Genomic DNA, 144,179 nt, shown 5'->3' with positions numbered 1-144,179 from the left:
AGCGACTCTTCAAAGAAAAATATTGACGAAAATATGAGTTTCGAAATTTTACTCCCAGTTTTGGTTTTGACTCCAGAATCAGATCAAATAAATATTCCAGATTGTTTGAATGTCGCATTTGAAAGTACAAAAGGTAAGGTTCAAATCTGTAAATCAAACGTAGGTAGTTTAAACAACCTCTCTCGCATATCCTTATCGGATATAAAGCTACCTATTTGACATAGGTGAAAGCAACCTATTATAGTTCATGGTGACAGAGTTGAGTCTCCGCGGTAGTGCAAAGCTTGAAGATAACTCCCAAGTCTCGCGTTTAGCCAACTAGAGCGTCATCACGTAAATAATAAAGGTATATGAAAAATCACTTGAATCACACACTTTGAACGATTCTAAAAGTAAAGTTGGCCTTTTTTATGAGAAAAAAATGATGACGTTGATGATGATGATGATGGTGATTGAGATGACGACGATGTTGATGATGATGGTGGTGGTGGAGATGACGACAAAGTGAGGACTTCAACTTTGTGATCTATGGATATCAAATTATCCATATTATTATGTATATGGCGATGCAAAGAACACAATTTGTAATTCCAGCGACTAGTAAGTCCAAAATTTCCTAGTACAGTACTCGTCCAAGTATAAGCCTCTAATTCGGCATCATAAAGCTGCGGTTATCCTATTATTATTGAACACCATTCGAACTTTAAATCACTGTCAAAATACGACTTATATCCAAGGAAGTCCTAAAGGAAAAAAAATTACTGACAGGATTGATATTCCTATGATCTCATGAACAGGCATGGCACGATCACATTCTTACCAATAGCTGACCATAGCAAATTAACAAAACTCGGCGACAATTTTAAACTGATCAAATCAAACTAATTACACAATACATGAATTCAGAAGAGAAAATATGGTGACATTTCAACTTTAATCATATCTTGAAATGAAAAGTAAACTTGAAACAACAACAACATCATGTATGTGTTCTACAGGCGAGCATTGGCTGCACGTTAAAGAAACTCGAATCTCCATTTTTAAACTGTCACAGCCTTGTAACCATAGTAACAACAACATAGCAGTGAAAATTATGATAGTAACCCCGTGCGGTAAAAAATCTTCACAGAAGAAAGGATAATTGCTTCAAACAATTGAAATAGCATGTTGGAGGATGCAAGCCAACATCCTGGATGTGAAAGAAAATCAGGTAGAGGGCGCTGCTACTGATAGTAAGATATTGTGATATCGTCTCCAGTTTGGGGAATTTTTTCTCTCAACGAATACAACCAGCATGATCACATGTTGATGTATATGTTGTCTAGAAGACTGGAGTGCGAAACTGAACCAGAATCTCTTTAAAAAAGTTTCCATGTTGCACGGTAAATGTGAGTTGGCGTTTTTCCTTTTGAGAACACAGAACCTAATTCAAGTTTAACATTATGCTAGCTTAAAGTCGATAAGTTTCGACTTATTGTGAACTCTCAAAGATAAAGAGATTCAGCCCTATTGTTTTGAAGTCATTAAGATTCAATAGTGATTCACTTTCATTGTCGAGTGGTGTCTGGAAACTGAACCTGTTAGTGGTATCTGGAAACTCTACCTAGTACGTAATCTCATACATTAAGATGCCAAAGAAAGCAAAGGGTCCACTTGATATCGTACACTCTTCTCCATCAACATCTCGATCCATTGAAGACCGCCTTGAAGAAATCGGTCCTCAAGCAATTCATATACACTGTTGGCTAGCATTGCCGAAGTGAAAGAATGCTAAAAGCCATTCAATTCATTGGATTATTCCAATGATCTCGCCTAGGATTTACGCACATGTATATCTACATTTGAGCATGAAAACCATGAACTCCGGAAAACAAACGATCATCTGAAAACTCGGATTGTGGAGCTGGAGAAATCAACAGATAGTCTTAATCTTGTTTACAGTTTGGAGTAAACACTTAGAAAACACAGTAAATCTAAGAATTGTAAATTATCTAAACAAGCTCAACAGTCTGCATGAGCATCAATATGGTTTTACGGCGAAGTACTGTAGTCAAATCTCAGTATTATGTCTCATCTGGTGGTTACTTCACGATATGGACTTTAGTAACCCATATTTTGGTATGTTTATAGATTCTTCTAAAGTATTTGATACTGTGGCCCATGACACGTTATTATCCAAGAACATTATGAGGTTTGAGAGTTACCATTATAGTGTTTTAAAATATATCAAAGAAGCCAGTAAGTCATCAGCATTGACAACATTGAATCGCAGAAGCAGAGATTAAGTGCGATGTTCTAAAGGGCTAAAATACCCGGGCCTATACTTTTCTTAAATTATAATAATGACATGCCAAACTCTTCTGTCTTTTTTAACTCGAGGTTTCATGCTCATGATTCTAATCTGTTCCATTCGATCCAAAACAGTTCAAATACCGTTCCTCTAAGGATGTATATGTAGAATTTCAGAAGGTTGTGAAGTGGTGTGACTGTTACAAATATATAAGGCTGACAAGACGGTTTATATAGTGATTTGGAGCAAGAAAATCTGAGGAAAATCGAAGGTTTACTTTATTGAAGGGTATTGCCTTCAATAAAGTTGGGTGTACATCTTTTGTTTGGGTCACAATGGACAATTAATTGCGTTAGAAACAGTTTGCTGTTGACGTGAAAAAAGATTTGTATCTAAGTTGTATAATTTATAAATTGAGGTATATAGCCCCGCAAACAATTTTAGTTATGCTGTATAATGCCTTCTTTTTACCTCACATCTCTGTTGGTCTAGAGGTATGGGAAGTACGTTCAAATCGTATCTTTCAAATATTTTTATCATTGAAAAGAGAATAGTGTGTATTACATCAGGAAGTAGTTATGATGCTCATAGTGCCTCTTTATTTTAGGAACTTTTTTGGTGAGGTCGAGTTTGATGTCGATGGTGCCACAACTGTCCTCTTTACGTGGTGGGTGGGAAAAGGGGAACAGGTCCACATTGAGATTGAAGATGGAAGGTATGTCAATGCCACATAGGAACTGAACGCTACCATGACAGACCAAAGGGCATCACAGCTAGTTGCTTCTATTCCATATGGTTGGTCCATTCTGAAAATCAAGTTCCTGTGCGAGGTAAACCAAAGCGACTGGTCTGTTGAAGACCTGGTCCGTGCTTAGGGGAGGAAGTGGCAGTATATCGTGGTTATCAACTAGGGAATGGTGTACTGATTGGGGTTGATAAAGTGTACTGTAACATGCACGCGGATGAACTTTGAGTGAACTTCTGTGCGGAGTCATATATGAATTTAAATAAACGTTTGTTCGATGTCGATACTTGTAAACAGCAGACAATGTGAAGATAACCTTTACACTTTTCAGAGAAAATTTACGAGTTGCTCTGGTGACCATCGAGATAAATCATGGCCTTGGATGAAATGACAACAGCAGCAGGGAGGGCGAATGGCGAACGTGATTTGGCAAACGGAGGCTCCCAGCCCCCTCAAAATATGGTGTCTACCCCATGAGCTAGGATATGCTCGCTTTCAGTGAGTCAGAGAAAACAAAGGGGGAATATTTACTTTGATATATCTTCATATTTGGTCAATTCCGCTTCATCAACTATATGGTAGATGATTGTTCAGAGAGTTCAACATACGGAAAAATCGTTACGCGTTTGGAGCATAGGTCACATAAAGTAGATTTTCTGTAATTTAACTTCCCCTGGGGGCGAACGTAAAGAAGGATTGATTGACAATGATTTTCGAAAAGTGAGGACTTCAACTTTGTGATGTGAGACAGTTTATATAGTGATTGGGGCAAGAACAATAAGAGGAAAATCGAAAATTTACTTTATTTGAAGGATATTGCCTCAAATGAAGTTAATTGTACATCTTTTTATGGGTTACAATGTACAAATAATTGCGTTGGAAACAGCATGTGGTTGATGTGAAACAAAGATTTGTAGATTTAGTGGTATAATTTATAAATTGAGGTATATAGTCCTGAAACTTTTCACAGATGACAATCTCAAAATGACAGCTTTTCCCCGCACAGATTTAGAGGTGGTGGCTATGGCCTATTTGGCCGAAATCGGCCATACTCACCACGTCTGTTTAAATTCATGAGTTTACTTTTCTTGTTTACGCACACACTTTATCGATGGAAATCTTTGGAATGGCTATTACATCAGATTGACAACCCACCATATGTGGGCAGCGAATTCAGATTACTCATTGCATGGAGCCAGCACCATGCTCTTTGTAGGACAGTTGTGATTCAGAATAATGTTGGTTTCACTAATTTCACTACGAAGACAACACTAAAGTTCATCAAACGGGGAAAACTATGCAGACCTAGCAAAGCCGTGTGTAATGACATTCGAAAAGAATGAGCTTGCAATGACCAAAATATTTCTCAATGCTTGCCGTCCGAGGTCCTAGCTCCGCTCCTGGCTCCATGACTAACCATGGAGGTAGAAGAACACTTTTTTACCTCCTTGGACTGACGTACGCGTGACGTAAAACTAAAGTCAGGGGGGTTACTATTAAAGTAATTATCTGCCACTGTATCAACCGATGCGCGATGGTCAGCTATTATCCCCAAGGCCGGTATGAGTCAAGAGTGCTCGGCTATGACTACGTCGTAGCCGTATTGTAGCCCTGCAACACAGAGCGGCGTACCGCGTGTGTTGATGTCAAAGACGTAGCCGAGGCCCTTCTTCTATTGTACATGTGGTCTTTGGACCTAGCAAACTCTGCAGCCACCTAAGTCTGTATATGGTGATTTGTGTTCGTCCCAAGTGTTTCCCTCTATTTTGGTGCAGGGCAACATAGTGAACCGAACATGCACACAAAGGTCCACAATCACATACTCGCTTCGTGAAAGGTGTAAAAACATTGGGCTGATCTAACATTTGTAGATAAACATCGAGAACAATAATATTATGCATGTGTTATAATCCCAAACTGGCGAGTTTTTGTGTGGAGAAAAGTTGGAATGAGAACATTATGATGATACTGTGAGTGTCATGTCAATTATCTGCTAATTTGCATATTTAAAGTACTTTTATTTGTAATTAGTGTCATAAAATTCCTGCACCAAATTTGATGAAACATGCAACAAATATTGATCTGATAGATGTATAATTGTACTAAGAAGCATTAGGCAGTGTCAAGTTAATAAATTGATCATTTGCATATTATATGAAGTTTTGTAACTCTCAAATTTCGGCACCAAATTTGATGACACCTGCTACAGATATTGATCTGACAAATATCTAATTGTGCTATGAAACATTGAGCAGTGTGAAGTCAATTAAGGGTTCATTTGCATATTTAACGAATGTTGTAATTAGTAATATTACTCAAAATTACAGCATTAAATATGATGAAACATGCTACATAAGTTGCTCTGATAGATATCTTATTGTCTCATGAAGCATTGAGCAGTGTCAAGTTGATAAACAGCTCATTTGCATATTAAATACAGTCTTGTAATTAGTGACTTAACTCTGAGAGTACAAAGCGGAATTTGATGAAACTTGTTACATATAATTATATAACAAATATCTGATTGTTCTGCGAAGCGTACTACTATCAATGAACCTGTTGTAAAACACGTGAGCACATTCAAATCACATCTGGTTGTCATTGAAATAAGAATAGTGCGTATTATATCGGGAAGTAGTTATGATGCTCATAGTGCCTGCTTTTTTAAGAAATATTTTGATGTGTATAAATAATTTAAGCTTCAGGTGGCCATTTTCATATATGATGTACTTCATGATAAACTTCTCATGCACTTCAAATTATATTTTCTCTTTCATTTGATCACACATATAGTATTCGATCCAGAGATAAAATTGATCTCCATCCATCGAAATGTAGAACCAGTTTAGGACAAACCTGTGTTAAAGTTACTGGTACTTCGATATGTAACAATATCTATGGGGCATAGATTGAAAAAATAATTGGAAAATTATCCGTTAGATGTGTAATTCTGTTGTATTTGACTATAAATCCGAGATATTTTTTATTGCGATATGTATCAGACATTTCTTCGTATGTTCCTGTTATGTGCCTTCTCACTATTTGTGAACCGTCTGCACTTCTGTACTTTCTTGCTTGCTGAATGAATTTTGTGTAATTTCATATTTTTGGTGATATCTCGGAATAGTCGCCATTTTAAATACTGAGTGTAAATCGATGCATATCTCAGGATGAGGCAGAACTCGATTAGTTCCTAGAGCAACTATTTTCCCGTCTTTCTTCTCAAGCGAAGTTTGTAAAACATGACAGTATTTCCTTTGTCATAATTTGTATTCAGTTGACATGAGAATGAATATTATTATTATAACATTGACGGATTTTACTTAGGAAGGGACTATTCTATTTAGGTAATTGGGGACGGATGTTCGAAGAATCGTACAGGTTCTCAAACGTGCCATTTTCCTTACGATGCTTTCACGGGAACTTCAATGCCCTATTGTTTTAGCATCTATTTAAGTTATTTGGTCTAAAAAGATGTTTTAGCAACTGTAACGTTCGATTATACTCACCAAATCTTTCCAAGTTTGAGTCAAATTATGGTAGACGCTTATATACAGATGTACAGCAATTTCAAAAATCCTCTGAAATCAGTGGAGGTGCTTACACACGAGCAGGGACTTGAAATCAAACCTATACGGTCTACTGAGGGGCAGCAATCATCAGCCCATCCAGAGACAACAAAAGTATGTTTCATTGACAACGAACAATGTTACGATTAAAATAATTACAGTGGGTTTAAGGCGTCATTCCTCTAAATTGGACAGAAGTTATGAAAATTTAATTAAAATAGCTGTACATCTTTACAAGCTCTTATTCATTATATTACTACCACTCACTTTCAAAGTAAGTCGAATATGTTTAACAATTATTTCGAATGAATCTCTTTGAAACGCAAATTCTGGTTCAGCAGATTCAAATGCGCTTTTAATTACAGACTGTTGCCTTTGATCAGATAACGCCGGGGTACAAAAGTCCAGGATGTCAATACGCTATTGAAAATCGTTTATTTATACTCGCAGTAAAAATTACAAGAAAGTGCAACAGATGAACATGAAAATGATACAGACGATTACAGTGATGATTTAGATAAAAAATTAGAAAAAGAAATGTAGAATTATAAGATGGAGCCTGTAAGCCTAATATGATGAGAATAACTTTGATTTTATTGATGCAAAAATATAAAAATGCTTAAGTTTGAAATAATAAAAAAGAACAAAAAAGAACAGACTATATTTCTAAAAATTGACAAATTACCAATTATTTGCTTTCAGATGATATTTGGACTAGTGTAGTCTGTTTTACGTGCATGGTACACAATTATTTTATTGTCAAATTGACCTCAAAGTCGCCATTATGCATACCGTACTGTGCACGTACTGTAATTTCAGGGCGCTACTAAAACGGTTGGACCTCTAAAATACACAATTATTCATTGTCAAAATCTACTCTGATACCGAGCCTTGATTGTTTCCTAATTCATCTGCGTAACATTAAGTGTAAAGTCAGGAGTGACTGTGCTTTGATCCGCCAAGTTTCCGTGTTACCTCAATCAGAATTACCCCACTGAGGTCCTAAGCGTATTGTATGTAGCTACATGTATGGGAGTCATAGCTGATACAGCATATACGGAAAGCCGAGCTGCAAACCTTACTTAAGCCTCTGCTAAAAACCCCTAACCTCTGTACCGTTTCTCAAGCATGAACATTGTTAATCATGACATCGATATCGTACGATTGAGAAACAGCCACGCCGTCAGTATGCAGGATTTCAAAATGATGTATTACAGTCTAAACGAGCGTCATAGGGCGTAATATAACATGCGTTCAAATTATATATTTTTGAAAATGAAGCCTGTCACTCAAAATTGAAAGTGTACACCTCCATTAAGGGGAGAACCATTTTATTTCGGAGGGCTCGAGGATTTTGAATACTATTGTCGGTAGATGAAGAAGAAGAAAAAATTAATCCGAAATTGTCTTGAAAAAAGAAATGATCATAGCAGACGAAAGGAAAAAATATGTCATAAAATTTGGGAAATCTGACTCTATCATTCCCTTGTTCTCTAGATGTGCGACTCATTCGACGGCGCTGACATGTTCAGAATACATAAGGAAGTCCAATGTCTTTTTGATAGCATAATTGATATAAATCATCAACAAAAATTAGTTCAAAAGTCATTCTACAAAGGCTTTAATTTGTTGTATGCTACGTCCAGGCAAACACATTTCATGGTTTATGTTGCAATAAACATTGTCATGAACAACACTTAAATCAAGATGTTTTCATTAGACTTGCTCAGTATAGTGATAATTTAAAACACATGACATGATTCATGACTCTACTTTAAAAAAGGATATCTGATTATTTAGTAAATATTCGAAGAAAAATACTGAGAATGACAATAAAGTAACAACAAACCAAACAAATCCCATTCTTTCAGGATAAAAATTTTTGAACACGATATATTTTCACAACTCAATCCTTGTCACGCTTCTACTTCACGTCTAATAAGTCGAGGGGTATCGCCAGTCGGTGATCGTTACGCTTTCGGTAACTGAAGCTGACACCAAGTTTTCTGTTATATGCACCACTTTAGATCTGTATTGGTGTCACCACCGGCTCTATTCTACTCTTCGTCTAAAAAGTATACAACTTTTATCGTTTTCGAATCTACATATTGTAATGAATGCTTCAGACTTGTGACTTTATCACAGAAGTACCGGAAGAATGTAAAAGGAGTCCAAAAATAAACTAAAGCCTGTCAAAACAGTATTAAACTCTTCTGAAAAAGCAGAGCTTGTTGGCGAAGTTGGTGATTATATAAAAACAATATATCACTCTACGTTCTAAGGATTGTCCAATTGTATGTAGCATCTTTAATTGTCAAGGATTGCAACTGAATTTAATAGTGTAAAATACAACAATAGCAAGTTTTTATAAGAGATTTTCCAGCCTTGACCATTCGAGAAACGCTTGATGTCACGGGGATACCACCTTACACTAAACATCTGATTCGTGGCAAGGGCGTGGCACTTGAGGACACTCGTGACAATATTATTAATATTCAGTGAATAAAGGAAAAAATAAACAAGTTTTTCCTAAGAATGAAAATACAGAAAAAACAAACGAGACAATGCTCATATGTATGGTACTGAGTGGAAGTGTTCGTGTCCAAAGAACAGAAGGACAGTGTCCTTAGCTAGGTCCATGGTAGTGGTCTTTTGACGACAAAATGCAAATTTATCGTCTCATCTTCAGTTCAGAATAGAATAGAAACTGGAAATTGCATTGCATTGCTCCAGGACGTCAAAGACAATTGATGCAGGAAAAACAATAGCTGCGGCAATAGCAGCAATCCACACTTCCTCCGCCCTCCCCCAATTTCGGTTCTCCCTAATGCCAACATGCAGATTTTTAAGCTTTGTGTAAGCCGCCTTATTGGTCGAAAGTGAAAACGAGGCAGTCTGTTTTACGATTTTAATTAATCTTCCATTGGCAGAAATCAGGGTGTTTAGGTAATCAAAATTCAGTGCCTGGCCTGAATGCGAGAGCCCTACATACTCTCAACAAATCATCCGATTTATTCAATATGGCTAGCAAGGAAAGCGGCGCGTATGATTATGTTATTATTGGTGCTGGCAGTGCAGGTTGTGTTCTCGCGAACCGAATGTCAGAAGAAAAGGACATCAGTGTTCTACTGTTGGAGGCTGGTCCTGATGATACCAAGCCTGAAATCCACATACCAGCCAAGAATTCACATCTTCTTAACTCAGAAGTCGACTGGTTATACAAGGTTAGATATGTCTTCGGATTGCCGTGACTTAGGCAAATAAAATTGCTCCGGGGTATTTAACTAAAAAAGAACCGTAGTTTTGAAGGCAGTTAATGAATATTGCACCATTGATAATTTAATTGTTTCGCTCATTCTACCCGTAAAAGCAGTCATTTTTACTTGCATCTGTACCTCTCCAATATTCAAGAATACCTCTAAGTAATTCACATCTAACTCTAGATGCATGGCACAATTTCATCTATATACAGTGAATCTTATTTGGCTTGCTAATTTGCAGACTGTTCCACAGAAGGAGGCTTGCCTTGCTATGAAAGATCGACGCTCCAATTGGAACCGAGGAAAGGTAAGAATCCAATTTTCGTATATTGAAGTGAACAACAAAATGAATGTCGTCGTTATATTTTGGAAGGGATCGTTTGTTTGTACACACTAAGAAATATATTTTTGCCAATCTCAAAGTTATTTTTATCATACCTTCTTTAAACGTGATCCTTATTAATCCCCATGGACACCGTCCGGGGGAGGGGGGGGGGACTTAAAGGTTTGGTCATGTCCGTGCTTGTGTGCGTGCTTGCGTCCGTGCATATGTCAGTCCATTGACGCAGATATCTTAGCGACGCCTGGAGCAATTTCATTCAAACTAGGTACAAGGATATTACCTACGCCGATTTCTTTTGTGATCACATCCAATATGGCCGCTTGACGGCCATTTTGTTTTGTGTATTTGATATCGGTGCGTCCGTTCACGTAAATTTCTCAGTGACGCTGGAAGCGATTCAATTCAAACTTGGTACATAAATTTCTCCATATATTATACGTATGCACAGTGATTTTTGTTTTGATTCCATCCAAAATGGCCGTGTGGCGGCCATTATGTTTCCTTTATTAAACGATTGTGTGTCCGTTAATTTCACAGCGATGCTGGGAGCGATTTCATTGAAAGTTGGTACATATATTACTCCCTACGTCATATATATGCACACCGATTTTTGTAATGATGTGATCAAAAATGGCCATGAGACTGCCGTTTTGTTCCTGTATTTGATATCCATCCACAGGGTCTCCAGGATTCACCCACAGGGGCTCAAGGATAGCCAATTAAGAGATAATGAAGTATAATGCTGTGTCCTTGCATATGGGCTCATAAATGCAGATATCTCGGATATGCTCAAGCCAATTCTTTTCAGACTTATTACAAGGATGATGTACACCAGGGCATATATATGCAAGTCCATTTATTTTGGTGTGGCATGCATGATAGTGCTAATTTGCATAATTCGGGATTAGACATGCAGCTGTTTCTGGTATGACTGCACCAATTTTTATGAAACGTCGTACAGATGTTGGTCACATAGAGTTCTAATATCACACAATGACATATGTCAGTGTTGTGTCAATTAATTGCTAATTTGCATATTTGATGATTTTTGTAATTAGGGTGATATCTGCAACGAATTAAAACGAAACATCGTACAAAGTTTCAGCACACAGTCTTACAATAGTATAAAGTTAATTAATTGCTAATTTGCATATTTCATGACTTTCTAATTAGTGGTCTATCTCCAGAAATACTGCTTTAAATCGTATGGAACGTGGTGCGGATGCTGATCAGTCAGTATTGTAATACTATGTGAACACATTAGCAGTATTGTGTCCGCAAATTGCTAATTTGCATATTGAATGAACTTTTATAATTAGTGTGAGATGTCCAGTAATGCTGCATCAAATTTGATGAAAAATAGTATAGATCTTCTTCCAGTAGCGTAATGGCTTGCAAAGATCTGTAGCAGTTTCTTGTCAATTAATTAATTGCTTATTTGCATTTTTAATGAATTTTCGTAATTAGGCTGATATGTCAAGAAATAGTTCAACAAATTTCGTGAAACTTGGTACAGATGTTGAGCTCACATTGCTTTAACAGTGAATAAAGACATTTATCTGTGTCATGTTAATAAATTTTTAATTTGCATATTAAATGAACTTTCTTGATCAGAGTGATATGTCCAGATATGCTGCATCAAATTTAATGAAACATGGTACAGATGTTGATCTCTGAGTACTGTAATACTGAGTAAAGACATCAAGAAGTATCATGTCAATTAATTGCTAATTTGCATATTTGATGAAGTTTCATAATTAGTATGATATGTCTAGAAATGTTGCATCAACTTTGATGAAACGTGGTAAGGATGTAAATCTTCTAGTAGTGTAATGACATGCAATGATATGTAATGTAATAGTATCATGGTACATGAATTTTTGTGCTCTCATTGCTTTAACAGTTAAAATGACATTTATCCGTGCCATATTAATAAATTTCACAATTAATGAACTTTTCTGTTTTGAGTGATATGTCCAGAAATACTAAATAAAATTTGATGAAACATGGTAGAGTTGTTGATCTCACAGTACTGTAATACGATTCAGTGATACTTAGCATTGTCATTTAAATTAATTTGCTTATTTGCGTACACAATGAAGTTTTGTTTTTAGGGTGTACGCCCGGAAGCACTGCATCAAATTGTATGAAATGTGGAACAGGTGATAAATGTGTCAGTGTTATAATAGAATGAAAAATGTTTGGCAACATCCTGTCGATTAATTTCCTACTTGAATAAGTTTTCTAATTAGGGTGGCAGCCCATAGTGCTTTTACGTTTTCACCATTATGGAGCTCATTCTTGGCCATTAAGCCTAATCTGTATTGCAGTATTTTTAATCACAGACCAATTAATGAACAGTACTCTATCCTCTCTCTTCGAAGACTTGTAATCGAATTGCCAATTAACAAATAGGGACTATGTCATCAAGGATGACTTGATCATTCTGAAATGTTAAAAGTGTCAGACCCATGCCATAAGATACACACAGATGAGCTTTGAGTTAACTTCGGTGCGCGGTCATAATGAATTCAAATAAACCTTTGGATGATGTCGATGCTTGTAAACAACGAACAATGTGAAGATAACCTTTACACCTTTCAGAGATAATTTAGGCGTTGCACTGGTGACCATTGAGATGAGATATATCGTGACCTTTGATGAACTGACAACAGCAGCAGGGAGGTCTGATTTTACTATCACATACACGCGGGTGACCTTGAATGAACTTCTGTGAGCGGTCATAAATGAATTCAAATAAACCTTTGGCTAATGTCCATATGTGTAAACAGCAGACAATGTGAAGATAATCTTTACTTTTTTCAGAGAAAATTTACGCATTACACTGGTGGCCATTGAGATTTATCGTGACCTTTGATTGACTGACAAAAGCAGAAGGGAGGGTGAATAGACTACGTGATTTGGCAAACGGAGGTTCCCAGTCCCCTCAAAAAGGGCGTTTACCCTATAAGCGCGTTGTTTCTGTGCTTGAAGGCCCCTGTGCCGTGAAACAACCACACCCTTAGTTTTCAAATGTTCATTTAGAGATATTTTTATTAGGAGATATTCCACAGGTAGCTATATATTCACTAGGTATATAATAAACATCTTGTTGATCGGTCGTGGATGACCTTATAAATGAGCTCGAGGAGATTTTTGGAGAGTATACTTGGGCACTTACTCGACAAACCTTTCCCAGAAGACATTGAAAGACGCCTCCCTTGGCCGCTTCTGCCATAACAGATCCATCACCACTGAGGATCCAGGCCAATGAGAGGGTTGAGGAGCAACCATTTGGCCTGGTTACCTAGATGCCCCACCTGATGGGGCTCGCAGCAAATGAGAGAGTTGAGGACCGGCTATTATAGCCTGATCCCCCATCCAGTGAGGCTCCAATCATATGACGAGTGGGCTGTGGCCTTTGACGAAGACAAAGCCGTCCCTGAGGTCGATGGTACCACAACTGTCCTCTCTACCTGGTAAATGGAAAAGGGGAACAGGGCCACATTGAGATTGAGTTGGAAGGTATTTCAAAGCCATATAGGAACTGAACACTACCATGACAGACCAAAGGGTAGCACAGCTACTTGCTGCAATTCCGTAGGGTGAAATCATTCTGAAATTCATATTCTTGTGCGAGGTAAACACAGCAACTGGTCTGTTGAAGACAAAGTTGACCTGCTCCGTGCTGAGAGGAAGAAGTGGCAGGCCATCGTGGTTATCACTCGGGTCATAAAGCCTTGTATATTGATTGGGATTGATAAAGTGTACTATAACATACAGGCGGGTGAACTTTGAGTGAACATTTGTGCGAGGTCATAAATGAATTTAAATAAACCCTTGGTCGATATCGATACCTGTAAACAGCAGACAATGTGACGATAACCTTGACACCTTTCAGAGAAAATGTACACGTTGCACTGGTGATCATTGACATATATCGTGACCTTGGATAAAATAACAACAGAAGCAGGGAGGGCGAATGGACCACGTGATTCGGCCCCTAAAAATAGTGTTTAGCCCATGAGCACGTTGTTTCTGCGATTTGATGCGTATGCATTTAAAAGAATCAATGCATTTAGTCTGTGATTTCCTTTTGAGCAAGTATCATATGGAAAATTCAAGGTTTGGCTGTAAAATCAGCTTATGTTAAAAAGACCCTTACCCTGAGATAGGTTTATTAAAAATGATCCTCCCCCTTGGACAGTTTTCTAAAACGTGATACTTCCCAAATTCTCCCGGCTTACCTACTGTAATGACTGAAGGCTCCCTTCTCAACAAATCCATCCTCAAAGACATTGAAAGACGCCTCCCTTGGCCGCTTCTGGCAGAGCAAATCCATCACCAGTAAGGATCCAGGCCAATGAGAGGGTTGAGAAGCAACCATTTGACCTGGTTACCTAGATGCCCAAGCGGGTGGACTCTCAGCAAATCATAGAGTTGAGGACCGGCTATTATAGCCTGAATCCCCATCCAGGGAGGCTCCCATCAGATGACGAGTGGGTTGTGACCTTTGACGAAGCCAAAGCCGACCTTGAGAAGGTCGATGGTGCCACAACTGTCCTCTCTACCTGATGGGTGGAAAATAGGGGAACAGGGCCACATTGAGTTTGAAGATGAAAGGTATTTCAATGCCACATAGGAATTACTGAACGCTACCATGACAGACCAAAGGGTAGCACAGCTACTTGCTGTAATTCCATAGGGTGAATTCATTCTGGAAATCAAGTTCTTGTGCGAGGTAAACACAGCAAACACAGCAACAGGTCTGTTGAAGACAAATTTGACCTGCTCCGTGCTGAGAGGAAGAAGGGGCAGGCCATCGTGGTTATCACTCGGGTCATAAAGCCTTGTATATTGATTGGGATTGATAAAGTGTACTATAACATGTACGCAGGTGAACTTTGAGTGAACTTTTGTGCGAGGTCATAAATGAATTCAAATAAACCCTTGGTCGATATCGATACCTGTAAACAGCAGACAATGTGACGATAACCTTGACACCTTTCAGAGAAAATGTACACGTTGCACTGGTGATCATTGACATATATCGTGACCTTGGATAAAATAACAACAGAAGCAGGGAGGGCGAATGGACCACGTGATTCGGCCCCTTAAAAATAGTGTTTAGCCCATGAGCACGTTATATGCATTTAAAAGAATAAATGCATTTAGTCTGTGATTTCCTTTTGAGCAAGTATCATATGGAAAATTGAAGGTTTGGCTGTAAAATCAGCTTATGTTAAAAAGACCCATCCCCTAAGATAAAAAATGATCCTCCCCCTTTGACAGTTTTCTAAAACGTGATACTCCCCCAAATTCTTCCGGCTTACCCCCTGTAATGGCAGAAGGCTCCCTTACTCAACAAATCTATCCTCAAAGACGTTGAAAGATGCCTCCATTGGCGCTTCTGGCACACAGCGATCAATTATCCAGTGAGAATCCCAGCCAATGAGAGGATTGAGGACTGGCTATTCGACCTTGCGAGCCTGATCCCCATCCAGTGAGGCTCCCAGCAGATGACGAGTGAATTGAGGCGTTTGACGACGCCAAAGCAGAGCTTGGTTCGGTGGTGCCACCGAGGTCCTCTCTATTCATGGTGGGTTGGAAAAGGGGACAAGGACCTCATTGAGATCGAAGATGGAAGGTATATCAGTGCCACGAAGGAACTGAACACCAGCATCACAGACCAAAGGGCAGCACAGCCACTTGCCGCTATTCCAGAGGATGTATTCATTCTGAAAATCAAGTTCCTGTGCGAGGTAAACCAAAGGCAACCGGTCTGTTTAAGACAAAGTGACCAGGTCCCTGCTGAGAGTTAGAAGGGGCAGGCCATAGGGTTATCACTCAGGGCATAAATTAAGTCTGGTGTACTGATTGGGACTGGTGACAAATGAGATATATCGTGACCATGGGTGAACTGACAACAGCAGCGGGGAGGGTGAAGGGACTATGTGATTTGGCAAACGGAGGCTCTCAGCACCCTCAAAAATACTGTTTACCCCATGAGTGCATTGTTTGTGCAGTTTCAAGGCCCCAGTCCCAGGAAACGGCCACCCATGGTTTTCATACGTTCATTTAGAGATATTTTTATTCAGAGATATACTACTGGTAGCAATATATTTACTAGGTATCCAACCGACATAATGTTGGTTGTGAATGACCTTATGCATGAGCTTGAGGAGATGTTTGGAGAGTATATACTTTGGCACTTACTGAACAAACATATCCAGACACCTCCCTTTGATGCTTTTCCCAGAGCAGATCCATCACCAAGTGAGGATCCCAGTCTACAGGAGGGTTGAGGACTGGCAATTAGACCTTGATGCCTAGATGCCCCACCAGATGGGGCTCTCAGCCGATAAGAAGCTCGCGGACCGGCCATTCGACGAGGTAGACAAGAGTGCTCAACCAATAAAATTAGGAGCCTGCAATATAAAAAAAAGTATACAGATATCCTCGACGGAAATTACAGTGCTCGATGCTAAAGCAGAAGGTTATAAATAATAACACAAAATGACACAAAATCTACATCAAGTATAGAGAGAATTAGGTTTGACTACTCTATGAAGAGCATACGAATGCCATCCATCAAAGCCTACATGATACAGCTATTGCGATGGATGACAGCTTTTTGGAAAATATCAGGTGGGTTTATATTTACAAGAACAAGAACGATGATGGCAACGACCAGCAGAATTTTTTTAATGGCTAATATGAATTTAGATCAAGAAACCAGCAACCACAGGTCGAGGAATTGAGACCCTTTTAGGAGGCCGTGTTAAATATGGTGGAAAATATTAAATTTTTGTGTTAAACTTGCGTTTACAGTGCATTGCAGTGTGGAGTGCGTGTAAATGCATACATGCAGTATACAGAGTCAGGGCCGATCATGCCGGACGACGCTCACTGGCTTCAAACTCAGTTTAAATTTTCCTTTTTTTCTACATCTACAAATTCACTGGCATTGCCAAAAGCATAAAATAATAGCAATAATGTACCCCTCCCGACCTTTAATGGACTCAAGCAAACTTTGCACTCCATAATGTACTAGGCTTCGCCTCGTATATTTTGTCGTGCAAAGTTTGCTTTCGTCCATTATAGGCCGGGAGGGGGTACATTATTTCTTAAATATTAGTGTATGTTGCCTTCTTACACTGAATTCTCGTTGGGAAAAACGAAAAGTACCAGGGATTTGTCATACTTTTCACATGTGAACTGCAGATTTCATAATGATTAGTACACTTTGCAAAACAGACTTTCAGTTTGCAGACATGAAGATATTTCTGACATAAGCTTATATCTCTGATATATTAAAATACCATGCCTTAAGGGCACGCCGACAAATATTAAACATCTAGATAGCTCCTATATATATGTCTGATTTATGAAAGTCATGAGGCTGAAGGGCTTGCTGTAAAATATTTCCGATATTTTAAAGTAACATGCCCAAAAGGCGCGCCCTGAAAAAGTTTAAACATACACATATCTCTGATACATATGTTTTATATAATAAAGTTCCGCGCCCGAAGAGCGTGCCGAAAAAATGCAACTGAATGATAAAATTTTTGGCTGATACGATGCATTTTAGTCAAGTATGAGCCCATGTCCAAATTCAAAAACACACTAACGACCTATGGGGCATTTCAAAAACATAGTGACCCCCACCATCACCGAAGTCAAAAACAGGGTGAAACCGCCTGTGAATCCGCCGCCACCAAGGCAAATAAACGGACCAGTTCCCAAGGTCGGTGGAAAAATGTTGACCTTACTGCTGGTGACCAACAAAGGAGAGCTCAACCACCTGGTCAGAGACACCCGCAAATGCGGCAGCCTAGTTGGAGCACCAATGAGATGCCCCTGTCCCATATCCTATCCCCTATGGTGCTATGATGGCGAACAGCCCCAGTACCTCCACCTAAGGCGTCTATGCTGGCATATGACCACATCAGCCTTTACTCCATGCTTTCGGGGTTTGAACCCAAGGAGGCCGTCCTGGTGGCCACCGATAGTATCTACATCCGGAAAACTGTTCTGCAAGCTCAAAGAGGTCGAGGCATACTATTAGGCCCAATATTTACCGCTAGTCGGAAACACAAACAAAAAAGTACCATAAACAATACATTCTTAGAAGCCCAGATAATCCCCTTACCATTGGTATACAACTAAATGGGGATAAATCGATATTCAAACATCGATTAGATTTTATGTCGGACATGAAATGTAAATTGTAAAATTTGCTTAATTTCAAACCCATTAATTAAGTTCATGTTCCTCCAAACATTTTTTACAAGGTATTTATATATCATTGAAAGAACTTAATGCAATAGAGAAGTAAAAAACATTAAAAGACTGTATCTTCTTGAGACTTATGGGGTGCGTCGATTGTTTACCTAATATATGGTATGCCGTACATCCCTCTATAATATAAATTTAAGGGATAGGGGTATGGGTAATGTTTCCTCTCCAACCAAACGCAGCGAATAAGGAAGCCACATAAATATCATATCTCTGAAACACTAACGCAGTTGTTTTTCCAACAAGATATGGCTTGATGGGATAAACTCAAAAATTATGCAGTGACAATGCCTAAACTCAACGTTTGTGTTACTTTACTGACATTTACTTGCTAAAAGGAACATAGAAAAATACCCTATAGGCATTTAATAGCACTAGAAAGCTAAAATGGTGGTTAATAAAAGACGTTTTACTCATTTCAATAACTCAAATTAGGGAAAGAAAGTTAACAACTATAATATGTCAAGAATTATATATTCCAAACCCACAAACACTAAATTTGATGTCATAGTCGTCATGCAAAGTTGATATGACAGCAGCAACAATCACTCCCTTTCTTTAATTGTATCGCGAGAGATATATAAGCAATAAAGCACCACTTTGAAAGGATACCACACGGTTTCGATCGGTAAACAACATATACGCACGAACTTCAGTCGTGTGTATATGGAGTGAAATGGTCAAAACCGAGCTCGAGTGGTGTACCCAACTTATAGGGGTTGTTTATTGCTATATATATCAGTATATTGAAACTTGTGATGAAAATACAAACAATGTGAAAGAAACCCACTTTGGAGATAGGAATGGCCAACTTTACAGTATATCGTAAATACATGCACAGTCACATGACCGTCTGGGCAAATCAGAGCTCACTATTAATAGTGTTACTTTTAATACCACACGGGAACACGAGAGAATCTTTTATCGTTGAAAACCAATCACCATTAATCCACAATATAGCTTCTCCATAATAAGATAAGATGGATCGACAACACTTTACCTTCTTTACCAGAAAACAAGAGATCTCAACCAATTTTTCGAAATTATTTTACAACGCAGCAAACACTATATACTCCCAATGAGGATTACATTTTCGACTGGGTACTAAAATTCAATAGCAAAATAATTCTGGAACTAAAACCCGAAAAGCCAAATGTCACAGAACGCATTCAAATTACGCAACTAAATAGTAAACAGAAGGCGAACAAACACTCTCTACACCAAGCAATAAGAAGGCGAGACAAACCTCAGAAAATGACTAAAAAGGCTTATATTCCCATTGACACCTCAATGTTTAAAATGCCTTGTGAGTGAATCTATCATTAGTTTCTTATCATGATGACATTTAACCAATGTTAGACCCTGACGTCTTTGAAGCAAAGACCCTACAAACGGACGTTTAGGGTCAATGCTTGAAGATACCATTCCCACCAGCATGATCGAATCAGAGAGACTAGATTGATCTAACTTTCGAGCTAGATCAGCCACCAGCAGCTGAGAAAAAATAAGTCACCATAATCATCAGAGTCAAGCGAGGTAGACAACGGCTTCACACATTATACTCCACAGAGAGGACATTCTTACACAATTCACAAAAAGCGTTCAAAAGCTTCGTTAAAGGCATTGTTCGCGATCCCAGGGACGGGCATGGCTGGTTGTGTGGCAAATGCAAAATGTTAGTCATGCTGAATCAAGGTGTAATCAAGTAATAGCTTATTTATAGATTGGGAAAATCCTAATCCTGATAGCAATGATGGAATATAAAACTTTGTGAAAAGTTGAGAAAATTTGCCACTTCTTTGATTTGTATGTTTTACATTCCATGTTGTACTAGCCTGTACTATACATGAACAGTCAATACATCCGGCAAGTATTCTGTGCTGTTCTTTTATAGTTAGGTCCCCGCAATCCGAGATAAGTCTTTCTATAGTGTCAACCATTCTCTTCGATTACTGTAATCTACTCCAATAAATTCCCATTTAACTCATTTGTATGATTACAGGGAAGCCTAAGCCTATCTCTTACAATCTAAGATTTGAGATATTTGACAACAACATGTACACAATTTTCATATTTTTCAAAGGCCTAAATAACACACAGAAGAAAGTCATACTCAATGTTTTGTCCAATTGAAAGTCAAATTTTCACCGAAACAAGTAGAGGTGGCCATCTGTAAGCCAAACGAGAATTAATATTAGCAAAGATGGATATTAATAAAGCCTTTCCCATTTCCGATCCCAGTTAATCATACAACGAGGTATAAGCGAAAGCCAAGAGTATCGAATGTGTTGAAACCTAGGTGGCCTCTGTTTAGTACCACGTAGCCTACAGCTACACCTTAAAGAATACTTACCAGGCCAAAACACAGAGTGTTGAATTCCTTCAAAAGTGCCAACACCTGGAAAGACACTGCGGCAATCAATTTATCATCCTGATCTCTAACTATTTATCTGTACACCCAATAAAACACCGGGACTCAAGACAGTTGTACATCACAAACTTAAGAGAGCGATCCAAGACACTCGCTTCACAGAACGCAGGATGTAAGGCTGCAAAGACGAATCTTCAAATAGGCAAAAAAGAGGCTAAAAACAACACAAACATTCACAGCAACGACGATAGGTCGGGTTTTCTTCCACTACTACATTAAAAACCAAACCAAATGGTCTTTCAAAGCCCACCACACTTCCCTTAAAGCCCGGCTCGAAATGGACTGGGATCATGATTAGTGCCAAGTTTGGTTGGGCTTTTTGGGGCATGGCTCTGCATAATGAGTGTGTTGGTTACGGTTGCGATCGTTCGCATTATCGCGGATCTGGTTGCTCTCAGATCACGCTCAGGCTCGGACTAATATAGTGTACAGTCTTGTCGAGGTGTTCGTGGATTATTTTTTGCCGACGTTAAAAAGTGGCTGACCCCCCCTATTCCAATTTTGAAAACAGGGTGACCCCCCCTATTCCAAATTTCGAAAACAGGGTGACCCCCCCCCCCGGCGCGCGACATAGGTAAAACAAAAGGTGGACATATATATATATATATATATATATATAATATATATATATATATATATATATATTATATATATATATATATATATATATATATATATATATATACACATATATACATATATATATATACGAGCAGGACGTAGATTGATGTCTTCATCGGACTGGCAGAGTGCTCAATAGTTGAACTAGAGCTATAGGTCCAGCTCCGGACTTTTATCTACGTATTATATATATATATATATATATATATAATATATATATATATATATATATATATATATAATATATATATATATATATATATATATATATATATATATATATATATATATATTATATTTTACATTTTACATATATTTATATTTTATATAGTCATTCTATGTTTTAATGACATTGTTGACATGTCAGTTGTAAGATAGGAATTTCAAAGTGTCAATCTTAAAGTCTGAATACAGTACATTTTGAATGAGCTGTATTTTGAATGAGCTGTGAATATATCACACTTTCTATGCTTAACCAGATGTCCTGAACTGTTGTACAGAAATGGATGTCAATCATTAATATCAAAGAGGAAACATTGAAACCATAAAAGCACAGCTAATAATGACAAAAACTGCTTTTTTCGACTGTTATTTTGTTCATAAAAAGCATCTTTCTACAGAAAACCTGTGAAACAAAGGAAAATAATTGCATCAATGAGAAGGAAAGATATCTTGTCATTTTTCTATCTCTAAAATAAGTCACTGTATCAAATATATATTATGAAATATTTGTGCATGTTGCTTTCTCATACTGAATTCTCATAGAGAGAACAGAAAAGTATCAGGAATTTGTCATCCTTTTCATATGAAATGCAGATTCATAATGGTACACTTTCACTTAGCAAACATAAAGATATCTCTGATTTATTAAAGTATGGCGCCCGAAGGGCGCGCCGAAAAATATGAAACATCCTGATATCTCTGATATATATGCCTTGTATATTAAAGTCATGCACCTGAAGGGCATGCTGAAAAATGTCTGATATATTAAAGTATTGAGCTTGAAGAGCACGCTGAAAAATATTGAACATACAGATATCTCTGATGTATGTATGCTTGATATGTTAAAGTTAGGCGTGCTGAAAAATATGACTGATTAATAAAGTTACGCGCCCGAAGGGCGCGACGAAAAATACAACTGAATGATGAAATTTGTGGCTGACACTAGCATTTTAGGCAATGATGAGCCGGTGTCAAAATTCAAAAACACACTGACCCCCCCTATTGGGCATTTCAAAAACATGGTGACCCCCCCTATCACCAAAGTCAAAAACAGGGTGACCCCCCCCCCCCATGAATCCACCGGCCCCCCCAGGCTGAAGAAACTGACCAGTCCCTTATCTGCGGATCTGTTTGCTCTCAGATCTCAGGCTCGGACTAATATAGATACGTACAGCCTTCGTTTCAAGGGTTCGTTTCAGTCATGCCATGGCAAATACTCGAAATAAAAAAGAAAGGAAAACTATCAACTTAATCAAACAAGAGTTTGCTTGAATGAATTTACCGAAGTTTCAGGCCATATCAACGTTCGTTATGTGAATGATTCAGCTGCTGACCGCCATGTACATACGGAATATTGGCGCCATCTAAAGTCGAATAATTATCAAAAAGTAAAAAGCTTATATCTTGGCTTTCTAAGAATGTATTGTTTATGGTACTTTTTTGTTTTGTTTCCGACTAGCGGTAAATATGTTACCCCTAACCCATTCCTATTTTACTACCGAGGGCGTGACAGCCCTTCACAAACAAGTCGTTACACTCTCACACACCATCAGTTAAATGGGAAATAAGCAGATTATGACAGCTGAGAATACTAGCTAACAGAAAATCATAGTGGGTAAAATGCCTTAGAGGGGATGATTTCGATACCTGGCCAACGGACTAACTGTTTTGTGCATATTGTTCAAAAAATCACTAAAAATTGACACAAACTGAAAGGCTTTAGCTTTGTAACTTTCAAATATGCAACTTTCCCAATAAAACTATACATTTTGAAAAGGCCCATTTCAGAGCTTTCAAACAGTATAACATTTATATGGTTTGTAATTCATGGTTCAAGGCAGAACGGGAAACATTGCCCTTCCCCTTATATTATAATTTGTTTAAAAATTTACTTAAAATTGACACAAACTGAAAGGTTTAAGCTTTTGTAACTTTAAAATATGGACTTTTCCCAATAAAACTATACATGCTTTGAAAAGGCCCATTTCAGAGCTTTCAAACAGTATAACATTTATATGGTTTTGTAATTCATGGTTCAAGGCAGAACGGGAAACATTACCCCTACCCCTTATATTATAATTTTGTTTAAAAATCACTTAAAATTGACACAAACTGAAAGGCATAAGCTTTGTAACTTTAAAATATGGACTTTTCCCAATTAAACTATACATGTTTGGAAAGGCCCATTTCAGAGCTTTCAAACAGTATAACATTTATATGGTTTCGTAATTCATGATTCGAGGCAGAAAGGAAACATTAGCCCTACCCCATATGTTGTAATTTCGTTCTTAAAAAATCACTTAAAATCGACACAAACCGAAAGGTTTAAGCTTTGTAACTTTTAAATATGCAATTTTTCCCCATAAATCTATATATTTTTAGAAAGGTCTGATGCAGCACTTTCAGAAAATGTAACATTTTTATGGTTTCATCATTCATGATTCGAAACAGAAAGGGAAACATTACCCCCACCCCTTATGTTACACACGGATATGTGGCATACCGCGTAATAAGAAACAAGCTCATGCACCCACTAAATCTCAAGACACATACTTTTAATCTTGTTTTTCTTGTTTATTGCACTGAGTTCTTCCAAAAATGATAAATACCTTATGAAAAATTGTTTGGAGGAACGGAACTTAATTATTGGGTGTGAAATTTCGCAAATTTTACGATTTACGGCCAATGACCGATATAAAGTCTAATTTACGTTCGAATATTAATTAATCCCTATTAAGTTATATATCAATGAAAAGGCTATGATCTTGGCTTTCTAAAAATGAAACGTTTATAGTATTTTATTGCTTCTGTTTCCGTCGAGCGGTAGATACGTGACCCCTACCCCATCGTTGAAATCCAAGATGGCGGCCAAGATGGCGGCAAAGATGGCGCCAAATGGACCCCATAGGACACGATTTGATTTTGGGAACATCAAAATCATTAAATATAGACCCTAAGGATTACAAAAATGTAGGTTAAAAAATACACCCATGGGGTGCATGGAACCCTACCTTCCGACCCGACTACAAGTGTGTTGGCAGTAAACCATAGGAACTGTATGAGTTGTACTTCATGCAAAGATTCAACCGCTTGTTTGTCCCAATTGCTCAGCCCACACTGTAAAGTTAAGTGTTCAAGGATAGAACGCCAATTAAACGCCTTTTTGTAACACTTTTTGAACGCCTCTACACGTTCAGAAATTTAACACTACGTGTTCAACCAACGTTCAATTCTTGAACACACGTGTGCAGGTTTTGAACGCTACGTGTTTATCAGACATTATATTGAACACCATGGTGTTCCATATCTGAACACACGTTGCACAGGAAATGTGTTCAATAATTGAACGCTTTTACGCGTTCAAAGGGCTGTAACACTTTTTGAACGCATGGACGCCGTTCAACGATAAGTGTGTTAAAGGCCAGAACACATGATGCGCGCTGTTGAACACCTTTAATTTTGGGCGTTCATGGGGTGTTCAAGCCTTAAAATAACATTAAAGACCATTGATATCCAGTAAAATTATTTTATTCTAAAAATACACGAAACATTTCTAGAGTAAAATACAATAATTTACTGTAAAATGGGCAAATAAACATTGCAACTTTGTATGTAAAGTTTGTCAGAGGAAAAGACCAACAGTGTTAAATCACCTTCCTATCAAAAACATAGCAATAAAAATCACCATATTGTGGATAACGTTTCATGTCCATACTTGTTTAAAATGTACAAAAATCATCTGAAAAGCCAAAATTTGGCATACTTATTGTGTTGACAAGACGTATATGTATGAAATGCATACTCCATTTTTGTAAGATGGTTTCTTAAAGACATTTCCTCTTGTACAGACAATTGTAAATTTTGAAGAAAAAAGAAGTTAGTCAAGGCTTCTCTGGTGCACATGGTAAATAGTTGTCCACACTAAAGTAAACACAACATGTCAAGTTGTCAAAGTGTCACAGTAAAGCACAACATGCAGAAAGTGGGGAAATTGGGTCCTTGGCAGGGTAAAACCTATTTCCTTGTCCAACAAAGTCCTTCATAAACAAAAAAGTTTGTTTGTTTGTAATATCTTTAAATAAACCCTGAAATAAATGGGTGACATTTCAAAAATATACGTCTCAGAAATTTAAAACATATTCGTAAAGACCTTTCAAATTCTGGTGTACCCTGCTATTAATTTTTGTACAATTTTTTTTACCAAATATGGTAAAAATCACCCTTAAAATGAAAAAAATGTATATTTCATCATAACTTGAATATATCACATTCTGGTAATCCCTAATGTCTTAAGGTTTCAAGACAAGAAATTTGACCTTTTTAATCTAACAATTCTCTAACGGTTAATAAGCTCAGAACCCCTGTAAAGTATACATTTTCTGAAAGCCTAGATATAGGGAAACATTTTGGTAGCTACAGAGTCTCCATTGTTTACATAACTATCACGTGACACGGTAATTTGCATAACCTTTCAAAAAACGGTTTTCCCTATGTTTTATCTCAATACTTCAAAATATCTGACTCAAACTTGCTGGAATGCAAGCTTTCACAACGCTCTTTAAAATTGTGTCTCAGATTTTTTATATCTTGCTTAGTTTTTTTGGAGCACAATTTTAAAGAAATCAACTACGTTTAAATTCACTGCTCTGGAAGTTTTTCTGGCATAAAAACTGTTGAGGAAGGTTTAAAAAAATTCTGAGACACATTTTTGAAGACCCTCAGAACAGCTTGCACTCACACAAATTTCAGCCACATATCTCAAAGCATTGAAACAAAATATAAGGAAAACCGATTTTTGAAAGGTTATGCAAATTACCTGTCACATGATAGTTATGTAAACAATGGTGATACTATGGTAACCAAAATGTTCCCCTATATCTAGGCTTTCCGAAAATATACAATTTACGGGGGTTCTGAGCTTCTTAAACACTAGAGAATTGTTGGTTTAAAATTGTAAATTTCTTGTCTTGGAACCTTAAAAATGTCTGAAATGTCTTTAATGTCCTGAAAACACAAAGTTGCAAATTTCTGCATAATTTGAATAATCTGAAAAGACTATCAGTAGCGATCTATGTCCTAAATAGCAAAGCTGTTCGATTAGCAGTTTTGAAAAAGATTTTTTAAAGATTTTTTGACCAAAAATGACAAAAATTGCCATGAAATATAAAAATTTGAATATTTCATCACAACTAGCACAAATTTGGCTAAGGTTATTTTTAGGGACATGTTCAGCAAATATTGAAGACGGCAGTAAAAGAGAAGAAGAGTTTTGCCAAAAAATAGCAAACTTAACCTCAAAAATATAAATTTGCATATTTCATCATAATTTGAGCATATCTGATTAGGGTAATCCCTTGGGACCTGTTATCCAAATATTAAAGGATTCGTACAGGCTGTTTTGAAGAAAAACCTTTGGATGTACAAATTTGAGGACAATGCTACACATCCACCTATTTAGCTGACAGCAAAGCTAAAAACCAGTTGCTAAGTACAAGAGACGTGTTGAGGTACACTACAAAATAATCTACGGTTTGGTAGCAGGCTGTGATCAACTAAATATTACAAGGGCATAAGCTTTCAAAGACGTGAAGTCTCCTTCATCAGATGCAAGGGGGATGAAAAATTGAAGCAGAAAGTGACAGAAAATTCAGAGTGAAAATTTCAGAAAAATCAGTAATTCAGAGTGGACATTTTTACTCTGAATGGTCTGTCGCTTTCAGCTTTAATTTAAATAAGGGAGACTACACGTCTGTGAAAACCTATTCTCCGGCAACATTTAGTTGATCATAGCATGCTACCAAAGCTTAGATTAATTCAGAACACAAATACAGAAATTTATCAAAATTCAGTTACTGACCCTTGCAAGTTTAAATCTACATTAGAGATGAACTGAGGTTCTCAAGCTTGTTTCCAGACAGCTACCTGTAGACTCATCTTCTTCGTTATCTGTACCATCAGCTTCTATAACAACTCTTCGATTTTCAGTTAAATCCAACTTTTTACATCCTGAAAAAAATGCAACAATAGGTAATATGGCGAGATGAAACTTTAAATGAAAGACAAGGGGCTTATTAGGTTAAGGAAAAGGGGAGACTTTCATATACAGTGCCTCTCTTCAATACTGTTACAAAATATTTGCTGCTTCTAATTGTCATCAACTGATTAAAATAAAAAAGCCAAACTCTCATATGGTGAAACAATACATTGTATACTTCACGATGTTTAACTGATGTTTTACATGCTATTGCGTTTACTAAAAGACATGTGTTAGCTGTGATTACGCAGCGGTACTATGCAAGGCGTATCGATCGCGCTCACGTCAAGGGTAATCTCTACAGTTGTGTTCCGATGACCCTTGACCCGAGTGAGATCGATCGATAGGCTATGGCCAAAAGTACCACTGCGTAGTCACAGCTAGTTGTTGGTATAGCAGCTACTGACAGAATTAAAGGTTTCTTCATAGTTAAGCTATTCCAAGGTACAATACAATTAATTTCAAAGGACGATAATATAGATGCTTCAAAAATCTAATACCTTTTACTATTTTGGAGAGGAAACTTACCCTTTCTGGTCTTGCTTCCGCACGATCACTAGTCTGGTTCCCTGACCCATTTCCCCGGTAGAGGGCGTGGGGAAATATAGGGTCAGGTACCGGCTAATGTAAACATGGACGCTATTGGGTTAAAATAAAACAAGCTGTGATTGGGTGAAAGTAACACTTGTAACTTTTTCTCATCTTTCTTGGGTTTCGCACTTTCAGGCTCACTTGACACCAACTTCTTGTTTGTACCACAAAGCCGTGGAGGTCGAAAGAAAGACTTTCTACCTCCATGATTTAGCCACTGTGATTTAGCACACCTCTTGATACTTTTAGAACGTCGACATGATGCCTGGCATTTTTCACGAAATTCGGACACCATTCTATCCATCGAAATCAATCGTCGTTCACAGTTCAAACAAAGTTTGCTTTCAATTAGCTGTGATATCGCAGCAGTACTTGTGGCGTGTATCGAACGTGCTCTGGTCATTGGGGTCACGCCACAGTCGGCGATGACCTCAATGACCCCAGCGCGTTCGATACACGCCACAAGTACTGCTGCGATATCACAGCCAGCCTTCAATCACCTCTATTTCCCCGTACTTCTGGATTAATCATTCAGTTTATGTTTCCCGTCTCGTGTGCCAGTGTTTTTGGTTCGGATACCAGTGTTCGAACATAATTCTGATCCAGTCGAATTTTGACCGGCGTTTTCATGGAAGCAGCCATATTTGTTGTAGCATGTTCTGTCAGGTGACTAACCTCCGCCATCTTGAACAAAATTCTGTTCAAGATGGCTACCCGGTACCTGACCCTATATTTCCCCACGCCCTCTACCGGGGAAATGGGTCAGGGAACCAGACTACACGATCACGACTTCAGGGTGCGCTTACAAGAAAAATGTCGCAACTTCCGTTTTGATGCATCATGGGATAGGAAAAGGCACCAAAATTGAACACCAAGTGTTTAGAAGTAGAACGCCTCTTGCACGCCGATGTTAAAATTAAAACATTCATGGTGGTTTTCTGATTTTCTTTTCTAATCTTTAAACTTTCAACCCGTAATAAACGTGTAAAATTATTTTGTATACTTCCTTTTTTAGAAAAAAATGCTTTCAGCAATTGTAGGCCGGAAATATTTTCACTTAGTGTGAAATTCGTTACACCAAAATCCGTGTACGTTACGGACAGTGAAGCAATAGTAAATGTAATATAGCCATTGTAAAGTAAAAAACACAAAAGACTGTTAATTGTTTCACAGTATTGTAAAATATCTGTGATGCTGAGTTTTTGAACACTTGAAGGAGATCGTTGTTAACACATAGTGTTCAGGTTTAGAACATCATTATTAATATTATGAACACTAGTGTTAACAATATGAACACTAGCCGTACACATTTGAACACCGACATGTACATTTTGAACGCGTATAGACGCGTCTAGCGTCCGCTATTTTTACAGTGCAGTGGCGCGACAAGGGCGAGCAGCTGTTACATAACCAGCAAACAGACGAAACTTGAGAAACTTGTCAAATATCTTGCCAAATTGCACGAGCATTTCTGGCATAGATGGTCGCCGAACGCCATAGCCCCAAGGGTAAAACGGTTAACGTGATCAAACGAGGAGCTAATAAACAACGATGACAAATGTCGCATCAACTGGACGTTTGCAGTGGTTACAGGAATAACGGTTCGGAAAAGACGTACTAGTTTGCTCAGCCAGCGTGAAAACCAAAGCCGGGCATACAAATAACATATCGTACTCCCTTGAAATTACTTGTATCGGCCCCAACACTACTTGTAATGTCGCCGCTAGTGTTTCCGACCCTTGAAACCAGGTCACGACTGAGTCTGCATCTAAAGGCAGACGTTCAATTAGACACGCTGCCCTAATAACCCGAAATAAGATTAAGACGTTGGCCTGAATTACTACGAAAGTGAACGATTTTCTGCCCAACAATAGACTCGAAGTGAAAAATTTGAAGTAGTTTATGAACCATTACATGTGTTGGCATTTATCTGAGATTGATATTTTGATGAGTCAATAATTTTTTCTGATTTATCGTGTGGAATGTTACTAACCACGTAGTTGCATTACTTGCCACTCGAGCGATCTGTTTTAAATCATGTTCTAGCATTCAGAGAACATTCTGCATGTCCAATATGAACACTTGTTGGACTGATCACAAGTGAGAGTACGTAACATTAATTTGCATGAGTGAAAATTTGCGTGTTTGTAAATCCAGTAAGTAACCATAACGACCAGTAACGACCAGAAACGGGTAGTAACGAGCAATAATGACCTAGAACTAGACAGAACGGGCCAATAACGAGCCATAAGGAGCAAAAAAAAATTATCTGACCATAAACTAAAGACGCAGTTCCCACCAATCCTGGAAATCACGCCCTCTTTGACGTATGGTATTACTAAAAACCTCTGCAACAGTGCTCATAGAGTAAGCAATAACGAGCTAGAAATAGACAGAACCAACTAATAACAAGCAGTAACGAACTACAACCACAGTTCCCGCTCAAGGCTTGTCCTTAAAATTCAACCCTCTACGACATGCTTGGGCTATAATCTCTAAACCTCTGAGGCTGTGCTCAGTGAACACCTCTAGTATGAAATTGAAACCAGATAAACACTTTTCGAATAACAAGAAAAATTCACATTTATTTCTGTATTGTTGATATAAAAACGACAGAAGAGTCACTTCTCAGTGAACTTGTCACAACAAACAAGAGACAGTCCAAAAGTGCCCAACCACACATTGAGAAAATTTCCTCGATTTCTGAAGGTGTGTACAAATGCAAATGTAGATTATGTAATGGTTTGTAATCGGAACACTTAATAATTAATGCAAACACAAATTTTCTCGACGGACAAGTTTACAGGAGACTTTGATGACGGAAATAACCAGATTTAAAAGGAATGTTTGACCAACCGTATTAAATCTTGAGTCTTAGTAACTGTCTTACTTTCAAAACGCTTGACAACTGCAAGGAGATTTCAGCTCAAATTATGTTTACTTAACATCGATGTGGACAATAACTTTCTTTAATTTTGATCGCTGAATAACATATTTCATAAGTTTAATCCTGACCCCACATCCGTCATCTATCATTAGGGACTGCCTGAAAAATTCTCAGATATTTACGATTTATTTGTTGATTATTTGTATGATTTTTCCAAGGCGTCTAAGAAAGTCGTTTGCAAACAAAATCCCTCTTCTAAAGCTATAGGATTTACTATGCAGTATATAAGAGGTGCCAAAGAGGATTTTGATTCCTGGGAACGACTTGGAGCTGAAGGACGGACAAAATCCCTCTTCTAAAGCTATAGGATTTACATCTGTATCGCAATAATTTTTTTTATAACTTACCACGACGAATAAATTTCTCTTTAAGGTTCTGGGAGGATCAAGCAGCATTAATGCTATGCAGTATGTAAGAGGTGCCAAAGAGGATTTCGATTCCTGGGAACGACTTGGAGCTGAAGGATGGAGCTATGACAAAGTGTTGCCATATTTTCTGAAATCAGAAAACAACACGTGGTGAGTATCAACAGAACAAAGGAAGCAGTGACGGCATCAATAATGAAGACAAAGAAAGTGATTTTTTTAAAACACGACAAAGTTTGGAAAGTGTATGAAACCTATATTAAGATCAGTAGAAAAAGGAAACTTGATGATGGTAACTTTCTTCCCAACTCTTACATTGAATATGTATTCCCGGGGTTAATCATATTGCGCCCTTTTCGACTGCTGTTGTTTCAGTAATAGCTGCTTTTCTTTTCCTTCAAGTGAGGAGTAATCAAGGCAAACTTCATTGATGTTAACTTTTGATAAATTTACAGCGAGAAGAGCGTAGAAAATGATTATCATGCCAAAGGAGGGTTGCTTACAGTGTCTGACCACTCGCCCATCAGCAAATACCACGATGTCATACTCGAAGCAGGTAATACACAGAATATGTAGATCTATAGTAATGCTTAATTGAGGCGATTCGTTGATGGCGTCGCAGATGTATGATACATAATGAAAATATGGGAGATTTCAGCCTTGCCTCATAAATTTTATTTTTACGGTGCAGTAATTGTATACTGACTTGGTATGTTTCGTGTGGAAATGCGTAAGATAATGATGAATGGGTCTTAAGAAGGGCACAATAGTAACCGCTTATCAGTGACGTCACACCTAACGAAAAATTGGCGACATTTGTGCGATGGTATAAATCAGTCCATTTATGAGAGTGCCATTTGTGGTCAATAAATACCAACATGTGTCTTCTGAGATGTTACATGGACTGCAGCAAAATATGGACCCAATATTTCTCAGTTTTGTTCAATTTGACAAAAATACCTTACTATAGTGAACATTTAGATATCTACATCTAATTAGTACATTTATAATCATGTTCGTCGACCTATCAATTTCTGCATATCGGAATCCCCTTTTGTGTATATATATATGAGACGGGTTGACGAATATCGTCTTTTTCTGCATCCTTTTCAGCCGAGGAAATAGGATTCAAGATACAAGATGTCAACAACTGTGTTGATCCGGTAAGGGAGTAGGCAGGTGCATGTAAAGAATAATTTTCAATATTACATATTTCCGTCTATTCGGGACATAAAATTATGGAGCTACTTTGCTTTATTATCTTTTCATCAGAGGTAAAGGACACAGAGAATCCTGAAATGCGCATCTGTCTCTCTCTCTCATTTCATTTTACTGTACTATCTAATTCCTCTTTACACCAAGTGATGATATATTACGTGACTTTGAGATTCTCGAAATCGATATGACGAAATAAAACTGGAGAAAATATTGGCAAAGACTGGCGACACTATAATATTGTTTCTATAACAGGTGTTACGTCAATTTTTATTGCCTTTATATCATGTAGATCGGTTTTGGACACTGCCAAGCGACAATTAAGGACGGACGACGCTGTAGTACTGCTGTTGCTTTTCTCAATCCTGACGCCAGAGGGAGATCAAATTTGAAAATCTGGACTGATGCTCTCGTAACTCAAGTAAGCAACCTGCCAGCAGACAACACTGATTTGCGGACTAATTTCGATAGACTTGTCTTGTACGAGGCATTGGAGCATACTGAGTCCATGAATCAAAATAAACAACAGCAAGGGAACTGCGTATATTTTGTTTACGTGTGTTGTGGGTAGTCAAGTTTCTCATAATCATCATAAAGGCCCTGACTAAGTCCACTGCATGGATAATCTAAAACTTTTCACCGATTATGTTTGTCTTCTCGCCTTCGCAGATTGTGTTCGAGGACAAAAAAGCAAAGTCCGTTGAACTTCTGAAAAATGGCAAGAAGGTCAAAGTCAACGTGGACAAGGAAGTCATTTTGTCAGGCGGCGCTATCGGATCACCTCAGGTACAGTAGACTAACTCACTTCAGCAAAAGAAAGATTTACTCTATGGCATCGGACAAAAATACAGTTACTTTAAAAGTCATTGTGATTTAAACGAATCCGAATAAAATTTGATCCTCATCGTGAATTCTTACCATTTCGAAGATAAGGTGAGTGAAAACGAAAGAAATCTCAAAATTCACTGAGGAGGGATGGATTTATTTCTTCCGGGGAGGAACAGATTACAGAACAAGCTTCGTTTACATTTCCAGTTTGTTTTGAGTGTGTAATCTATTAAATATTATTTTACGTGTTTTGATTTATCCTTTGATCTACTTTGTAAAACAAAAAACTTTTACTTTCCCCATACATTAATAACTCTTAAATCTTTATTACAGATTCTGATGTTATCAGGGATAGGACCAAGGGATCACCTTGAAGCGCTGAAAATACCAATGATATGTGATCTTCCAGTCGGAGAAAACCTGCAGGTAGTGTGGCCAATAAAACAAATTTAAAGAAGTCCGAGTTTATAGCGTCTATGAAAACACGACAGTTTAAAGGAATCACTTTACAATCACATTCAATGCTGGATAATAATCGACGATTAGAATAATCAAGATATCACCTCTTCGATTACCCACTTAGCTAAGGATTATCACCTATATCTTGTTACAGGATCATATCATGACGATAATGAGATGCAATGCTAGTGGCGGAGGCCTTCCTAAGGTACGGCCATGATTTTGTTTTTTTTGGAAACTCGTAATGACAAAGAGGTAACCATATTAATCATCCTATAAGGCCCAGAGAGAATAGAAACGCGTACTGTTACATACATCATTATAAAAATAGTCTGAGCAGCAGATTAATTTAAGACAGTGTATTTAACATTCTGAATACCTGACATTCACATATACAGTTATGTCTGCATGTACCCATAGTGATGTATGTATGTATGTATGTATGTATGTATGTATGTATGTATGGATGGATGGATGGATGGATGGATGGATGGATGGATGGATGGATGGATGTATGTATGTATGTATGTATGTATCTATGTATGTATCTATGTATGTATGTATGTATGTATGTATGTATGTATGTATGTATGTATGTATGTATGTATGTATGTATGTATGTATGTATGTATGTATGTATGTATGTATGTATGCATTTATTCATACATACGGGCATACATACATACATACACACACACACACATACATACATACATACATACATACATACATACATACATACATACATACATACATACATACATACATACATACATTAAAATTATAATTAAATTTTCTCTGAGCAGGATAATAATGGAATCAATCGTCATTTTGTGAGGAATCGTCGGAAAGACTGAATTAACTAGGCATAAAAACAAGCGCGCTAACGACTGATCAAAAGAAACGATAGAAAATATAGAATGCAATTAACTAAATCCCAAGAGAAAAGAGACAATTAGGAAGGGGACGCAGTCGATATTACTGTAGGAGAGCTGTCTTGATTGAGGATATGATTCGTCATTTAGTAAAAGGAAAGCTAACTCTCCTTTCAGATGTACCAATGTGAAGTGCAAAATGAATTTCTACAAAATGAACTTAATTATGATCATTTCCAGTATGGTACGGAGGTATTAAGCAACAACGTGGCCTCTGCGAATAGCTGTTTTAAAACGCATCCATCTAATAAAGCTTTGTAGCTGAACAAGTAAAGGTGTAGAAAATATGAAATATTCCTGAATGGCGATTAATATCATCAGTAACACAGATATCTAAGGCATGTATTGAACAAACGGCGATGACAGGGCTACAAACTTGCTTTTTGCTTCCCTCTGTGTAATTTTTCTATCCTTTTTTTATCACGTACTTTGAATAGTTGTTAGTTTTGTTTCTGTATAATATGCTCAGTCTCTTGTCATCCTTCCTTACACACTGTCATAGGTATGCATCAGTATTTTCTGTCACATAAACCAGTTGATGGTGTCTCTTTAACCTTGTAGTATTCGCCTATTGGCTTTTTTATAAATCAAAGGCAACTCACTATGTGTAAGTAAATCGAGAGAAACCAAATTTCAGGAATTATGTAACCTTTAAGCTAGTGTAAAAGTGCACGAGAAAAAACTATAATCGTCAAATAACAAGCCAGAATAAGTTAATTATTTCACTAATGTTGGTCATGTATACACAGGATGCTGCAAGTACAAATGGATTTGATCTAGATGGATTTCTCAAGACAGAGGTAAGGCTTTAAATAAGCATGAAGTGTATATTTTGTACTATGTAATCCCTTTGAAATTAATCTATGATAGAACGACCTTTTCTTAACTTTGAGTGATACATTTTTAATGTTGGTTGTCATAATGTCTGTAACAGGGATGACCCGTGACAAAACTAAGCCAATTAATTGCTATTCATGTGTAGTGGTACGGAGCAAAAATCTCCAAAAGGTCGCCGTAACCTGCTGATAGGGCATAACATTTTAAGCTTACTTGCTTAGTGATCTTTAACTTCTTGTCGCCTTGCAATACTTTCATTTGTTTGCAGAACAAACAGGAACAAATAAGGGACGAGACGTTGAACCGCTGGTCGCTCGATTTTGTTTCAGCTCAGTTATTGAATCGAAATATTGAAATGGACATAATATGTGCTCTTGCAATGTGAAGTATATGGAAACATTTTTCATTATAATTAAGGTAGTATTAAGTGAATGTCGAATGTCTGAAAGTTTATTTAATGGAGAGTGATCCATTTTAGCGTCAGCTAGATTTAGTTTTCCGAATCAATATCAATTTACATAACATCTAACAATATAGCAAATACAATGATGCACCAAAACCCTTCGCCTTGAATTGAACGATCCTTGGATCGTTTAAAGTACCAGGATATTGTTTATATAATACTGTATATCAGCTTTACAAACGGAAGCCTATAGACGCCGGCTTTGCGGGATCTAAATTTTCGTTTCCCGAACGAACAGGCATGAAACCAATGAGAACTGTTGGTACTGGTATAGGTATCCGATGAAAAAATTTATGATGTAGTACATGATAAGGGGAGAAGTGCCGGAGAGCATAATTATATGTTTCAATAATGTCATTCTCGCCGGTGTTAGAGAGACTCTGTGAGTTTGACATACAATGATAATGAAGGCTTTGGCAAAATGGCACAAAATGCTCTATGGCTGACATCAGCACTAGTGCTTACATTGTATTTTGTAACACACCTCATCCGCAGTCTGTATTCTAATTCGCCAATTGATAGTCACGTGGGATGCATTCTTTTTGTGCTGATCCACGTAAACGACGTCATCAGGCATCATTTGTTGGAACTGTTGCCTGCCAGGCATCAGTTCCGAAAAATGATGCCCGCTGACGTCAAAAACGACATTGACGCCTGCGCGGACCGGAATGTAAACAAAGATGTCGTCTGCGGCCAATCGAAACGATAGTCGAGAATTTTTTTGGTTTATCCTACTTTCTGAAGAAGAATTGAATGCTTTGGTTTCCAACAAGGACTCGAAACGGACGAAAACTATAATCAAAGGTGCATTGAAAGTTTTGCAGAAGTATTGCGATCCTGTTAGGAAAAACGTTTTCTTACTGAACCACTCCATCATATTACATCATAGGTCTACATGAGACAAGTTTTGTGTATAGTACGTTCTTATTCATGGCTACGGATGAGATGTGTTACAAAACACATATTGACTGGCCATGAGGGCAACAGCATACGTCTTTAACCCCTCGGGCCTGTGAGTCACCCCAAAAAACAGACTGTTTCCCTCGGCCTACGGCCTCGGGAAATAGTCTGTTTTTGGGGGTGACTCACAGTCCCTCGGGGTACAGACGTATGCTGTTGCCCTCATGGCCAGTCAATATGTATACTGATTAGCTTTCATGAGGTCCATTTCGGCAGAAATTCGTAGGTACATTGTTTTTATTAGTGATATGTATTATGTCAGCAAAATATTCTTATATTCGTGTGATTGTTGTTAGTGGGACTATAAGTTACTAGAATCTCGAATGGCTACTCAAAATGAACCGTATTTTCTTACTGAATAAATTCAAACACAGGAAGGACTTCCATGGCCAGATATCCAGATCTTGTGCCTCCCTCATTATTATTTCTTCACGCCTTATGAAAAGAGAGCATGTAACTTCGCCGACGAGTGAGTATTTCTTGACTATGATCATTGCTTAAAACATTATCACATGTATTTGTTTTTTTCAGAATCTTTTGAAAGTTTATAGATGATATGTACAGAGGAGGGGGTCAGGACTAAATATTAGCAAGCTTTTTGCCTGACAGCGGAAAATAATAGCTAACCATATACACAGAGTTCCGCACTTAACTTGACTGTAATTTTTTATTGTACAGGTTCGCATTACATGTTGAATTTTGAATACTCTTTACCACAATCACTAAGATTAAACACCATCATAGATGCCATAAAACTGTATATTGCACTCCCCCTTGACATACTTCTTTGTTATCGCTTGTTATTAGATTTAGTGAAACCCTTGAACACCTCAGCTATGCTGAAATAGAAGCCAGAGAAGGGTGTCTTTTCTTAGTGGGACTGCTTCATCCAAAAAGTGTCGGTAACCTGAGACTGCGCAGCCGTGATCCCGTGGATTATCCAATCATAGATCCTCACTACCTGGAAAACCCGGATGATGTGAAAACAATGATAAGGGTTGATATTATTTTGCCTTTTTCCAAATATTACATGACAACTTCGGTTATTGTATTTGGCAATTTTTTAAAAAGGGGAATTAAAGTAAACTTTGTATTTTCCTTTTGTTCTTGAGGGTGCACGTGTTGTCCAGAAGTTGACAAATTCTGACGCTATGAAGAAGTTTGGGTAAGAAAACGCTTTTTGATAACAAAGAAAGATAGTCATATTGCCCTCATCTGTTCACATAATATAATATTAACTCATGCAATTTGATTATGTAAGACTGCAGCACAGATAAAGTTGAAATTTTCGAGAGAAGAAGCAAACGTACAGCAACAGACAAATCTTCTTAAACAGAGGGTTTAAAAGTAATAAAGACAAGTCTCAATTTCGAAGGAAAGAATCCCTTACAATAACATTCTACTCGTATAGGATTACACCGGCCTTCTTTCGCTTCCAAAACTGTCCCCATGAAATGGACTCGGATGAATACTGGGAATACGTCATACGTCACGTGACTCTCACCATTTATCATCCGGTGGGAACTTGTAAGATGGGAGCAAAGGACGACCCAACGGCGGTGGTTGACCCAGCCCTGAGGTAATGTATCTCTTCCAGTATGCTTCAATGTTGTTCTAACATATTGCACATCCATGTATATGAAGTAAAAATTGCCCTACAGAACTGTTCCGGTAGCTGATTAATGTCTCAATCGATAGATCGTTGAATCGTGATCTTTATTAAACATTGTATCAAATTTGAAAGAATAGTGATTAAATAAATTGTATGGTAACGGAAATTGGTTACATATTTAATAATTAATTTGTGCCCTTCATTCTTATCGTTTGTTTCAGAGTGCGAGGGCTGGACAACGTTCGTGTGGTTGACGCCTCTGTAATGCCTCATCTCACTTCCGGTAATACAAACGCACCTACCATCATGATCGCTGAAAAAGCCGCAGACATGATCAAACAAGGCATGTGAAGTTGTAGGTCTGCAAATGAGGAATTCTCACTTTTTGAAGGGTCAGCGAACAAACCCATGCCTATATGCGTATATTTCAGTTGAGAAGCTACATTGTAACTTTAGCGGTCAATTGAATTGAATCATTGATGACTTTGAGTTCCTGGCTATTTTCCAACGGTCATAATTATATGATTATTTCCTGACAGTCACAATATTATAATGGAAACTCAACCCTAACAATGAACTAGTATAACCCTTGTAATGAACTGTCACGGTCACTTGTTAGGGTTGTGTTTCCATTATAATGATGTGACTGTCAGGAAATATTTTATTGAGTAATTGCTAACATTTAATAATTGACGTTTTATGGATAGTTAACTAAGTATTCTATGTAGTCAAACAATTCACTTTTTTGAAGGGTCAAAATAGACTAGCGAACACACCCATGCCTATATGCGTGCATTTCAGTTAGGAAGCTACTTTGTAACTTTAACGGTCAAACGAATTGAATCATTGATGACTTTGGGTTCCTGGCTATTTTCAACCAGTCATAATCATATGATTATTTACTGACAGTCACAATATTATAATGGAAACACAACCCTGAAATGAACTAGTATGAACCCTAGTAATGAACTGTCACGGTCACTTGTTAAGGTTGTGTTTCCATTATAATGATGAGACTGTCAGGAAATATTGTATTGAGTAATTGCTAACATTTAATAATTGACGTTTTATGGATAGTTAACTAAGTACTCTATGAAGTCAAAAACCTCAAAGGGTCAAAATAGACTTGAGAACACACCCATGCCTTTATGCGTATATTTCAGTTAAGAATATGCATTAAACTTTAGCGGTTAAATGGATATAATCATTGATGACATTGAGTTCCTCGCTATTTTCCACCGGTCATGATAATATGATTATTTCCTGATAGTCACAGTATTATAATGGAAACACAACCCTAACAATCTAGTATGAACCCTAATAATGACCTGTCATGGTCATTTGTTAGAGTTGTGTTTCCATTATTATGATGTGACTGTCAGGAAATATTTTATTGAGTAATTGCTAAAACTTTATAACTGAAGTTTTATGGATAGTTAACCAAGTATTCTGTGTAGTTAAACAACTTACTTTTTTAAGGGTCACGATAGACTAGCAAACACACCCATGCCTATATGCGTATATTTCAGTGAAGAAGATGCATTGCAACTTTAGCGATCGAATGAATTGAATCATTGATGACTTTGAGCTCCTGGCCATTTTCCATCGGTCATAATTATATGATTATTTTCTGACAGTCACAATATTACAATGGAAACACAATCCTTACGATGAACTCGTATGAACCCAAGTAATGGACTGTCACGGTCACTTGTTAGGGTTGTGTGTCCATTATAATGATGTGACTGTCAGGAGATATTTTATTGAGTTATTGCTAACATATAATAATTGACGTTTTATGAATAGTTAACTAAGTATTCTAAGTAGTCAAACACTAGCTACATTGTAATTCATCGGGAATAAAGAAGAAACACATGGCATTGAAATTACAAAGTTTGGAGATTTTATATGTTTCTCTCTCTGACATGTGTGGTGTGGCCGTGGTGTGGCGTGTAGCTGAGAGCATGTAGCTGATTAAATGTAAACAAGATTACATCCAGTCCTGCTGTATTAATGTTGTAAAATCGCTGATACAACGCCCTGGCCAATTGAGTTGTGCAGCTTGAAAGATTCTAATTGTATATTGGAACGATAAATTTATCAGGCGGCTTACCGAGGATTTTTGTAAGATTGTAAACTTTGGGTTATAATAATGAAACTTGGCACATTACTAGTTTGAATAGATTTTAACATTGTATGATGTGGATCGAAATCAAAAGCGCCCTCTGTTGACAAGGAACGAGCGTTTCTATCAAGTTTCAGTAACACGCGAAGTGCACTATTAACTGCTATATTTCATTAGATACGATGTAATTGATTTGAAATCTAATGCAACCTAACCTTATGTTCAAAATGATTATGATTTTGAGTTGCAATTACCGTCGGTTATTCAAAAAATATGTGTCCATGAAGACTGTCTCTGACACATTTGTATATGCGAATGTTCCATATCCTCGTAGAAAGTGATGAATATTGGCCACAAGGTGCTGTTTACATCAATCCTGGGGACAGTTTCCAAAACAGTATCAACGAGCTGAACACTTGCTCTGTAGCATTTGCATAAACCTTTGCATGATTTTTTTGCAGTTGCAATGATCAGCTTGACCAAGAGATGTCCATTCTGGGTTGCAGTTAGACCCATCTCTATTTATCTACCCCCTATGTATTGGATCAGATAACTATGAATCCTTTTGGCGCACCAACCCCCCACATGCCCTACTTGACAAGAAAATCGTAGTATGTGTTGTTTCAGAGCGGCTTCTGTGATTTGAATATTTTCCAGAGCTTTTGACTTTCTACTTGGTTTTGTTTAATACACTATGCAATCAACTGTTTCTATCATATCAAAGAACCACTAAGTGCTTAATTGGCAACATGCAGATAGGGGACATGGGTCTTTTACGGGGATCGACTTTTATAAAACCATTTTTTAGGATATAATTTTACAATCAATGTTGTCGGGTGCCATTTTTTAAAATGTTTGCATCAAGTTATGGCAAAAAAACAACAGAATTGACCAAAACGTATATAAAACAGGATACGAACATGGCTGTATTCAATCTGAATAGGTGATTACATTCAGAAAAGGGCACACGTTCAGAAAAATAAAATTTTCAAGTTGGCCAAGAGAAATGTGCCATAGCAATGTTCACGAGGTAACTTTTTAACACCTTGAACACTGGGGAAAATAGCTCGAATTTTTGAAAATATGGTGCCATATGAAGTGTTTGCAAACATTTTTGACTTTGTGTAATTACAAACATTTAAACAACTAGGATTAACAAATATGCATAAGAACACCAAAATTGGACAAGTGTTTTTAATCAGTTTATTCGGACCAGTCACTTTGGACGACTGTCAAGTTCACTGAGGTAAACTGCATTTTCGCACTACTTTGTTAGTTCTGATGAGTCACTATTACTGATGGTTAGTAAGCCAGTGTATTTTCTGTCAACTATTAATGCACCAGCTGGAGGGCAACGGTGTGCTGATATATATGTATCAGTATCAGATGAGATATGGACTTCACAAAAAATACCGTAAACCAATATACTGCACATTTTTCTTTTCCTTTCTTCAGAGTAACTTGTTTGATAGTAAGAAATGCACTTAGTACAGAATGAGCTTTATTTTATGTGATTTGCAATCGAGAAAACAAAATATGAAAGTTACTGGGTTTTATGTACAGTACTTTGAAAAAAAATCAATATACTGCAGGCATTTATGTTTTTCTTCAGAGAAACTGTTATTAGGTGGAAAAATGAAGGTATTGGGACGATATGGCTACCTCAGACAATGACAAAAGACAGTGACGTCATCATTATCGACAGTGTCATGTTCTAAGAAACCAACTTTTGTTTATACTTATGTACGTGCCACAGACAGGGCCTTTGTTGATATTACACTTCATAAGCCAAAACAAAAAAAAATCAGTATATTTTCACAATTTTTCTTTACAATTTTATGTCAGGCTGGGCTAATTTGTCAGAAATCAGTAGTTTGGTAATGGACAATGATGTCCTTTGAATATTAACAAACAGGTGGCAAAAATACATTTTGTTATGTTGGCGGCCATTTTAAATATTCATTGAGATCGCATTACCATAATTTTCATATTTTTTGGATAAGTGTTTTATGGGGATTGTAAAAATATATGAGTATGGGGAACAGTCTTTGATTATTTCAGAAGTCAGACGTCATGCCATGTGGTACTTCCAAATGTCAACTCCACCCAATGGCATCGGGTTGCAAAGGGTAAATCAATATAATCAGATAAATAATTGGGGGATGGTGGGGTGTTTACATTCTACAATCGATGAATGGGGGAGGTAAATTTTAGATATTTAATTTTAAGGGGGTCGATTGGTGCATATCAATTGTAGCTTAAGGTCCACCGACCCGACCCCCTCCCCGTAAATAAACGAATGCTCCGTTACCTTGAACAAATGTTTTAGCCTCTGCTATTATCAGGGATGCATCAGTTCAGTCCGGAAAGATATCCCATGAGTCCCAGGCTTACGTTTTTCCTTTCCCATAGAATAATGCTTATCACATCATAGCCAATCATGGCATGAAATATCGGAAATGCTTTTGCCTTTTGAAGGCCTATCGTGTCGGTTATTTCTGAGCTTTAATGTCTTCAACTACCCGAGACAATTCATACTCTAGCAACTGGTATGCAGTGCACTGATGACACAATTATGACTTTATTCATTTGATGCGTGTCTCAGTTTTCCCGTCAAATTATCGATTATGGGGGCCATCAAACCATTGTAATGCTTTTGAGTTCTTAAACAAGTAAATTCGGAGTTTTTAACCTATAAAATGGATTTCATCTTTACTGTTGAGCAGAATATCCACGGAACACTGGAAGATTGAAACCACGACATGTACAAACCTGCTATTGATGTGCAAAATTTCCAATGAAAGGTTCCGTTTTCCGAAAATCTTTCACAAGAATAGGTAACATTATCCAACGAAAGTTTCTCTTGCTGAAGTAGGAGGTACAAAGTCTAGAATAAGTAATGACACGCTGATATATACTAAACTAATCGTGTCTCATCAAAGGCACAAGTATATATGCTCTCAGATTATAGAAGCAGTGTGGGGATAAAACTTGGCTTACATATATCTCAAGACAAATTCATAAAACAATGAAAGGGAAAATTTGATATTTATCAGATAAATATCTGCAGCAGGTTTCACTATATTTGTTGCCATGATTTTAGAGTTATATCACTAATTACAAAGTTGATTTAATATGCAGATGAACGCTTAATTGACTTCACACTACTAAATGCTTTAAAACACAGTCAGATATCTGTCAGTTTCAGTGCCTACAGCAGATTTCATCAAATTTGGTGCTGTTATTTCGGAGTTATCGGACTAAGTACAAAACTTCATTAAATTTGTAAATGAGCTATTTATTATCTTGACGCTGCCCAGTGCTTCACGTGACAATTAAATATTTATCAGATCAATATCTGTAGCAGATTTCACCAAATTTAGTGCAAGAATTTCAGAGTTATATCAGTAATTATAAAGCTCATTTTATATGCAAATGAACCCTTAACTAACTTCACACTACTAAATACTTCACAACACAGTCAGGTATCTCTCGGATCAGTATCTACGGCAGATTTCATCAAATTTGAAATCATTGTGTGAAACAAAGGACTGCCAAATGTTCGTCATTACACCTTAACTGTTTCTCGTACGTTACCACCGACGAAACGCGACTTCTAAGAATACTTATAAACAGTAGACTTGGAAAGTCAAATTTTGCTCTGTGTCGACCGTTCACCTTTGAATAATTTGAACATTAAACTATTTTCCAATCGTTCGCTGTATCTTGATATGGCAAAGCTGTCTGAGAAGAAAAGCAGTTCTATAATTAAGCGTAGCATTGCGGTCTTTTTGTCCGACAGTAAAATCACAGACAAACGCTGATTTTCTTATGTAATTTCGTTGATGCTTTCCTCTTACTGCCTTTCTTTGATTGTTTCTTCTAGTCGACCAGTAGAAAGCAATCTGGTCGATCGACAACCGCGACACACTTGTCTGACGTTCTCCTCGATATCCGCGACACCCTTGTCCGAAGCGAAGTTCTCTTCGACAAGCTTGTCCGACGTTCTCGTAGATACCTGCGACACGCTTGTCCGACTACCTCTAAAAAGGGTCATTATTCCGGGAAATATATGGGCCGCAAAATGTTAAGCTATTATTTCATTTTCGCATTAAAATCAACTGACTTCGCATAAATGTTTGTCGGCTAAAATAATTTGTTCGTGATTGTTTCGAGAGTTTTCTGACGCATTGGTCAGCTGAGACCGCGATGCCCGACAACGAGATTCGACTGACAGCCTTTCATTGACACTTTATACCCAAAAAACACCGCTTTGTTGACCTGCAGTATAAACCATCTGGTCGATAGCTTTGAAACATTCGTGGGCAAAGCGTACCCTTTTCACACGATCTACACGTTGGAAGCTTTTCTACATTGTGAAAAAATTATCTTTCAATAATTTTTTTCGCTGGCAGTTCTGTCGTTGCGATGATCAGACGATATCAGATTGCACTGTTTTAATGTCAAAAGAAAGTTTCAGAAACGGTGATTTTCGGAAATTCTCCCGGCGCCAAGCATTTTAAGTGTGAACGTAATAACGAAGACTCGACTTGTGCTGACCGGGAGGAAACCACGTGGAGAAGGAAAAACACGGTCCCGCCAATTTGTGGAGGGACCGTGGCAAAAAAAGATGATCAACACCTTTGACGCATTACCGCAATGTCACTTTAAAGGAGCTCTTCTCAATCCCAGGTTCTCGCATTAGCGAATGCGTCAACAGCCCATAAACAGTTTGTCGTTGTTTTTTTTTCCATTGAATATTTCATCGAGTAAATAATATTTATATTAGATAAATCTGATAATTTAGTGGGGGCTTTAAACAGGAACTTGCCCTCTACGTAATGCAGATCTTTGCACATCAAGAGTACGCTGTAGTTTTGCAATTTATTAGTGTACGTATACGTGTATACTTAACATATTTGACACATGTACAGAATTAGTATATGTGTATATATTGTTGTATATCAAGCATTTTGCCTAGTGGAAATCGCAAACACGTGGCAAAAGTTTAAATTAACAGACAACTGCAATATGTACTGAAACTCGTGAGCATCTTCACATCTGGTTTCTGGTGTTTTCATAACGCGAGAAAGAAATGCAACGGGAAGACAATCATTTAACTGTTTGTGGTTGTTTGTCTTAGGAACGTGGACTACGTTACAGTGTTTCCAAATGATTTGAATAGTAACAGTGTCAAGAGAGATCTGGAGAAGGTTTTGAAAGACCCCACCACCGTGACCCCACTCAGCTGATCAGCACAAAGTGTCAGGGTACGTCCACAAATGCCATCTTGGCCTTGACTGTTATAGAAGCTTAGTGATTTTAGGGTTATAGCAACCATTTCTTCAGTAATGACAAGGGAAGAGTCAGGTGACAGGGACTCTTTTAAGCCTGGTTATTCGAGAAGAGAAGTCAAACAGTTCAAAACTAGTGAAAGATGTATTAAAGGGGCATGGTATAGTATCATCATCATCAATACCGACCTTTGACCTATTATTGTCGCAGGCCCTGTTGACTGTTGCCATATTCTTAAAACCATGCCATGCCATGCTACTAGAAATTACCAAAACTGAATTTTGATTCAATTTTGTTCCTGTAGTTTAGCTTAGCATTTCTGATCGCATTTCTAACTTCCACGTTTGCATTCTTTTTCTCAGCTGGTGTACCCTAAAAACACTCCTTTCTTTTCGTTGAGAGTTGACTTTAATTAGGTCTTATAAGTCACCATGGGTTTGTTATTAGGACATATTGAAAACTGTTTTGTTGGTGTACAAGACTCCACACAGAATGAAATATAAGATGCAACGACATCGACGAGTTCATTCAAGTCCGTATAGGTTAGGTAGAACATCCTCCAATTCGTGCAGTCAAGCAATACTGTCTCACGGCCAGATCTTCACATTTTTCACCGCCTGTTGAACCTGCTGTATGACTGGTTTGTAGACCAGGGCAAGCATTACGACGTTATGACGAGCGGAACCCATTGGTGGTATTGCGTAGGATTTATAAGCACCTGGCACTATACCAAGGCCTTTATCAATCGCTTTATCTCGCCTTGTTGGATTTGTCACATACTGATGAAAAGTTCCCAAACTCTTATTGAGGTCACAGTGGTTAAAGTCAACAAGAATGAACTTCGGAGCGTCCGTGGGTATCTTTTCCAATTTTTGAATATTTGAAGCAACGTGTTTCAAAGTTACTAAAGCATTTGCTCGTGGATAACAGCTTAATGTCAGGTGTAAAATATTCCTCATGTACAACAATTGGTTGACACCATCTCTAGTTAACACACAGAGAAACATAGACAGAGTCGCAACAGGTATTGTTTAAGGCGTGAAGCGGTTGCGTAACTCATCCATGTTCGCCTCGCCTCACGTTTCTCGCCTCTCTTTTCCGAAGAGTGCCGACCATGCATCCTTCGGTAATTTTCGGATTTTCGCCAATTGTTAAGAGAAAGTATGTTCGGCAAAGTTTGTGTTGTTGTTGTCGTGTGGTGCTGAGCGGAATTGACATGCTGGCGAAAACGGGAGTGTTTTGAGCTTTTTGACCGTTTTAAAAATTCCTCTCATATTTTTATGAATAAATAATGAGTGTGTTTGAACCACATTCGAAAGTCTTATATCGATACTGTCTGGTTTTACTCAATGGTTTACGGTCAGTCATACATGTTTATGAAACTGCTGGCGTGTTATGTTTTGATTGGCGTGAAGCAGTATTTCTGGCCTGAGAGCTCACAAAGTAACTATGGTTGCTACGCGACTAGCAGTACGATGCCATCTTGTCGTATTTTTCGCATAATCTCGTGTAATTATCAACCACAACAAAGCCTCCAAAAAGTTCAACACCTTTGAAGCTCATTTTAATATGAAATGCCAATTAAATAGTCTACCGAGACGACCATGGAACAAAAGGCATGCATGCGTTTCCAGTCTGTTTGTCTGTGGTTAACATAAAAACACACTTCTTCTTCATGATCTTTACCCTTTATCTGTTGATCCCTGTCCAAACGAATCGGTGTACCAAAACCGTCAATAGCCAGATCGTTACTTTTGAGATCACCATCCGGCCTAGTCTCCCTGAAAGTGGGGACATTCGCATTCCGATATTCGTTTCATGTACTTGATGTTGGCTTGAAGTTCGTACGTTTTCGAGCGAAGTGGTATTACATTAGCAAGAAGTAATGTCGGCAATTACAAACACCTTTGAAATCTCTTCCCTTTCATTTTCGGTATAATCACTCCTTTCTTACCCCCTTTTCCTTCGTTTGCCCTTTCCTGAGATGTAACTGTGGTTACTTTTCGACTGCGATGCCGTACTATGACCTCGGTCGTCACTGTGACCAGGGGCGGAGTCACTTGCGCTTGGCTAATATTCATAAGCGTAGACAAATCAAATAGTCCATTTTTCTTTGAGTGAAAGGTGATTCGGGTTATTGTTAATAAATAGGACACACCGATTCAAAAATCATGGCTTCCACCAAGCATGCCAACGCTCACGATTTTGTGATTATTGGTGCCGGTAGCGCGGGATGTGTTCTTGCTAATCGCCTGTCCGAAGATACAAATACGAGCGTATTGCTTTTAGAGGCTGGACCCAAAGACTCTATGCCCGCAATTCACATCCCTTCCGAGCAACCAACTACATTGCTATCCCAGGTGGATTGGCAATATCAGGTGAGACACACCATATTACATATTACAAGCCTTGTTCTAGAAGGTGTCAGAGAATTTACCAAGCCTGACGGAAGCCGTATACTAAGTTATGCCATGATACTTTTGCTCGGGTGTATACTTCTCGAGATTATATTGTCGTTTTAACAACTTTCCTCCGAGCTTATCGACCCTGATGACGCTACAGTCAAAGTTAAACTGGATGGCTTAATTGTTTTACAATATTCTGTCTCTGATCATTTTGAAGAGAGAATTAGTCTTGCTGCAATGAAACACTTTTCACAAAGAAATTCTTGACTTTGAAGGTCATCCATGGACCGGCAAAATTTCACGCACATTTGCGTTTCGTATAGATTCTCGGCAATAGGGACATGCCTGTCCTTCCATACCGAAGATCATACTTTGCATACTTAGGGGCCGTGGATAATTAAAACACGCGCACGGTATACGCAACTTTTGCATTTAGGAGGGAGAGGGTTTGGCTTTATTTGATTACCGTGCGCAAAGGTGACATCCTCGGTTAAACAATATCTTAATATTGTCCGTCTATTACATGTAGAGTGCGGCCACCCTAACCCACTGGAAGGCAACTGGGTACTGGCTTCACTCTTAAAAGGTATCGCTCGCTGTAAAGGCACGGCGGTACAACAAAAACTCCCCATTACCCCTTCATTACTGCTCGGTATACGATCTCAACTCAACTTTACTCGTGCTGAAGATTGCATTTTCTGGGCAATCTGTTTAGTACTTTTCTTTGGTCTCTTGCGCCGTTCCAACATCCTTCCCCCTTCGGGTCTGCAGTTTGATCCATCCCGTCAGATAACAAAAGCAGACTTTCTCTCTTTTCCTTGGGGACTAGGGCTAGTTATCCGCTGGTCTAAAACTATCCAGACCAAAGATAGGAAATTTGTAATACCCTTCCCATTCATGCCATCTCACCCTCTTTGCCCTGTTGCAGCTATCCTTTCTGCCTTTATGTGCTCCCCAGGTGAACCAGGTGGTCCAGCCTTCCCTTTGCCTAACCACCCGTCCAAATTTCCAATGTCAGCTCCCTTCTTCTCAAAACACTGTCTGCCCTTTTAACTTCTTTGGTTCCAGATGCAACACACTATTCTTCTCACAGCTTCCGCCGTGGAGGGGCTTCTTGGGCTCTGCATTGTGGGCTTCCTCAGGAGCTTATTAAGCTCCTAGGTGACTGGAAAAGTGAGGCCTATCAACGTTATTTACACCCTACTCTACCCCTCCGGGTTGACTCCTCTCTGCGGTTTGCTACCAAACTCCCTGTTACTTAACTTCTCCCTACATCTACGGTGTTTGGGTCTTTGGGGAACTTAGTCTAGTTTCAGTAGTTGTAGATTAATGAAAGTAGTTGTAGAATTAGTTAATTATTAGTAATGTATCAGTGCCCCTCCCCTTTCTGTCTTTATCATGGCATACAGTTAACCAGCCGCCAGGGGAGGGTACTGACACACCTCAGTCTTTGTATTTGAAATAAACTACCCCCTACTTGACCCAAACACCAGTTCATCTCATGCCTTTATTTCTGTATCCGTGTACGGATATTTTCCCCCTTTGCCTATACACGCACATCCTCTCAGCGTCCTATGATTTAAGGTGACATTAACATATTAATGAGGTTTAAATCAGGGGAAGCGTAGCTACATGGGTAATCCCCTAATCTCTGGCCTATCACATTTACTCATTGCGGATTACCCAACATCACTTGCGTAGATAAACAGAGTTATCGTGTGGAGGGAATTTTCAAATTAATACTATTCGCTTGCTGCCACTGCCTGAGCTAGCTGCTTTTTATTCCCACCCACCACACCCACTTTTTGTACTTGGTATTTTTCCACGAACTTACACTGTATTTTATTTGATCTTTTACACTTCACAGTTGGCTTTTCTATGTGAAGTATATTCAGAGCCTTTGTATTTTATTACTATTGTTGTTATGACTTCCATTTAGTCATGTATTTGAATTTTGCTATTTTTATGTCTGCATAAGCGGGCTAGCTTGAATTCCTGCCTTTTATGTACTCGCTGATTTACGTATTTTTCATTTGTAGGGGAACTTAGTCTAGTTTCAGTAGTTGTAGATTAATGAAAGTAGTTGTAGAATTAGTTAATTATTAGTAATGTATCAGTGCCCCTCCCCTTTCTGTCTTTATCATGGCATACAGTTAACCAGCCGCCAGGGGAGGGTACTGACACACCTCAGTCTTTGTATTTGAAATAAACTACCCCCTACTTGACCCAAACACCAGTTCATCTCATGCCTTTATTTCTGTATCCGTGTACGGATATTTCCCCTTTGCCTATACACGCACATCCTCTCAGCGTCCTATGATTTAAAATCGCACTACATGTTTTTCTATCGCCACATTTCGCTATGTTTTTAGCTCACGTGTTCACACGTAGGCTAATGTCATAGCGATGTCTGTCTGTCTGTCCGTGTGTGTGTGTATGTGTCTGTCTGTCTGTTTACACGATAACTCAAAAACGCCTGAACAGATTCAAGTCAGATTTGGTACACAGGTACCATATGCTACTTTCAAGAACTGATTAGATTTTGGTTAGTGTGGCTTGCATATTATATCATTTTTTTCCGTACAATGGTTTCCCTATGGAGACGGTAATGACAGTATAGACATATATCAAGAAATACTGCACCAAATTTCATGAAACTTTTCTCAGAACATTATAATGATACTGTGAGTGTCATGTCAATTATCTGCTCATTTTCATATTTAATGAACTGTTGTTATTAGTGACATAACTCTAAAATTCCTGCACCAAACTTGATGATACGTGCAACAAATATTGATCTGATATATATCTAATTATACTTAGAAGCATTGGGCAGTGTCAAGTTAATAAACAGCTCATTTGCATAGTTTATGATGTTGTATAATTAGTCATATAACTCAGATATAACTGCACCAAAATTTGATGAATTCTGCTGCAGATACTGATCTGACTGACAACTAACTGTGGTGTAAAGCACTTAGTAGTGTCAAGTTAATTAAAGGGCCTATGACATGGCCAAACTATCTTCATTGCATTAGCTGCCTTAAGTATAAATAATACTTGAAATAAATTCGTTATTGCTGAAAACCGTATCGTTAACCATAACATAACCACTTTTTTACCCAATCACAGCAATCCCGCAAAAAACCGGAAGTGCTCTTTGGGCGATCTCGCAATTACGGAAATGACGCAATCAAAGGTACGCAGTACGGTGAAGCCTAAACCGAGATACGTAGAAGTCCATAGAATTCGGAAGACTATCTTGTATAAAAATATTACCCATGCCAAACTTCTATATTGCGTTAGGGTGCTGAAAATTCCTGGTGATGGTGTTTTGTTACTTAAGTTTCCAAAGACCCAGGATTATTTAAAATTTGATCGAAAAGTGCATACAGAATGATGCCAAGTACCGTACCGGCAGATTGGTGTTGTGCATGCAGTGATCATGTGTCCGCTTCCTTCGAATCTGTGCCAGATCTGGGATTCAACTGGGATTCAAAGTGCGACATACTAGTTCACTGAGGCCGAATGCCGTGCTCAGTAAGCTTATATTTGTTCAATCTGTTTCAGTGGATACCCCGGGACAAAGAAGAAAATCGACAGCTAATGAAAAATTGTCAAGTGTGTGCGCCGTTTTTATTTGGCTAGTATCCGACGGTTACGATGCGCGCATATCTCCAGTCGATAGTTGCGATACTACATATTATGTAAGGGCCAAAACATCCTCCATAAAGGGAACTATCGGTACTACCTTATCATAAACTCATTTTTTAAAATAAATAAAAGGAACCATGCATGGGAAAGACAGTCGCCTGACTCACAGAGTAACATAGACAGAGTGGCAACACTTGCATGCCTTTTGTTCCATGGTCGTCTCGGTAGACTATTGGCTTTTCATATTAAAATAAGCTCCAAAGGTGTTAAACTTTTTGGAAGCTTTGTTTGTGGTTGATGATTACACGAGATTATGCGAAAAATACGACGAGATGGCATCGTACTGCCAGTCGCGTAGCAACCATAGTTACTTTGTGAGCTCTCAGGCCAGAAACACTGCTTCACGCCAATCAAAACATAACACGGCAGCAGTTTCATAAACATGTCCTTCCTTGACGCACGTGTGAAAGAGGGTACGACTGACCGTAAACCATTGAGTAAAACCAGACAGTATCGATAAAAAAAACTTTCAAATTTGGTTCAAACACACTCATTATATATTCATAAAAATATGAGAGGAATTTTTAAAACGGTAAAACTCGTTTTCCTGAAGCTCAAAACACTCCCGTTTTCGCCAGCACGTCAATTCTGCTCAGCACCACACGACAACAACAACACAAACTTTGCCGAACATACTTTCGCTTAACAATTGGCGAAAATCCGAAAACTACCGAAGGATTCATGGTCGGCACTCTTTGGAAAAGAGAGGCGAGAGCAACCTGAGGCGAGGCGAACATGGATGGGTTACGTAACCGCTTCACGCCTTAAACAATACCCGTTGCCACTCTATCTATCTTTCTCTATGCCTGACGGTAATGTCGTCCCATCCCATTAAACAAGAATCCCCTCCAATGTCTATGGTACGTTTCCATTACGACTTGCATCTCCGCCACCTTCTCTGCGTTTTCCTCAGCTTAGTTTTTTCTTGAGAGAGAGAGAGAGAGAGAGAGAGAGAGAGAGAGAGAGAGAGAGAGAGAGAGAGAGAGCACGGAAGTGCAGTCTAACGCCACGAGTGCACCATAGTTGTTTTATGTAGGGCAGAGTAACATAAACCATGTGCACGGCACGGACACTATAACATTTGCTCAGTCTTCATTACCGTTGAAAAAATCTCATTGAGTTTCCACTAATTTAGTCTCGCCTTAGGTTGTAGCTCATGATTCAAGAAGGTAAATTAAATGTTCAAAAGCCCAGAAGATAATCCAAATAAATCTACAGTTGCACATAATTTCATATGCATTTCTTATTCCTAAAACAGTCTAGACAGACTGTTCTAAATCATCGCTCAAGCAAATCATGTTGTGACTGTACTGATGGCCAGCCTTGTTTATCTCATTACAAGTTCACACAATTTGTTTATCCTGATAGCACGTGATTAAGTTTTGATAGGCATCAAATACCAATGGCCAATTAAAAATGAGACAAAACGAGGCAAGGGCACGGCCCCGCATCCATGTGCATTTAATATCAGGCATATCCTTGTTTAAACTGATGGTACGTGGTTATGTCTTGACATCCAGCAAAAGAAAGGGCCAATCAAAACAAATACTGTAGAGGCAGAAAAATCTGTGATAACCAGATAACACTTCAAACATGGCCCAAGGTCATCTAGCCATGAACAGACAATTGTATGTGTACGTCCATGGGGTTATCATAGCACACTGGCTGAAGCGCAAACTGTCCACTTTGAGAATGACTTACAACAGCGTAATCGTACACATTTTATTTGGCTTTATTTATGAGAGCGACTGTTTTGATTAAAGATATTGTTATTGATAAAAAATATAACAAACTTTATTCCCCGGCCACTGGAAGTAGTGACAACCATATTTGCATATTATAAATAGAATAAGAAAAGGTCGACACTCGTCTGAGTCCAAGTTGTTGAAGCCAAAACAGAGGGTGAAGCACTGGTCAATATAATTTCACACTGCCCGTCGCTGTCGGCTCCTATCGATGCCCGTCAGAAAATTAGCCTACTAATCTCTGTAAACAGACAGCTACTCTTTATAAAAACATACAAATTAATAGTCCCAATCTCTAAAATGTTGATTTTCGAACAAGCAGTAATGTTGATCGTGTGATTGTACACTCCGGGTGTACACCCCTCAGCCACGTCTGTCCGTCACTCACGAAACTGTCCCCTCATTATGATTTACTTGAACAAGTCGATATCTCAATACCAAAGACCACTGCTAGTTATGGAAACCAACAAAATAACGGCCCAAGACTTCACAAATATTTATTTTCAAACCAGTAGCAACGCGAAGACAAATCTATCTTGTCCGCCATCCTTCATCGTGTGTCACGCCACTGTTTCAATGCTTTGGGCACGGCCCCTCCCTTTTGTGGAGGGACCGTGCTTTGGGCTAACGTACAGGCGTTGCATTGTACTGTCAGTCTCATGTATGATCTCCACACGCATGCTTCAGTGAAAAGGGAGTGATTGAGGAAAATACTTTCGACGATCCGGTGCACATGGTGAGGAATTTGCCTAGCGCGGTAAAATACCAAACATATTGAATATTTTGCACAAATTAATGGCACAAAAGGAAAAAGTCACGAAAAATCTTCCTTTATAGAGATCTAGAATGTATGGAAATCCGGTCACGACATGCGACCTGCGACTTCAAAACTGCGACCTGCGTCCTGCGTGTTTTTCAAACTGCAACCTGCGACTTCTGGGTGCTCTGACCTAGCTGCCACCTGCGAGTTTGAAACTGCGACCTGCGAGATCACTACCTGATCCATGATTTTAGGTATTTGGTGTTTACTGAGAGTATGGAAAGCAGTCACAAGTAATATCAGTGATAGGTGGTGTCATTTAGGAAAGAGATGAGCTTCGATGACATTGGCCTACGTGTTGTTCGGCTGCTTTCAAAGTCCGGTTTCAAAGGGACGATGCTCAACTAATCACCGGTTGGTTGTTGTACTTCGATTTGATGACCATGCACCCCACCCAGCCTTAATGCAAGATTAATCGAACGTGGCTAAAACAACAGGAAATGTCCAGTCACATCGCAAACACAGTTCGCCGCACGAATTACGCAACTAGAACACAAGCGAACAAACGAAGAAACAAAGAAAACACTAGTCTTCACAACGAAAACTATAGCAACAATATATATAAGAACACAAGCTATAAAGACAGCAATGTGCGAAAACTGGGAACACATAGACAAGGACGAAACACTATAGCCTGAATGGAATATTTCCACAACAACCGATCATCGCACACAAAAGAAATGATTAGCGATATACTGGTACAGGCCAAAGTCCACGGCATTTGGAACAATAAGGCAAGAAACAAATATACACAAAACGATCCAAACATACAGCGCTTGTCATTTTAGTGTGGAGTTTCAGGATTTGGCACACACGGATTTTTTGTTTGGCACAGCCAAGGTTTACAGTTCGACACAAAGAAATACCAGACGGAAATGCAACATTTTATCCAAGACAGACGACACGTTTTCATTTCTGTCTTCCTCAGAGAATGCCGCACAGTGCAGTGTTGTTGCATGCAAATTTAAGCGAGTTGTTTTAAGGGACTGGTCAGTTTCTTCGGCCTGGGGGGGGGGGCCGGTGGATTATTTTTTGCCGACGTCAAAAAGTGGCTGACCCCCCCTATGCCAAATTTTGAAAACAGGGTGACCCCCCCTATTCCAAATTTCGAAAACAAGGTGACCCCCCCCCCCGGCGCGCGACATAGGTAAAGCAAAAGGTGGACAAAAATTATATATATATATATATATATATATATATATATATATATATATATATATATATATATATATATATATATATATATATATTATATTTTACATTTTACATTTTACATATATTTATATTTTAAATAGTCATTCTATGTTTTAATGAAATTGTTGACATGTCAGTTGTAAGATAGGAATTCAAAGTGTCAATCTTAAAGTTTGAATACAGTACATTTTGAATGAGCTTTATTTTGAATGAGCTTTGAATGTATTTCACACTTTCTATGCTTAACCAGATGTCCTGAACTGTTGTACAGAAATGGATGTCAATCATTAATATCAAAGAGGAAAAAGCAGTGAATCAAAAACTTTGATGGGTGTAAAGACTTGCCAACCATCCAATTAAATCTCCTGAGGAGCCATAGAGAGCTTTTTTAGCCAAATCTGATGTGTACAGTGTCTGAGAGGACCTTTTCTTGTAACATTGAAACCATAAAAGCACAGCTAATAATGACAAAAACTGCCTTTTTAACTGTTATTTTGTTCATAAAAAAGCATCTTTCTACAGAAAACCTGTGACACAAAGGAAAATAATTGCATCAATGAGAAGGAAAGATATCTTGTCATTTTTCTATCTCTAAAATAAGTCACTGTATCAAATATATATTGTGAAATATTTGTGCATGTTGCTTTCTCATACTGAATTCTCATAGAGAGAACAGAAAAGTATCAGGAATTTTGTCATCCTTTTCATATGAAATGCAGATTTCATAATGGTACACTTTCACTTAGCAAACATCAAGATATCTCTGATTTTATTAAAGTATGGCGCCCGAAGGGCGCGCCGAAAAATATGAAACATCCTGATATCTCTGATATATATGCCTTGTATATTAAAGTTATGCACCTGAACGGCATGCTGAAAAATGTCTGATATATATTAAAGTAATGAGCTTGAAGAGCACGCTGAAAAATATTGAACATACAGATATCTCTGTTGTATGTATGCTTGATATGTTAAAGTTGGGTGTACTGAAAAATATGACTGATTATTAAAGTTACGCGCCCGAAGGGCGCGCCGAAAAATACAACTGAATAATGAAATTTGTGGCTGACACTAGCATTTTAGGCAATGATGAGCCTGTGTCAAAATTCAAAAACTCACTGACCCCCCTATTGGGCATTTCAAAAACAGGGTGACCCCCCCCATCACCAAAGTCAAAAACAGGGTGACCCCCCCATGAATCCACCGCCCCCCCCCCCCAGGCTGAAGAAACTGACCAGTCCCTAACGGTCACAACTGTCGGTCTGAACAGAAAAAGACCCACGTTTGATCGTCGTATCTTCGTATAGCTATCGCCTTGGAGTAATCTATCGAAATAATGCAAAATACACGGGGAAGAACCTACACCGTGGAAAGGCAACCAGCAGTGATCTCCGGCAATAAGTAGTTCACGAAATAGAGGAGATAGGTGGTGATAAGGCGACTGGTTTTGTACCTCGTGGATCATATGTACAAACAGCGAAGAAATTGCGATTGGCAGCAACGACCGTATTAAAAGAAGATTTGGGTACATTTTTGCAAGACCGTTCAGTAAATCCCCTAGAAACTATCGCCGTGGTCGACAGAGAGTGTTCCTGGACGTTGAAGTTGAGTTCATAGAAGCCATCAAATCTGAGAAGCCCTCCGTTAGGGACCGTTCAGTTTTTACGGCCTTAGGGGCCGGCAAAATCTTGTCGCCGGTGTTTAAAAAAATATAGACCCCCTGCATTTTTCGTGAAAAAAGATGACCCCCCCTTTGTCAGACGAAAAAATTGATGACCCCCCCCCCCCCCCTCCCGATGAAAAATAACCAAACACATATGTCAAATTTACCCGCACGGTTTGGATTTGAACTCCGGTACGCGGCGCACTTTATTCGTGTAGCAGAGATGCCAGTGCACAAACTTCTTAGCCACATCCATGCAAACGTCTGCTAATTAGGACTCGTGGTACGAGTCCAAAAGGGTTGTGTAAAATTGTCTGCGTTTTCCCCTGTATTGGACTTGGACTTGGTACTAGACTGAAATGCTAGTCTCATGCTTGTTTATTGCAATGAGTTCAATCTGTGCCTGCCTATCTGCGCCGCTGCTCTCAGAGAGCAAAGTTTGGCGGGAACAAGTTTTCATGTGCAAGTTTGATGAACACTGAATACACAGGTGGTTTCCGATATGGAAGTCAAACCTGGCTACACTGAGTGAGTGTTACCCTTCAGGGTACAATACAAATAAATGTTTAGTCAATTTCATAACAAATAGCTTCAATTTTTGCATTTATTTAATATTCCCGGTAAAAATCACGCCCTTTAGTGCAAATCACATCCCTTGATGTTAAATGGAATAGTCTTCCGGTGTGTTTGACCGAGACTCCGAAGGTTTGAACCAATCATACGCCTGTATCGGGAAAGATTACTGTCACTCTTAGGTAAAAGTTCTGCTACAGTGTTATAGCTCCGTAACATTCTGCATGATAAGAGAACGTGCGGCAATCGACACATCCTTTGATGTTTGTGTGTCGATGTACAACAACTTGTACGTTACAGTCAAGAAACCCGTGTGTGCCAAACCCTGAAACTCCACACTAAAAAGACAAGCGCTGTAATATTCTAGTTTCCCGGCTAGAAAAGCAAGAGATCAACATCATAGACACAATGTATAAAAATAAGAAAGAGATATACATAGGCGACTGAGGAAGAGACCGAACTGGTTTCGAAACGTGGGGTCAAAGGATCACGGTTGTCTAAGACACACTCGACTACGCCCACGTCTCGCCATGGCTTATTTTAAAATTAACGACTCGTTTGTTAATTTTCACACTATACCTGACAAACAGCCAAAGCACAACTCAGACACTAAACACACCAAAGCACATACAAGACGAGATGGCTGATGTGCGGCCACTTTCCCTTTATTACTATTTACATCGCAGTTGTGAAGTCGCAGGTCGCAGTTTAACAAACACGCAGGACGCAGGTCGCTGTTGTGAAGTCGCAGGTTACACCTAGGTCTAAATGCCGAAGTCGCAGGTCGCATGTTTCAAACTCGCAGGACGCAGGTCGCAGTTTTGAAGTCGCAGGTCGCATGTCGCATGTCGTAACCGGATTTCCATAATAATGGCTGAGCAAACAGCTTCGAATGAAATTTTACTCAGCGTACATAGCTACTTTCTCTCGTATGTGGTAGGCTTATACCGCGTAATTTGCTATCAATTCCTAATATCTACTTCGAAGTTATTACTGTCGCCTATTTTTTTCTCCATTGGAAAAGTCACTCATGCCAACGCTCTGCTCGCTGACACGATCGAAATCTGCATCAGGTTGGAGCAAACGCCATTGCTGTGTATGGCGGTACCCCAGCCTGCGGGTGAACTGCGTACCTTTGATGACGTAACAACATGGCGGCAGCATTATTGCGGAAGCAGTAAAAAATGCTCGCCGATACTGCATCTTAAAATGCGAATTTAATGCACAAGCAATGCACAAATGGCAAGGAAATTTGACAAGACGATAATAGATGGATTGTGCTACAGCTCAAATGGGTCAAAAAACGTTTTAATTTTCATGTCATAGGCCCTTTAAGGGTTCATTTGCATATTTGATGAAATTTGTAATTAGGTATATAACTCTGAAATTACGGCACCCAAGTCAGTGTAATCTGGTACAGTTATTGATCTGATAAATATCTAATTGTACTGACAAGCATTTGGCAGTGTCAAGTTAACAAAATAGCTCATTTGCATATTTTATGAAGTTATGTAATTTTTCATATAACTCCGAAATAACTGCACCAAATGTGATGAAATCTGCTGCAGACACTGATCTGATAGATATATCATTGTTGTATAAGCATTTAGATGTGTGGAGTTAATTATGGGTTCATTTGCATATTTAATGAACTTTGTAATTAGAGATATTACTAAAAAATTACAGCATTACATTTGTACTCGCTTCAGATATCGATCTGTACATATTTAATTGTACTGAGAAGCATTTGGCGTGTCAAGTTAATAATTAGCTTATTTACATATTCAATGACGTTTTGAAATTAGTGATTTAACTCTGCGAGTACTGTGCGAAAGTTGATGAAACCTGCTACATATAATGTTATAACAGATATCTGAGTGTTCTTATTACCGCCTCACACAAGCGTCGATTATATTGGTATGAATTTGCTTTATTGACAGAAATATTGAAAAACATAGTACAATAAATCCTCGTCAGAGATGCTTACTCTGGCAGTACACCGTATACACGGCTAGTCTTATCAGAAGTCTGTCTTCTACTCCGCGTCGTGTGCTCAATTGAACTGCTGTCAGAATGTCTGTCTTTGTTCTTGTGTTTTGGTTAGTGATTATCCTGAGATGTGCAAATGTTGCGTAACATCTCCTTGCTCGTTGTTTGTCAGTCACTTTAATATGAGACAGGTTAAAGGTACAATTGTTTTACACAACTTCATAACAGTAAAAAAATATGCAGTAATTCATGTCATAATGTGTTATTTCATGCGCCCAGTAGCGTCTGATAAATGTCAATACAAGTCAAGCCATCAGAAGTCAATTTCAATGCTTGATAACCAATTTTCGAATTTTGTCAAACTCAAAGTCATTTCTTCCATTCAGGGGTCACATTAGTAGGTCAAGTTGTTCTGTTGAGTAATGTTGAGTCTGTTTACTGGATATCAAACATTCTGCGAAGCGAACTACTATTAATGAAGCTGTTGTAAAACACGTTCGCACCTTCAGTTCATATCTGGTTATGTAACGCAAAATATCGCGCTTTATTGTTTGGCGAGTACCAGGCCAGTGCGACACTGGCGCTACGCCATTATTCTTTTGATTTATATATTGCAAAATATCGCTATATTGTTTTGCGCCAGTATACCAGGCTAGTGCGGCACCGGCGCTACACCAGTATTTTTTTTACATAAATGTAGTTCAGTGCACGTGTAAGATAACGCAACAATCATTTTAGATACACTGTCTCAATTTATTTCATTCTATTGGTTGCGTCATTGGCGAGTTGACGCTGAACAAAGATCGATTTTAGAGAGGGCGTATCCGTGATTTCATAGCGACGTAATTGCCGATTGTAGGTATGCTGATACAGAATGAGGCTCGGTTGGATTTTCGTGCCGCCAAATTTCGTTTAGAGGCGGGAGGGTTTGAGGCCGAACGCAATTAGTTACGTTTACCGTTCGCGCGTTTTCATTATCCACGGCCCCTTATTCTTACTAGTAAGTCCTCCTGACATCGATTAAACAAGGGACTATAGTTAAAGTATACGTTGCAGTAAAAGGGTGGTAATCTTAAGTGGTCAGCTACTCAACACTTGACGGGAACTTGAAAAAGTGTACAGTTGAGCCGTTCACATTATTGCCGCTGTCACAGCCACCAAAAGAACAACGTCTTCCCATAGTGATGGTGGACATTGTATTGATCATGTAAGCGGAAACCCTAGAAGATACCCCTCGTGGGGAGCTTACGGAGGTGTAAAATACTTACTTCCCGTTATGAGATACGGCGTCGGGCAAACTTCGGAAAGCCGAAAAAAGTCGACTGGAGAGGCTTGGGGGACACGCCCACATTGCATTTTTCTTTTGCCATATTTCATAATCGCGCGCTAAACGAAAAAAGAAATGAACATAACTGTTTTATAGACCATCAACTGTATTTCTGTGATTTTGCAACATGGGCGTTTCACCTTTAAAGTGTGACCCTTTTATCCTGTCTACGTATCCGTGTTTATAAGTGATATTGGGCGCAAGTAATCCGTCAGGGGAAAATGCAGTCAGATCATCTTACATTGACGCAATTATAATAAGCAACGACTTCTGCTTTTATAGAAATCGGATTCACTATACTTGTATCAGTGTTAGTGTGCGCGGGTTAGTTCAGCAGTAAATAGTAAATCCACAGAACACCTAAATGCATGATGGTATCGTGTAACTGTAACATTGTTTCAATGGGACTTGATGCAGACAGGCATGCGCACTTGTATTTTTATCGAGTAACAAGGGTTTCTTTTTTTCAATTATTGAAATTTATTCGAGTTTTCATGTGAATATAGCTAGGATGACATAAATAAATGTGACCGGTAGCGTGATGATTGGGCCATTCGATGACTCACAACCCGATAATGGTCAGTTATTATTGTCGAGAACATGAGAGGTTTCATATTTTAGAGATGGTCTTGATTGTGAATAGAGAATCTGATTGACCTGCGATTGAAATGTGGAAATTCCTGATGGTCATTGTTAAGTTCTTCATTGGTTTTCATATTCGTAGATATCTGTTCGGCAGATTTCATTTTCGAATGCTGCGTACGCTTAGGGTACACACTGCACTACAGTACACTCGATGATTGGCAAAGCCCGATAGAAAGGGTGAACGTTCGCAGCACGTGAAAAATATTTTGAATCCAAACTTAATTGAAGGAATTAATATATTAAATCTAGACTACGTAAAATTAATTCCGGCACATAAAAAGACATATAAATAATTTTAAATGTTAGCAAAATTAATTCTAGACTACATAAAATTAATTACAGCAAAGATAAGCAGAAATAATTAATTGGAACACATAAAATTAATTCTGCATGACTACACAAAATTAATTAAAGCATTGAAAAATTAATTAAAAGAAACATACAATAATTAATTCGAGGTGCTAGTCAATTAATTCCAGTCTACATAAAATTAATTCTAACATACTAAAATTAATAAAACATAATTTTGACCAGAACGGGCCCCCATACTGTGTTGCCTTAAAGGATGATCGAAATAAGTTGGTTCAGTAACATGATAAGGCGACTTGCGCATGAAGTCAAACAAGTACAGTCTCCTCCGGAATAAAAAGGGTGTGATGTGTTCTTCAGACTCAGTACGCCCAAGACATCGCGTGATCACTGTACATACAAACTCACATGGGTGCAATCGCGTATTGAAATACACGTAAGGCCAATTACTCAAAAATAAATGATTTTTCGTTTTTCATTCAATGTCGACATAGGATGCTTGGGAATGACTCCATTGGCATACGAAATCAAACTTCGACGGTAGCTCTAAGTTGGAAATACATGTAAATTCAACCAAATCACTGCATTTGTAGTATTGACAAATAATAGCCATGGTTACAATATCCCATACTTGACCCTATTTTCGTTATCAGCGAAGCCAGCGATAAAAGTGGGTCAGGCATCCAGACTATACACGTACTCCTGGTTTGACCTAAGGGATGGACCATTAGACCTTGGGAGGGGGGGATGGTCACAATGCAATTGTGAAAATTTTTTTTTACTATTGTAAATTTCTAAATTTTTTTTTCCAATTGAGATTAGCTGTGCACATTTTTTTTTTTCAGAGTAAATTTTCAGATTTATAATTTTTTTTGTAGTTCGTCGCTGTCTGAAGATAAAGAGGGAAAAGATGTGGTGCAGAGCACCACAAGCGGCCGCACAAGCGGTCACAGGGGGGGGGGGGGTCAGGAGGGGGTATCCCCTCCTGCTGTCGGAGCTTTTGAAAAATAGAGATTAAAATGGTGTTATTTGGTGGCACTTGGGGAGTATTTTTGCGGGGGAGATCAGGGGGGTGCCCCCCTCCTGCCGTCGGAGCTTTTGAAAAATAGAGATTAAAATGGTGTTATTTGGTGGCAGTTGTGGAGTATTTTTGCGGGGCAGGTCAGGAGGGGGTGTCCCCCTTCCTGCCGTTGGAGCTTTGAAAAATAGAGATTAAAATGGTGTTATTTGGTGGCACTTGGGGAGTATTTTTCGGGGGGGGGGGGAGGTCAGGAGGGGATGTCCCCCTTCCTACCGTTGGAGCTTTTGAAAAACAGAGATTAAAATGGTGTTATTTGGTGGCACTTGGGGAGCATTTTTTTCAGATTACACATCTTCCTCTGAAACATGGTCTTCTTGCTCCTCAGTAGCTTCCTATAGTTTTGAAAATGGACTATTGTGGTTTCCTTGCTTCCCTTTCTACTGCATGGTGAAATGCCTACATTCACCCACCAAACATCATGCATATCTCATGATTTACACTTGATTTTGACAAGCTGAGAAGCTGTTTGCAAAATATAGTGAAATTTGCATATTGTGTATTTAGAGCAATTGTTGCCCTTTTTTGATCAAAACATCTATTTCTCTGTAGCAGCATGTCCAAATTGATTGGATGTGTATAGATGTGGTGAAATTTCAATATTTGTCTTTTCAGGGCAATTTGTGCCATTCATGGTCAAAAAATCTGTATTCTTTGAAAGGGCTTGTCCAATTTCTTTGAAATTTGCTTAAGATTTGTTTAAATCATGCTCTTTTTTTGTGGTGGAAAAATTCTTCAGATGATTGTCATTCAGCATTTGTTACACACAAACGATTATTCATGCAGATTTATTCAGTATTTGCTATCGAGAAACTTTCAAAGTTCAACCCTTTTGTGTGTCTTTGTGTTGGGATTTGTTGGATAGATGGCATTCTACGTAGTGCATTGTTGAATGTTAAAAAATGTTTTGCTGTTGTTTTTTGAGGCTGTTTTTTGAGAAAAAAGAATTGAAAATGCCTTTTTAAAAGCAAAATAATACATAATGACTTGATATATTGTTTTATCATTATTGACATGTTTCTACTTGTTCACCCATTCTTGCATTCATCATTGCAATAAAATGCTGTGAAAAAAATGAACCTGATGTGGCCTGCATCTGTTTACCTTGATCTTAAAAGGCAAATACAACTTTCTGTCTTGACAACAATACCATAGTTTCAATGTTTTACCTAGTGTACCTGCTTGGTTTGTACGCAGGAAAGAAGTAGAAAACAGGCTCTATAATTTTATAATTTTCAAGTGATCAGAATACAAAAGTCCTGAAAAGATAAGATAATCACAACTTCCAGTATAAGGGATACAGTCACTCTAAATGTATAAATTAAAATTAAAAATGTGCCTGGAGGATGTACTAAAATATACAGAAAGTTGCTTCCTGTCGGTAAAATCTAAAACAATTCAAGATTTTAAAGACTTTTGCAGATTTTTTTACGCATTGTCTTCTATTTATTTTTTTTATTTTGCAAACTAGTTTGAAGATTTTTTTTTCCTTACTTCTGCTCTGAAATTTTTTTTTCTGTTTTTGACCACCCCCTCCCAAGATCTAATGGTCCGTCCCTAATATATTGCAAGGTTAACATCAAGTTGCCACTCTATTTAAATCAGCTTGATAATGAGGGAGTCTGAAAGGCAATAAACCAGTTCATAAATTTCAGCAGTGGACATTTGAATTAATGAGAAAATCTTGTGAAGCATTGGTAGTACGGTGGACGAAAACAACAAGCGCCGCGCTGTGCTAAAAGCGCCGCGCTGTGTTAAAAAAAAATGTCCGCGCTGTGCTAAAAGCGCCGCGCTGTGTTAAAAAAAAATGTCCGCGCTCACGGTAGTGTTATAGCCTTTTGTTATCCATTGAAATTGTAATCTTATAAGTAGATTTCCCTGCGAGACAAACTGACGCCGGCACAGGCCTTTAAGAATGGTTCAATAACCGTGCTAAGTTGTTACCAGTTTTGAGACCCCTCCTGTATCTGTATATAGAGTTCATGAAGCACTCACACACATACTCACCATCATGTATGGGACACAGTCAAACTCAATCAAAGCATTGAACACAGCGCTAAACTGGACACCAGATGAAATCCTGTCAGGAACATGAATATCTATTACAACTCGGCAAAGGGTTATGTCATTTTACCAAGCTGAACAGGATTAGGTTTGTCTTGTACTGGCTCTAGAAATGTAAAGTAAAGTAAGCCTTTATTGAAATCGTATCCCAGTTGGGATCTTGATCATAAAGTACAATAAAGGTTTTGCAAAAACAACAATGAAAGAGTATATATAATATATATATATAAATATAAATATCTATACATGAGGTCAACATATTAAAGGTTCATACATAGTTTACTTTGTCTTTTCATTTTGTCTTGTCTGAGTTTAAAACATGTATGTATGTATCTTCCCAATTCACATAGTGATGCTTTATCTGTCCTTGAAAAGATGCTTACAAGGTCTTGTGTGCCTCTGAATGCGTTTTTACAAATGTTGAGTTTACTGAAAAAATCATGTCTAATGTCTGTGTATCCTTTGCAATGAAAAAGAAAATGTATTGCTCCTTCATACCTGGCCGAACTCATTGAAGTCAACACCCCTAGCAGATCTCTCCGATCAAGTCTACAAACCACACTTAAAGTTCCACGAACTCGTTAAAATCATACGGTGACAGATCCTCCTCCTATTCCTCATCAATTCTATGGAACAAACTGCCAGCTCCTCTTCGATCAGCCCCGGACATTCGCACTTTCAGATCTCTGCTTAAGACTCATTTCTTTAAGAGAGCTTACCTGTGACCTAGTGTAAATTTAAAGCGCCAGTGAACTTGCTGATGGATACTAGGCGCTATATAAATTATTTATCCTATCCTATCCTATCCTATCCTATCCTATCTTCTACTTGTTTGTTTTGGCAAATGGGCATGCTCTGTCTATGACATCAAGGTTTCTATATCTTCCTGTTTCTATGTGTAGTATGTGTGCACTAATGCGTAACTTGCACAGGGCTGATCTGTGATCTGGGTTTTTTATAACATGAGGGTAGCTTTCGAGAGAGAAATCTTTTTTCAACTCTCTGTATGTGCGAAGTTTATTTTATGGTGCCCTTGTCTGGTATCATCAAGAATCAATTCAAATGCACATTTTTCAAATAGCTGTATAACTTTTACATTGAAATTAGTTTTAAACTGTTTGTCATTTTCTATCTTTACATTCATGGCATCTCCAATATTTACGAGCAGCAACGATTGTTTAATTCCTGACACCCAATTATCTGTATGTGCATTGTCCAGTTGACAACCATGATCATAAGCCTCATGAGTCAGTGTTGTATCTGCTTTCTTACTTATTTTTAACCAATATTTGACCGTTTGTCTTATGCTTGAAACAATTAGAGGATATATGCCCAGTTCCATTAAACATGCTATGTTGGATGCTTTATTATTCACTTTAAGTATGTGCTTGCAAAATTTAATGTGCAACTTTTCAATTGTGTTTGTTAAGTTTGTGAGTATGGTTTTTGCATTTGTGCATATGTCCGCAGTCCATACTTCTGTACAGTATAGCAGAATAGGTTTTATCATGGCATCAAACATTTGTAAATGGACCTTAATTGGAATATTTTACTCTGCAAAGAGTAACTGTCTCAATTTAAAGCATGCCTTCATAGCTCTGTTTTTCAAATCAATTTGTGCTCTGTTTAGTTTTCCTGTAATGTTTAACTTTATGCCAAGGTAAGTATATGTTGACACATTTTCCAACTCATTACCATGTATAGTAAATTTAAATTTGTTGAAAATTTTCCCCGATTTGTTGAAAACCATGATTTTTGATTTGAGAATGTTTATGCCTAAATGCCATTTTTCACAATAATGTCCTATTGAATTTATAGCATTCTGTAGCCCGTAGGTGTCTCAGATAGTAGAAGTGAGTCATCGGCATAAAGTAGACATGATAAAGTACTCCGTAATAAAGTTGGTGGGTCATTGGTGACACAATTAAGCGAATCTTTATGTCATTAATGTATAGGTAAAAAGCAGTGGGCTTAAGCCATCACCTTGCCTTATTCCTCTCTCCATGGGAAACTGTTCAGCGAGTCCCTCTTTCACCCTAATGCAACCCTTCGAATTTAAATAAATTGACTTAATGATGTTATAAAATTTCCCTGTGATACCATACTTAATTAGTTTGTGTAGAAGCCCCACATGCCAAATTGAATCAAAGGCTTTCTGAAAGTCTATGAAACAGCCAAAAATATATTTCCCCTTACTCAGATACTTTGTTGATTCAACTAATCTGCAAGATACTGGTCCAGCATGTCTGAGTATTCTTGACATAGATAGTCAGAACGCCAGATACTAACATATGCCCCCTGTGATCACACAGGACGCTTACTATAATTAGCCGTTGATACTGCTAATTTACGTTCCTCGACTGTTAAATCTTTGTATGGTGAACATCTGCAGCAAGTGTCACCAGATTAAGTGCACACATTCAGGACATAGATCTCTATTTACAAACATTCTTTGCTTGTTTAGAAACCCAACATTACTACAGAAAACAAAGGGGTTGGTCCATGCACGTACATGTACCATAAAACGTAAAGCCAATCTGGACTGTCTCCGCAATTAAGGAAGGTCATTAAATAAGTCAATTAGTAAGTAATCGGCAGGATGTTGCTAATATCATTAAATTAGTAAAGTATTAATTAATCGACAGGATGGTGCTAAATGTCATAGCATTCTATTAAACCATTGTGAGATTAACATCTGTGTAAATTAGCAATCAACTAACATGATCAGGGCTGTCAATTATAGCCGGTCACCGGGGGCAAATCGCCGTCTGACACAGGTCTTGCCGCCGCCTGTTTTCCCTATTCAAGGCTGCTATAATCTTTACACACGTCATGCTTTCCCAATTCTACCGTTGGCCGCGCTGTGCTACAGAGGCGCAGCCCCTAAGGCTCGTTGGTAGCCGATTTCTGATTGGTTTCAATCGGTACTGTCAAAAAGCTTTGCGTGTTCTGATTGGTTTCAATCGGTACTGTCAAAAGCTTTGCGTGTTCTGATTGGTTTTCGGACGTACACGATCGATATGGCTACGAAAGTCGACAGCCTCGTTTGATTTATGGGTCCAAAAAAGACCCTCGAGAGGCTCACACTAGCTCTGGATATAAAAGTAATGTCAATATTTGTAAATCATTTTATTTCCTGAGGAATTCAGTGATCGGGGTTTCAATCCATCAATGGTATAGCATGCAATGTAGATTTCACGCCGCGTCTGAGCAAAGTGCCATAGCATTACGTGTATTTAGCGACTGGAATTTTTGATTTGTTTTCCCGTTTGCAGATCGTGAACACTCTTTACAATGAGTAAGAATCGTTTACTCAACGCAAAAAAAAACTTTGTGGGGATTGACATAATTTTAGTGAGTTTGACTACCACTGAATTTGTTTGCACCATGCCGCCGTTCTATGAAATGTATTCTTACGGTAGTACATGCTGTGTGTACTGTGGTTGTTTCGAAGGCCCGAGTATTGAAGTTCGATAAATATTTTCAGACATCCGAAATCTTTCCTCAAAAGCAAATATCGGTATTCCGATCCTTCAAATCATTTACCAAGACCAACATTTTTTAATGTTTAGGGCAATCACAAACTTTGGCTAGGTTTGACTATATACTTTCGCGGTATCTTGCACGTACGGCGGTAAACCATGTTTTGAATATGGATATATCATGCATGAAGCGAAGTGAGCCTACCCACTTGGCCAGCGTGGGTTTCGACAAAACTCGGACTACTGTGAAGGATATCAGAATAGATAGTCATCAGGAGAAAAGATTTGATTGTATACTTTCACGCGCAAGGATTTACTACGTAAACAAATCAGCATATTCTCAATCTTGTCGATTGAGAGGCCGACGGACAACGAAGCCACGCAATTTCATTAGCGGATGTAAACTTGAGTATGTAATCGTTTGTATGACGTAGCGTCTACTCAAATTGTCTCTGGTAATGGTCTCGTATTTACCCCATTACATTTGTAAATTTTCACACTGGAAATTCATAGCCGGTAACTCTGAGGAGAGGTCTTGAAACAGACAAATAAAATTACAGCAGCATCAACCAGATGTAAATTGGAATTTTTTGTCGTGACGTTATGACATCAGTTTTGCAGTGGGGACAAGATTTTTTAAAATTCTAATTATACGATTAGCTGTTTTTGAATGGGAACGTATTACAATTTTTGAATTACTTTCTGCAGATGTTGTTTCTTAAGAAATAGTTTCTGCAGGTGTTGTTTCTAAAGCTACATCTGAAGAAATAGTTTTTGCAGATGTACTTTCTGAAGCTACTGTTTCATCAGCCTGAGATATTGAGGTATTGTCAGCTGGTACTGCCCTACAAGCCTTGGGCTTGGATGAGTACTTCAGTGATTCTGATTATGGTTCAGATTATGATCTTTATTAAGCAGGTTGTAATTCAACAGAATTTATATGCAAATAATAATAACCTGGTGTATCAATAAACATATAAACTCTGAATACTTCTGTTTGTCTTTCATAATTTATTTCACAAGATTCAATTTCATGTTACTTTTGATACTTCAGTTATAATAAACTTGACAGTAAATTGCCCTCAAAAGTGCCACCGCAGGCCACCAATTGAAGATGAATAATTAGGAAAGCTTCAGCTTCAGGAGGGGGACACCCCCTCCTGGCCTCCCCCGCGTGCGCTTGCCGCACGCCTTGCTCCGCTTCGCTCCGTACAAGGCTGTTCCCTCCTGTTCTTTCACTTGTACCCTTCTATTCTGAAAAACATTGACAGCCCTGCATGATATTACTACTTGTCTTTGCACGCTATTGCAGCATTGTTAGATCAACATCCGTAACAAGATTCATCAAATTTGGTGCAGTATATCTGGAAATATCACACAATCAACATTATCGATAAAATCCAAAAATCAATTTTTTGGATTTTATAGTGACTCATTATTATCGATGAAATCCAAAAATCAAATTATTTGTACACACATGCACCTTTTTACTTGCCACTTCAAGCAAAATACATTTACATGAATTATCACACATATAAATGTAGAGATGTGACTAGTTTTTATGGGAAAAATGTTAATAATTTGCCCAAGAGTCTCACATGTATTGTGATTTGATATTTTTGGACGAAGCACCATACCAGCCACATTTGCTTTCCTTCAAAGGGGTGGGGGAACTTCAAACTTATAGCAAGTCAGGGGAGAGGACTTGAACACATTGCGAGTTTGTTAGAGGGTATTTGAAAAAAATTTAAGAACTTTTTTGAATTTCCCGCCCCCTCTCCCTCCAGAGATGGATGTGAATGCAGCCTAAATATACTAATTAGTAGTTAATGGCATGGTACTACTGAAGGTCTTTGCACGCTATTACAGCATTGAGAGGTAAACATCTGTACCAGGTTTCATAAAATTTTCTGCAGTAATTCTACACATATTATCACCTTTATGATGAAAAGTCATTAAATATGAAAATCAGTAACCAATTGGCATGAAAGTGCTAAATGTTTGTGCATGCTATTACAATATTGTGAGAACAGGATCTGTGCCATGTTTCATTAAACTTGATGCAGTATTCCTGGAAATAGCCGCTAATTATGAAAGTTTATCAAATATGAAAATTACCAATTAATTGACACAATACTGACAAAAGTCTTTGTGTGCTATTAGAACTTTGTGTGGCCAATATCTTTTGAATTTTTGTGAAGTCTCTCCAGAAATACAGCTCTTTTTCAAAATTACTAACTATGAAAATAAATACTAATTATGCATACCACATTAAAAGCTATGAATGTGTTTATGTATGTCATAGTGTACTATCCTTGTACTAAGTATGAAAGCAATTGACCCAGGCTTGTCTAAGACAGACGGATGAACCCATGGAGGCCAATGCATAAGTCCCCCTAACTTCGTCCTACAAGAAACACATGATTAACAGAATCAAACCCTTTGGAAAAACAATAAACACACTGTCGACCTCCTTTTTCCTGTTAAATGATGAAGCAGCAAAGTCAACATATGACACATGATTTGTTTGAGTAGAACAATACTTAACAAACCCATGGTTGTTATGAATCGGAATTATATATCATTATTGTAAAAAGAATTAAGCATCACTTTCTCAAAAATGTGCTAATTAATCAAGGCAATGAAACAGGTCTATAATTTGTGACATCAAATTTTGAATGACTTTTTTGAAAATCGAAAATATCAATATTATGATGGAAGCGCTCATTATTTATTATTCAGTAAGAGTTCTAGATGCGTGAAATGGCCGGCTCTCTTAAGAAGTATATTGTGAAAAATCGACCAGTTTAAGAGTACTGTTTGCAAGGAAACGCTTTTAGTTTCAATGCAACCGTTCAAAAAACAGCAAAGTAGAAAGTGGGCGCCGTCATTCGATGAGATAGTTTAGAGTACAGCGACACACACCAAATATATAATTATTCATGTTACTTATGAACTATATAATATTGCAATGATTCAGTCCTTTTGTGAGCGAGTGTATTCCTGTCAGGTTATCGTAGGTAAACCTAGTACCTAGTAGCGCTCCCTTTATTGAAGAGACTCGTTTCACACAGTTTTCGACTCGTTTCACACAGTTTATAGTACGTTTCCGTCAAATACACACGATTGTGCATAGATGCAGACTGAGTCATGTACATACATACACATACATACATACATACATACATACATACATGCATGCGTGCATGCATGCGTGCGTGCGTGCGTGCGTACATACATACATACATACATACATACATACATACATACATACATACATACATACATACATACATACATACATACATACATACATACAGAGACCGTGATATTGACTCTTACTATTCTCGACAGCTTACATAAACAACACAGAAGAGGCAGTGCGCTAGCGCTGTTAAAATGAATTTACAGGATAATGAAAAACTATAGTTAAATTTTCTGTCAGCAGTGTAATATAAAACTGACGTTTCGGATGTAATCTTTTTACGTCATTTTGTGAGTAATGGATCGTCGGAAAGACTGAATAAATTACGCAGAAAAACAAGCGCGCTAACGACCGATCAAAAGAAACGATAGAGAAACATAAAATACAATTAACTAAAATAGTTACACAGACGGACGGACGGACTTTTGTACTCATAGGAACATCTGGAATGAGAGTCGGCTTTCCTTTTATTCTCCTTAATGAGGAGTCATCTTGTACAACAAGAGAGCTGTATGTCTGTCTGTCTGTGTGTATGTATGTACAATAAACTAAACTAATTAAAATGAGGACACAACAGACACAATTAGCGAAGGAACGGGGAAGCAGTGAAGTCACTTTGACCCCAGCAGATGTCAGTGAAAGAAAGCTCTCTTGTTTTACCAGATGACTCCTCATTAAGGAGAATAAAAGTAAAGCCGACTCTCATTTCAGATGTTCCTATGTGATGGAGTACAAAAGGAATTTCCACAGAATTAATTCAATGACAGTATAGTACGTAGTTGTTCAGCAACAGCGTGGCCTCTGTGCACAGCTATTTACAAATGCATCACATCTTTTGCATCTAATATAACTTTGTATCTGAGCAGGTAAACGTGAAGAAAATACGAAGCATTACGTCTTTGAATGGTTGCTTTGTTTCCGTGACTGTGTAATGTATCCAGTCTCCTTCACATCCCAACTTACACGCTTGCATAGGTATGCATCTGAAATGTCAATGTTTGATAGCTCTCTGCCAGCAGTATTTTATGCCGCATAAACCAGCTTGTGGTGTTACTTTATAGTCTATTGTTTTTTTTTCATAAATCAAAGTCAACTCACTATTTGTAAGTAAATCGAGAGATATCAAATTTCAGAAATTATGTTATGTTATTATGCAGTCAGCTATTCCATCTTACGTTGGCGTAATTATCAGCAATGTGCTTTTATAGAAATGGGATTAAATGTACATGTTTCAGTGTTAGTATGCGCGGTTGATTGTGTTAGTTCAACGGTAAATAGTAAAAACACTAAAACACTTACATGCATGATGGTGTCGTGTAACTGTTACATTGTTTCGATGGGACTTGATACAGATAGGCATGCACTTGTATGTATATCGAGTAACTAGAGTCTCTTGTCAATTTTTGAAATTTATTCGAGTTCGTGGATTTCATGTGAAGATAGCTAGGATGACATAAATAACTACCGGTAGCGTGATGAATGGGCCACTTCGATGACTCACAACCTGATAGAGGTCAGTTATTATTGTCGAGAATATGAGAGATTTCATATGTTCGAGCTGGTCCTGGCTTTGAATAGAAGAATCTGGTTGACCTAAGATTGAAGTTTGGAACTTCCTTTCGACCGTAAGATTATAACAATTTCATAGCAGACTTTCATCTATAATGTGAGTTGCCTAAAAGGGTTGCTCGAAATAAGTCGCTTCAGTAAAATTGTCCAAAAATCATTAGTTATGCTGATAAGCACTAATTATGCAAGCAACATCAAAAGTTATGAATGTCCATATGTACGTCATGGTGTATAATCCTCGTACCAAGTCTGAAAGGAATTGGGCAAGGCTTGTCTGAGATATCTGCGTTGACGGACGGACGGACGGACGGATGGAGGCAAATCCATAAGTCCCCCTAACTTCGTCCGCAGGGACTAAGATCATGGTGTTGAAGGTGTACACAAGAAACCTATGATTAACAGAATCAAAACCCTTTGGAAAATCAGTAAACACACTGTTGACCTGCTTTTTCATGTTAAATGATGAAGCAAAAATGTCAACACATGACGCAAAATTTGTTTGAGTAGAACAATGCTTCACAAAGCCATGTTGTAAATCGGAATTATATAACATTATTGTACAAAGAAGTGAGCATCACTTGCTCAAATATATGCTACTTAATCACGGCAATGAAAAGGTCTGTAATTTGTGACATCAAATTGTAAATGACTTTCGAAAATCGCAAATATCAATATTAGAGGGGAAAGCGCCCATTATTTATTATCCATTGAGAGTTCAAAACATTTGAAATGGCCCGTTCGCTTGTGAAGTATTTTGGATTTTAGTCATTGTCATAATGACTATGTTGTAGTTTATATGTTGCCTTTGCAAGAAAAAGTATTTAGTTTCAATGCAACCGTGCAAAAACAGCATTTTAAGTCGAAAATAGACTCCGTCGAGTTAAAAACGATGAGATAGATTAGAGTACACCGACAATCACCAAATATAAAATTCTTTATGTAACTTATAATATTGCAATGATTCTACCAATCGATACCAACATCTTTGGCAGTCCTTTTGTGAGCGAGTGTATTTCTGTCAGGTTATCATAGGAAAACCTGGTACCTAGAAAGCAGTGCTGCCTTTATTTAAGAGACTCGTTTAACACAGTTTTCGACTCGTTTCACACAGTATATAATAAGTTTCCTTCAAATACTCACGATTGTGCATAGATGCAGACTGAGTCCTTGCCAAGATTGCAAAGAATCTTATATTTTAGCACGGATCATTGAGTATATCAAACCTTGGTGGAGCACAAACACAGTCTTTAATTCATGTTAGTTAAAATGATTGAAATCTATATTATTGTTACATGTTCGTATTTTTTAAAAATTATTCATCGGCTTTACTAGACAGCTCCGCAGAAATATGCTTGTTACGCCATGAGAGATCGTCGCTCAGTCTGGAATAAGGGAAAGGTAAGACTGCAACTAATGTTCAAGAGCTTTTGTTATTGTTTAGTGTCTCGCTTCGTAGGAGAAAAAATGCGTGGCCATATGACATGTTGACTTAGCGTTCAGTAGGCAGAGAAAAAAAGTATCTACGCTTCTACTGAAAAAAAAGAATTAAGAACTAAGACTTTGATAGACGAGTTTGCTTAATTTTCTGATTATACCAATATTGAAGCAAATTTTAGAAATATATTTGGGATTTCATTCAGGAAAAAACAACACTTTTTAAAGGTATACTGTCATCTGTTCCAATTTTACCACAGTTATCATGGAAAGAGAAAATCTTACCAATCACAGATTTTAAGCGGGTGGCCACTTTTTAAAAACAGCGCCCTCACATAGACATTTTGATTACCAAGGAACACCCCTTTGACCATATATGGGCATATTTAGATTACAGGTGACTGTATACCTTTAAATAATAAGACCGTACATGTGTGTGTCGACTCTGGTAAAGCATAGACCCTCGAGGGTCTATGGGTAAAGGAGCGTTCCTTTAGCTGGAACTAACTTTCCTCGGTTTCGCTCTTAACTTGCAATCGCTTTTCGACTCTCAAAAGAGTATTTCGTTTTCAGCGACAAACGACAAGTCTCCTAATTTGATCTAACAATACTCACTTCATATTAATAGGTTCTTGGAGGGTCGAGCAGTATAAACGGTATGAAATACGTAAGGGGCTGCAGAGCAGACTATGACTCATGGGAGAGACTTGGTGCCGAAGGATGGGGCTATGACGAAGTGTTTCCATATTTCTTGAAATCAGAAAACAACACAAAGTAAGTTGCTGTTGTGAATATATTCATCTTTAAAAAGTAACGATTTGTCAAACAGAATTTTTCCTTCTGATCTTAGCCGCTGCTATTCGTAGCGTGAGAAACAGATTGACATGTACAACGCCGCGACTGGGAAGATTCACAGTACTCTTTACCACATCCCGCATGCAATGCATGTACGTCAGAGCCGAGTATAATAACAGATTAAATTGATGGCTGAGTGGACAGGCCAAAGAATGAATAAATGGAAGAACTTAATCTCGATAAGAGTTGAATGGCCTGTCTTCAATTCAGTACTGAGTTCAATGTCTTTTAACCCTTCATACTGTATTTACAAAATTGTAAAGATGAAAAAATGTGACAGGAAAGTATAATCGTTGTTCTAAACCATCGTTACTCTTTTTATTTCTTAATTTCATTACGTGAAATATGTACCGCCAATAATCGTTGAAAACTGACATCTATTGTCATAATCATAGTAATATTTCTCGAGGGAAGTGTATTTACGCAAATCAGTTGCAAGAAACTAATCATTTAGTTATGACAAGAATTAATACATTCGTTTTAATCTGGTTTATACTCTTCCTTTGAAATATTTGGATAAAAACCTATTTAGTCTCTCATGTGTGAAAAATGTCTTAAACAAGCAAGCATTTGAAGATGTGGAATATTTTTACCTTATTCGTCGGGTGTCAGATATATAATTTTGTCAAAAGAATAGGCCCTGCTTTGCCATCTGTATTTGAGAAATTTTCAAGTACACTACGAACGCTTAAAAGGTTATTTAAGCAATAAAGCACACCAAGCGACGGTATACCACGAGATTTTGGTCAGTTCATGACATAAGCTTATATCGCTCGTGTGTATATGAAGTACACTGGTCATGGCTGAGTGGTATACCGTCGCTGGGTGTGATTTATTGCTATTATATTATAACATAACAGACTGTAATGAAATTCTGACATGGAACGTCAAAAAAGCATTTTTTCTCTTGTCGAGAGCCCGCGCGTAAGTATGCCAACCGCGCTTATCGTGACCATACCACGGTTCTTTTCACGTCTCGGCCAATCATATCGCTGTATTTGCATCATCAATACAGTGGTAGGTATAATTAAGCAATAACGCACACCTAGCGATGGTATACCACGAGATTTTGACCAGTTCACGACATATATGCACGAGCGATAGCGAGTGCATATGTGAAGTGAACTGGTCAAACTCGAGTGGTATACCTTCGCTTGGTGTGATTTATTGCTATTATATCATAACAGTATATTGAAATTCTCGCATAGAACGTCAAAAAAAGGATTTTGGCTCTGGCCGAGAGCTCGCTCGTGATTTTTTACCGAAGGCAACACCACGCACGAAAAATCATCCATATCTCAATGAACTGATAACGCCACTGATAAGAAAAATACCGAGACTCAAAAAGAGTTACACGGGAAGAACTTTCTATTATGTTATTACAATCGTTATCATTCTAAAATATATCGCCAATATACCACGGTTCTTTTCTCGTCTCGACCAATCAGATCGCTGCATTTGCGCGTTCAATATACTGGTATGATATAATACCAATATCGCCTGTTCCTCTGTCGTATCAGCATAAGTGTCATTTAAGACTTGAATGCTGATACGACGCAAGGAGCTGGCTAGTATATATTCGGTTAAAACCGATTAATCGGACAGTCATGCTAGGAATCTTACAAGTGCGAGAAAAAAACATCTGAAGTTTTTAGGATTTACTTCTATTCTGCCTTGCGCATAAACATTGAAATGTTCATATAAACAGGCTTGATTCATAAAATATACAAGTTTTTTTACCCAAGGCAACACCACGCACGAAAAATCATCCATATCTCAATGAACTGATAACGCCACTGATAAGAAAAATACCGGGACTCAAAAAGAGTTACACGGGAAGAACTTTTTATTATGTTATTACAATCGTTATCATTCTAAAACCTGTCTCTGCTTTAAATCTCTCCCGATTTCGATCATAGTACGGGAGTCGAGAAAGTGTAGCCATTGATTGTTTACACTGAGAGTTGCCATATCAACGCGCCACGTGCTCATTACATATTTGGAGGTAGACCGTGATGTGAGAACCGTAGAATGTTTGCTAGAGCTCGTCTAAAAATTATTAACTCCAATGGAATAACCACGGGATAACATTACAAGCTTCAACATATATATTATTCCCCCATTTAGCTACTCGAAATAGCCCTTCAAGCGTTTTTTGTCGGCGACATCGTAGAGGAGAGTGGCAGCTATTTTGTTTGTTTACTTTGTTTACTATCAAATGGAAATGTAAATCGAGAACACTCCGAAACTGATGATTTTTTCGCGCATATATCGACTTTGTCTTTAAAATATCACAACTCATATTTTACGGTAAACGTCCCTACGATGAAGCAATTTGGCAATTGGTATGTGACGAATTCGTTAGTCCGCCAATAATTCATGCAAGTTGGTCAAAAAACACCCATTTTGCTATATAAGGTACACATGTCGGTTTAGTTCTTCCGTGTGGTTTTTCAGTTGGGTATAACTAGGATGTCTCTTTGCGGTCATCTTCGATATCCCTATTCTCTGAATAATGCATGTCGCATCCTTCAAGGCATCAACATGTATCTGACCACTTGACTTGGAAGCCCAGTCTATTTTAATAGTATTCACACATGGTATACCCATACGTGCTACGGTTCTGACTCCCTAGGTACTTGAAAAACGTTCTAATTGGTTCTTTGCAACCTAAAATTGACAGCACGAAATCCGTGTCCAAATATTTCAACCATACGATAAAATAAGCACAACTCTGGTGTCAAAGATCAAGAAGAATACCTTATATAGAAGCATGGTTAATTTCTTCCAGGCTCTTCGCCCATTAGTCTGTTTGTGCCTAGTTTTATTGTGAAACATAGTTTAGATGCCTGAATGAAAATGTAACACAAAGATACTTAAAACTACGTATTCTTTCATCATCAAAAGAGACATGTTTCTGTTGTTGAAGGTTATCCACCTGCCTTGAAGGCGATAGTCCATGGTCTTCGTTCAATTAAGGTTTTAGATGCCATGGTTATAATACAGAGAAAGTCGATTTAGTAGGCACACAACACTAATAACTGCAGTAGCAAAAAGTGCAAGAACATAATTGAAATAGCAAATACGAAAGTTGAAGCAAATCTTGAAAAAGTTGAAAGCTACGATAGCTGAAAAGATAAATTCAGCTAAAAAATCTTCGAAAATACAGTGCAGAGTAGATACGTGCCTGTTCTTTCTCCATTAGATCTGAAAGGAGAACCGGAAATTGTACAAGGCACTTTCTTTGTTCTTGATCACACAAGGTTACATTCCTTTCATATCTTGTGCTCAGCAGGATGTTTTGTTTTTGCTTCTTCTGTATACAGTGAAGAGTATGTGAAGAACGGATTCCATAGTAAGGGAGGCTTGCTAACCGTATCTGACGTTTCAAGGGTTCCGAAATATTCCGAAATGATCATTGAAGGAGGTATTCTTTGCATATTATATAACCAAAAGCACCGTCAAATCTACACCACTTCATATAGAAGTATTTACATCAACCCCATCATTTGAAACAATCAGCTCCATTTTAATGTAATCCAACTCAAATTTAGAGTATGCCTGGCATGAGTGCATTGATTCCTTTGGCAATCAACCATTTAGGTAGTTCGTGCTCCAATTATTGTCAAGCAAACTTTCAACCATTCTCTTTCATAATCAAGAACCAGATATGAACTGAAAATGCTCATGCGTTTCATTATATATTGCAGTTATGTGTAAATTTGAACCTTTGCCACATGTTTGCAACTTCATTGAAAGTATTATGATCACCATCATGAACATTATTCACAACAAATTAATTCTAAAAGGTCATGAAGTATACAAATATAATTAGCAGAAATAAAATAATAAATGTCTTTGACTGCTGTCATTGTATCACCACTTAATATAGCAAGTGTAATTGCCTTTGGCCAAGTCCTTCAAACTCTATATGCCAGACTGTGAACGCTCATTAGATATGCAAATTATAAATTAGCTGACATTAAAATGTGAAATGACTTTCATATTCTTTCAACCTGGTATAATCATCGATGTACATGGAATGTTTTGCCAACTTTGATCGAGTGAATCCCAGTATATATCCCTAATTAGAAAAGATCATTAAATATGCAAATTAGGAATTGCCTGAAGAAAACTTTTTTCATTACTTTCAAAAGTGTTATATCAGAGAATCTTTAATGCATATGGCAAGTTTTATCAACTTTGGTATAGTCAATTCAGATCCCTAATTAGCAAAGTTCATTAAATATGCAAATTAGGAATTGGCTGAAGTAAAAGTGCTTAATGACTTTCAATAATGTTGAATCATAGTATCTTCAATATACATACCAAGTTTCGTCAATTTCTATCTAGTCAAATCAGATATATATCCCTAATTAGGAAAGTTCATTAAATATGGAAATTCGCAACTACCTTCATTGTCACGTCTTAATGGCTCCCACGGCTGGCATATCTTGGTGTGATCAATATTTGTAGCAAATCTCATCAAGTTGTTTGCAGCCGTTCTCAATGTATATCCGTTTTTTCTAAAATCATTAATTATGCAAATGAGCAAAATGTAAGCAAGCCACACACACTAAAAACTAATCAGTTCTTGTCATTTGCAAACTGAATTTATGTACCAGATTTGATTCTGATCTGATGAGCTGATTTTGAGATATCGAGCGCACAGACAGACAGACGGACAGACAGATAGAAAGACACACGTGTGTGAACACGTGAGCTAATAAAAAGTGAGGGTCAAGGTCCAAGTTTTGGTACTAGAGAAACAAATGACCCGATATTTGACACTAAAAATGGCTGCCATCCCTGTGTTATTCCAATTTAAGGAAAATAATTTCTAAGCCCGTTAACACTTTATTTTAACACCCCAACATTCAAAGTGAGCTCTCACTAGTGGTAAACCAAACCAGAACTATAATTGTTGAGAATCTGAATATCTGTCCCCAAGGCGCATTTTAACTTAATCCTTTGCGTGTCCGTCCGATTCTAAGAAAAGTGATATTCAGGAAGACAAAATGACAAAACATAAGTTAAGTTTCCCTGGTAATAAATAAAATAATTTCCGATCAAGGTACCCTTCCAAGAGCCCTATCTATGATGATTTTGAGTATAGACTAAAAATATTTCCAATGCTATTAAAGTGCTTGAAAACTTTCACCATCATTCTTCTTTGCTTACATCGTGTCCTTATCTTCTTTTTAGCGAAAGAAATGGGATACAAAACGGGCGATGTGAATGGTGTCGATCCGGTAAGCGTGTTATTTATATTGGTGGTAAATAGGCATGGGTCACTTCTTAAAGAGGCACTCCCACTTGGTAACATTTTTAAAACACATTTTTTTAATGCCAACGGTCGATATTTGACGTGGCGACTCCGCGCGGATAGCGAGATATCGATAAAAACATGTCATTTCCCGAGCGTATTTTTCACATCCCGAAGTTTTACGATCGTTTGTGGTTATGACCCGAAATCCCCCGAAAGTGTGTTGTTGTGCTGATTGACGATATTCTAAGGAGTCCAAAAACGTTCGAATGACGCAATTAATTTACCTCCTACTGCGATGACTTTATATTCATTATTATCAATGCCTTTACCTCTGGTGATTCTTTTTTAAAATTTCTCCTTAGTTTTTGTCGTTTTCATTATTCTCAATCAGTGGTATTAAATTTTTAAACAATACCACATAGATGTCAGTTTTTACGTGTAAAATATTAGTTGCATCTTATGACTACATTTTTTCGTCTGCCACACAGTTACGCGTGGTTCGATACATAGCGGCCGCCGCGTGTGGTATGCGCGCATACCACGCGGCGGCCACTATGCATACTATGTTTCAACCGCACCTATCTGTGCTAGTCACCTATGCGAATTCTGGTGGAATCAGCAAACTTTGTTTGTCGTTTTTTTGCACAGTCAGAAGGACTCGGTTTTCTCACATGGGACATGACCGCTCACCGACGCGAGTGGTACTGCTGTGGCGTACAGCAGCGTCAACGTAGACTCGTACTCCATAGCTAAGTTGACAATGGCCCCAGTGCCGAACGTTCTATGTTCGGAAGCTGAATTCAGGTGGGCCATCGGAATTCAAACTTTACCTTTTTTGAGGACATGTTTTTATCGATATCTCGCGATCCGCGTGCAGTCGCCATGTCAAATATCGACCGTTGGCATTAAAAAAATGTGTTTTAAAAATGTTACCAAGTGGGAGTGCCTCTTTAACTTGACTTTTGTTGAAAAGAATTGAATCTATTGTAACCTGGGTGGTGTTGTTAAGAGACCTGTAATTTCGAATGTAAGAGTTCCTTAGGAAGACTAGCATGAAAGATAAGTGATTCAATCTCTTGCTCGGTTTGTACTTGTAGCCTCCGAGCGTGTGTCTATGTTGAATAACGTTTACTCGGAGCATTTAGCTAAAGAGAATATTTGTTCGCTCGAACTTTTACGATTCTCTTCTGATCTACCAAAAATGTTTGCCTTTTTTTTCGAAAATCGAAAATTTATAATTTTATCTGTCACAGTAAAAATTGTAACAACATAGTTCGGTTATTGAACAATTTTTTTTTGAGATTGGGGATTTGGCCGAACGGTTTTGTCTGTGGCTTCTCCGCTAGGTGACTAGGTATCGTACGTTGTGAGTTCGAACCCTGTTAAAACCACCATATTTTCTACCCTGGGTTGATAGCTCTGCCAGTGCTGGACAGAAATTGTCACCGAGGCTGTCTTTCGCCCAGTTTAAGCGATGTATTCATTGCTTCAATAAAGTTTGTGTGCGATGTACAATAGTGAGCGTACCAGCGTGAGTACTTCACGAACTCTACCGCGAGTGGATGGCCGAGTAACAACTTAGCTTGGTTATTGAACCAATCTTTTTTGAGATCGGGGATTTGGCCGAAAGGTTTTGTCTGTGGCTTCTCCGCTAGGTGACTGGGTACCGTACGTTGTGAGTTCGAACCCTATTGAAACCACCATATTTTCTACCTTGGGTTGATAGCTCTGCTGGTGGACAGAAATTGTCCCCGGGGCTGTCTTTCGCCAAGTTTAAGCGATGTATTCATTGCTTCGCTTCGATAAAATTTGTGTGCGATATATGATAGTGAGCATACGAGTGTGAGTGCTTCACGAACTCTACAGCGTGGGGAGGGGTCACAGTAAAAAATTGTAACAACTTAGCTCGGTTATTGAACCGATCTTTTTTTTGATTGGGGATTTGGCCGAACCGTTTTGTCTGTGGCTTCTCCGCTAGGTGACTAGGTATCGTACGTTGTGTGTTCGAACCCTGTTAAAACCACCATATTTTCTACCCTTCGTCTGTGGCCTCTCCGCTAGTTGACTGGGTACCGTACATTGTGAGTTCGAAGCCTATTGAAACCACCATATTAACAAGGCTTATCTTAGGATGAAATTCAAATATCGGTAAATGTTAAAGGTAATTTCTTTCACCAGTACCAAACTTTTCACGGCGAACACTGATATTTATTGTGCATTTTGCAAGAGAATATTTGAACATTTCTTGGAGGAAAGTTTAAGCAAAGTCTATTTTGCAAGAGAATATTTGAACATTTCTTGGAGGAAAGTTTAAGCAAAGTCTAAGTCCTTCACTTTCAAGGCGAGATCTACTTCAACATTGTCCCTCATTATCGTTTATTGGCGCAGATTGGCTTCCATTACATCCAAGTGAACATGAAGGATGGTAAACGACGAAGCATGGTAGATGATTATCTGAATCCTGTGATGAAGCGGGAAAATTTGTCGGTTTGGACCGATACATCTGCGACAAAAGTAAGAAATGCTGTCAGAAGATTTCTTTAATTTTTTCCGGCAAGCCCAAGAAAAATCCGTAAATCATGACAAGATGACGAAATCACCGATGTCAGTCAATCTCTATGATCTATCAGTTTTAAGGAAAAGCTACACATGTATAAAGAAATCTTGATGTACTGACTTCTCAGAGTAAACTTTCAAGCAACTCTGAACAATATATTGTGTTATCAAAAAGGAGGGCTGAAATCTTGTGGGGGTCCAGACATTTCGCACCAAAACCAGCTCGCTCCGCACAACTTCGCCCAAAAACCATTTCGTATCAAAACCACCTCGCCCCAAGTGCTACTTCGTCCAACGCCACTTCGCCCCAAGTACCACTTCGCCCCAGTATAATACCATCATAATTCTACCAACTTGTCTAAAACATCGATACCACGATGTGCTGACATAACGTTGTTTTTACCTGCAACTTGGAAGCATTAGTGTTTCAGGACATTTTGGTTACCACGAACCATTTATTCTTGCTTAAAACCGCAAACGGTATATTAGTGAAAAGGGAAAAAAACGCAAACTACTACATACTAGCCTACAACTAAGGTGCCGTGCGCGGAATTGCACGATGTCATTTTCTCGAAATGTGTAAACTTTGAAGATTTCAGACCTGGGATGATGGAAAGATGGCAGTGGTTGGTTATTTTCAGGTTTACCGGTTGGCGATAAGTTTGGGTGAAGTGGTGTTGTTGTAGTAGCGAATGGTTTTGGGCGATGTGACTTTTGGGGCGAAGAGGTTTTGGTACGAGGTTGTTTTGGTGCGAAGTGGTTTTGTCGCGAAATGGTAAGGGACGAAATAGTATGGTGCTAAGTGTTTTGGTGCGAAGTGTTTGGGAACCAATCTATTGCAGCAGAAGAGTTTCATGATTTGCCTTACGGTACTGAAACTGGCAATCCCGATCCCGCCAAGTCTTTCTAAATATATCATATCACACAGTTTGCAAATCGAGTATGGATAGATTGTAGTACGGTATTATTTTGCGAATAAAAGATTTTGAAATACAGTTTAGTCAAAGAAATAACTTGGAAGTTAATAACTGCCTTCTACATAGTCAATGAAAACTGGCTCAAGTGGTGGTAGCTGGTTTATAAAACGTGAGTAAATATGTATCTAATAATCATGTTATCATGCATTATATCTATACATCTCACTGCGTATATATATGTTTAGCAACACAAGAAGTCATAACTCACTGCTTTAAAATTTCAGATTGTCTTTGAGGGCTGGAAAGCGAACTCAGTCGAAATTCTTAAAGATGGCAAAAGTAGCACAGTTCACGTGCGCCGAGAAGTAATCATTTCAGCAGGATCCATAGGATCTCCCCAGGTAAATGCTTAACGCCTGCAACAGCGCCATTGGTTGTCTCGTTCACGGAAAACCTGTAAGTTATGATGCCGGTGATTGGGATACTTGAATTACGCGAATTTCATGATCGTGACTGTTGCCACTGGTGTGCTAAAAGCAATATTGCATAGTGATATCAGTGCGCAATCTGCAATTTTGCCGAATAATTAAAGACGATAAGTAGTATTGTAGTAGGAAGAGGAGCTTATATTTTTGACTCCCGTTTGCCATACAAATATGGCAACTGGAAGGTTATATGGTGGGTAAAAATATGTATGTAATATGTCTGTCAGCTTGTCTTCTGTCTGTCTGTCTGTCTGTCTGTCGAACATGCATGCATGCATGCATGAATACATGCATGCATGCATGTATGTATGTATGTATGTATGTATGTATGTATGTATGTATGTATGTATGTATGTATGTATCTATGTATCTATGTATCTATGTATGTATCTATGTATGTCTCTATGTATCTATGTATCTATGTATCTATGTATGTACCATTCTCGCAGGCCAGAGCAATAATTTCCGCTCCGCTGACCTACGCAAAAATCAAGGGTGATAAGACTCGCCGAAGAGGGCGTGGTGTACGACGATGTGTATGTACGTACGTATGTATGTATCTATGTATCTATGTATCTATGTATGTAAAGTAAAAATAATTATGGTCCTGTTTTATGTATGTATGTTTGTATGTATGTATGTATGTATGCACGCATCTATCTATCTATCTATGTATGTATGTATGTATGTATGTATGTATGCACGCATCTATCTATCTATCTATATATTATCTATCTATCTATCTATCTATCTATCTATCTATCTATCTATCTATCTATCTATCTATCTATCTGTCTATCTATTTATGAATGTATTATATCTGTAAAACTTGCAAAAAAGTGAGAACAGCTGCAAGGATCAAGTTGATTTTTGGTGTAGTTTTGCCATAAATAATGTAGATGTGCCGTTGTTGAAATGAACATGTCAGCGTAGAAAACATTCAAATGCCGTAAAAAAGGTGAAAATGGTCAAAAATCAAGACCTCAGGAACTTCTCATCTGATCATTGTCATACTTTGCATTTAAGTACCTTAGGCCACACAAGTTTAGCCGTATTGATTTTATGCAAATATTGGCTCTTTTCTATTTTTAATGATTTCTTTCTCTATCTTTTTTTTCATTTTTGTTAAAATATTATCTAAAAACAAGTCCTTATGCTTCATAATTTTGATCCATTGAAATCATGGTGAAATTTGCATAATTATATTTTTGGGCAATTTTTGGTCAAAAACTCTTCTTTTGGAATCTGTTTATCCAATCACTTTCAAAGTAGGTGCAAAGGTCATTATGAGGTGGAGCATTTGATATTGTTTGGGTATGAGATTGATTTGCACTCGAGTGGAAATTTCTTAGTAATCATTCTGTAGGAATGCAATGCCATTTGTTTTATAGTATTCAGTATTTCTAATTCTGATGCTATAGGGCTAGTAAGCATAGACCGATAGCCAAGATATGCAGAAGGTTGCATAGGTTTAAGTTCACGTTTGATTCAGATCTAGTTTTAGCACAGGCTTTCCGATTTTCCCCTTTTGCTGCAACCCGATCTTCCCTTATTAACATATACCTCATATAATTCGCCAAGGACTTCTCCAACCCAAATTATATCCCGATCCATGAATTTCCATAAATACGGATAGTTTTCAATCGGATTCGAACCCACAACATACGGCATCAGTCGCCTAGCTGAGAGGCCCGAGACAGAACTAGTCGGCTAAATCTCCACTCCCAAAAAAGAGTGGTTCAATAGCCGGCTAAGTTGTTACATTTATCTGACTGAGACCTTTCAACACGTTGTAGAGTTCGTGAAGCACTCACGCACGCATGCTCACTATCATACATCGCACATACACACTTTATCGAAGCGAAGAAACGAATTTCATCGCTTTAACTGGGCGAACGATAACCTCGGGGACAATTCTGTCCACCAGCAGTGTTACCGACCCAGGATAGAAAATACGGATAGTTTTCAATCGGATTCGAACCCACAACATACGGCATCAGTCGCCTAGCTGAGAGGCCCGAGACAGAACCAGTCGGCTAAATCTCCACTCCCAAAAAAGAGTGGTTCAATAGCCGGCTAAGTTGTTACATTTAAACCTTTATAAATGCTGTACTGACTGCGAACAGATAGTCTTTCACACAAATGATGATGTGACGTATTTATCCTCCTACATGAGGTTGTTATCCATTCGAATACGAACCTAAACGACTTACCCTTTTGCTCACACTTTCCCTAAGCAACTTTACACCTTTCTCTTTCAAAATCAAGCAACAAATGGAGGGGGGAGGTCATGTACATTTTTGTACCAAAGACATAAATGTACCGATATTTACAGATATTTGAAATTTAAGAGGGCGCTGCACGTAACACAGCATATTTTGCTCAAAATAACTTTTTCTGCAAGGATTCATGCAATTTTATGTAATTTGTTAACCCAAGATTAAAATAATGTTTGGGTTCACCTTTTAGGTTATCAAGCAATCGTGAGTTAGATCAGAAGAAGGGTAAATTTATGCAAATTTATGCACATCGCTCGATTTCCTTGCTTCTCCTTCGTCCCAATTTCAAGATTTCCAAAGAATTAACTTCACTCTAACTGTGTCAAATTTTCCGAAATTTCATATTATGTTCTAATAGTACTATTTAACCGATCGACAGTGAAGTTCTTAGATTTTGAATAAAAGGCATTTTAATTTTGCTTATCATGATTTTAATCACTATTTTTGAGTGTCAGTCTACCAACCCTTGCCATTTTAGAATGAGGATAGATAATGCACAATAAAATTCATTTTTTTCTACATATACTCTTTTTTCAAGTGAAATGTTAAATTTCAGAAAATAGTGTCAAATTTTTACTTAAAATAATGTTTATCATTAATACTAAAATTGAGGTTTTCTGCCCAACTATATACCCTATTCATTTTTCAAGTGAACTATTGCTTCCATACTAAATTTTAGGTTCTCTGCCTTTTGAAAATATATAGTATGAGGCTTTCCCTGTTATCTTTGATGAGAAATATTGCTTTAAAAAAACTGTTGGTAACGTCCCGTTCCACCTTAAATTAGGTCGCTATCCCTTCTCTGTAGGGGCACATTTAAGTTCCCGATTTTCACAAAACTTAGCCGATGAAAACCTTATTTACTCAATGAGTTTCTAATTGAGCCCCCACAAGTGTTTGACCAAAAGGGTATTGTAAAAGTTTGAGATTCAAATTATCTGTCCCTGAGGCACATTCTGCGTTAAAAGAGCATTGTTGTCAGTACGCCAATATTAACCACCGTAATTTGCAAAACATTTCAAACGATAGGATGTTTACTAACTTGATATTCGTATCACTATCCAAGAAATATTCTCATATATATTGTAGTCAGGGTCAAAAGGCGGCAATGTCAAGCAATAAATATGCATAGGTATTAGACTAAAGTTCAATGTAAAGGTCGACCATTAGGCATGCCCTGTATCTTTGTCTTTGACAGTTTCCTTTTTATCTCAGCAGTTATTCTTTTCTAGTCTTTTCTCTATCTGCCTCTCTCTACCTGTTTCCTTTTCTTACGATGTCAAACTTAAGGTGATAAAAGCTGTAAATAGCACAAAGCTAAAAGGCAAAAGCTAATAAAAAAGGAGACAGGAATTCCCAGAAAGTATGTCTCCGTTATCAAGTGATAAGTGACGGGATTTCGGGCTTTACCTCTCAATAGTGATTTAGTAGTTTTGCCGTATTGTACTAAATGTGTCACTTTGCTTTGCGTGAAGCATGCTAGCAGGATACGCTCACCAATTTCAGACACCAGGTACCATTGCTGAAGAGTGGTTCAAGATGACCCCATCGTTGTTTTCCTTTTCTTTCTGTTCTTAGACCTTGTAAATCATTACCCCTAAATGATACTGGTTATCGACTGTTTCGATTTCATATTCAAATATCCTTTTTTAGGTTTAAAACATGGCAAAATTCTTTTCCTCTGTAAAATATGATGCAAAATTAAAAGAATGCAATATATCATTGTTGACAATAGAATTCCAGAAGTGTGGATTAAAATTGAATTACTTGTATACTTACACTAGACGTTGCACACATTCAGGAATTTACAGACAATACAAAGTAATAACAAATAAAAGTTTCAAGTGATTCCGTTTTAAGATAGTATGTACCTTGAAAATAGATTAAAACTTTCACTTTAACTCATAATACCTCAATGAACTTTCAGCAGTTATCATAACAAAGCTAGAATAAAAATCAGAGGTCACCAGATTACTAGAGAAATAAATTACCCAACATTTGCCGATATTTGAAATCAAAATGGCCGCCATCCCTGTGGTAGCTCAAGGTGGAAAAAACTATCTTTTTTATTTTCACAAGATTAAGACGTTGGAAATGTTACTTACTTAAAGAGCTTCAAATTGGTCCCACGAGCGGTACACAAGGATGGTAAAACTTTGAGGGTCCTACTATCTGTCCTCGAGGCGCATTCTACCTTAAATATGTTTCATGTAATTAATTTCAGCTCCTGATGTTATCAGGTATAGGTCCTAGGAATCATTTGGAAACTTTGGGAATACCCGTGATTTGTGACCTTCCAGTTGGTGAAAACTTGCAGGTAATGACCCTTGACATAATTAAGTATGCCTTACTTAACCCTTTGCACCCTGACCCCCTGGTAGCCTATGACCTCATGCGGTTAAGGAGTATGTCATTATAGATAACTATACAAGACTTGTATTGAATACATGCTATACACTTACAAACAGTAACTTGACAAACATTTTATTTAGGACCACATAAGGACTGCAATCAGATGCAAATACACCGGAGCCGGTAATCCTATGGTAAGTTTGTTCAGTACTTTTACAGTCATCCTAAAACATAAACGCATTGACCAATCCACCGATCAACCTCTGCCTATCAATAAAGCCACTAAAAAACTGATAGAAAAATACGGAATATTGCGAAAAACGTGAGAACGGACATTTCGTCTCTTTTTGCGAGAAATGTGGGAGATTTACTTATTCTCGCACAAACTGACCGAGAATACTGTCTTATTGCAGTCAGGTGGCGAGATATAGGGTTGTCTGAGAAATTATTTCTTCTCTTCAACGTTGTTTCGTAAGCCGAGTGACTCACTCGTCAGGAGACTAAAATTGTGTGAATATACATGTACATGGGGTACACATCGCTGATTACGCAGATGGTGGAATGTTGGCTGAGATTGACAGTTGTTGCATAACAATATATAGCCACTGTTATGATATTTGTTTCCAAGAATAGGAGTGATCTACGTAGTGAGTCACGCGGGTCATGAAACAACGTTGTAGAGATGAACTTTTTTTCTATCGAGCACTTTGTATCGGACAAGTCAAACGGAATATTTCATATATATATATATATATATATATATATATATATATATAACTCTGAAATATATATAACTCTGAAATATATATAACTCTGAAATTCCAGCACCAAACTTGATGATACGTGCAACAAATATTGATCTGATATATATCTATTTATACTTAGAAGCATTGGGCAGTGTCAAGTTAATAAATAGCTCATTTGCATATTTTATGAAGTTTTGTAATTAGTCATATAACTCCAATATAACAGCACCAAATGTAATGAAACCTGCTGCAGATACTGATCCGACTGATATCTAATTGTGGTGTAAAGCATTTAGTAGTGTGAAGTTAATTAAGGGTTCATTTGCATATTTAATGAACTTTGTAATTGGTACATAACTCTAAAATTACTGATCTTATAAATATCTAATTTTACTGAGAAGCATTTGGCAGTGTCAAGTTAACAAATAGCTCATTTGCATATTTTATGAAGTTTTGTAATAAGCCATATAACTCAGAAATAACTGTACCAAATGTGATGAAATCTGCTGAAGATACTGATCCGACAGATATCTAATTGTGGTGTAAAGCATTCAGTTGTGTCTAGTTAATTAAGGGTTCATTTTCATATTTAGTGAACTTTGTATTTAGTGATATTACTCCAAAATTACAGCATTAAATTTGATGAAACTTGTTACAGATGTTGATCTCATAGATATCTAGTTGTACTGAGAATCATTTAGCAGTTTCAAGTTAATAAATAGCTCCTTTGCATATTTTATGAAGTTTTATAATTAGTCATATAACTCCGAAATAACTGCATCAAATGTGATGAAAACTGCTCCATATACTGATCCGACAGATATCTGACTAGTGTTGTAAAGCATTTAGTAGTGTAAAGTTAATTAAGGGTTCATTTGCATATTTAATAAACTTTGTAAGTAGGTAATATAAATCTGAAATTACTGCACTAAATTTGGTGAAACCTGCTACAGATATTGATCTGATAAATATTTAATGAAATTTGTAATTAGTGACATTACTCTAAAATTACAGCATTAAATTTAATGAAACGTGCTAAAAATGTTGATCTGATTGATATCTAATTTTCCCATGAAGCACTGAGCAGTGTAAGGTAAATTAAGAGATCATTTGCATATTAAATAAAGTTTTGTAATTAGTGATTATACTCTGAGAGTACTGTGCGAAGTTGATAAAACCTGCTATATATAGTGATATAACAGATACCTTATTGTTCTGTGAAGCGTACTACTATTAATGAACCTTTTGCAAAACACGTGAGCACATTTAGTTCACATCTGGTTTATTTATTTATTTATGTACCGGTATTACACTGTGTATGTATCAAACATTCCCCTAATCAAAGATCTCGTGTTAAAAATTGGATAACTCTGAAATATCTGTATTTGACGTGTTTGTACAAAAACAATATCATTTTGTTGTAGTTGCAGTCATATGCGACATTGCACTTGCGAGATATGGAAGACATAACAATGAGAATTATGTCAAACATGGTCACGAGAAACAAAAGTAAAAAGCATCGCTGTCGTGACTATCTTAGGAAAAGAGTCTTGTTTTTGATGCAAAAATTATTCTAGCTCATTTCAAGGAAGGCGTTATTTCAGTGACAGTGTCAGTCTCAATCTTGTTGCACTGATCCGACGACAATTTAATAGCAAAAAGTCACCCGTCTACCAGTCGTTGGAGGAGACACTGGAATAACATTTGTATGGCCGTTATCGTTTCAGGAAGGGGTGTTCCTTGATACGCTGGACATTGATGGTTTCATAAAGACTGAGGTAAGACTTCTCCGCGGTGTAAGTAAACACACTACGGAAATCAACGATGGGACAGTCTTTTGCAAAGGTAAAACAGAAAGAAAAGAAGCGGTAACTATGACAACCAAAGGACAAGAAATCGTTTTGAAACTTTGTAAATGTGTTATATGCCTTTAATACGGCAATTGGTATCCGTGGCACTTTGTGATTTTGCTTTCCAGGGATTAGGGTGATTAAAATTCTTTGAATTCTTATTTTGATTACCTTAGGTCCGCTTCAAGGGCTTGATTGAAAATATGTCTTAAAACAGTCGTCTTGTATATCCGTATCATGCATCAATGTCAACAAGTTGAGTAGTGTGTATTTCAATACACTATCATGGGGAGTACACTAGAGACTGTTGCTGACACATGCTACAAACACCTAAAAACCAGCAGTCAAATGTTAAACACTTACTTGGTCCTCAATTACATCTATATTGCTTTGATTATTATTTGGTGTGGAATCACAGTCTGTGAATATTTATTCAGTCTGTCTTAATCTCGAACTCCTTCGCTAATAATATAATTGTCGCTCCCCGTACATATAGACTTTGTATTAACAGGAAATGTTTTGCTTAGTTTAGACCCCTTTATGAATAAGTCTACGTCATGTTGCTTATTGATTCTTCAATATTTTTATTTATGTCCCAGTGCAAGAAGGACGTATCTCCTAAGCTTTAACGCATGAGATACGTCCCTCTTGCACTTGGCCATCGTTATGAGACTGTTTAAATTGCAACTTCGAAGAATATATTGTAATAAATGTATATGAGATAAGTCTTACTTTAAGACACATATTCTATGGAGTAAAAGTAATTTGCATCAACCGTCAAATGTTTCGCGCAAAGTCTGCTCGTGTGTAGAGCGTAGGCTAAGCCATGTCTCATCGGTAAACATTTCCCTAATTTATATTAGAAGGCCGTTAATATTGAACTTTCAAAGGTAGGACGCAATATATGTTTGAATGGTATTAAATGATGAAAATAAGTAACACTTTATGAAGGAACGTTAGGATTTCACGTGATTGGTTTGCAACGTATCACAGTGACTTTTAAATATCATTTCTGACATGTGATTTGAAGACCAACAGCTGTATTGATGTTTGTGAGTGGATGTATTTTTTAATTCATGCCCGTGTGATCGAAACAACCCCTGTTAATATATAATGAGCACGGCCACGGCAGATAGAGGGCTCCGCTCCCTCTATCCCTGATGACATGCAACTTCTACACGTATGAAATTAAAGGGTGTTAACTTTGAAGACTGTGATTCAGTGGAAATATCCCGATAGAAGACTTTTCTGAAATAAAAGTGTAATAATGATGTAACAATAGTGATGTTTACCTGTGGGATCATACTCGTTTTTGAAACGTACTGGCGGACGAAGAATTCCTCGCCTTTTATGTATTTCTGTATTTGTAAAGAGTGATACTTTTACAGAGGCTTTCAAAATGGAGGAAAACTTTTTACTGGAAAGCGTTGGGTCACATGAAAAATGGCGGGAAAAATGCCAATATTCCGAAAAAACAATTGACTTTAGGTATTTAACGAAGGAGGGCTTAATTTCCGGCATTATTTGCATGTTCGAGTCATTCTTTACAGGAAGGGCTTCCCTGGCCGGATCTACAGATAATGTATTCTCCATATTATTACGTATATGGCGATGCAGAGAAAACAATGTGCAACTTCAATGACGAGTAAGTATTGTTTACACCAGATATCCCATGTCATTTACATTTAGAGGGCTTAGCATTCCCGGCCCGCGATTTTGAGGTCAATGTCACAATTTATCATTAACAGTGAAAAGTCCTGCCCGAGGGAATCAAAGTGTGTATCGGGCTGCGTTCACAAGAAAGATAAAAGGGTCAGTTAGAAATGTTGAATGGAAACCACTATATTTTTCCACTTCAAGTATAAAACCATGTGAAATTTGAAATATCCTTCTCTTAGGGCAAGTAAAATTGCAAGTCCCACCCTGACATCATGCGACATCTTTGTAGCTACCTCTCTTGGCCATTCTTTATACCACTCTTGATCACGTGACCCTTTGTTTTTGCCGTAAAGCCATTCCTATTGTTCTCATGCAAATAAGTAAGCTGCCACAAAACTTTTATGAATAGAAATAAATAATATATCTAAAGAAGTGTTGGGTTCACTTATTATATAAATAAATAATGCATAACAATTAGCTGCGTAGAAGTACATACATATGGTCAAATTTTTAAACATGCTCTACACAAATAGTTTCGAGACCCTTCAAAACGATTCCAAATCTCGTTATTTCGCTTCCCAAGCTATGATCAAAACTGACATTCAATGGATTAACGGATTCTTTCGATCCTTTCAAATTCTGAAAGAAGCTCAAATTGCGTAATGTCTTCTCTAAAATGGCGTATCGAGTCCGTTTACTATTGTTTGCACGTCACGTTTGCATGTCTGTATGCAATCATTATTCACAAATGGATGATGCTTGACTTTTGCTGTCGATTCTAACACTGAGTTTATGGAAGAAACACTCCACGAATAAGCTCACCTGCAGAAGAGATAAGAATATTTGTGAAGTGCCTCAAACGATTTATATCATGTGGGGGATTATCAATTTCAGACTCTGCTTTGTTTGTGAGCCTCAACTGGCTGTTAGTAAATTGCATTTTAAGTATTAAAGGGCTTTATATTTGAAACTTTGTATCAGCTAGTTAGAATCGTATAGAAGTTATTTTATGTATTAAATACAGACCAAATAAATTTCTAAAGCAAACAGAGTATATCTCAGACGTTTACTTTCAAGAATTGAAGATTACAAAAACACATTACTTCCTTTGTAAGCTTACTCAAGTTGACCGCCGTAGTCTCTTGAACCCAATACCTTGCATCATTATCCAGACAAAAACACAAGAAATGTTAGAATACGGACAGTTGCCTGCAACCTTCAGACGCTTTCTGCAGTGTTGACAGCGGAGCTAGGGATTTGCCATGCCTCTCCTGGATAAGAAGGTTTTGAGCATTTAGACTCGAAAAAAACTCTGCCTTTACAGCCTTGGTTAAGAGCAAATTTCTTCAGTCCCTCCAGGAGATATCGGATAGTTGACCCCCAACCAACATGCGCCTAAATGCTTGTTTCCTTCGGTCATATATTGCCTTGTTATAACTACAATAATTTGCCCGTGTTTCCTTTGGCATCTTTAGATTCGATGAAACTTTTGAATATGTTGGGAAAGCCGAAAGAGAACCAAAACAGGGAATAGTATTGTATCCTATACTGCTTCACCCAAAGAGCACAGGCAACTTGAAACTGCGCAGTCGCAATCCCTTGGATCATCCAATGATAGATCCATGCTATCTCGAAGACCCAGATGATGTTACAAGTATGATCAAGGTGGGTATACACTGAACTAATAAGATTGATTAAAAAATTTCAATAGGAAAGCAACTATGACAAAACTGCTGATACAAAAGCTTGTGACTTAACATAATTTAAATTTATTGTTTTCCTTTAGGGTGTTCGTTTCATTCAAACGTTGGTCACTACTAAACGTCTGAAGAATTCTGGGTAGGTTCAGTTCGCTTTCCGATATACCAGGGACACAATAGCTGAGAGAGAGAGAGAGAGAGAGAGAGAGAGAGAGAGAGAGAGAGAGAAGAGAGAGAGAGAGAGAGAGAGAGACAGACAGACAGACAGCATGATTCAATACCTGCCGCACTTGAATGATTGGAAAGCCAGACAGGCACACGGAGCATGTCAGCCGGGATTTATGTCCGAGTACATCGTGCAGCGGAGGTATTGTTACGTCTCGGACAATACCGAAGCGTACGACGTACTCGGACATAAATCCCGGTATTTTGGGAATAGCCTTATTATTATTCACCTTTAAACCTAATTTTACGAGGAAAAAGTCAAAATTAAAGCGTTTTTGGGATTCCCGTCGCACAGAACGATCGCTGGTAGATTGGGGACACGTTCAGCGCGTCCGCTAAGTGCACAGAATGAAAGTTCAAGCCGCGCTACACGCAGTGCACGTTGTAGAAATTGTGGGTCAGCAGCATAATTTCACTCAAATTCCCAGGCTTTGTATCGACAACTGTAAACTTCGTTAACTACTGAATGTTAAGAAGTACATTTTTGGTTAACTCCCTTTTCCCCACGTTGACGTAAAGGTGTTCTAAGGTCAAAGGTCAAATAGCGTCCAATAATACCTAAAGTCATTGTACTCCGCGTCAAAGTTATTGGACTCGATCGACTCCACATTCTCTGATACCGAAAGTTACTGTATGACGAAACTCCATAGGTTACAGACGCAGGACCTGGTGTATAATAATCTTAATTATTTCCCTTTCAGGATTACTCTATCATACTTTCAATTTGACAATTGTCCTTATGACGTGGATACTGACAAATACTGGGAACATGTCATTCGACATGTGACACTGACGACTTGGCATCCAGTAGGGACTTGTAAGATGGGAGCGAAGAATGACCCAACAGCAGTGGTTGACGCGTCTCTAAGGTGATAATTTTGATTGATCGATATTCAATTTGGCAGAAACATTGTCAAACGCTACTTTATGCATGTTTTTGTTGAACGTCTGTTTACCTTGGTCTGGTATTGCATGTCGCATTTTCAGAAAATCAATCCCCTTCAGGCTTGTCACTTCGAGAACTTTCACTACTTTCTAAAATTTTACCGGCAGTGAACAGGAATTACAAGTTTCAAATATCTTGTTTTTCATTCAATCTCTCATTCTTATGAGAGAGTGTTCGATATGTTGTCCAGCTTTATCTTTCTTTTTCCGTTTCAGAGTGCGAGGATTAGACAATGTTCGTGTGGTTGACGCCTCTGTCATGCCTCATATCACCTCCGGTAATACGAACGCGCCTACAATCATGATTGCTGAAAAAGGCGCAGATTTGATAAAGCAAGACATGTAGCTTCGCAAATCTTGTAGCTTTGCAAATGAAGAACTCGTCTTGCTTCGCAAAGTTGAAAAGGGCCAGCAAGTAGATTCATGAATGTATTTTAGAGAATTTTATGGTTAAATTCCTGTTCGTTGCTAGTTTTTAGAGTGTTCACGATTTTTATATCGTTCAAGACAGAGACAATCTTTATTTGTCAGTGTGTTTCATTTCCCCCGTTGTGATGTTGATTATTGGGTAAAGTACCCATTATTTGATGGTATCTTCTTTATCCAGTAAATTTAAAGTTCTTCAACAGTTACTGGTAAATACGATGATCCTCTTTATTGAACTTAACATCAGCGCAATTCTCACAGAAAGCAGAAAGAGATAGGAACAGAAAATGCTCTAGTGTTTCAGTATATGTTGCGACTGTCTGTAAATTGACACTTTTTTCTGACATTATTGCCATAAATTTGTCACTTTACTCATAAAGTTATAATCAGCATCCCAAGCAATATTCATCATGTATAATTTCAATTACTTTTTAACTTTACAAACCTGTAATTAGCTGAAATGAAAAATGATGAATTTCTCCCACCGCTGTCATACAGTATCATTGCATCATCACTGTATACAGCAAATTTAATTTGCTTTGGTGCAGTCCTCTGTATTATATGCAAAATGGTGAAGCTCATTAATTATGCACATTATAAATTAATTGAAATGCAAATGTTCTTATACAATAAAATATTGTCTCGTCAATATATATAGTAGCTTTCCTCAACTTTAGCAAAGTCCTAGTTTAATTTCACTGGCCGGTAAAGGTCATGAAATGTGCAAAATAGTAATAACGAGGTTAAATAATTCAAAATTACTTTTATTTCTGTTATATCATGGTATCTTCGATGTACGTAGCAAGTCTCATGGACTTAAATTGTGTTAATCCCTAATTAGTAAAGTCCATTAAATGCAAAAGGACCTTCATTACTGTTACATCATAGCAACTTCAATGCACGTGGCAAATTTTGTCATGCTTGGTAAAGTCAGTCAACATCTACATATCCAACGCAGAAAGTCAGTTAAATATGCAGCTAACCTGATGTAGGAAAGCAAAATAACTTTCATTGCTGTTTTATCATGGAATTGTCAACGTACATTACGAGTTTCCTCAACTTTGTCCAAATTAGCTATATGGGTAATTTTAATAATGCTGTTCGACTTTCATAGGAATTGTATCATTTTGTTGATAGTATCTTCAATATTCATAGCAAATTTCATCAACTTTGGTCCATTCGATTCAGATATCTAATCAGAAAAGTTCCTTAAACACGCATATCAAAAGTCAACTCATGTAAAAAAGAAAAAGCCCTGTTGTAACAGTTACTGTTATCTCATTGTATCTCCGATGTACACGGTAAGTTTTGCCAACTTTGGTGTAGTCAATCCAAATGTTTATCCTTAATTACGAAAGTTCATTAAACATGTAAATGAGCAGTGTCGTCGTCATAAAACTTCTCTATGAAAATTGTTTAACGTTTAGTAGTAGTACATCCGCCTGAACCGATTTGAGATTTTCATCATTTTGATCAGGTAGAGGAATGGAAGCAATGCCATCACGAATATATGTACACTTTCCTCCTCTGTGTCAAGTTCTACCTTTTCTTTTAGAAATATAAGCTTAAATTGGAATTTGAATCTCACTGTTGCAAAGTTTTTTATAAAAAATGTATCAAGTGTTTATACGATTTGAGCTCTCTGTAAGAAAATTAACCAGAAGATTGTATTTATTTTTCATGACTTAATAATTTCACATTCCTAATTAACCCAAACGTACTTTACGTTCAGTTAGTTATTATGGAATTTAAAAATAACACTGTGCATGACATCTGTTTGATTTGTAAAAATTCTTACACACGATATAGCCACATTTATGGGTAAATCTCCACAATGGTGTTTAGGTCTGAATGGGGGTCCGAGTTCGAAAGTTACGTTTGACAAAGAAACCTCTACCTAAGCTAAACTTTGTAACCTGGTTACATTCAAACTGACATGCCTGAATGAGCCTGAATGGTTGATGTTTGTGTTACAAGTTTTGGTTATTGACAAACGGTTGTCGATATTTTTTCGATCTTTTTCCCTGTGACCTGTTTTGTGTCCCTGACTTGTTTAGGCCTACCCATGAAAGAACCTCACGTACAGCAATCGCAAAAAGCGTAAAGTTTTCCGTTAGGTTTGTGTGCTCAGAACGATAATAATAATAATAATAATAATAATAATAATAATAATAATAATTAGAGGTTATTTAGAGGTTATTACCCAATATCGCCTGTTCCTGTGTCGTATCGGCATGAGTGTCATTTGTGCTGCGTCAGACACGAGACGAAGTCGAGTGTCTGACGCAGCACATATGACACGAATGCTGATATGACACAAGGAACAGGCGATATTGGGTAATAACCGATTTATCATATACCCATGCCCATAATTTTACTGAATTTTTACTAATAGAACGAAAAACCTTAAATTTTCAGGCTTTACTTTATTACGCCTTGCGCATAAATATCAGAATGTTTATGTGAACAGGCTTCATTCATAAAGTATAAGACGAAGATGTCAACTTCACGCGCGACATCGCTGCAAGTCGTCCATATCTCAATGAAACCCAAGAAGAAAGACACCGGGATACAAAAAATCGTCATACAGAAGGAACATTTTAAGGTACAATATGCTATTACAACTGTAACCGATCAAAAACTGCTCAGCTTTAAATCTCTCCTGATTTAGATCGTCGTACGGCACGGAGCTCGCGCGAAGAGGACGCCATTTTGTTAGTTTACCCTTAGAGTTGCCATGTCAACAGTCGTCGCGCGCGCGACATCGCTGTCGCGCCACGCGCTCACTACGTGTTCGGTGGAGACCGTGCACAGTGCCGGCGCCGTGCGAACGGCAGAATGATTGCCAGAACTTGACCAAAAAAAAATACCATGGGAAAAAAATTCAAGACTCAACGTGATATTTCCGTATTTTGCAACCAGAAATAGGCCTACCCGTGTTCCTCGAAGCCCTTCAAGTTTTTACGTCAGCGACATCGCTTCGCAGGCGGGGAGCGGCAGCCATTTTGTTGTTTATGTTGTTCACCAACAAACTGCTAATGTAGTTCGGGGAAAACTCTAAAATTGATGGAGTTCATCGTGCATATCTCGACGTTTACCGTGAAATATCACGGCTGATATTTTACGGTGAACGTCACTAGGATGTAGCAATATGGGCATGGGTATTTAAATAATAACACATGAGAGCGAGGGCAATATCACGATTTATTGCCTGCCCAAGGGATGGTGGTCATGATCGAAATATTGATGATGCCGTAGCCGTAGGCGAGGGCATCATTTGATCAATATTCTCGATCATGACCACCAGCCCGAGGGCAGGCAAAAATCGTGATATTGCCCTCGCTCTCATGTGTTATTATATTTATTACACCGAACAAGCAAACATGCAAAGGCACAAAAACACAAAGACTTCTTCGAGTACAGTTCCCCTTATTGAGTCTGGACCTCAGCGTAAAATGTTAGTGCCGAGTCTTGGGTTTCCGCTGAAAGTTTGCCGATCTCCTCGGTGGTGTATCCAAATTTGTTGCTTGCATAGTCGCAGAACACAGAAATTGCATTCCCATTTTCGTTCGTTTGCTGTGTACTTGCATCAAAATATCGTCTAACTGTGCGGGTGACAGCTCTGCATGACGTTTTGCAGCTGCTAACTGCAAGTACATGCGAACGACAATTTGTTGTGCGCAGAAAGGATGCGCAGTAAGTAAAATGACGTCACCCATGTAATATCAAATGCGGAGGGCATCATCACATTCGCAGAGGGCATCATCACGTTCTTTTACATGTCACGTGAGTCGTGTTTAACCAATGGCAGTGCACGCTGAATGAGTGAGGTGTAATAAATGATATATTACCATGCCCTGCCCGTCGCATTTTGATTGGTCGAGCTGAACCACGTGACAGACCACAAATACACAGTAATGGTTCGTTTACATGCCCGAGGCGTGAATATGAATAATAAGATTAACAACTCAAATAGGGCTGTTCACAGTTTACGTCACTGTTCTCTCATTAATATGCAAAAATAAATATTTGTCCGCATTTTTAGATTACGCTTTTGAAAATTACGCATGCAAAAACGACGAAAACACATCTTAGTGGGCGACTGCTAGTGTAACAATGAATACTAAAAGGCATATTCACGACTCAGAGTACAAGCTGCAAAAACGGCCATGTATGCAACATTGATAAAATTTGTCCGCATTTCAAGCTGCGTGTCCGATGTCGCGCGCGTACAGCTATATTTAGTAACAAACCTGTAACCGTGAACAGCGCTATTATCGAAACTTTACAGCTCAAACATAAATCATAATCAATCACAAAATAAAATGGAGCACTTGTAGGTCAAGTTGAGATATTTTTTCTGAAAACATCTCCGGATTTGCCAATTTATTACAGCGCGCGTGACAGTGCGTCGCGTATTGCTCAGTTTCTGGGGCCCGTAGTCGTTGTTCGCTCCTGAAATTTTCGGAAATTTTGACGGTTTTCTTGGGTTCGCTGATAATATATGGAAATAACAGACTCGCCCGTCATTTCTATAATGCGTATGTTCTTTATAGCGCCCATTAAATGTCAATGCTTGTTTCTGATGCGTTCTCACTACCCCTAGGTCAACTGTTCAAAGTAAAGCCATATACTCAGTGAGTGACTCTACAGGTGGCGCTCGAGTTAGTTACACGACAAATTACTCTTCTAATTTTGGATTACGTTTCTAATGTCGTCTGGTACGTTGATTTCAACGACTTAGTCATATTTCTTCCTAAAGGGGCCCATAAAACATGAGTAAGGGTACAACTCGCTTGACATATGCCGAACTTTGTGCTGTGCATGCCGCGTCAAAAATGTTACAGGTCTGTGCCACATATTGTTCCTCTTGACAGACGTAAGCTACGTCGATATGATGTGCCCTTTTTATGATCACTTGGACATGAACTTGCAATGTCCATGTCATTTGTGATGATCAACTGATGCATAAACCTCCATCACTTCTAACTCTAACCACTTGGGTTGAACTCCATTAGAACGTAACAAATAACAAGAAAATATGCTGTTAAAAACTGCTGTGTATAATTATTAATAATGTACAATAATATCACACATGTCACGTGATCCCTTTAAAGCTGTAGCACACTAAAATAATCTTGCTTCCTAGATCATATCTCTTCTGAGACTTCTTGCAACCAAAAAATTATTTCATTGTCTTCCAATCTTTTCTCCAACCTGATTTCAGCTAAATAGTTTCAACTGGCCTTTGAGGTGTCACGTTCGCAGCTGTTAACCTCTTGCATGCCCCTTGCAATGACATACAGTTGCGTGAATTTGCCGTATGTTTTTTATATGATTCGGAGTACAGGGGATATATGAATAAAAGTGACTTGTTTGAGGAGCGTCACATGATGAAGACCTTTTGCTGGGCTTCACGAATACTACACTGAAAGATCGGTCGCTAACGCGAGGGCGCTCTATCGTACGCGGAGAGCGTAGAGCGCGTCCCCAAGCGACGGATCTCTCAATGCAATCTACACTAAAGCTGGTATCTATGAACATGAGTTCAACTGATTGCAATTATGTTTTATGTAATTTACTAATGGATAGAATGCTAGGTTATATTGGAGAATATGATTCTTATTCGGCAAACTTAACTGTCGACATATACCATGCAATACATACACTGCATCCTATACACTGCATTGTGAATATCATCTTAACCTTTGTTTGTAAGAATCATTAATAACAAGCTTTCATTGTAACTGCTTTCACTTCATATTTGTTAGTATTAACTGTGAAGAAGAAGCTCGCTTGGTTTGCTGCTACTATATTTCTATTGTATTCGCTGACTTGAATTAAGAAGACAAAATAATCGATATTTCCCTTCACGAATTTTGTGTTCTGAAAGATTTAAGATCAAATGTGAAATTGTGTACTCCCCCCTCCCCCGTCCACCGGATGGTAATATGATTGAATTTCCAACGCATTCTGGCTTTGCTAATATATAACTATATTTTAAACAAAGTTACCGATTGTCCCGGAGGTTGCAATGTTGATGTTGTATCCATGCTACTGGTGGGCCTTTAGGGCGGCGGAGTTCAAAGTTGTAAGCAGAAAATCGACATAAATAATTAACCGGGTATGTACGGACAATTTTCAACTAAACTGAGGGGACGTCAGAACTCAGTATTCAGATTATATGATCGCCAATGCTAGGGGAATTGTAAACCTCAATTGTAAGCTGTTTACATTTACGGGATTTTGTTGGTCGGACTAAGGTATCGTGGATAAATAAGTAAAAATACAATGACAAAGGAAATTCATCCCGTTTGCCCTCAAATGTCCTAAGACTCTAAAAAGAAAAGTCAGACGACGAAATTATGATCTGAACTACCCTTAACAACGATAAATTTACATGTAATGGAGTAGGTTATTAGAAGTTTCTAGTTGCTGGCAGGGTAAAAACGTAAAAATCTCATCGAAAGATAATCTGAACGGTGATTGAGTATCATGCATCTTTATGCACCCTTCTTCCGATGCCCTAGTTTGGTTTGATACGGACATACTGTAGTTACCCGCGACCCCTTACACAAAGGACATACTAACCATTGACCGAATTCGCACGTAATTACCCAGATCTATTGTAGGTCATGCAGAGTTCGTTCCTGGCACGAAATTTCGTTGCAGTCTGAAACTCCACGCTGTGAGCTCCGCTTTCATTTCCTTATGATCGTCGAACGTTCTTTTCAGTTCTTTATTTCAAGTCGTGGTAACAATTTCTGGAATCAGATAGAGTGACCAGCTGTGACCGCCATGATGCGTCAAAGCGAGGAAAGAAAGCGACTGATTCAGATAGAGGTAAGTTATTCAACACTTATGACTCAACGCAGACACAGACGCGTACAAATCGATGTCCTGAACGAGAAATACCGCAATATATATAAATCATTTCCTTCGACTCTTTGGTTAGGCCTATGTAAATATTGTCAATATTATAGAACCATAAAGATTTGAGAGGTTGTCGCATTTTTTTATCCACAATATGACGAATCATCACACTAAAACCTCAAGAAAAATAATAAAAATATTAATTAAGAGAGCCACAATCTTTTGCTTCTAGATCTGTTTGAAGTCGTCCTCAAAAGCCACCGGCTATCAGCGATTTAATATTTGATTGTATGCTGGCTAGGCAGTGATTCTGGTGTGCCAGTACAACATAAAGGTCAATGTAACCTTGTGGATGCGGATATCACCTTCTGGAAAGCACAGTCTTCATTGACTACCATTAATACTGCTTCTTGTTTGTAAATGTTACACGACTAATTTACTGGTATGAATTTATCTCGGTTCTGCAGTGTCAATATACCTTCAGTTTCTTGTTAGACTCCGGTAAAAACCTTCTATTCATGCGGGCAGCACACAAATCCCGACAATACAATAACAGTGTACCACTCAAGAGACAGGGTTACATGCTTATAAAAAATAACGCCGTGTAGACGACAGCTTGACTATAAACCCTCCATCGTCAGAGAGATAAAGTGCATTTTTATGGTGACGCGGGTACGCAGCCGCAGATTTATGACTGCTCCTAGATCGACAACTCATATTGCAGTCTTCAGTATGCCGGCTCACAATAGGCAGGATTCAATTTGCTCTCGGAACGATCGAGGAAATGTCCATTTAGTCTCAAACTCAAGTGTTCGTGTACCTAAAGTTCAAGCGAACTCTTGAATGGCGACACGCTGCATATGTTCATCACATGGAATGACCTCTGTACAGTATAATCCGTTGTTTGCTACCCATGCCGCGATTCGCCTTTTCCTTCACCGAGCAAAATTTTATATAACTCTATAGGTGTGACTGAATAACCAACCAATGGAATACTTGCACACTCTTTAGACACATTATGATAATACTATCAAAAGCAGTAAAGTATCGATGCAGCTGACAAAGAAAAGGACGAATGCAACAGTGGCTGACACAAAGGAGAAACCAAATAAACTTTTTGACCTTTTTACAGAAGCGATATCATTAATAGACTTGGCGATTTTACACAACCTCACCTAGAAAAATATGTCCAGTGAATATACTGACGATACCATTTATATTATAAAGTTGTTGCACAATGAGAGAGAGAGAGAGAGAGAGAGAGAGAGAGAGAGAGAGAGAGAGAGACAGACAGACAGACAGACAGAGAGAGAGAGAGAGAGAGAGAGAGAGAGAGAGAGAGAGAGAGAGACAGACAGACAGACAGACAGACAGACAGACAGACAGACAGACAGACAGACAGAGACACAGATTGGACTGGACAGAAATTACAGAGAATGAAAGCCTGTTGCTATTTTTCGCGCAAGCATTATTGAAGGGTCATGAGATTTCGCGCAATGCCTTCGTGGAAGGGTCACCTTTTTTGCGCAACTATTAGAAGCCAAAATTTGGCTGATATTGCCCTTCGTCCATAAATATCAAATCATAATAAAAGGAGTCTATGGGCAAACTATTAACAATTTTCCACAACAAAACAAACTATAACTGTACTTTTAAAGTGCTTAAAGTGGCAGATAAATTTCATTGAATGACTTGAAATTTGCATTAAAGTGATTATTTTGTTGAGGTTAAAAAGGACTCCCTGAAAGTTCAAAGTTCAAATGAAAAAATATATTGTCGATACGAACTGTGACACGCAGGGAGAGAGTCACCGTTCTGCGCATGAAAATGGTTGAGGGTCACATTTTTAAAGCGCCATTACTTTTTGCGCCGCGTCATTTTGAAAAACACCGGCCTTCACACTCTGTAATTTCTGTCAAGTCCCTTAATGCATACTCTCCGAGTTCCTGCTATAATTTTCGTTGAAAATGGTCGTACTTTGCAAGGTTCACCGAACCGACTAATTTCCCGAACGCCGCCACTCGAGTCTTAGTGTTTGACAATACGCCCACGTCAAATCATCTCATGAAAGCTTATATGTGCGTAAATTACCAGTCGCTGCATATTTCACGATGGAAAAAACACTGTGACGTAATGTTGGCCTAAAACGTTAATAGCACACACGGTATGGTGACATTTTCGCCAGAACGTTTTTGCTATGTTTGAAGTAGGTACATCAGAAGATAGCTTCATGAAAAGTAAATGATTTTATTTTTTTTTCACTGGCATTTTTTATATTCTTATTTTCTTTAAGATGTCCGAACGACGGGAAGACATTCAAGCGTGGAAAATAGGAATGGTGTTTATAACAGTAATTTTGGCCGCCATGTTTGCCCTTGGATCCTTTCGTGGCTGGGATGCCAACTCCGGCTATACGCACAATATTAGCAAAACATCACGGGGACGGTTTCTCCCGGAACCCTATCATGAAGAGTTCAATGTGACCGGACGATATGGTATCGACGCAAGTGCTAGGTGGTATTACTGGAAGCTCGCCCCACAGAGGGTGACCGTTCTGACGAGGGGTGCCGTGTGGCTGTGTTACATATTTCATCAAGTATTTGTGTGGACGGTCATATATGAAGCCCAAATAAGGAGAAGGCAATCACAAGAGCAAAAGTACTCTACCGATCTGGCACCGCCCAACTGGAAAGCTCTGTATATCAACGCTTGTTTTCACCTGGTGCATCTCATCCAGACCCATGTTTTCTACGATGCTTTGGCTCAAGATGTTAGCGTAGCCAGTTCACAAGGCTCGGTGATAATGCTTCTCGTTTTAGTCTTACTAATGGAGTATAAAGACCGTGGATTAGCCTTCGGTTGGCCAACAGAGGAGAGCCAAGGATTCTTCAGTCAAAAACTGAGACTTGGAACCAAGCCCATCGACTTCATCCGCAAGTACCACGGCTATGCATTTGCCTGGGCCGCAGTCTATACTTTCTGGTATCATCCAATGGAGAACACCTGGGCCCATGCCTCTGGGTTCGTTTTTACGTGGATGCTTATGCTTCAGGGGAGCCTTATGTACACTAACATGCACTTAAATCGTTACTGGAGGCTGCTTCTCGAATTCTGGGCTCTCGTCCATGCCACAGCAGTCGCTGTACAGTCGGGCGGGCCTGATCTGAATGGTACCAAAATGTGGCCTATGTTCTTCTGCGGTTTTCTTTGGCTGTTTGCCATGACACAGCTGTTTGGTCTACCGTTTTGGGCAAAGTTGCCAGCGTTTACCCGTTTCTTGCCTTTCGTCTGTTATTCGGGCTTTGTGATCTGGTTATTCAGTTGGCTCCCAGAAAAGGCGGATCGTCCTTGGGTCAGAATCAATGAAGCTTTTCGTATTCCCGTCATCGAGTATCTGCTAGTAGTCCTAGCTTGGTTTGTGATGAATACAGTTTTGCGAAGTAATGAGTGGGTATCTTTTATCAGAATGCGTTCTGGTGCTGTCGTTGTTCCTAAGATTGTGTATACATGTGGCTTCCTCGGCATATACGTTGGTCTTGTGACCATTTCGTGGTTGGTCCAAGCTCTCGATGCACAGTTCTATATAGTACCAATTACCATCTGCCTGACGTTGATCTACATTGTAGGAGCATGCCTATCATTTGTACTAGTGCACCAAAAACTGCACGGAGCAGAACAGAAAATTAAATAAGGGTTTCTTTCAGCTCACCAGTTGATGACCAGATTCAAGGAATCTGGTCATCAGCTGGTGAGATGCATTCATTTTGAATTGCAAAGAACTGTCCACCATTTCGGTAAGTGTGATCAGTAGTATCCTACCAAAAGGGACTTGATGAATATAAAGTTTACGTTTCTGTCAATTTGAGAGAAGCGTTACTTGGAAATCATTCGACGTCTTAAAACGGCAAGGACAATTGTATCATACATTTTATTACATCATAGGATATTATCTTCTCTAGAGTTTTGTGCCCGACTCACCTTGACCCACATTTTCCGTTACAAAACTGTGTAGCAAGCTTTATTACCTTTCTGTTTTCATTCACTTTTCTGTATAACCTCTCAGTGTTTATAAACGTACCAAAGTCAGCCCAAAGAAATATTTTTTTTACCTTCCAGGTTTTCTTTATTCCAGCAGCTAAATTACAAGTACTCCGGAAATTATGGACTATCCTAGCATTGTTTAACCGGTCCATATTTCATTGAACCCTTTGTCTTAGAATAATGCCAACTTTCAACCCAACATACCGGTACTGTTTTTTTAATGTTTCAGTCAGGGTTATCTGATTTGCGTCAGCTATTTTATGCATGTCGAATGGGGATTTATGAACTTATGTTGCTTGCTAAAAAAGGCAAACGCAAACACTGATCGGATACAAGTATGAGATCTTTGTCCGTCAGTTTGATTTTAAAGCTTCTGCGTACGTATAATATACGATTGGTTGAGATAATGTCCAAGTTATTATCGTAAATACTTTATTAACACATCATCCTGTGGTAGGGATGAAAAGGGTTACAACAACTCAGAAAAGAAAACAAAAATAACAGTGGAGTTGCATTAAGGCATAATGCGCCCCAGGAAATCTCAATAGTTTACAATTCTTTTCTTATCTACCTAGGGGAGTATCAAAACATTTCACCGTCTTAGTTTTTCGAAAATCGAAAAGATCATTTTGTTTACACAGTACATTTTGATTTTCAAGATTAGGTAATGTTAGATAATTCGTTTCTCTAGTACCCGACTTTGTAAGATGACCCCTGATTTTTATTCTTGATTTGGTGAGACACTGGTTGAAAGTTCCCTTGTGGAAAGTTTGAACAAACTTTAAAATGTTTAAATAACAAAATCTACAGGTGCTATGGAAAATATACATTTGTTCAACATGTTAGGGTGAAATAATTTAATTCATTGTTTTGCGTCCGCAGGTACTTAGGTTTTCGGTGTTTTTAACATGAAAACGAAAGCTTTTGTGGCAAAATATTCGATCGATGGCAGTATTCTGTAGCAAAACCTAGCCATGACTTTTACATTGCAATAAAGTATTTCCTTACAGCAGTCATGTTATAAACATTAAACCATGGTAACTGGAAAGTTACCCTCCCGATGTATATGGAATATACAGAATATGTTGTACGAGAAAACTCAACGACAGAAAAGTTGATTTTGTGATTTATTTGTGTGTGTGAGTATGTATGTGTCTGTCTGTCTGTCTGGGTGACCACTTACCCGGGCTGCCTACCTTTCGGAATTTTGATTAGATGCAACACAAAGAATTTACTTCTTATGCACTCTGAAAGCATGGCGTTGTTTTTGAATAGGAAGAAGGCAAAATACTGCACAATGGACTGGCGATCAGAATAACCTTGTTCCTCACCTTCGGTTCATGATAAAGCTGGAAGGCTATATCAGAGGGGCTAGTCGTCGAAGAGATAGGCATTGGTAGACACTGAGGTCGAAACGTGCTCTTATAAAAAAGAAAGTGAAAGAAAACAAAAAAGACAACAACAATAACAAAACAAACGGACAAAAGAGTGTTACATAATGTCTTTATTACTTATCTAGGTGTTGTCGATCATATAAAAACTGACGCACTAGAAAATTCATTCTTTTAATTTTGGTGTCAGGCCCAGCAAAACGAAACTCCTTATAATGTGAAATTGGTTCTGCTCTGTTTTCTCTACACACAATAAACTGCTGTTTACTGTGTGTAGAGAATACCAACCTGTCTTGAACGCAAACGCTTTGCAAAATCTGCACGTGGATATAGATAAAAAAAAGTTTACATTTACATTTTTTTTCAACATTCCATGTACCTTATATTCTTCTGTGAGAGTTCATTTTTGTAATTTTTAGGTTGTCATTCACTTGTCGGAATTTGTGTCCCATTTGCTCTCGACGAACACGGATTTGTATCCCATTTGTTCTCGATGAACGCAAAGATAGTACTGCATCGGAGCTGTATAATCAGATTTAGTTGAGTCCATGAACCATATATTTAAAACGGCACACTAATATGTGCCCCGTGTCATTATTAAAATCCTCTGTCTTCGGTACGTGGAGTTTCTCTCTTCTGCTCTGCTTCCATGCGTTGCAATTAAAATATCGTATTCATTATGGTATCACGATCTTACATTGTATTTATATTTAATTTTCTGTTAAATTATAATCCTCATTGCGATTTTGACGCACGTAAAACGACTTGGAGTCTTACACTCCCTTCCGAACTACGCTTTCGTTTCTAATGCGACAGCTTTGATTATCGACGACCCCTTTTTAATAGTTAATATATATTCGTCTTTCATTTGCATCAGATGACACGGAATGCTTTTGTCAGAAGCAGCAAACAAATACACTGATTAAAACGCTATTCTAAGCGAAGAATAGGGCAAAATTTGAAGTATTTTTCGCGCCAGCGGGAGGGTTGGCGAGCATTTTTTCCGTGTCAGTGGGCAGGGAAATATATCATAAGAAATTATAGCCTGAAGAGGGCCCCCTCTATACGGTCTATGAAGAAAAGCATTGTCGTGCAGGATCAAAAAATGCACGCTAAACTAATGAGGGCGCTCTTTTTTAGCCTGGTAATGAGGTTTAGCAAAATGGATAGCTTTTGGGCTGTGCAGGTGAATGGTGGCTCTGAACAAGGAATAAAATGATGGCAGTGATTATGTATTGTGTTGCCATATTTGACAAGTTTGAGTGAATGAACAAACACCAGCCTGACTTTGGATAAAGACACTGAAAAATGTCTATGCTGATCTGTATACAAGAACTCCTTAAACATTAAAAGAGGATCATTTGCAATCTACATTCATATCAGATCTGCTTCAATGCTTAACAAGGGTCACAGTTTCTGTATTATAACATCCAGACTTTAACTTGTATTGAAAGCTACAATTGTTGGGCGATCTGGAAACGTAAACATATATTTTTGTATGTCACTCAGAGCAACCAATAAGATAAGACATTCCGCTTGGTAGATGTCACTTTCGATAATACTTACTGAATACCATTATTCTTACAATGATGGTAGGAGATTCTATAACTACAAAGAAACACTTTTGAAATTAGCATTTTATTCTCTGATATAAACTTGGCAGGTTGAAAAAAGAAACAAAGACAAAATATTTACAAAGTGTCCCTATCAAAGGCATGTTGTTTTATGAATTATGTTGATCACCTTTGAAGCTTTCCTTTGGTCTACCTGAGGTTCATTGTTTCTGGGGAATATTGGACATTTCTACTGGAACTTACCTAATGCTGCTGTACCATCACATGAGGGGAAAACAACATTACTGTGAAACTTGCTGTCTGCTCATTTGCGTGAGAATGGATACAATGAAACCTATCTACGGTATGATGGCCCCATCGGACACAATTATTCTCAGTAATTATGTGCCTCGAAATGAAGACTAAAACTTTTGTTCAAACTTTCCTCCAAGGAATCTTTCAACAATACTCTTTCAAATCATGAATAAAAATTGGGGATCACCATGCGAATTTTTACACTGAGAAAAAAATTACCAAAGATTTACTGATATTTGAAATTCAAAATGACCGCCATCCCTGTATTAACTCTGTGGAGAAAAATTAAATCCTCGATTTTCGAAAAAAAATTTGCCCCAAAAATACAAATATGAAAAAATCATCCACAATTTGAAGATACTACCATACGGTTCCCTCTAGGTCCATGCATACCAAGTTTCAAAGCAATCAGAACAGTTAATTCAGAGAAAATGATTTTTTGACCAAAATTGGAAAAATTGCCCTAAAAATACACATATGAAAATTTCACCACAATTTGAACAAATCTGACAGAGACCAACCATAGATACCAGGTTTCAAGGCAATGGGCATGCACCTTCAGAGAGGAAGATTTTTTGACCAAAACAGGAAAAATTGCCCCAAAAATACAACTATCAAAACTTCACTAACAATTTTAACAAATTTAACTAAAGTTACCTTAAAGAATCTGCATACCAAGTTTCAACAAAATCTAGCCTGCGGTTACAGAGTTTTAGCGATTTGCTTTCTCTTTTACATCTCATTTGCAATTTTTGACATGGACATGTTCATTTGAACAAATTCACATCTCCACCCCTACATCCGCACAAACTACATACATACATACATACATACATACATACATACATACATACAGACCGATGCCCCAGACCTACCATATAGCTCTTTTTGGTATATATACATATACCAAATGTGAGCTATTGAGCCTCTTCAAGTGGTAGATCAGACAAGATTGAAGAAGTTTTGAGTCAGAATATCTGTTCCGGAGGCGTTAATGGACAGTTAAAAACTTAGTAACCTTGAAACTTTTCAGCTTGATAAAAGTGATTGACAGAAGGTATCCTAATAAGATATGTCTTTGGAAAATATATGAAATTTGCCTTTTGGATGTATAAATCTAGGAGTCAACGAAACATGAAATTGTGTGACCTAGCAAACATCAAAGACATCTCCAAATATATACATACCGACATCAAAATTTGAGAATGGTTTAATACAGTAAGAGATGTCATACTTTTGTCTACATCATGAACAGCTCAGTTAGCAATTATTGTACTCTTTACTTTCATGGAATCAAACTCAGTCTTGTTGCCCTTTCACAATATGCCACTGTAGTATGTGCTTGAACTTGAATTATTCAAATTATTGACAAGTGACGGTCATGGGGAAATTGGGGCTCAACTTCAGTGACTTAATGATCATGATGTTTGAAAGTGTGGATGTCTAATAATGGCAAACACAGTGAGTTGGGCCAAAGGTTGCTTGCAAAGCTAGCACTTTAGATAATTTGTGTACAATCATACACCGTATGGGTCTATGGTACAATGTATTTGCAATGGAACAGAATTTCTATACTTATGATCATAGACCCTAAAAAAGACTCTTTTTTTAGGGTCTATGCTATGATATTAGAAAAGAGTGCACTTCAGGTCTCTACATAGAGGTGGCCATTTCAGTAAATTGTCACAGATTATGTGAAATCAAAGTTGTAATCTACCACAAAGTCAACTCGACAATGGATTGTACTGACAAGGGAATCTCTTTTTTCCGATGCCAGTAATTCAAAATGAATTCAAAATAAAAAATGAATTAATTTTTTCAGATCACCTTGAACTGCCACATTTGATGATGGCCAAGTGTCGCCATTTTGGAAAACGCTAACGCTAGCGAGAATGAATAAGTTGCCATACCGAGCCGCCAACTATTAAATATTGAGTCGTCATGTGCCATTGATGGCAATATTGAATTTGGCATTTTTAAGTACACTGCTGACATGACCTATTCTTATTTTTGAAATATTTGACTGACAGCCCTTCTACAACTTGGTAGTGACATTCAATGGCAGCGAGTTATTACACTACCTTAATACAAAAAGAACATGGTACAGTATGTTATGCTCACCGGTGGGAATTTAACATGAATGTCTGTGGCTTACACTGCTCTCACCCTCAGGTCAGACCTGTTACATATTACAAGATTACATGACGAAAATCATAGACGCACATCTTTGGTCAAATATAGAACTCAAATAGGAAGGAATTATACATGCACATGGTTCAAAAGGAACAGGACTTCATCAACATTTTTTTACATTTCAAGTACCAAAACCAGGTTGTAAAAAGTTTCTAGGCTTTCCCTAGGCAACTGTGAAATGGCTTTTATAGACACTAGTTGTAGTACATAATAGACAATATCACTGCAGTCACAAGTTATATGATGCATTCTTTGAAATACTATGCTTTAAGATTGTATGCTGTTTTTTTGCATAAGCAAGCTTGATTTGGTAGATTCAAGTTATGACAGAGTTTTGCTTGTGAATAGAATTTGCAACCACCGTCAACAGTTAAAAGTTGGCAATGTCTCATTGTCGAGGAAAGCAATGCTATTCCTCTACCAGTTGTGTAGCTCTTTTCCCTCATGAAGTTTTCCTTCTGCAAGATGTATACACTCTTATCAGAGAAAGGGAGCAGCCCTACTGTCAGTTGATTCAGTTCAGAGGTACTTGAGAGATGAGATCTGTTGTCAAAAGTTTGGCAGGAGGCTGATGAGTACAACCACACCCATGAACAGAGTGAATAGGATGAATGGTGTCAGGATACTCCACACTGGCCACAATCCCACATTCAAACTGAAATCAATGAAAAAATATGCACACAATAAATCATGGTGATTGAATGGTGTACTCAATTATTACCTCCGAAAAATTGTCACCATATTGTACTTTGTTGAAACTCTGAAACTATTTGTACACTAAATTTTGGATGAACTTGTTATACTTAACTGAATTTCTCATATTTGGAGTAGTATTATGAACAAAACAGCCTTGGTCTTTCAACTTTATAAACACGACTAAGACGACAAAGAGAGCATTAGATCTCTCTGATATCCATTCCTCTTTTTGCTATCTTATCCTTCAGCACAAGAATGACATGTCAAGAAGTTGCAAGATTCAGTAGTTATGCTTTTGCATGTAAACTGCATATTGGAGTATGTTTCAGTGATTATCTGTCAAACAGAATCTTTAAAAACAAAGTGCAGGTGACATAAAAAGTTTATAAATGATACTGACATAGATACATAAGAAACGAAATTTGTTGTCAAATTTTTTAAAAACGGCTGATAAGACACTGAACATACAATACATAGTGTACATGTACATGTATGTGCAACTGGAATTCCAATTATTGTCATTCCCATCAACTACAGTAGTAAGCTGGACTGGAAATTTGTCGCTCCAGACAAGCAGTTCATACCTCTTGAGGTAGAAAATATTTGAGAGCCCTTTACACGATCCAGTTTACTTGTAAGCAGGCACATTACATTATGTAGAATCTGTGACGCAGTGAGAAGTACACAATGTACAAGATGTATTGTATGGACAAACTCACCAGACTGCTCCTCCTATAAATGCTACAGTAGCTATTGGTATGGCGGCTGGCATGTGTTTCTCCCAGTCATCTGTGTGAATTTTTCTGATCCAACTACAGATGACTACAAAGTAGAATCCAATGGCTATATTAACAGCAACCAATACAACACCGACATTAAACCAGAGTCTGTAGCAATTCAAAAAGCACAAATATTATTCAAATATTATTCAGACGAAGAAAATGAGAGCTATTGCTCAAAAAGCATGATTTCACAGTTTGCTATACTTATCCTTTCCTGTAAATTTAGTTAACTGGTATTTCTTTTGTAAACTTTTTGTCATCAAAATGATGGTTTAAATAACATTCACCGATAATTGTTCAAAAATACTCTAACGGTTTTCTGAACTTTTCTGTTTATAATTTCAAATTATTATGCTGTTCTCAACTTAATATTGACAAGTATGGATGTCCATTTTCATGGACATTTATTTCTTCTCTAAAAACAAAAGTCAATTCAAAATGAAAATGTTAATGGCATAAAATTCTGAGAAGACTGAAGTGATACGTCTTAAATATCTGTCATACAGTATCAATATAGTTAACGATTAAAGTTTTTACTTTTATATTTTTTTCAAAACAAGAATAACAGCAGAAACAAATTGTCAATGAACATGTGTAGTCAAATACACAAAAAAGTAGACAAACAAGAGACCTAACGGGCGATAGAGCTCCGCTGTGTTATGTACAGAATAACTATTTGTGACACATATGTTAATGAAGTTAAGAAGGGGGAAATCATTGCTAGCTCATTTCAGGATGGCCTGACCAGAATGGCAAATATAGCTGCAAAAAATACACAATTGAGGATTTTATCATAATTTGAATATATTACATTTTGATCATCCATATGAACCTGTATATCAAATATCAAAGTTATAAGACAAGCAGTTTTGGTAAAAAAATTTTGGACAAAAAGTGATAAAAAATTGCCTTAAAAATACAATTTGTATATTTCATCACAATTTGAACAAATCCCATTGAAGTCACCTCTAGGGACCTGTATACCAAATATTAAAGCTGTCGGACCAGCAGTTAGGAGAAGAAGATTTTGGTTCAAAAATAGCAAAATTAGCCTTTAAAATATAATTTTGCATATTTCATCACAATTTGGACAAATATGATTAGGGTCATCCTTGGGGATCTGTACTCCAAATATTAAAGGAATCGGACTGGCCATTTTGGAGAAGAAGCTTGCAATGTAAAAAGTTGCCAGACTCCGGATGCCAGGTGATGTCATACATCTACCTGCGTTACTAACAGCACGGTCCCTCAACAAAATGCTAACAGCAAAGATAAAAAGCTTGACACATTCAGATAAATACTTCTAACGATGACACTAGCATCATACAGCTGTACAGTGACAGACACATCATGTTAGGGTATACGCTATTCTCATTTATGGACAAAGTTGAATTGTGAACTTTACCTGTTTATTCTTGGATCAACCCTGACAGCTATTGCAAAATCTGTGTAGTAAAACACTGCAATCGACGCAACCATCCACATTGCATTCGAAAGAGTGTATGGGGTCCATTTTTGACTTTCTTCAACCTTTCTCAGTTGTTCCTCTCCTTCCTTGTCAAAATCTTTCAAGTCTGTCGAAAACACACACAAACAAAAATAGAAATACGCAAAAGGGGAATATTAAAGTGCGAAGAGGGTTAATGTTATTGTTATGCTGAATACCACGGTTACTCTGTAGAGTATGCGGGTGAATAACAACTTTATCCCGCTCATGCGACTGGCGAAAATATTGCTCTGTTGACGAACACCTGGACAACGGAAGTGGCCGAAATGTTGACACGCAAGATTGTATTTAAGATTATTGTACTTGATTAAAGTAGTCAACGAAGAGATCGAATCATCTTACTTTAACAGTTGTAAAACAAGTCACTTTTGTTATCGAAACAAAGAGTAGTCAACGTAAACAATTCCCGAGTGCACACGGTATTGGAAATAAATGATGAGAGTGTGAACACGAACGAGTGTTGGATCCGCCGTACTCCCTAATAAAATGTTTCGATGACAACGATTTAAACGTCTCGTGGATTTAACAGGCATGTTTACAGTCCCCTGTGTTCTATTCCGCTCTGCACGCATAGATGCGCCCCATACATACTGCGTGTAACTCTTCTTCTCAGGCGCAGGCATATGTACACACGTCTATGGGGCGCAGAGCGGAATAGAACACAGGTGACTGTGTGTTTACCCGTGGCATTACTAAAAAAAGCTGTACCTTTCCCGTACACTTTAAGAAAGTGTTCTGCGAGTATTCGTTTCCTCGCACGACTTCTGGTTTCTGGTCCAATATATGCGTCAGCCATGTCTGAAAAGTTGTTGTTATGTTCAACACATTCAGATCAACATTCGTTTCAAATTTCAGAATTTGCATGGAGTTTGTCAATGCTTCTGACGAAAAAAGGTGGGAGGTATAATTAATCATCGACATTTAATACATTTGATGAATTATGTCCTAAAACTAGAACGATAATTAACTATTGGGACACAACAATGCCGCTTTGGTACAATACGAAATCCGAATGTGAATTCGAAACTGTGCGCGGCTCCCAAGTTTGCTTGTTCGTAGTTGTTTATGAGTTTCAACTTTGTGTGCTGAATGCAGGCACACCACAGTCGATAGTCATCGACCTTACAGATTTTCGTCGAGAACCTATCGTGCAGGTAAGTTTGATATATGATCGTCAACATTGTGGGTACAACACTAATGGTTTTTCTGTCAGTATGCACAAGATTTCAGCAGACCAAACGCAACCGTAAACCAGACTGAACCGGTGTTACCCGTTATGACCTTGTATTTACAAGGTAAAGTATATCAGTCATGCTCACAGCGTCGCACTTTCAAATGGTTTCCACTTTCATTGCCACGTCAGTCGAACCAAGACAGTGCCTGCTTCTGTTTTCCATTAGCAACATAATTCTTTATAATTAATGCACTTTCTTGTCTGATTGGCGCCGGTTGCTATTCTTGTCCGGGATGGGGTTTGAATCTAATCTGTTATTGAAGTCTTTGGCAGATAGAATCCGGCCCCATTATCAAAAGTATGACCTAGATAAGCCACCATTCTGTATGCTACTACCTCCATGGCAATAGTATTACAATCTCCAAACTGAAACTGCAGGGAAGAGATAATGACACAGTACATGGAAACAACACAAAATTTTGTTGTTTCTTGTAGCGCTCCAGAAAACTCAGTTCAAGAAGAACCAAGTACCCTTGGTTCATTAAAAAAAAAGATAGTATTTCTTAAGAACACAAATGTCCCTCCTCATCGAAAGTACTGTGCTAAAGCATAGACAGTGGGGGGGGGGGGGGCTGTGCATTTAATCTCGGATTGAAATGTATGCTTTCTGCATACTTGGCATTTAATTGCTGAATTTTAATTAAAAGGTAAATGTCGTATTTTTCAATGATATTGAATTTACAATTTTTGTCACCAGATCTTTCTCGAACTGCTAAGTGCATTGTAAAGAAAGTTACATTTTGATAGCTTTAATATGCACATGAAAAATATGAAACAAAATTAATAAGACAGTCCAGTAGCTTAGAGGGTTTATCAGTTTTGAAACAAACATAGATATAAGACGTGACAAATCACATATACGTATGATCTCATTTGCTTGTTTAATTATTTGGTTTTTTTTAATTATACAAGGTCTTAAATATACACCATTAATTAATATAACACGGCAGCCTGAAAATTAGACTTAAAGCAAATGTAAGGAAAAGGTCAGGCCCTGTTCATATACCGACATGTGATTATGTATGTATACACATATTGTACTACCTGAACTTTGCAAATAAAGTGGTACAAGAATACTGTTCCCTATTAAATGAGCTGATAAAATCATGACCTATCTAGATTGATATACAATGTATTTGGTTAGGGGACTTGTTCTGTCAACGTACTGTACATGTATATTCACTTAAAGAACAATGTATGTGTTTTAACATCAAAGCTTCGTATAGTGGTGAATTTTGTGTCCAGAAAGAGTTCGACGACAAGTTACTTTCTAGTTTATTTCCTATGCAAGAGAAATGAAATCCTAAAGTAGTCAGCCATGGTGTTAACATATGAGACAATTTGGTATAAATTCATGCATGTTTGTTGAAAGCCAGCCATTCATACTCTCAGACCCTAAGATAGATTTAGGTGAGCCCTGAGTGCATGCCAGCCAAGTCAGTTACCATACATTTTCTTGTAATCGTATTAACCTTTTTGATAAAGTTTGTATAGTGACCCATCATGGGTCAAAGGTTCCATTCAATCCATTGAGAAATCTGATATCAAGATAACATCTTTGCAGATAAATTCAGTTAGTACAAACTCTAATGCAACAGTTAATTCTTAAACTTGTGCAAACACAACACACAGATTGCAAAAATATATTGACATAGTAGTTCATACAATAACTGTTAAGAAACCTTTTCCAAGTGGATTAGCTGTAGCTCTGTGTATACCTCTGGCAGTATCAGAGATCTTGTGACAAAATGTACAAGTGTATGCCAACAGTTCAACTTTCTCCCAATTTCTGCAGAAAAAACTATGAAATCCATTTATTTCAGTGGTCAGTGGTTGTTCCCTATCTTGTCCCCATCCTCTCGAGTGGACACCAAACACAGCATGTGTGTATGCTTGTGACACCTACCTATCTGAATAAGAAAAATGAACACAAAGTGTTCTCATCATACTTGTTAACAATTAGCCAGCAGCCTGTATGTACCGGTACATAGGCTGTATGATTTCCAACACTGACATATTTCCTGATTGATTGTCTTCAGAAGTTTTGTGCTCAAATTTTTTCCCACTGTTTATGCCAACTTTGGTGAGCATATTTTATCAATTACACGGCATATTTTGATATCAGTTGGCACTGTATATGTTCCAAAAGTTATGATATCTCTCAAGCAAACATACGAATGTTCATGTGTAGTACACTAGTACAAAGTCAATAGTTTGTTACATAAACTGACACTCTGAAAGTCAGAACATTCATGTGTATATATAACGTATGTACGTGTATATATAAGTTATGTATGCTTTGCTGTTAATTCATTAATATTAATATGAAACAGAATTTTCACGCCTGTAAAGACTGGACAATGCAGTGTTCTGCTGCCTTTATCACATTTACTTGTGACAAGAATTGATGTTTATGTAAGTTTTATTATAGATCCGGTATCAATTATTGTAGATCTTTTATTTTCTGCACTTTACACATGCCAGGTACTGTAGTTGCCAACTTGAAGAATAGAAAGTATAATACAGTGTGTGAATGGGCTTGTACTAGATATTGATGAATATGAAATAATCAATACAAATTTAAGAAATTATAGAAACCTAGTACATCCATCTTTTCATTTAATGTCATTTGTTATCTTTATTCTGTAACCAAAAGACATGTCCCAGACCTATACTGGTGCAGTTTAAAAAGAAAATAAATGAGGAAAACTGTAAATTCATTTTCTTAATATTCTAAAAACTGATTAAAGAAAACAAGTTATCATAAGATGAATTATAACGCTCAAGGAGAAAGGAAGGAGAAAAAATATGAAAGGAAGTCATGTGACTCAGGTCATCTGACCTCATTTCTAGAGCAACCCATGTCTCATTGTATCTCATCACACGATAGAGCTCTGAGATAAGTCTTTAAAATATGGCATATTGATTGAGCTAGTATTTGTTGTTGGTCATTCATTAGATTTTGCTGTTTTGTGGAAGATGATATATTTTTGATGTGTACAATGTGATTAGAGGCATTTAGCGTTTTTGTGCAATAAATGAGTAACCTACAGAGGGCTGACTTGATTAAAATTGTGGTAATAATTAATATCACTGCTTTCTTCAACCGAGAGAGTAGTACAGTGCACAAATCATGCAGATTTTTTTGGCCATTTTCTGAGTTTTGAAGGAACCAAGAAAAATTTTAATATGCCTGAAATAAAAACACTACAAGTAAATCTGTAACTGAAAGGGTACAAACCTTCAGTGGTTGATGGGACTGATAAAATAACTATTCTTTGTGGTTCCTGTACTAGTTTAATATCGATGTCATTATCACAAAATTCAGAAAATGACAATATCAGAAAATTATATGTATGGAAAACAAAACTTGCAAATTGCTGTAGTACACATGCAACTAATGGGAAACCCTTTGCATGTGATAATTGCTCTACATTTTGCAGTGTAATGTTAGTAACATCACTGAATCCAATAATACATGTGATTGCATCATCCAAACAACTGTCACAGTCTGGTATTCATACAAGGTGGAAAAAAATGCAAATTCATATCCACTCTGCTCATGTATGGGATAGAAGACTTACTGGGTTTCTTGCACATGTTGGCATACTAATTATCAAATAACACAAACAATAATGTTTTATATTATTTATAAAAGAAATCATGCATTTCATGTGAGTCTGAAATGAAAAATACTGCATCAGTTTGTTGTGAAGATAGCACACATTATAGTTTCCCATCTATTTGTAGGTTTTTCCAGATTGACACTTTTGTGCTAGGGAATTACCCTAATCTCAAACCCACTATGCATTTGAACATTTATCTACTCAGTTACTCCAACCTCTCAAAAGTATGTTGTATGTATCTGTATTACTACAGCACAGCTTTACAAAACTACTGTAAGCTGATTTTGAAAATTTGAGTTGAACCATAGACCCTCGAGAAACCATAACTTAATTATTACCATACTTTTGTCAGTGTGGATCAAATACCAGATATTTTGATGTTCTTGTAAGCATCATGGGAAGTTTAGCCTAAAAGGAAATATTAGTGCTGTATTTATGTGTTTCTTAATTAATGTGAGCAGCGTAATGGACCATTTAGGAAGTATTTCTGAAGGTGTCAAATGTGATCTTTTAGAGATCTGAATATATTCAAAATTTATACAATATTAATTAAGCTGTCATTTACATGTATATGTAATGACGTTAATATCATGTAACTCAGGATTACTATTTGCTCTTAAATATATTCTGAAAAGAACAGATATCTGAAAAAGATAAGAATCATACCAATAGCTTTGCCTTATACAACCCTTCTATAGTACATGTATATGAACAAAGCAGGCAGCTTAATTTGCATCTTGAATTCAGTGCATGTAGCTGACTGCATCTAGAATTCAGTTTGTTCGGTGATTTGACAAAGGTCAGGTGTTAATATTTTTCAAATGTGATACTTTCATGTTAGTCATAATAAAACGGTTGCTCTAGAAATAAATATCAGAAAGCAGTTACGGTGTTCAAAGATGGACAAGTGGTAATGACATGAAAATAGGACATCAGTAGAGGAATTACACTGGTTTCTGTGGAGTTTATTGAATAAAATAATGGTGACATCCTTCCCCTTGTGATCGAATTCAGAATCGATATTTTGGCTTTCTGGTTTCTGTACATCATTAAAATTCCATATGAGTTCTTGTATAGCTGTACCAGGGCATGTCCTTCACCACAGTAGTCTTATAATGTTTGGCCTGATTATTTTCTCAAATTTGAAATAAATCCAGAGTGAAGGTTTCGGTTTTTATGTAAACATTTACCTGTTCCTACCACCTAATCAGTGTTGAATCTAGAGCGGCCATCGCGGGATTGACGCGTTTCAGCAAAAAATCCCGCTCTGAAATCTACCCAGTGCGTCACTTTGGGCGCACTCACAAAGAGGGGAGGGGGGGGGGGGGGGGTCTGTAAATAGGTCAACGTGTGTTTCTTTCATTGTTAAACGTAACCACTTTGCGTGATGATTTGCTATATTTTGCTAGAATGTTACCAATGATTTCATTTATAAATACTTTAGCAGCACACGTCCGTTTTGAAATGACATTCGCGTTTGTTACATTGTCAATAAAACTTGTTTGTGAATGTACTGACTGACAGCCGTGACGAGAAAAAAAATTCACGTACGGGAGTAATTTCAAACTAACTCTCACACAGAAAGGTTTTTGAAAAATGTAGCCAACACACCTATTCCATTCAAAAAGGAAAAACATGTTCTTGATCAAGCGGAAATCAAACTAAATTCCAAAATTTTCTGAAACATTTCATGTGTCCACATGGATCGAGATACTAGACGTAGCTTGATGGTGCATGTTGTTTGTCAAAGTCGTTATGCCACGGTCACGCATGGCTTGCCAAGAAATTCGATCTAGCGAGAACAACAGTGAATATCTATTCAGATCTTATACCAGACGGGTCATATGTCAAGTTCTTCAGTAAGAATGCATTTACTAATACTTGCACGGCTTGCATTGTCAGAGTCGGGACGCTGTGCTGTGTTTGTTTTGCCTGCAGCACATGCATGGTGTCGGCCATTTTCCAAACTTGCTTAGGACAAAGCGTCATCACTCTAGACTCCCTAGGTTACCCTTTTATGTCTATGGGAACTTACTGCTGCAGAGATCGAGACTACTTAGTCATTAAAAAAGTCCTGCTCTATCAATGAGAGCTGTGAAATGACAAATGAACTTACTTTTCTCACTGTGGGGAAATTGTCAATTGTATTTTTGCATAATACTGAAAGAATTATCTCTTGAGACTAACAGAATGTGCTGCATCTTTTCTATGAATGTGAGTGAATTTGTGATACTTTATTCAAAACAATTATATTCTTGAATAGATGTACAAAGACTTCATAGACTTATTTTAAATAAATGCTAATTTAATATGCAGATTAATATGCAAATTTGCTGCCAAAAAATTGTCCCCCAAAATTTAAGGCAGTGGGCCCAAATGTCCCCCAATCCTAAGATCCTAGATTCAACACTGCACCTTGTCCTATTTTCTGTACATGTCTTTGTGTAATTAAAAAGAAATGATCAAGAAAATATCTGTTTCATGATGCCAAAGAGGCATGCACTTTCAATTCATACAAATCTCATGGATGTTTAAATTAAAATAGCATTTTCTGACATGCTTTGTTGTGCTTGAGCTGGTCAAAACCATGCAGCAGATTTAATAATTATGTATGATACACACTTTAATTAAAAAAGAACTTGTGGGGATGGTTTGAAGGTTACTGTGCTGACATAAGGTATAATATTTTACTTTAGAATTTTGACATTGGAGAAATTTCAGACTTGAAGTTGCAGGGGATGCAGGTAGTATAGAAAAGATTAATTTCAAATACAATTTAAAAAAACAAACTTTCCTCCAGTGAATCATATTATTATCAGTCACAAAATTTTCCAACAAAATTATTGCGAAGTTGTAATGGGAATATTTCTCGGGTTAATATTGCTGTATCGTCACTTCTACACAGCTTCTAATAGACAGAATTGTTTTGGGATAGGTTTATTTAGCTCGGGTACTGTCCATTGATTTCCTTTAACTTTGGTCCTGATGTCAGAGAAAATAATTGGTCTTCACAGTAATGTACTGCCATCTTGATGGGCATTAATAAACTGATACAAAATGTAAGCACATACATATACAACTAGGTGTAAATGTACAGTACATGTTCATGTTGTCTCTGCATTCTCACCCATGGCATAAGTGTTGCTACAGTTATTATCAACAGCAGTTGCATAGTGCTGACAAGGGATGAGTGACAGCATGTACCTAACCAAGTGATTCGTTAAACTACATGATTGTGCATGTATATCACTCACAAATTTGTCAATTCTGGGACAATCTTGACGGGGATACTGAGCATGCTAGCTAGCAGGGTACACTTACCAATGCCAGACATCTGGTACGTGTACCTCCATTTTAATATTACTGGTGGTTCAGGATCATGATCCAACATAATATTGGAAATAATGTCTCACAGACTTTGCCATGTTTTACTTTTAATTGATATGATCATTGTATCAGGTTTGATGCCATAAATTATTACATCATATGAGTGTCAATATTTAATTCCCTATTCATATCTATGCAGATACACCATGTCTGTAGCAGAACAGCAGCAGCCAGCGGATGACTTTGTACCTTCCCAAATCAAAGTGAATATCAATGAACCTCGGTGGGACCAAAGCACCTACGTTGGAAGGGCCAAACACTTCTTCACCGTCACCAATCCCCTCAACGTGTTGCTTAGCAACAGTCAGCTTGAAGAAGCCAAGAAAATTGTGACACTTTACAAGTAAGTTCAAATGTTTCTTTACATGTTCTGTCATATCTTGACAAACACTTTGCAAAGATATTTCATACGATGTTGGAACTTGTTTTTGAGTATATCAGGTGCACACTGACCCATACATTATAGGTGTAATTGTACGAAGATTATACACACTAGAACAGGCTTTCAAGTCAGTTTGACCTAATAATGTGACGTAAAATGAATGGACGATGGACACTTTTAGGTCAGAATATTTTGTGTAGGCAGGGAAAGGCATTCCTGAGACCCTCAGTGGATTTGGCAACTCACAAATGCAGTATCATATCCTCCTGAGTTAGGTAATAAATCAAAGTAGAAAGTTGATAAAGTAAATTCCAACTGGAACCTTTATACTCCAAAGTTTTGCAGGTTTTCTTCCCCAGTTTTTACCGTTTTGAAGTGAAATAAAAAAGACATCCAGCCATTTGCACCGTTGTAGAGTTCTTCTGTTTTTCATATACCGGTAAGCCTTTCTAAAACTCAACTTGGTGATGGTAAATTGGTTAAACTGAATGCTTCATGTATTCTCTGTGTGTTTGTAACCAGGGATGGGAAGTTACCGTCAAGTGTGACTGAAGATGAGCTGTGGAAGGCCAAGTATCGATACGACTCAGCGTTCCATCCAGACACCAATGAAAAGACAGTACTGATAGGAAGAATGTCAGCTCAGGTTCCGATGAATATGACCATCACTGGTTGCATGATGACCTGGTACAAGTATGTACATGTACTTCCATTGTTTCTATAAATCAACTGATTTTTGTCAGCTGAAGTCAGTTCTTTTTGGAGTCATGATTACTACTACATAGTAAAATCTTTTCCCGTGCACAATTGTAATCTTGTTTCTTATTTTGCCCCGTTCTCGCGCTATAGGTCGAAGAACGGCGTGATTTTGGGCTCCAGGTTCTCTACGATTTCAGGAATATGATGGTATACAAATTGTGTCATAAAATCCCGAAATTTGACTAAAAATGCGATTCTTTAAACTCCCGTTTCAGTCTCGCGAGAGAGTTGAAAGTTTATTTATTCCGATCAGTCGTCGGCACCCCCGTTGGAGGTTCTGGTGGTAAATGGTTAATTAAAGCGATTTTGAGAAAGAAAATTGAAGTCGGTAAACCCTAATTTGTATGTCATTAAATTTAGAATATTTTCATGCGCTAATTTCTTCGATTTTCGGCAGAAATTGCTCTTTTTCTGTATTTTTTACTCGGTCGGTCGAGCGTGAGTGACGCTCTTCCATTTACTGCCTGACACCATTTTCGAACGCCATTATACGTGACCCCCGTGGCTTACCCTATGCAGTTCTGTGCTTTTATGGTGCAGAAGGAAAACAAATAAATGGCTTAGAATTGGCACATCTTGATTGATTTAACCTCTAAGGTATATTTCAAATTGTATGTTTATCAATATTTCGCAGTTTGAATGAAGAATTACCTGCGCCTAACGACGGAAAGTATAAAACTCGACATGTTACGAGTGTATCGGTGTGCGCCCCCCTGGCGTGGTATTACCATAGGAGTCATCGAACTCTCAACAGAGTTTACGCGCGGAAATGTATAAAATTTGCAGACGGACAAGCGTGGAAGTTTTCGTATTCTGCGCGCCAAACATCACAAGTTTACTGACCCGGTGACCTGCTGAGGTCAGGTGTTCAGCGGGGCAGCGGAGCTACGGCCGCGGTGGGCGGGATACATACGCAGTTCTGCCGTCGCGTGTCGGCTTTCATACGACTACTGAAGTTTTAAAATTCTGACACAAAATGTATTATTATGCAATGACGATTATATCTTTGCATTTTTCACAAATATTTTCTAACTCTTGCTGACTGGTCATGTACAGTACGCGTGAACATTATCGTGTTCCGTGTAAGTGAACTGATATCGATCATAGGTGCAGGTACCTAGCCTAGGTGGTGCGTAGAGCGTCACGGTTGCTTGGATAGTCGATCGAAAGTTTGAGGCCGAAGGCCGAACCTCAGTACTGCTTTACACCAGTCAGTCCGGTCCCGAGGTTCGGCCTCAAACTTTGATCAACAACTTGAAGCAACGCTGCACCCATGCGTACCGGTGGTCCCGATACCATTTGATGGACAACTTTTTTTGTCAATGAAATGAGTCGTGAGAATGGTCGGCCGATATCGTTTTTTGTAGTTTTTGATATACTGTTATGTAGGTCATTTCCCCCCACACTCATCATGACCTGAGTTCAATTAGTCTAGAACATTCTCAAGGTCACTGCCCTGATGACCTCACAACCTTGAATTCAATTAGTCATGTTTGGAATGTTCTGGAAAGTTGATTAGTTGTGTAAGGGAGATAATTTTAGAACAGTAATTAGCATGTCAATAAAAGTTCTAGATTGTTCTTATATGCCTTTATAAAAAGGGACGTGCACAGCTTCCAGTCAGACTTTTGGATCGTGTCTCTTGTGTGTTACTAAACTCCAGCAGTAGTCATTCTCAAGACTTTTCAAGACCTTCACTGTCAACGCTGGATTTATACTGTGGACTTTGTGCAGCTTCAAGCCTGCAAGCCAAAGGACTGTTCATTCATCCGACTGACTGTTACAACTCTGAGACTGGAGCTTTGCCGTCCCAGCTGAGATAAGTAGTCTGTACACTTTTAAAGCTTGTACTCTGTCCCTGACTTAGCAATTAGTTTGTTTTCGTAATAAATTTTGTTTAAACGTAAACTGCTGAGTTCACCCTTTTGTTCGTTTTTCTCTGCACGTAACAAATTGGGGGCTCGTCCGGGAGACGAATATTTTGAGCCGTTTGACAACATTTTGCCTACCTTTTCAAAACTACTGTATACTGTGAACTCAGCGAAATTCAATCATGGCGGAATTCAAGCCAGACGAATTTATGGATGACCTTGATCAGGACACATTTAATTCCCTCAGAAAAGACAACCTCATAGCACTGGCCAATTTCCTTAAAGTAGATGTCAAAAGATCTATGCGCAAGCGAGAAATACAGTTCAAGATTGCAAAACATTTAGTTAATTCTGGCCATTTTGAGGAGTCTGCCTTAAAAGATTATGAGCCTGAGTCTTCCTTCGAACTCAAAAAATGAATTAGAAATACAGGCAGATTTCGAGCTAAAAAAATTGGCATTAGAAAAAGAAAAAGAATTACAAATGAAAGAAAAAGAATTACAAATGGAAAAGGAGAGACAGGCATTAGAAAAAGAAAAAATACAAATGCAGTTAGAATGGAAGAAAGACAGAAAGAGAGGGAATTGGAAATGAAAGAAAAAGAATTGCAAATGGAAGAAAGACAAAGGGAGAAAGAAAGAGAGGAAAAAGAAAAGGAAAGAGAATTAGCAGAACACCGACTGCAGTTAGAAATAAAACGTTTAGAGCTTGGACAGTCAGGAAAATTCTTCCCTTCAGACAAGTTTGACATCACTAAGCATTTCAGGTTAGTTCCCCCTTTCCAAGAAAAGGATGTTGATAAATATTTCCTTCATTTTGAGAAAATTGCTCAGAGTCTGAATTGGCCTAAGGAGTCCTGGTCTATGCTTTTGCAGAGTGCTTTGGTGGGTAAAGCCAGAGAAATTTACATTCAGTTGTCAGTAGAGCAGGCTTCAAATTATGATTCTGTGAAGGAATTAATTCTCAAGGGCTATGAATTGGTGCCTGAAGCTTACCGTCAGAAATTTAGGGATTGTGAGAAGGTGAAAGATCAAACTTATGTTGAATTTGCTCGAACAAAAGAACAACTGTTTGATCGTTGGTGTTCTTCTGAAAAGGTCAGTCAGAATTATGACAAATTACGACAGCTTGTTTTGATTGAGAATTTAAAAGGTGCATTCGGAGTGACATCAAGACATTTATCAATGAACAAAAGGCAGATACATTGAGGTTGCTGCACGTTTGGCCGATGATTATTCATTGACCCACAAATCTTCATTTCTCAGCAAACCATCCCAGTCCTTTTCATACAGAAACAATGCAGGTAAATTTAACTCCTCCTTTTCATCCAAGAATTTTTCAAAGGAGAGTAGAAAATCAAATGACAACAGTTCACAGAGTTCAAGTAACACTCCCACATCATCAGATCCCAAGTCTCAATCTCCTTCTGACAAACAGTTCGGTACACTTTCTTGTAATTATTGTAAGAAAGACGGCCATTTAATGTCAGAGTTGTTTCAAATTGAAAAGAAAACGTGAAGGTCAAAGTGTCAAAGTGGATCTAAGCCCACCGGCTTTATTTCTTCATCAACTCAATTAGAGTCTAATAATGTGTGAACACATTTTCTGAGGTTAAACCCCTCTTATCCCCAATTAATGAGGTCAAGGTCAATTCTTCTCAAGATAGCATTATGGGTATTTTCGAACCATTTATTCATGATGGTTTTATATCACTTTCTAGTGATTTCTCTTCCGCTACCCCTGTCAAAATTTTAAGAGATACCGGGGCTTCCCAGTCTCTTTGTTGGCAGATACCCTGCCGTTTTCTGAAAAGTCATTTTCAGGTTCTAAAGTTCTTATTAAGGGGGTAGATTGTAATGACTACATTCCTGTTCCTCTCCATAATGTCTATTTGTCTTCGGACTTTGTTTCTGGACCTGTGACTTTAGGTATTAGGCCTTTTTTGCCTTTTGAAGGGATTCACCTTCTTCTTGGAAACGACCTTGCTGGGGACAAGGTCATTACTAATCCACTTGTGACTGATAATCCTAGTTTAGATCAGGATCCAGAGCCAATTGAACAAGAGATACCCGATTTATTCCTTCATGTGCCATTACTCGAGCCATGTCAAAGAAAACTTCCGAGAATCAAAATACTCTCAAAAATAATGTCACAGATGTTGACTTAAATGACACCTTTCTCAGTCAGGTGTTTGACACGGATCATTCCGTTATCCCTCGTGGATTTGAAACTTCCAGTAAAACTTCTGCTGACCAAAGTCAGACATTTTCTAGATCAAATCTCATTGCAGAACAACACAAAGACTCAGATATTTTGTCTTTGTTTGACAGGGTAGATGATGAAGGTAAAACTTCAGATAGCTCTGTTTCCTATTATACAAATCTGGTATTCTCATGCGTAATGGAGACCTCCAGATGTTTTGGTTGATGACGATTGGGCTATAAAACATCAAATTGTGTTCCAAAGCCCTATCGTGCTGAAATATTGCGCCTGGCCCATGAAACGCCTGGGCTGGTCACTTAGGAGTCAGGAAAACTTATCATAAAATTCTCAGTCACTTTTATTGGCCTAATCTCAGGCAGGATGTAGCACATTTCTGTAAAACTTGTCACACATGTCAAATGGTAGGAAAGCCGAATCAGACCATTCCAAAGGCCCCTTTACAGCCAATTCCTGCATTTCAAGAACCATTTAGTAGGATACTAATAGACTGTGTTTGGGCCCCTACCAAAAACAAGATCAGGAAATGAGTACATGTGACAATTATGTGTACATCAACCGGTTCCCAGAAGCCATACCACTGAGAAACATAAAGACAAAGACTATAGTGAGAGCTTTAGTCAAATTTTTCACTTTATTTGGCCTCCCTAAATGTGTCCAGTCCGATCAAGGCTCCAACTTTATGTCTGGTATTTTTCAACAAGTAATGGATCAGCTAGGCATTAAACAGTATAGGTCATCCGCCTATCATCCAGAAAGTCAGGGTGCTCTTGAGCGATTTCATCAAACTTTGAAAAACATGATTAGGACCTACTGTTTTGACACAGAGAAGCAGTGGGATGAAGGAATTCATTTTCTGCTCTTTGCTGTTAGAGAGTCAATTCAAGAGTCTCTTGGTTTTAGCCCATTTGAGCTTGTATTTGGACATACAGTCCGTGGCCCACTTAAGCTCGTTAAAGAGAAATTCCTATCAGACGATGATGATTGTCTGAATATTTGCAATATGTGTCAGATTTTCGTACAAAACTCTCTAAAGCATGTGAATTAGCCAGAGAAAATCTTGAGTCATCTCAGCAGTCAATGAAAACCAAATACGATAAAAACACCTCAAAACGGAAGTTTGAACCAGGTCAAAAAGTTCTTGTTCTACTTCCAATTCCTGGCAAACCACTCCATGCTCGTTACTTTGGGCCATACCTAATTGATAAGAAATTGAGTGATTTAAATTACATCATAATAACACCTGACAGGCGAAAACAAAAACAGCTATGTCACATAAATATGCTTAAGCCATATTTGTGATAGGGATAATCCTACTATAACTCAGCCTGTCAGTGCAGTCAGTTCAAACCATTATGAAGATAGTGATACTGAAACTGACTTGAGTGAAAATACTCTAAACTCAAAGCTGGGCTCGGTCAAGCTTCAGAACTCAGAAATCCTGGAGAAGCTGGAGTCTACAAAGTTGGCACACCTCCAGCCAGAACAACAACAACAGGTGAAAGAACTGCTCCACGAATATAAACACCTGTTTCAAGATGTTCCAACGAGGACAAACGTCATCTATCACGACGTTGATGTTGGGGACAGTAAGCCTGTAAAACAACATCCATACAGACTGAATCCAACAAAAGCAAAATATCTCCAGGAAGAAGTCAAATACCTGCTGGACAATGACTTTATTGAACCCAGTAAAAGTAACTGGAGTTCGCCGTGTATACTTGTTCCCAAATCAGATCACAGTTATCGTATGTGCACGGACTTTAGGAAGGTCAACACTTTAACAAAGACAGACACTTTCCCAATCCCGAGGATTGATGACTGCATCGACCGAGTGGGAAAAGCCAAGTATGTGACGAAATTTGACCTACTGAAGGGATTTTGGCAAGTCCCTCTGACGGATCGTGCTCGTGAAATATCCGCCTTTGTTACACCAGACGGATTGTTCCAGTACAAGGTGATGCCATTCGGAATGAAGAACTCTCCGGCAACGTTCCAACGGATGATCAACGACGTCATATCCGGGCTAGACGGTGTGCAGCTTACGTTGACGACGTCGTCCTGTATAGTGACACCTGGGAGGAACACATCAAGCTCATGCGGAAGTTCTTTGAGAGACTGAGTAAAGCAATGTTGACTGTCAACCTTGCCAAATCTGAGTTTGGTTGGGCGAGGGTGACTTACCTCGGACATACTGTAGGACAGGGTGAGGTAAAACCTGTTGATGCCAAAATCAGTGCCATTTCAAGTTTTCCCATACCAAACTGCAAACGACAACTGATGCGCTTTCTCGGTATGGCTGGTTACTACAGAAAATTCTGTCCAAATTTCTCCACAATTACTGAGCCTTTGACTAACTTACTTAAAAAGAAAGTAAAGTTTGTTTGGTCAGAGCAATGCAACAGGCATTTGATACACTTAAAGCCATACTGCAAAGTGCCCCAGTGTTGTCTGCACCAGATTTCACTTTGCCATTCAAATTAGCTGTAGATGCTAGTGATACGGCTGCTGGTGCTGTTTTATTGCAAGAGGATAGTCATGGTATAGATCATCCTGTTTGCTATTTTTCACGCAAATTTAACAAATCCCAGAGAAACTACTCTACAATTGAAAAAGAGTGTTTATCTTTGATATTAGCTTTACAGCATTTTGAAGTTTATGTTACTTCTTCAAATCAGCCAATAGTGGTTTATATTGATCACAACCCTCTTGTTTTCTGCAGAAATTTAAAGGCAAAAATCAGAGATTGCTAAGATGGAGTTTAATGTTACAGGAGTTTAATCTTGACATTAGACATATCAAAGGCAGAGACAATTTAATTGCAGACTGTCTCTCTCGTATTTAGAGTTTATTGTTGTTCACTTTCAAGAAATTTTACTTTAGAGTAAAACAAAATTTGAGTACTTAAATCCTTTTCAAGATTACATTTGTAAAAGAAAGATTTTTCTTTGAAAAATTTCTTTTTTTGAAGAGGGGGTGTGTTATGTAGGTCATTTCCCCCACACTCATCATGACCTGAGTTCAATTAGTCTAGAACATTCTCAAGGTCACTGCCCTGATGACCTCACAACCTTGAATTCAATTAGTCATGTTTGGAATGTTCTGGAAAGTTGATTAGTTGTGTAAGGGAGATAATTTTAGAACAGTAATTAGCATGTCAATAAAAGTTCTAGATTGTTCTTATATGCTTTATAAAAGGGACGTGCACAGCTTCCAGTCAGACTTTTGGGATCGTGTCTCTTGTGTGTTACTAAACTCCAGCAGTAGTCATTCTCAAGACTTTTCAAGACCTTCACTGTCAACGCTGGATTTATACTGTGGACTTTGTGCAGCTTCAAGCCTGCAAGCCAAAGGACTGTTCATTCATCCGACTGACTGTTACAACTCTGAGACTGGAGCTTTGCCGTCCCAGCTGAGATAAGTAGTCTGTACACTTTTAAAGCTTGTACTCTGTCCCTGACTTAGCAATTAGTTTTGTTTTCGTAATAATTTTGTTTAAACGTAAACTGCTGAGTTCACCCTTTTGTTCGTTTTCTCTGCCGTAACAATACAATCTATCAAACTTGCTTCCTGATTTTGTTCACACACTGTGCTGTATCATAAAGCATTACATTGTACCATGGCCATGTTTGTTTGTCCCCACTGGAGGTGAAGGAAGTCAGCATAGACCACTGGCCCATAGTCGTCAGAGGTGCTCGCAGCGCCGTGTTGCCTGCTAAAAGTCGATCGACGGCTGAGAGTGTGAGGCTAGGCTGGAGGCCGGGTGATCGTACTCAAACATCCCCGGCTCTCGCTTTGTTCAAAGTTGCGACTTGGCATCAATGAATGACTTTCCTTCAGGATGTCTATAAAATAAATCCAAACTATTATTGGATGATATTTTAAAAGTAAAGCCCTCCCATATCCCTCGGGTTGATTGTCTTCTCTAAAACTGCGCCATGATTGGCCCTTTAATATTGTCATCAATTTTATACCACGTGGGGGGGGGGGGGGGGGGGCGGGGGGGGGGGGGGGAGTTCATCAAAACAAGTCACAAATTGCAACTTTCGTCTCACAAGATTGTCAATCAAACAGTGTGGCGTCCCATAACGTTTTGTCGCCGCACTCCAAAAAGAATCACTTAGCGAGCAGACAACGAACATCTAACACCCTGTTTTGTATTTTTCGGACAATTAAATAATTAAAGATCACCATAGAAGGGATTGAGATCATTTTGAAATCCCCAACTTTTGCTGTATATCAAAAACAAAATAACTGTAAGAAAAAGCTTATCATGTCATTGTCTCTAATCAAATTCTGTAAAACATTTTTCCCTATATGATTTTTTTGTGAATATGCAACTTTGTAGTCGAGGCAACCGCTTGCAATGTTAATGTGGGTCAAAGATCAAGCCGACAAAAACAGGAAAACGTGAAAATTGCTGAATCTGATGTGAATACTTCAATAGAAGTGCCTTGCGGTGGGGTGGGTGTGCTCTAACATATCCACTTCTCAATCATTTTGGTAGCGCATAAAGCTCATAAACAATATAATCAGGAACTATTTCATTCAGCAGGGTTCTGCGAAGCATCTTGTTTCAAAAAAATACTTCTGCTGATTTTCAAATTTCAACAAGATTTTTCTCATGATCTTTCGATAAGCTCATTTTGCCAGTGTTAAAGCTCACTCAACATTTAGTTATTTTACCCTGGCTTGTTTTGTTTACAGAACAACACCAACAGTTATATTCTGGCAGTGGATCAACCAGTCTTTCAATGCTATCGTCAATTACTCCAACAGGAGTGGAGAGAGTCCAATACCCGTCAGGTGTGTGATGTGCTTTTGTCAATTAATTAGACCCTAGGATTCCACTTGGCCAATCAAGAATTAGTGTCCTGCATTAACTGCCAATCATGTTTCACCAGACATGCTTCTTTTTGAAATCTTTATGGATGACATAGTGTTATGGATCCTGTCTTTACAAAGCTTGTCCCATTCTCTGGTCAAGATTTTTTTTGGGACATTTTAAAATGAAACCCTTGACTCCCTTGAATGCTGGAAAGTTCCAGTGCCATAATGAATTACTACAGGTACACACTTTTAGTGCCAGAATTTTCTCAGATCCTATTCATACATGTATTCACAGTATTTTGGTACAGCAATTTTATATTGTAATGGTAGTCAAGAGGTAAAGTGTGTAAATCAAAATTTATTAAGATTTAAGGGATTACATCATGGTATTCAATTTATGCCCCCCCCCCCCCCCCTCCCCCCCCCATTTCCTTTTAACTTATTACTAGTGGAATACCAAAGGTAATTGATCACTTTGTCAGGTTACAAGGTCTTGGTGAAAAAATATGTTTTACATATGTTAAATTGAGTTATACTATACGTCAGTTCTGCTCAACCTAGGACAGCACATACGTAATGATGGCTTTTGATGCATTCATGTATGAGTTATCAAAAAGATTCTCAAAGTATTTCATTTCTAATGCTCTGAAATCTTGTACCTCTGTGATTGTTTCAACATAAATAATACATGTACAATTTATAACATTATCTGTAAAATGTTATCGTAATCTTTCAGTCAGCTGGTGAAATCATACATCCTAGCTACTGGTGGTGCTCTTGTAACAGCATTAGGACTGAACAGCTTAGTATCTGTAAGTACTGGTGTACAGTTTGACAAACATGCGTTTCACTGGGTTTACAGTTCCTGCCAGAGTATTTTCTGATGTTCCACATAATATCCATGTTGATTGTAATAAACCAGTATATGTGGCCATAAGCAATTTATGTCGGTTGAGAACGTGTAACTGAAGAATTTATGGGCTCACTTTGATTGAGCACTATTTTCTTTCTGTAGTTTTAGTAATTAATCTTGGGGTAAGCAAATACTGGTACACGATGGCATCCTTGGTAGGATGTTTTATGTACCGTACCGGTATGTTATCAAATTCATTTTGTTAGTGCCTCATCTTGACAGAGGCATTGGATTTGTTTTTTCAAACTCATTCTGATTCGGTAGGATTTGTGTGATAACAATGGAAAATCTCCATTTCCGATACATAATATTGTACCTGTGAGTACTGTATTAAACAACTTTTATGTTGTATTCATTAAAGATATGTGAAAATGATTTAACTCTTAAGTTATTTCATAGAGACACTTCAATTCTCTAACAAAATTCAAAACTCTGCAATCACTTTTGGAAAAGTATATGTATGGTGGCTGATATTTATTTCAGTACAGTAACTGTCATTGCTTTCTAACATTGTTTATACCTCTCCCCATCCAGAAAGCTCCTCCTCTGATTGGTCGATATGTTCCCTTCGCTGCTGTGGCAGCTGCCAACTGTGTCAATATACCCATGATGAGGATGAGGGAACTGGAATCGGGAATCACTGTGGTCGATGAAAATGGAAACAAACTGGGAGAATCGCAGAAGGCAGCTAAGAAAGCTATTTCAATGGTGGTTCTATCTAGAGTTAGCATGGCTGCGCCAGGCATGAGTAAGTTGAACATATTTTACCCATTATCTTTATTATTTTGCACTCGCCATGGAAATTGCATTCTAATATTAAAAATGTACATGTAGTGATGGTAATGGTTTCAGTTTTAACCTGTATTCAGGAAAATTTCTGGCTAATAATGGGATAGTGTACCACTCTTTGAGTCATGTACATGTATGAGCCAAGATGTCTTTATATTTTTATGATTTCACACAGGCTATACATTTTATGTCCTCCAATGGAAGAATATGTTGTGTTACTAAATAGGAGATATAATTCAAGAGATTCTTTGCTTCTAATCTTACTGTGTGTACTTTCAATCATTTAATCTTATTCTCTTGCCTCTTTGCCAGTGATTCCTCCACTTATTATGAATGTCCTTGAGAAGAAATCATTCTTGAAAAGGTTTCCCTATCTCAATGCCCCGATACAAGTAGGACTTGTAGGTTTATGGTAAGTCCAGCAACTTTTTTAACCTGTTCACCCCAATTGCCAGTGAACAGGTCCACACTCACCATAGATAACGATGGGATTTGGTCAAACTATGGTGATGAAAGAGTTTAATATTTGTCTTCTGAGGAATTTGTCCATGTGATTACAAAAGTTTTGCGTTTTTGACCTTTTATGACCCTGTACAAGAAAATTCAGTGTTCAGCCATTTCCTGGAAGAAAATGTTAAGAGCTAGATTTTCAGAGGTGTGATTTGTTTGTGCAGTAGTAAATGTGTAAGAAAGAATAGATTTGACGCATATGTCTTGATATTAAAATTGAAAACGTTTACACTTCTTTCGTTGTGTTGCATTTATGTAAGAGTGCATCTTTTTGTAGATCATTGCAGTTGAGCGGAAGAGAAGCTCATTTGCAATATCCTATTCTTTATTATTTCATCAGCAATTCAACAAGTATCTCAAGATTGTTCTGCCCCACGTATTTCCTGGCTTTCCAGCCTCATTGTCATGAAGAGCAAACTGTTACAGAGTCCATTTACTGAGTTTGTTCCGATGGAACAGTGGTTTTTGTCTTTCCAAAATGTTTTCCATCTGTGTTCACTTTTGACTCTCCAGACACCAACATGGATTTCACTTTTGCAGTAGTTTAATGAAGAGAAAGCTGCTGTGAGGGATTGTAGAATTCAAAAATATGCTGACTTGCCTCTTTCTTTCTTTTCAGTCTTGTGTTTGCAACTCCAATGTGCTGTGCAATCTTCCCACAAAAGAGGTGAGACTAGCTTTTAATGTGTTTACACACAGTCAATCAGAGTAACCTTGCTGTTTCAATGCAGGGTCAGTACCACTACCTGTGACTCACTGACTTATACTTACTTGTATACGCGAGACAAGCCAGTTCTCATTCCACTCCGTGCTTATGGTAGTAGCCTTTTATGATAACGGTCCATTTGAAGTCCAGATTGGTGTCAATGTAAGCATATAACATTGTCAAAACAAACGAAAAAGACATGAGGACTGTCATCAATTTGTTGGGTAATTTATGTCTGTATGATGTTGGAAATGAACATTTATGCTCCTTCAACCTATCATTGCTAATGAGTTTCCATATGTACCACCTCTCTGCACCTTTGTGATAGACTGTGCAATTGTGATGAATATTTCCTGTTTTCGACCACTTTTACAGCTCATTGATTAGTTATCAATATTAAAAAAGTCGTCAACATCAGCATCATTGCATCAGCTACCACAGACATATACACTTCAAAAATGTATACGAACTGATTCTCAATCACACAAATTGTCAAATGTTCGATTCATTTATGCCAAACTCTTTTATTCGTCTACAGTTCAATGGCAGTTAGTAAACTGGAACCAGCACTACAAGAGAGCATTAAGAAAACAAACCCCGATGTAACAACAGTATATTTCAACAAAGGACTCTGAAGTTGGCAATGACTGACAAAAGTGAAGAAAAAGTTCAAAATTATAATTTTTAATGTGAAGAAGGCATAGAAAAAAGTTCACAAATATAATTTTTAATGCGCAACACGGTGTAACTATTAATGGTGTATGTGGCTTTTTAGTTCCCATTACTAACCATGAGTGTTGTGCTCAGCGTAATTTTAGAAAAGGATAAATTTTCATGGTTTTTATCAGGGCGAGAATGTGATGAAAACATTTCCAGATATTGTGAAAAACTCATGATTTAAAGAAATCCCTTCATTGAAATTGTGTCAACAGTTTGGCATCTTGCCAAACTGAAAACCCAGAAATGTCAGTTTCAAGTGACTTCATGGTGTAGCACTGCAGTGATTATGTTTTATTTACACACCAAACTGTGTGAAATAAATTTTCAGAAAGTACCGGTATAGGGATGAAGTTTTTGCAAGCTCCTTCCAACATCATGTTATCTTGGCCTTGAACATAGCCCGGTACATGATATTTGGTATTCTGAATCATGGTTGTAGAGGGACCATGGTTGAATGTTATTCTGCTTTGTTGTGCTGTATTTTTGCATACTTACTTTGAACTTTGAACTTTGATACTTAGAATACTCATACACCATATTAGGTAAGAATATTGCCAGCTGTGGCGTTGACACCTTTGTGACATCCCAGTGTATTTGTTGATCTAGCGTCACTGTGTTAAAGTGCAGTCTGCCCTGAAGTCTTGGAAATTCTGGTATGGCATTTACAGTACTGCTTAGCCACACATACCCCATACGGAGTTTGCTGTTACAAAAAGAAACCAGTACTTCTGCCATAGAGGGCATCTTTTCATATCTTTATGGCTGCATTTCACTGCAACGACAGTAGGTCCTTGAGGTGGGATAGCAGTGATGGGGTGTTGCGATGGTGAATTGTTGTAGTCTCAGTCTCAGTGAGCTTTATACCCTCAACGAGCTAAGAAGTGTTCAGATAACTCAACCATTGTCCATCTGTGTAAAATGTGTGTTTTATCTCTAATGTGCATGTGTAGAAAAGCAAGCCCAATCGTGATATGCTTGTGCCAGTCTTAGGGTGTTTTTTGCAATAAATGAATAGAAATATACCCCTAGGATAATTATGAATTATAAAATGCTTTTTGTCATCCCAGTATTGTAGTCTTCCATGCTTCATACTTTCGTATGCTACAAATTGCATTTCTACCACTGTGACTGTATAATCTCGTATGATTTGAGGAAGTAGCAGAAGATGAAATCTGGCATTGATGCTTCTCAAAAGTGGTTATCAACGCACAAAATACCAACTGTCCAAGAATATTTACAAAGTCCTGTTGCAACTGTACAACTGAGTCATTTCGAAGAATATATCAGTACAGCATTAATGTGACAGTCCTCCATATTTGATTTTGTTTGAAGTGTGTACAGCACAAACTAAACTAAACAATGTTTTCCAAATATTATTTATCACCAGTCATCAGTACACTGCCCACTGTCTGAGTAAATTTTGAAGAGAGAGTTGTCTTGTGAAGATAAGGACGACATGTATACAATGTGGTTGTAATATTGAAATTGGTTGACTCCTGAGCCAATTTAACATGCCAAAACTCGAGAGAGATGAATTTACATATGACACTTACTTGATATCTGGATTGACACAGAGAGTTAAATTTTTTAAAACAATGAGGGGTCTATAGGAGAGAGGTCAATTTTACTTTGAAGCATACCGGTACATCGTATGCACAGTCTCGACTTGCTGAGTTACCATACAGTGTGTTATATTTGAAACCGATACTTCTATGCAATGAACAAGTGGCAAATCTAGGACTGGGAGATCACGCAAAGTTACTTTCTGTATTGCTGACCTTGACTCTGCAATTCTGATACCTGGTCCGAGATCCAGCGTTGATTCACAGATCAAATTGCAGCATTTCCAAATCAGCAAATGGTGCTATGTGTAATCTCAGTGTTTCTAGCATAATATCAGAGATCAAAAGATAATGAGCATCATTTTTGAGTATTCAATTTCAGATATACAGTCGTATGAAAGTTGCACACTCTGAAGGGGAGAAATTGTGATATGGCTACCAAACATTATTTAACCATTCTATATGCAAAATTGTGTGCTGTAACTGTCCTTTATCAATTACCAAATAACAGATACTTGTGTTTTAGGTACAAAGCAGTATAGCGGAAATAGCATTTCTCAAACTGCTAATTGTTGAGAAAAGTACAAAGACTTTTTCGCTGAATTTTTCATCGGAAAAGACTGCTGCAGTGTTGTAGACACACACCAAACTCAAAATCCTACCAAAGCAACATGAAAGCCTTCTCCGTAAACCTTTGCTACATCCTAATTTTGTTTGCAAAACACTCTTGATGTCTGGACCTGTTTGCATGTTCAAAAATGTAAAGCAGTCATACAGATCTGAAAAGGACTTGAAAGGCTGTAATGTTTTGCAAAGCTATTTAACGCAAAAACTGGAACAGGTGACAGTATACCTTTAAAGAGACCTGGTGTAAGTCAAACAGTAATAAATATCCCTTGCACATATAACACATGCGTGTGCTGCCGAATAATACCATACACTCTGAATATGGCTGTAAAAATTGATACATCCCATTAGTGCTTGAAGATCATTGTGTTAGGAGCATTAATCCTGTTTATACGTAACAAGTCTGTGTTTTAGAATGCAATAACTGACAATATATTTTTGGTGTGTGAAGACACTGACATGTGACAACTATCTGAAATAAACTATGTGTGTGATGGACAACCTTCAAGATGTGTTGGTTTACATTTCTGGTCTTTTTCCATCCCGTCGCCAGTGTCCGATTTCTGTGAAAATGACCTAACACTAGTGGAAGTAAATTTGAAATTCTGTTTCAAACTGTGGAGCCCCCAAAAAATAGTACCACCACCCTGCACCCCAACCCCTGATGATTACCTCTTCTGTAAAGTACACTAAGTATACCTTGCTTCTAATCTCAACAAACCGAAAATTGCAAATTATTTTTGTCAGCTAAGGGATTGTAAAATTCATCAGCCTGGCAAATTGTATCTGGTCCATGTGTGCAACCAGCAGTGTTTTACTACTCCTCTTTTACTAATTTCCCTATGCTGTCAATTGTGCGTGTATGGCTCCTTACAGATTTAAGCAACGGAATTTAAATTACACCTAAAGTAGGTTACCCCAGACTGCATACAATCAGAACTGGCTATATAATTTGCAGATATTATAAGAATTTTGCATTTTCCTGTGCCCTCTGATTGAAAAGATCAAAACTGAATGCTAAAATCACAGGTACATGCAACTGGAAACTGAGGAAGGCACTATGAAAGATGCAAAAATTTTACACAATATCTAAGTTAGACGTGTGTTTTTAAAGTTATTAATCGTGGATGTTAGGACTACTGGTAGGCACACAAATTTAATGTCCCATTTCACACACATCTTACTTACACAAAAGTTTCCCATCAGTGTACATGTATGTACATTACAAAAAACACAAGCGAGTACTGATAAAAGTTAGCATCCGTATTTACTTACCAGAAACACAGGAACAAGGAATAGGTACTAATGAATGGTGAAGGCATTAAAAAGGGGCAGTTCTTAATCCCTTGTTTTCGCATTAGTTCTTGTTGACATTGAGTACTTATATGGTGTAAGCCCTTTGTTTTCCATTGAAATATTTATCAAGTTAATCAATTTGCTTTTAAATAAAACTGATAATGACCTGCCCCTTTAAATACTTGATCAAAATTTTCCATGAAACACTGACAGCACGATAACTAAAGGGACGGTAGTGTATAAATGTTGCACGCCAAATGCCATAACATGCTTTTCTATGATGCAGTATTCAAATGAGCGTTACTCATATTGTTATAGCTTTTGACTTAAAACTTTAACGTGAGCGAGACAAACTACTGGTGACAGCTGAGAGATTTGAAATCACCTGTATGTGTTAAAGGCCCTTTTGGCGATCCCTGGGATTGCCTTTGTTCTAGTCTGTAAAGGATTATGGAGGTGTGATAGCCTTTATTGTACTTGGAATTGTAATCAGTAAGTAAATTATCTGATGAGACAATATGGCGCCAGCTCAGGCCTTTAAGTTAGATTCAAAGACACATTGTCCACATAGAGGAAAGTTGTTGCATCAGAGAATCCTTAGACTTGGTTCAAGTCTGTGATTTTTGATTATTAGAATAGGGTGAACATGATGATTTGTACTCTGTTTTCATATGAAACGTGAGTGGGTGAATGCGATATAGGGGCGTTTCACCAAAAAAAGTCTGTGATTTGGAAGTTTGTGAGTGGCTTGAACTTGATGATTTGTGTTCTGTTTTCATATGAAAAGTGTTAGTTGAGTAAACGCAATACAGGGAAGTTTCATTCAAAATCACATCCAGCAGAAACTAACTCACTACTGCGCAGAGTCAAAGGTGACACATTTGATCGCTTTAAAAACCTGACCTGGGCTGGCAAATTTCGTATAGGTTTGTATGAAGCAGAAGAGACACAACAGAAACTGCTGTGAGCAAATAATTTTATTCTTTAACAATTCACTGACTTGAACCTAGTCTGAACAATCCTATACCTTATGATTAGCTTTTTAACTCCACGAACTGAAATAATTCCTTTGAAATCTTTGTCTCAACTGAGTAGCACCACCACTCTATAAAACTTCAATCATGATTTTTCGAAAGAAAATCGTGACTGAAGGTTTGTGACACTGTCTGCTCTTTAAAAGACACTTGCATTGCAAAGCCTTAGAAGTTTTGAGAAACTCAATACTTTACAGATTGGCAGAAATCACTTAATTTATTCTGTGCCAATTAGTTACATGTTGGCTAAGAGATTGCATTTCTAAATGTTGCACTTTACCGGTGTATCGCATTTTCATAAAAATAAAAAAGCATCATATAAGCAATTTCATCTATTCAGCCTTATTATAGATATGATCTGATATTGCAATTAGAGGGCACTGCTGTTTTTGGTATCATGCATAAAATGCACACAGGCACTGTGCCTAATTCATGTA

The 144,179-nt window shown here is 37.9% G+C and overlaps 5 protein-coding genes across 7 annotated transcripts; 4 read left to right on the top strand and 1 right to left on the bottom strand.

The window, feature by feature from the left end:
- The first annotated feature begins 9,525 nt into the window (after window positions 1-9,525).
- Window positions 9,526-40,918, top strand: LOC139120431 (alcohol dehydrogenase [acceptor]-like). 2 transcript variants are annotated; one of them, XM_070684835.1, is made up of 15 exons: window positions 9,526-9,828; window positions 10,106-10,171; window positions 31,724-31,869; window positions 32,172-32,272; window positions 32,830-32,879; window positions 33,224-33,352; window positions 33,601-33,717; window positions 34,093-34,185; window positions 34,373-34,426; window positions 35,903-35,953; window positions 37,788-37,882; window positions 38,221-38,410; window positions 38,526-38,578; window positions 38,825-38,992; window positions 39,247-40,918. In XM_070684835.1, the coding sequence occupies exons 1-15, from the start codon at window positions 9,625-9,627 to the stop codon at window positions 39,374-39,376; spliced, it is 1,647 nt and encodes a 548-aa protein (XP_070540936.1). In that variant the 5' UTR covers window positions 9,526-9,624; the 3' UTR covers window positions 39,377-40,918. The 2 variants fall into 2 exon arrangements, with proteins under 2 accessions (XP_070540936.1, XP_070540935.1); XM_070684834.1 differs by lacking the exons at window positions 9,526-9,828; window positions 10,106-10,171 and adding an exon at window positions 15,644-15,969 and having other exon boundaries at window positions 39,247-39,476.
- Window positions 40,919-48,616: 7,698 nt separating this feature from the next.
- LOC139119540 (alcohol dehydrogenase [acceptor]-like) lies at window positions 48,617-97,845 on the top strand. Its single transcript, XM_070683383.1, has 7 exons — window positions 48,617-48,823; window positions 75,560-75,625; window positions 76,290-76,435; window positions 96,105-96,294; window positions 96,416-96,468; window positions 97,256-97,423; window positions 97,716-97,845. The coding sequence occupies exons 1-7, from the start codon at window positions 48,617-48,619 to the stop codon at window positions 97,843-97,845; spliced, it is 960 nt and encodes a 319-aa protein (XP_070539484.1).
- Window positions 97,846-100,426: 2,581 nt separating this feature from the next.
- Window positions 100,427-109,952, top strand: LOC139120429 (uncharacterized). 2 transcript variants are annotated; one of them, XM_070684831.1, is made up of 3 exons: window positions 100,427-100,530; window positions 104,661-104,768; window positions 107,092-109,627. In XM_070684831.1, the coding sequence occupies exons 2-3, from the start codon at window positions 104,724-104,726 to the stop codon at window positions 108,487-108,489; spliced, it is 1,443 nt and encodes a 480-aa protein (XP_070540932.1). In that variant the 5' UTR covers window positions 100,427-100,530; window positions 104,661-104,723; the 3' UTR covers window positions 108,490-109,627. The 2 variants fall into 2 exon arrangements, with proteins under 2 accessions (XP_070540932.1, XP_070540933.1); XM_070684832.1 differs by lacking the exon at window positions 100,427-100,530 and having other exon boundaries at window positions 104,547-104,768; window positions 107,092-109,952.
- A 1,897-nt stretch (window positions 109,953-111,849) lies between these two features.
- On the bottom strand, window positions 111,850-118,111 carry LOC139120430 (transmembrane protein 128-like). Its single transcript, XM_070684833.1, has 4 exons — window positions 117,985-118,111; window positions 117,175-117,343; window positions 115,707-115,874; window positions 111,850-114,946 (listed from the first exon to the last, which is right to left on the bottom strand). Exons 1-4 carry the CDS (start codon window positions 118,070-118,072, stop codon window positions 114,841-114,843), a joined length of 531 nt encoding a protein of 176 aa, XP_070540934.1. The 5' UTR covers window positions 118,073-118,111; the 3' UTR covers window positions 111,850-114,840.
- A 147-nt stretch (window positions 118,112-118,258) lies between these two features.
- Window positions 118,259-141,920, top strand: LOC139120428 (sideroflexin-1-like). Its single transcript, XM_070684829.1, has 9 exons — window positions 118,259-118,430; window positions 125,663-125,866; window positions 126,428-126,598; window positions 135,463-135,561; window positions 136,322-136,397; window positions 137,033-137,246; window positions 137,600-137,699; window positions 138,417-138,464; window positions 139,042-141,920. The coding sequence occupies exons 2-9, from the start codon at window positions 125,670-125,672 to the stop codon at window positions 139,136-139,138; spliced, it is 1,002 nt and encodes a 333-aa protein (XP_070540930.1). The 5' UTR covers window positions 118,259-118,430; window positions 125,663-125,669; the 3' UTR covers window positions 139,139-141,920.
- The last annotated feature ends 2,259 nt before the right edge of the window (window positions 141,921-144,179 follow it).

This window comes from Ptychodera flava, chromosome 20 (assembly GCF_041260155.1).
Source record: "Ptychodera flava strain L36383 chromosome 20, AS_Pfla_20210202, whole genome shotgun sequence".
In the NCBI taxonomy this organism is placed as follows: domain Eukaryota; kingdom Metazoa; phylum Hemichordata; class Enteropneusta; family Ptychoderidae; genus Ptychodera; species Ptychodera flava.
Note: the sequence above shows the minus strand (reverse complement) of the source record. Positions and strands in the feature narration are given on the sequence as shown.

What these genes read in the sequence shown, in the direction of transcription:
- LOC139120431 (XM_070684835.1), top strand. Translation starts at nt 9,625, where the DNA reads ATGGCTAGCAAGGAAAGCGGCGCGTATGATTATGTTATTATTGGTGCT. An exon ending in AAATCAGAAAACAACACGTG is followed by an intron (nt 31,870 to 32,171) that starts GTGAGTATCAAC and finishes ATAAATTTACAG; the next exon opens with CGAGAAGAGCGTAGAAAATG. An exon ending in TCAACAACTGTGTTGATCCG is followed by an intron (nt 32,880 to 33,223) that starts GTAAGGGAGTAG and finishes TATATCATGTAG; the next exon opens with ATCGGTTTTGGACACTGCCA.
- LOC139119540 (XM_070683383.1), top strand. Translation starts at nt 48,617, where the DNA reads ATGGCTTCCACCAAGCATGCCAACGCTCACGATTTTGTGATTATTGGT. An exon ending in AAACGTCTGAAGAATTCTGG is followed by an intron (nt 96,469 to 97,255) that starts GTAGGTTCAGTT and finishes TTTCCCTTTCAG; the next exon opens with GATTACTCTATCATACTTTC. An exon ending in GTGGTTGACGCGTCTCTAAG is followed by an intron (nt 97,424 to 97,715) that starts GTGATAATTTTG and finishes TTTCCGTTTCAG; the next exon opens with AGTGCGAGGATTAGACAATG.
- LOC139120429 (XM_070684832.1), top strand. Translation starts at nt 104,724, where the DNA reads ATGATGCGTCAAAGCGAGGAAAGAAAGCGACTGATTCAGATAGAG. An exon ending in AGCGACTGATTCAGATAGAG is followed by an intron (nt 104,769 to 107,091) that starts GTAAGTTATTCA and finishes ATTTTCTTTAAG; the next exon opens with ATGTCCGAACGACGGGAAGA.
- LOC139120430 (XM_070684833.1), bottom strand. Translation starts at nt 118,072, where the DNA reads ATGGCTGACGCATATATTGGACCAGAAACCAGAAGTCGTGCGAGGAAA. An exon ending in GTTGATCCAAGAATAAACAG is followed by an intron (nt 115,875 to 117,174) that starts GTAAAGTTCACA and finishes GAATTGCTACAG; the next exon opens with ACTCTGGTTTAATGTCGGTG. An exon ending in TTTATAGGAGGAGCAGTCTG is followed by an intron (nt 114,947 to 115,706) that starts GTGAGTTTGTCC and finishes CATTGATTTCAG; the next exon opens with TTTGAATGTGGGATTGTGGC.
- LOC139120428 (XM_070684829.1), top strand. Translation starts at nt 125,670, where the DNA reads ATGTCTGTAGCAGAACAGCAGCAGCCAGCGGATGACTTTGTACCTTCC. An exon ending in GAGAGTCCAATACCCGTCAG is followed by an intron (nt 135,562 to 136,321) that starts GTGTGTGATGTG and finishes GTAATCTTTCAG; the next exon opens with TCAGCTGGTGAAATCATACA. An exon ending in GACTGAACAGCTTAGTATCT is followed by an intron (nt 136,398 to 137,032) that starts GTAAGTACTGGT and finishes CTCCCCATCCAG; the next exon opens with AAAGCTCCTCCTCTGATTGG.